The 123,860-nt window shown below is 54.1% G+C and overlaps 3 protein-coding genes and 1 non-coding gene across 7 annotated transcripts; all 4 read right to left on the reverse strand.

The window, feature by feature from the left end:
- Nucleotides 1–7,838: 7,838 nt before the first annotated feature.
- Nucleotides 7,839–64,358, reverse strand: GCN1 (GCN1 activator of EIF2AK4). The gene is made up of 58 exons (XM_037052237.1): nt 64,341–64,358; nt 59,978–60,080; nt 56,582–56,645; nt 55,669–55,800; nt 55,106–55,214; nt 52,530–52,628; nt 52,302–52,436; nt 51,441–51,509; nt 51,203–51,311; nt 50,153–50,227; nt 49,753–49,881; nt 48,656–48,706; nt 48,216–48,314; nt 47,834–48,007; nt 46,407–46,559; nt 45,090–45,182; nt 43,540–43,615; nt 43,230–43,389; nt 42,057–42,246; nt 41,838–41,962; nt 40,997–41,175; nt 40,450–40,543; nt 39,234–39,347; nt 38,921–39,119; nt 37,639–37,794; nt 36,997–37,178; nt 35,733–35,813; nt 35,215–35,358; nt 34,147–34,274; nt 33,823–34,012; nt 33,534–33,604; nt 32,721–32,886; nt 32,195–32,389; nt 28,906–29,152; nt 28,391–28,512; nt 27,950–28,064; nt 26,827–27,006; nt 24,461–24,681; nt 22,727–22,795; nt 22,382–22,520; nt 22,097–22,293; nt 21,804–21,946; nt 20,631–20,748; nt 20,324–20,539; nt 19,080–19,244; nt 17,564–17,725; nt 17,202–17,294; nt 16,821–16,964; nt 16,454–16,723; nt 16,112–16,225; nt 15,421–15,651; nt 13,627–13,820; nt 13,411–13,525; nt 11,454–11,550; nt 10,927–11,075; nt 10,348–10,455; nt 9,017–9,235; nt 7,839–8,518 (listed from the first exon to the last, which is right to left on the reverse strand). Exons 1-58 carry the CDS (start codon nt 64,356–64,358, stop codon nt 8,393–8,395), a joined length of 8,016 nt encoding a protein of 2,671 aa, XP_036908132.1. The 3' UTR covers nt 7,839–8,392.
- Nucleotides 50,926–51,032, reverse strand: LOC118991369 (U6 spliceosomal RNA). The gene has a single exon (XR_005067397.1). It is a non-coding gene; the product is annotated as a U6 spliceosomal RNA (small nuclear RNA).
- Nucleotides 64,359–65,664: 1,306 nt separating the features above from the next.
- RPLP0 (ribosomal protein lateral stalk subunit P0) lies at nt 65,665–69,321 on the reverse strand. The gene is made up of 8 exons (XM_037052238.1): nt 69,243–69,321; nt 68,875–68,976; nt 67,846–68,021; nt 67,650–67,737; nt 67,297–67,443; nt 66,996–67,181; nt 66,232–66,372; nt 65,665–65,866 (listed from the first exon to the last, which is right to left on the reverse strand). Exons 2-8 carry the CDS (start codon nt 68,926–68,928, stop codon nt 65,702–65,704), a joined length of 957 nt encoding a protein of 318 aa, XP_036908133.1. The 5' UTR covers nt 68,929–68,976; nt 69,243–69,321; the 3' UTR covers nt 65,665–65,701.
- A 3,225-nt stretch (nt 69,322–72,546) lies between these two features.
- PXN (paxillin) lies at nt 72,547–117,759 on the reverse strand. Of its 4 annotated transcripts, XM_037052243.1 has the most exons (15): nt 117,612–117,759; nt 83,788–84,014; nt 83,424–83,527; nt 82,880–83,016; nt 82,579–82,780; nt 81,654–81,789; nt 79,289–80,188; nt 78,144–78,419; nt 77,641–77,940; nt 77,031–77,132; nt 76,626–76,796; nt 76,370–76,543; nt 75,716–75,797; nt 75,431–75,579; nt 72,547–74,617 (listed from the first exon to the last, which is right to left on the reverse strand). In XM_037052243.1, exons 1-15 carry the CDS (start codon nt 117,622–117,624, stop codon nt 74,351–74,353), a joined length of 3,240 nt encoding a protein of 1,079 aa, XP_036908138.1. In that variant the 5' UTR covers nt 117,625–117,759; the 3' UTR covers nt 72,547–74,350. The 4 variants fall into 4 exon arrangements, with proteins under 4 accessions (XP_036908138.1, XP_036908134.1, XP_036908135.1 ...); XM_037052239.1 differs by lacking the exons at nt 77,641–77,940; nt 79,289–80,188; XM_037052240.1 differs by lacking the exons at nt 77,641–77,940; nt 78,144–78,419; nt 79,289–80,188.
- Between the last annotated feature and the right edge of the window lie 6,101 nt (nt 117,760–123,860).

The following is a 123,860-nucleotide window of genomic DNA, read 5'->3' on the forward strand; positions in this document are numbered from 1 at the left end:
CTGACACTCTAACCATCTGAGCTACCCAACCATGGCCCCCTTTTCTCTTTAACGATATACTTAGACTTTCATTACTAAACTTAGACATTTTATTATTAATGCCTTATATAGTACTCCATATGGTGGTACTATAATTTTACTATTGTGCTGTTAATAGGCATTAGTGTTTATAATTTTTGTTACTATGACAAGGTTTCAAGAAAGATCCTTTTATTTATTAATTGATTTGGAGAGAATCATTATCAATGTTACTCCAGTTATTTATGCATTCATTGGTTGCTTATTGTATGTGCTCTGACCAGAGACTGAAACCTTGGCTTATTGGGTCAGTGCTCTAACCAACTGAGCTACCCAGCCAGCACATGCCATGTCTGACTCAAATTTTCAGTTGTTTTTCCAGGAGCCGTGCATCAGTATGGTGAGGTCAAAAGAACAGGGAATCTGAATGGGACTAGCTGGGAGAAGAGCTGCTCATATGACTGCTGAGAAATGGTCCTTGTTAGTCTGGGAAAGGTTAGTGGGATCCCCTTTGATCCAGCCGTTTTATTTAGGAAATGTAAGGGAAGAAGAAAGCCTCCGTGTAGCCACCAGGCAAGCACACCCAACCCTGACCAGCCAGTGAGGCAGGAGACCACTTCCGACCATCTTCTGAACCTGCCGTGGAGTCAAAGAAACTTTGGTTCATATGCTGGCTTTGCAATCCTGGCTCCATCCCTTAAAAGCTTTGAGTTTTTGGATAGGTCACATTACATGTCAGAACACGAGGTTGCACATGGGATACTTGTGAGGATTAGAGCTATTTTTAAGTCACCTGCCACCTATGGGCATAGTATTTCGTTTAGAGTGTGTTTTTTACAAATGGACGGCAAGATCTTCCACCAGCAAAGGGATTACAATCTACTGAAAGCTCAGATGATAGCATTTTTTAGTAATAACATATTTTTGAGACATAATGCTATTGACTATGTTTAAACATAAACATAACTTTTATGTGACACTGGGAAACCACACAATTTGTGTGACTACCTTTATTGTGATACTTGCTTTCTATTGTGGTGATCTGGGGCTGAACCCACAGTATCTCCAAAGAATGCCTGTTTAGGCATGTGATAAACAGTAACTAGTGCTGTTAACTAAGGTCACCATACACTGACTCATGCATTTTTCAGCCATTTCTGATCGGAGACTAGCGCATATTTCCAAGGCAGCCTCCTGACATTAGGGCTGCAGGACACTTTTGAGAAGTCGAGCAGAACTGGCCATCATGAAGACCACCAGATTCCTGCCTTGCCTGCATGCGTATTCAAACAGCAATAAGAATAATTCCTTCAGTTTTTTAGAAACAAATTGTTTAATGAGTGCTATCTGTTCATTACATGCTGCAGGTAGTAGAAGAGAGCCTTTTCCCTCCAGGAGCTTACAGTCTCATCAGAATATGATACTCATGAGGAATGAAAAATACAAGGCAATGCACTAGATAAAATAGCTGTCGAGTAAGCAGTCTAGACTTCAGAGGAGGAACGTTATCACTTTGAGCGAGATTGATGGGGAAGAGGGTTCCTGAGACAATTTAGAGCTTTGAATGACAGGTGTATTCAACAGCCACTGTCACAGCCTGTGCAAATCATCAATTTTAGCTTTGAGGGGGAATTCCCTATAGGCCAGGATATGTGCTTGGCATCCCCAAAATGAAGCTCTGATTACATTTCCTGTAGAAACACTATTTTACATTTATTTAAACTACAGTTTAGGCCTGGCTGGTGTGGCTCAGTGGATTGAGCGCTGGCCTGCGAACCAAAGGATCATTGGTTTGATTCCTGGTCAGGGCACATGCCTGGGTTGCAGGCTGGGTCCCCAGTGAGGGGTGAGTGAGAGGCAGCCACACACTGTTTCTCTCCCCCTCTTTCTCCTTTCCTTCCCCTCTAAAAAAAAACTAAGTCTTTTTTTTAAAATCCTACAGTTTGATGAATGGAGCTATGTTCTGGTAGGTAGATAGATAGATAGGATATATATATATATATCTCCATGACCTGAGAGTATGTACTCAGGTATGTACTGCTGTTGGGAAACTTCGTTCCACTGTTCTGAACAGCTAACTTACAAATGAGCTTTTGCAACCCCACCTGTCTGTGCATTAGAAACCACACTGGGGAGACACGGAAAGTTTTTGGGCAGAGAAGCAGTATCAAAATGTTATTTTAGGAAAGTAATCTGGTGAAAGCATGCAGGATGGATTTCAGCTGCAGAACTTTTAAGGAGGTTCTTGCTGAAGCCCAGGCGTGAGGTAACAGCAGGAAGGGACAGATGCAGAGGCAGTATGCAAATAACCACCAAAGCAGCACTTAAAAAAAATCACATGCCTGGCAACTCACTAGTTCAGTGAATAATATCATGTGGTTATGTGGTGCCTGGCACTGTGCTGGGCACTTAGGGTATCAGATGAGCAAAACAAAGCCCCGTCCTCATGGAAGCTATGGCTCCCTGTGTGCCAGACACTGGGCTGGGGATTTAGCAGCAAATAGGACTAAAATCCCTGATTGCATGGAGCTTCCGTTCTGGTACCGAATGCAAATAAATGTGTTTGAATTAAAAAAGGAAAGGGGGGCCCTGGCTGGTGTAGCTCAGTGGATTGAGTGCGGGCCTGCGAACCACATGATCACGGTTCGATTCCCAGTCAGGGCACGTGTCTGGGTTGCAGGCCGATTCCCTGCAGGGGATGCACGGGAAGCAACCATACATTGATGTTTCTCTTCCCCTCTCCTTCCCTTCCCCTCTAAAGATAAATAAAATCTTTAAAAAATAAATAAATAAAAGGGGACAGGAGTTTGCAGAGGTTAATAGGGACAGTGACACTATGGAGATGGTAGGGATATACTAGTCATTCAAGAAGTTTGGCGGTGAATGAAAACAAAAGAATAGGTGGTGAGAACAGTGGTCTTGAATGAATTTCTCAGGATAGCAGAGGCAGAGGGTTAGCAGCCAGGGAACGGTAAGGATTGAGCAGCAAGGGCTCAAGATGGGTTAAGAGCACCTGGAAGAGCTCCGCTGGTGGAGAGGGGAGTCTGGAAGTGCAGTGTCGCCAGCAGAGCTGCTAAGAGGTAGAGGAGAAGGGAGCCTCCAGCTGAGGCTGGAGACAGGGGGAGGTGAGGGAGACAGGGCCAGCAGTCCCTCGAGGGTAGCAGTGGGAGGTGAGGGACAGCACAGCCGCGGCTGGAGGGACCTGCGAGACCCAGGTTTCAAGAGCGGTCAGCAGTGGAGTCTGAAGTCCCTGAGAATAAGTAGCAAGAAAGGAAGCATGTGTTGCAATCCTAAAAGAAGGCAGGAGTGGATGTAAATGGGAATTTAGAGAGAGCAAGTGAAATGAATGACAGGGACTCTAAATGAGTTGAGCTGGGGCGCCGTCCCCCATGCTGGCCCAGGAGGGCAGGAACATAGGAATCTGCATCGGGGTCTCCCTTGATGGAACTGTAAACTTGCCCTGCCCTTAAGTACAGGTCTCAACATCAAATGGATATTAAGTACCTTGATTGTGGGGTCATCCTGGTATCCCCTGGGGCCTAACACATGGTAGGCACTGGGTGTCTATTGAATTAAAGTGAAGCCGTACACAGAACTTCAAGAGTTAGAAGGAATATCAGAAATAATATGATGGAACTCTCTCGTTTGCTTTACGTGAGGAAAGGGCCAAATTTGGGGTCTCTCAAAGTACAGTCTGGGGACTTTGGGGCTCCCTAAGCCCCTCTCAGAGAATCAATGCAGTCAGAAAACTCCAGACTGCTGCAGAACACTGAGATAGTGTTTGCCTTTCCCACTCATTCACTTACGAGTCTGCAGGGGGTGTTCCGGAGCCCACGTGGCATGGGACACTGAGCAGATGAACTGCAGAAGGGGGGGTCAGCAACCAGACACCAAACAGACGTGCAGAAATGTGAACTGTGCCACTCTCCTCACTAACGCGGTCTTTGTTTTGGGAAACAAGTTACATTGGTCATGGACAGTTCTTCGTACTGACAGGTCATGGATTTATCATTTTCAAATGAATTAATAAAACTTTTAAAGTTGACCAGTTTTGATGCCTAAGACAGGGTCCTCAATAATTCTTCTAAGTGTAAAGGGGCCCCGAGGCCACGGTGTTTGAGAAACGCTGGATTAGATATGGCTGCACCCCAGCTGCCCACCCCTTTTATGGGAATCTGCACGGTCAGAAGGGTCTCCTATAGCTTGTTGCCAGGCGCCACTGCTGAGCAGCACCAGGAGGTACTCCGTGTGTCCCACGCAGGACCACTGAGAAGAGTCCCGCCCAGAAGTCGCACTGTGGTGGTGGCCCTCAGACCAGTCTTCCTAGTTGCCTGAGCTTTGTCACCAGCAACACTGCCCGTGCCCCCGCAGGCTGCAGGGGACCTCCTAACAGAACCAAGGGCAGCTTGGAACCACCGGGGGAAGTTACGGCTCCACCTGTTTGAAAAGTGGAATCCAGCCCTGGCTGGTGTAGCTCAGTGGATGGAGCGCAGGCCTGCAAACCAAAGGATCGAGGTTCAATTCCCAGTCAGGGCACATGCCTGGGTTGCAGGCCAGTTCCTAGCAGGGGACGCATGAAAGGGAACCATGCATTGATATTTCTCTCCCTTTCTCTTTCCCTTCTAAATATAAATAAATAAAACCTTTTTTTAAAAAAGTGGAATCCAGTCACTCCACAGAGATGCATGCCAAGACCTTGGTTAGTGTCTTTTGTTAAATTCACCTTCCAAAATTATTTTCATGGAAAGGCCCTGGGGCTTGGTAACCAGAATATCAAGAAATATGGGTTTTTCCAGTTAGGCAGCCAACTAACTGGCTACACAACCTTAGAGATTCTCCTTCCCACCTGTACCTCCACTTTCCTCCTCTGAAAACAAGGATCAGTTCCTCTGGTCTCTCCCACGAGTGAGCCAGAGCACCACTGTGAAGGCAACAGTACGGCCTCCCCGCCCGGACACAGAGAAGGCCCACTGTGCATGCTCACGGGGCGTTTCGACAGTCAAACTCCCCCGAAAAAACGTAAAACGTTTCTGTTAGAATTTCAAACTTCAGGCTCAAAAAAGTTACCAACACATCTGTAAATCCTGGGCCCGGCAGGTTCACCCCAACGATGAGAGGGCTGTCCTGGTGACGCACCCTGGGTGGGAACAGGTGCCCAGCTGGTGTCCGGTTTCTCTGCTGACACCTCACACTACTCACAGCAGCTGCCTATGAGCACCTGTGTCCCAGCCCGGGCACAGTGCATCGTCATTCACTGCAGACAGGCCTGTGAGACTAGGCTGTCACTGCGCAGACACGAGATAGACGAGGAGCCTCAGGAACATGCTGTGGGTCACCTGGCTGACTCTGAATCAGTCAAGTTAAGGTTCAAACCTGACCTCAAAATCTGTGCAGCTCCACTGCACACAGTACACTATACTAGGACTCGAAAATATTTAGGACCTAGATCTTTTAAGTTTGGCTGCTTATTCTCCCTATTCTAATTTAGAAAGGCTTGAAGGCAATCTAAGACACATCCCCGCAGACCCATACTTACGAGAAAAACACTCCTAACTGCCAGCTTGTTTCAAAATCTGCCCTCAGTAAAGTGTCTCCAAGTCCCTGCAAATAAAAGTGCCCCTCCAGCATGTCCTGACACTCTCCTGAGCCCCTAACACCACAACAGTATGACTGGGGCAACTTAACCTGTAGGTTTGGTTCCCAGAAGGGGTGTGACATGTCACACTCTCCCACACTTTAAAGTAACCTTGACGCTCACATCCCAGAGGTCCCGAGGGTGAGCTGGAGGACTGAGAAGGCTGTTCCACCTCCCACAGGCTGGCTAAAGGCCTACCCTGTCATTGCCTGTCAGGACCATGGCAGAGAAGGAGGGGCGTCCTCCCTCCAGGGGGCCACTGAGAGTAGAAACAATAAATGTCTCTTCTAAAGACCTTCCCAGCAAGTGTCCTGGGAAGGGGGTGAGGTATTGCTGACCAGGCAGCAGAGCAGCCGCAGGGTGGCACCTGTGCACTCCCCGCCAGCGCGCCCGGACATGAAAGGCTCAGAAACACCGTTCTGAAGAATGAAAAATGCTCCTGCCTAACCAGCCAGCACAGAAGGAAGAGAAAGGCTAAGAATTTGAGCTCTGGGGGTGGACTGCCATTTATTAGCCATGTGACCCTGGGCAAGCAACGTCTCTCTGCCTCAATTTCCTCTGGGAAACACAAATAATAAGACAACCCACCTCATACGCTGAGAAGATAAAATGAAAAAATGCTAAATGTCATCTGTTATAATCCCTAAAGGACAACTTGGAGACTAAGAGAGTTTGAGAGCTTCCATTCCAAATTCCCCATTTACAGGTAACAAAACTAGCCAACTTGGTTGGCGGGCTTGCCCGAGGCTGCACAGCCATACCAACCACCAGGGCGGGCAGCACTGTTTCTGGTGCCAGGCGCCAGTTCCTCCAGGGTGTTTGGTCCAGGCTGACCAGGCCCTCCCAATGGCTCCACTGTCGCATCCAGGGCAGCCCTTCAGAGCTCACTTCCTGGGGGCCTGCACCCCTACTCCAGACTCAGGGAATGCAACTAACCATGCCCGGGATCCTCGAGTCACCCACCCACCCTGAACAGAGAGCACTCGTCCTCCTCCAGTTTCTAGAACTGGAACCTGGCGTTTTTCCTTTAGATTTTGTGAAATGTCTCCCACCTCTAAGGACCTCAGGTGCCCCTCCCAATGTGGCATCGAAGACCACCACAGGGGCTTAACAGAGGTTCCTAGCCTGTAGCCCCTCACCCCGAAACTTCACCTACCTCCCCACGGCTAACCGGCAGCGCCAACCACATACGCAGACAGCCTGCTAGACATATGCCCCAGGCAGCCGGGAGGACACAGATGACCATCTGCATCCCAGAAGCAGGGAACAGTTACAGTTGCTGTGGCTACCAAAAGCAGAAACCACTGGCCACTGTGGCTATGGAGACTGACCCGGCTGAGCTCTCGAGGCCCCTTCCAGCACTGGGACTCTACAAGTACGCTGAGCCAGCTGAGACCAGGCCTGCTGCAAGGAAATAGAAAGTCCTGTGACATGTGAGGCTTAGGCATCGAAAGCAAGAATTTCATCAGAAATATCTTAGGAGGTCACCTTGTCCTATCCACCAGAAGTGCTGAGTCACAGGGCTTTCTACCTCCGCCACATTAGCAATAAGCAAAGCCTGGCTGGTTCTGGTACGGTACTCTAGACCTTTTACAAAGGGAGTTCGCTACCACCACGTTTGACGTTTCTTCCTTTTACAGCTCCGATCCACAGTTTTAATAGAGGTTTATTTCGGACTGTGACCAGGGAAACAGCCCAGAAAAACTGGCGTCACTAAGCCCAGCAGGGCGTGTGCCACCAGACAGGACACAGGGATCACGAGCCTTCTAAGAACCAGGAGGAAGGAAGTCATTCATAAAGGAGCAGATGCTGAGCTCCACTCTGACTTCCTCTGCAAGTCCTCCGCCTGCAGGAATGGGGTTCCCACTCTGCAGAGGGCACAGCGAGCTCTTCGAAGCTTGGCTACAGAAGCTCCCGCCCCCCCCCCCCACCCGAGTCAGGACAGAGCAGGGAAGTGGCTCATTCTCCACACCAGGTGAGGTTTGCAGGCCTGTCTGCACACCTTTCCAGACCGACCCCAGCACAGAGACGTCTACAGACACCTACACGACTTCTGACAGGAAGCGAGAACACCCAGAGAAAGAGTGTTACCACTGCTTAATGAAAGAGCCGCCAGCCTGCCTTCCCTGATGCAGGAAGCCTCATGTTTAATGGGTGTTGGGACAGTTTTAAAAATCGGCTTATGTCAAGATTTAATCAAAGCCTTTATTAAACATTCCTCCTTCAAACAACCTGCCTTTAAACCTGGCACCCTTCCCCGACCTGTGAACTCCAAGGCATCAGGAGTATCATTTTCACCTGGCAGGTCAGATCTACTTGGGCCACACAACATGGAAAAGCCACACCAAGACACACCACACTGGGCAAACCTACGCAGTCTGGTGCCCCACTCAGGATCTAGGCCACAGGCTGGCAGCGCTGGCTCTGGAACCAGAGCTCAAGCCCAGAAGAAGCAGAGGCCTGGCCAGCTGTGCTGGCCGGGACGATCGGCTCTGGGCCTCCGTCTGGCGAGGCTCCCCCACCTGCTCTTTCCGCTCCAGAGGGATGGGAGAGGGTGGAGGAGGCCGTCTTCAGTCATGTGTGGGTTCGATTTAAGGCTCTGGCTGTGGTCTGTTGATATATTAAAATACTTTCTGGGAATGCCATCTCCTAAGCTCCCCGTTGGAACACGCGTATTTTCAAAAATGAAAACACCGAACAAAGAGATGGAGCCGAGATGCTCCCATGGGCCCAGGCCCCTCAGGTCAAAATGGTGTCGTCCACCGGCTCCGTGGAGTCGGCCTGGCTGGCCAGCTTCCTCAGTGACCTTCGGTGGCACTCGTTCAGCATCTCTAAACTGGCTGCATCCAGGATCTTGGAGAGGGACTGTGGAAAGGATGGAAACAAGGGGGCGGGGTCAGAAAACAAGGCTTCGGGTCTCTCCAACCAAAGACAAAAATGAGTGTTCACCTCAGAACCAGAACCAGAACCAGAGGGCGCCCGGGCCAAGCACGCTCAGAGGACCCCAGGGAAAGCCAAGACCCCTGCTTGTCGCACTCCCACACGGCGAGCTGTGGGGGCTCGAGTCTGCAGCGCCCTACCACTGGCCCAGGCGCGGGGCTGAGCGAACAGGGATCTGGGCTTCCACGGGCAGCTTGGCTGGCACATGTTTCGTAGGTTTGGGTGCCGCATGACATTTAATTGGACAAAAACAGGAAGAAAGGATTGTTCTCAGGCACTAGACCAGCCACCGGGTCACAGTCGGACCGTCCACACTCACGTACACAGGGGGGAACGGAGGAGCAGGCCGTCTGACACTGTCCCGCAGAAGACCTGCAGGACGAACCCCCAGGGCCCGGGGAGCGCTCCAGCCCAAGCTCTCACCTGAAACACCTCTTCGCCCTGCCTCATCTTCAGGAGGTTGACAATCGCCTGGTCACTGTACGCCCTAACGACGGTGTTTTTATCCTTGGTGTTATCCAGAAGAGCCTTCAGGATGGGTTTGATGGCTTGGGGGTCCAGGGCAGGCAGCGGGTCCTTATTTGCCCACCAGATCATCTTCTCGGCCACCAACCTGATGTCACTGGATGGGTTCTGCAGACACTGTGAAGAGGCACACAGGCTGTTTCAGGCAGGCACATCGGGTCTGTTTCTCAAAGAAGTCCCAGTTTCCCCCCGACACTCTCTCCATCACGGAAACTGACCTCACTGCTCCCTTTTGATGCCTTCCCTCCCGTGGGAAGGTGACAAGGTGGGATTCCACCTCATCTCACGCCACTTTCCCCTCTGCTTACTACTCTCAGCCCATGCCGGGCTTTCACTTCCTCAACGTACCATGCATCTTCCTGCCTCAGGCCTCTGCACTGGCAGGCCCCACTGTCTGGGATGTACTTGCCCCAGATTCTTGCTTTGTGGGTTCCTCTGCATCCACACTTCCAGTCTCAGCTCAAATGTCAGCCTTCAGAGGTCTCTCCTGACAGCCCCATTTAGGTTAGCCCACTACCCCCAGGCTCTCTGTGCATCTCCAACTTAAAGATCTCGCCTGCCTGGTTTGTCTCTATCCTTCCAGGGTCCAGCCCAGCCAGGGGTACAGTGGGCCCTCAGTAAACAAATGCTGATGAAGAGCTGCCTTCTGGGTGATGTCTGCAGAGCCCCTGAAAACACTCAGCAGGAATCTGGGGGTTTGCAGGGTGGGGGCCTCCAACCTTCGGGACTTCACTGCTGAAAGCAAGGTCCATGCACCAGCAATACTGCCACTGCCTGGGAACTGGCTACACAGGCAGAATCTCAAGCTTGGTCACACCTCTTGAAATGCAGCTTCTGGTCCTGACTGTGCGCACAACGTTTGAGAAGTGCGCTGTGTTACACCGGCTGCAGGGGCCCCACTGCCTGGCTTTCCGGCGTGTATGCCCCACAGCAGCCACGCTAGCAAGTGCCACGCCCTCTAAAGGGAAGTATGTCCCTGGTTTTACAAAATCAGGATGCTCAGGGAAAAGTGCTTAAAATACTCATTCTCAGCTGGGGTCACAGGTCTGTTTGAGAATCTGACAAAGGCTGGGAGAAATGCACACACAGCCACTCTGCGTTCTGTCCCTCAGGGCTCAGAGATGTGCTGTGGGCTCCCCAGTGAGAACTCCCCGAGCAGCCGGTCCAAGTGCTCACTTGCATGCTCTTTGGCCACAGGCCTGCCCATAGGCCGGGTGGGCCCCACTCACCTTAACGAACAGGCTGGAGAGTTTGGCAGGCAGCTGTCCTCCTCCCGTCTCAATGTGATGCTTCATCAGGAAGCCCATGCCTCGGACCCCGCTCACCGCAATGGGGATCTGTGGAGGGAGGAGAGGGCTGCAAAGGGCAGCATCCCGCTCCTTCCTTCCTTGGAGCAGCGGGGCAAGGCACAACCCCGCTCCCCAGGAATCCCCAGGCCCCCGGCTGTGCACCAGCAGCCACCCGACCCCACACCCAAGACTCCTCGACAACTCCTGCAGACAGGCTGCCCTGGCTGGAGGCGACAAACAAAGTCTACGTCACTGGTTCTGGGAACAGGGATCAGAGACTTTCTCCCTGGAAAGGACCTGTAGACGGTTCAACCCAAACTACTTTCTGTTTAGATGATGAAACTGGGGCCTGGGAGAGCAATTACTAGTCCAAGGGCACAACAAGTTACCAGCAAATGTAAAACTTGAACCCACGCCTCCGACTACCCAGCCAGGGAAGCTGCCCACCCCGTGCTGTGTCAGCGATGCCCTGTCTGGCTGGGGGAGGGGCGGCCTGGTCTGGCTGCCACATAGCCTTACCCTATCCGCCACGGCATTGCTGAGGATCATGTCCTGAACTTCGCTGCTGTATTTGCCTGTGCAGAGTCTGCTGGGGGCCACGTTCACAGCCACAGAGAGGGCCAGGCTCCGCCCATGCCGAACCATCCAGTCGATGCCAGACATGTCCGCTGAGTGGAAGGACACACTGGGGTCACCGGCACTTCACAGCATGTCCCCTCCAAGCCACGAGCCTGCCCCACCTCCAAGACTAGCGCGGCAACTCATCCTGGTGGGAACGCCAGTCCACGCTGCACGCGGGCCTCCCTGCCCACAGTGGCATGTTAAGGAGAGGCTCTCGCAAACCACTTCAGACTTCCAGCTGTGTCCTTCGAGTAGACACTCAGGGCTACAGGGGCACTGGAAACTTTTGCTTTAACAGCTGGAGTCCCAAGAGGGCAGTCCAGCTGCCAGAATGCTCTCTGAGGGGAAGGGGAGACAGATGTCCGCGGCTCTCTCCCAGGGCCAACAGGCTCAAATGCAAAGTCCCCAGTGCGCAAAACACCTACCCAGCAAGCAGTGCTGAAGAACGGTGCCCAGCTCCTCCTCAGTCAGGAAGGCACACAGCTCCCCGAGGCACCCGGCCGAGGAGATACGAGTGTTGTCCTGACAAAGCAGAGAAGGGCCTGAAAAGTGGTGCCAGCCATCCCACCAGCTCCGCGGTCACCTGGGCAACAGTGCCCAGGGCGGAGAGAGACAAGCAACTCAGGAACTCAAAGTGCTGCCCTTCCTCCAGGCTCTGGTGCCCCTGCTGCCCACCTGGGGCTGCCACTCACCACAAATGCCACCTGATGCAGAGTAAAAACTACACACCCAGCTGCTTAGCTATGCAACTCGTGTGGGCACCTGGGAATCGCCACTACTGCAGCAGTAATGACTGCATTTACGTAGCACCTTGCTTCTTAGAAAGTCTGAATGCTTCACACATTATCTCAAGTACTATGAACAGCCCTGAGAGGCAGGGAGGGGCATGGAGAGGGGAGGCCCCTGCCCACCCAGCTGGAGAACCCCTTGAGCTCTTACCCCCCCAACAATCTTGGGTGTCCAGAGGAATCACTGCTATCTCTCTACGTTGGTGTGCCACTGCCACCTATATTGGGGTTTGTCACAGGAAGTCACACTGAAGCCACTAATCAACGCAATAAGACAGGTAAAGGCCAAGCATCTTCAGCTGAAATCCAAGTCAGATTAACAAACAGCTGCTCCCCTAGTCAGCTAATGACGGGACAACGAGCAAGTGGATTTTAGGTTCTGTGCTGCAGTAACAACAAGTGCCAACCTGACGCACTTCCCCCCAAACAAACCAAACAACCAGCCAGGGACTCGACGACCCGTGGGGAGGCTAATGTCAGGGTGGTACCCTGGGTTGCCACTTTCGACCCAGGGGGGACTCTGAGTGGGAGGAGGGTGGTCTGTCTGCCGGCACTTTGGGCCTCTGAGCTCCGAGCGGAAGCCCAGGTGCCCAGCAGAGCTAAAGCTGGCTCTCTCTAACGCCCACTCTCTCCGACAGGATCTATTTTCAGCTCCATTGTGGTGAAATGCAAATTGGCTTAAATACTCACTGTTGCTTCCCCTGTCTAGGGCCCTGTAAAAACCCTGACTGACTGTGACTCAAAGAAGACAGCCTCCCTGGGGAGCCCCAGAGGAGGCGGACTGAAGCAGAGAGGTGGCGGCTGGGGGTCAGACCAGACCCGAGGGGCCGTGACAGGTGGGGCGGCAGCGAGCGCCAGCCTGTGTGAGGGCACGCAATGCAGTGCACGCGTGAGCCCAGAGGCCTTTCCCTGGAGACTGGCCCCACAGATGCAAGTTCAGCCACACAGCAGAGGGGAAAGAGAACATTCTTACCCACAGCCCCAGCCCCCGCTGGGCCTGCCTCGGTGCTGTGCAGCCAGTGGGTCGTTAACAAACGCTTCCAGACTGAGAGGAAGGGCTGGCTACACTCACAGAACTGGGACAGAACCAGGATTTGCTGGGCTCCGGCTCTGGGTCTGACTCTGCCACGGACTAGGGTGTGGGTGGACCAGGCAAGTGTCTCCCTCTCCAGCAGAGCTCCAACCTCCCACGGGGACAGACACCAGACACGTTTTCCTGAAGGCTGTGACCACATGTTACTCAGCTCTGGGCTCAGTCCTGCTCAGCAAGTGTTTTCTGAACCAACAAATGGAACTTTGTCTGACAAACGGGAAATGGGCAGAGAGGGAGAGTGACCTGTTTATAATCACAGAGTAAGCTCTCGAGCAACCTGAGACTTGAGGACCCTCCTTCCCTCACCCACATGTTAAGACAGCATCACCATCAGTCCTGCCACCTCATCCCTCCAACAATGACAGGGCAGTGAACCATAAAGAACAACGTGAATGTCAGGAATGGCGAGGACTATGGACCAGCCGGCAGCTGTACCAAGTGCTTCTAATGCAAAACAGAGCCGCCAACCGAAGGCCAGAGCCCACCAGTGCCGAGCCGTACCTCGTCGTGGCCCAGCATGCTCAGCAGGAGGGAGACGATGTTCTTCCGCATGGCTGCGTCCACCTTGCCCCCTGCTCCCTGGATCACAAACCTCAGGGCCTGCAGCATGGTGTCCCTGCAGAACCAACACACCCACTGAGACCCCCGCTCTCCTTCACGACCGCTCCTACCCCACAGGCCTGGCCTGGCCACCGCACCGCCCTGCCAGCCCCTCACCTGACACCCGGGTCCTCCACGACACGGATTCCATTCAGCAGCTCTGTAAAGAGAGGGTCCACCTTGATGTGGATGGAAATGAGCTTCCCCAGCGCATCGGCGGCCTTCAGGCGCACGCCCCGGTTGGAGTCCTGCAGTGCTTTGGTGAAAGTGGTCTGCAGCTGAGGCAGGAAGGGCTTCAGGGCGATCCCGACCTGTGGGAAAAACCCACCCCCAACAGCACGGCTGAGGTGCAGTCCAGGCATGCTACAGGCACAGAAGTGACGTCACAAACCAGCACGGGCTAGGAGCAGGCATCCCGTGAGACAGGAGAGCCAAGCGTAGACAGGTCATGCTCTGCCCTCTCTTGTTCTCAGTGCCCTTCACTGCACGGGGAAAAGCAGCAGGGGGAGGGGGAAGAGCACCACCACCAAGGGGGCCATCAGCTTGGCCCAGCGGAGACCTGTCCACGCGGGCCAGTGACTCGGAGCCTGTGTCTCCGAACGCGTCACAGAGTAGGCAGGCAGGCGCTGTCTGCACTGCTGAAGAACTGTTCTGGTCAAAGACGGGGACAAACTGGGTGCACAAGGACGGGTGCCGTCTACCGAGCACCTGACATTTAGGCCCCAGCACGGTCCTAGGAAACAAACCTCTGAAAGGCACCCCGTACACATGTGCGCCCCCTCCATGGGAAATCCAGTTTAGTCCCTGTCCATCTACAGAAAAACAGGTACACTAGTGGCAAAGCGCAGACAGGTCCAAGACTAAGGATCTCCTTATTGCTAAATGGGAAAGCCAGAACAGCTCTCTGCAGGAAATCCCAGGGTCAGCTGGCTGCAGCCTGCTGGGAGGCACACTGGAGCAGGGGCGGCAGGGATGTGAGGCCGGAGCCATCCGCCTATGAGGACCACCACACCCGTGGCCTAAGGGACAAATTCTGTGAGGGGAGGGCTCCATTTGTAGGCAAGAAAGCAAAGTGAAGATGATACCTAATTTTTTAAAAAGGGCTCAATTTTCTACAGATTGAGGCTGATGCTCACAACCCCATTTTTAGCTGGGAAGTTGCTCCCTACACATTTCTTCAAAAAGGAAAAAAAAAAGAATGCTAAAAACATTAAGCTCGCTTTTGTTTCCAAACCTCAAGTTATTCATTATTTTTTATAATAAATCTTGGTTCTGTTTATCCTTTTTTAAAATCTAAAAGGCTTATAATTATTGCCCCCCAAAACATCAGAAATGGTTAATATTTTGGATCTTTGCTTCTTACACTTTTGGCAAAAAGTAGAGTTACTTTAGCTGCTCTCAGAATTCCTTTTCATTCTCTCATCAGATTCTCTGCCTCTCCCTTTATGAGAGAAAGAATGGAATAACAGTGAAAACATACTCAAGTAACATTTTAGTTGTATTTACATGGCCCCAGATTTTTTCCTTTGAACCAGGTCTTCAAACAAGAGCAGTAAGTGTGCATTGAGTGCTCAGACTGTGCCAGGCAGTGCCAACATCACTTCCTCCGGGGCCCCGTTTCGCAGCCCGGCGCGAGCAGGCAGCTCTCTGAGCTGTAAATGAGGAGGGAGGCTCAGAGGCTAAGGACCTTCCCACGGTCACCGCAGCCACATGGCTCCTCGGAGGTGGGCCTGCAGTTGAGCACTGTGTAGTGTGAGCCTGGAATCCAAGATCCTAACACCCTCTACTATGCCATTTCTCCACAGCAAGCTGTCACTCTCTGCCACATGACACCTTGGACCAGTCTCCTGCAGACAGATCTATTCTCTAAGATCCAAATGGACCAAGGGATTGAGCCCATCAGTTGCTCACCTTGGCCAGCAAGAGGCTGAGGGTCTCGAGCAGAGCCGCCTTCACGTTCCAGCTGAACCGGTCCCCCAGGATGCGAATCAGAGGGCCGGTGATGCTAACCACGGAGGGCCGCAGGGCCTCGGCTGAGGTCAGACGGATCACCAAGCCCAAAGCTTTAGCGGCTTCCTCCTTCTGTTCCGGGCTGCCAGTCAGGACCCCCTCCCGCAGCACTGGAAGGATGGACGTCACTCCCTGACAAGAGAAGCGCATGTGAGAGTCGAATCTCAAAGGCACTGGGCCCAGGCCTTTGCGATTCCAAAGCAAGGTGCTCCTGTCACCACCCTCTCCACAATTCCACAAGGGACTGATTCAGGCTGCCAGGATCACAGCCGGAGAGGCAGCTAGCTGGGGATAGTCACGGCTGAATGGTGACTGGGAGATAAGAGTCCCACCAGGCCTGTCACACGGGTGCACGCACTGCTGTCACCTTTGTGACTTACGCCCACGGCCTGAACCCAAGGTGGCACAAACCCTGTCCCCCTATGACTGCCACAGAGAAGGAACACACAGTCTGTGACGGTGCAGAGGAGCACCTGGACTGTTGTCGGGTTAGCGCACAGCTGCCCCGGCTGCCCCTCGCCAACCTGGCCTGCGGGCAAAGGCTGAGGGGAGCTGTGGGCCCCCGGCACCCTGCTCTCGAGCCCTGGCTCACCTTCTTCGGGAGGCAGAACCCTGGCACGTGTGCGCCTTTGCTCTCGTTCCCTATGAGCCGGATCTCTTTGTGGAGCTCCTCGATCAGCGCCAGCTGGTTGCCGGCATCCAGCTTCTGTGGGAAGCCAGGGAAGAGCGGAGAGGCCGTCAGAGCTCTAAGCACAGCCCTGTCGAGACCACTTGGAAACAGCGTAGCAGGGGGAAGGGTGCAGGTGGGAGTATGAACTGAGAGACGCTGAACCCAGGTGATAGCTTTACAGGGGTCATTTTAGAAGTGTAGTCTTGTAAGCGTCTGGAACTGCCTACAGTCAAAAGCTGGCTGTGGGGCCACCAGTGCCCTGACCTTGGTGATGGCGTTCAGTGCATCCCAGCTCTCCTCCAGGACCACAGGGCTGGAGTCATTGAAGAGGCGGATCAGGCCCGAGACCAGGCTCCGCAGGTGGCTGCTGTAGTCCGCCTTCGAGCAGGAGCAGTAGATGTTGAGGATGATGGCGGCGGCCTGCCTCATGCCCGCCTCAGGGCAGCGGGTGGCTTCCAGCAGATCCTCGATGATGATCCGGTGCCCGACGTCATCCTCCACGGAGAGGATCACAGCCTGGCAGTTGGCCATCTCCTACAACCACAGGGGACACTGGGGCTGAGCTCAGCTCCACGAGGCCGGATGGGACTGCCGCTGGCCGCCGGCCACCAGGAGAGGCCCTGACACTCACCAGCTGCTCGTCTGGAGTCCCCAGTTTCTCCTTCAGAGCCAGCATGACCGCAGGGAGGATCACGCCAAGATGACGGGTCAGGGCGTCGCCTGCCACAGATGAGAGGAAGGCCAGCACCCGCGTATTGACGGGAGGGGTTGTCAGCTGTAGAGTGACGAATGCCGTCAATGCAAGAAATGCCACCCGTGCCCACTGCACTGGGCTCTGGGGGAGCCCGTGTCCCCCTGCTCAGGGCTCGGTGTCCACTCCAGGGCATCCTGCACCCACCACCCACCTCCCCCCAATATCTGAGTTCAGCACGGGTCTCCACAGCAGGCCCAGGAACAATGAAGCAACTGTAGCTTCTGGGCCAGAGGCGGACTGCCACCAGGCGGGAGTTACCTTGGGCACGAGGTAGGGCAGCACAACACGACTCTTGATGGCCATGACTTGCTTCAGACCATCTAAGGCGAATTCTGACACCTCGTCGTCCTCCTACAGAGGGGGGTCAGAGGGGACACTGAGGAGCTGGCTGCTGTCCCACCCCTACTGTCTGGACCAGCCACCATCGGCTTCCTTCTCCGCTCTCCTCCCTCCCGCACTGCACCCACATTGTCAAAGGAGAACACAGAACCCCATCTGCTGTTCCCACGCCCACCCTGCCGGGGCCCATAGCACGGCTGCCTTGGCGTAATAAGCCCCTTGTGTCTCGCTTCTACAAAGACAGAAAGCCAAGCTGGTAGGTGTGTGGCAGACCCACTCACCAGCTGCTTCAGTAAAAAGGGGAGGATGTCCTCCAGAGCCTGGTGGCCGATGGTGGAGTGCAGCTGCTCGAAGGTCTTGGCCGCCGCCTCTCTGACCTCCTCCAGAGGGTCGCACAAAGCCTTTCTCGCCGTGGGCACGAGGGACTCGGAAAAATACAGCACCTGCAACAGCACGTGCACTGCACCTGACACAGTGGGGGCAGGGGGGCATAGCGCGCAAGGGCGGGCAGGCAGGACCTCTGGCCCAGCTAGGCCACGACCACCCCCACAGCTTTTCTTTGAGCTTGGCTGTCTCCTGGGAAAACGTGCAAATCCAAAACAGCAGAGAGGGTGTGTAACCCACCTGTGAGGGGTCTAAACCCAGACTTCATAGTTAATAGCCGGATTTTTAAGCTGAGTCCTCCAGATACTCTCCATCCCCCACAGGAACTCCAAGCTCCTTCCTAAGGCGAGGCTGCCTGACATCGCCTCCCCTCGCCCAACTCATTCCTTTGCCTATCCTCTGGAAAAACTCCAAGCTCTTCTTCAAGTCAAACTCAAAGACTTGCTCCTCTATAGAGTCCTGGGGCTACCGTGGGGCCAAGGACAGCTCTGTTGCCCTGGTAACCAGTTCCACCAGAGCAAAACTCCCTGTGAACCAAAAGGCCAGTTACAGTTGGCCTGCCACTGGCAAGGCCTCGGTCTTTGGGGACTCAGTAACTGCTCAAGAAATCACAACTCACTGGTGACAGAACTGATCTGTATTCTTTGCCAAATGCAAGTAAAACCCCCAAATACAATACTTATACTGATACACACAGGAGGCAGATCCAGTAAATCCGATGAGGATATACTGGCTAAGCTACTGGACACATGCTTACATTTCTGACCAGCCACCACGTCACCACTGCGGTGCCTGCCTCCTGACTGAGAGCCCGAGCACACACCCAACCCACCCTTCAGGAAGGTTTCAGGGATCAGTGACCTCAGACAGTAAGCAAGGTCAGTGAAAAGGACCCCCAAAGCCCTTGAACTACTACGGAAACAGTACCATTGCTGGAGACGATACATTCCCACCTGCCAGGTACTTCCCCTCATCTACTCTGCTCGTAAGAACAAGTGCACAGCCTTTCTGCTCGCACTGCTCCCCACCCCTCACACACACGCGCGCCCCCCTTTCCCTGCACAGGGTACCACGTATTTTAACTGAACTGATATAGCGACACAAAGGGATTGAGAGCAACCTCTAGAATGGTGAGGAAAAGACCATCTCGAATTTCCAAAGGCCACTCGAAGCCTCAAAATCATTTAGTTCTCAGCCAGCAAATCCGATGGGAAAGCAAAGGGGCAGGAAACTCCAGTCCACATGGGGCCCCGCCAGCTTGCCAGCAGTGCCCTCTGGAGTGAGGTTTTCACATTCTCACTTGGGTGACGTGAAGTGTCCCTAGTGATGCAGCTTCTCCTGCAACCTCCCCAGCAGCCCTGAGTCAGGTCACCTGCAGGCACAAGGCCTGCAGCGCCCTCGGAAGATACTCACGGCGTCCCGGCTGGTGGACTTCATGATCTCGCTCAGCCCAATGCACACGCCCTGCCTCTCATCGCTCTTCGGAGACCTCAAGCCTTCCTCAAGGATGGGGATGATCTCAGGTAGGATCTTCTCCCCCAACTTCCGGACGAGATCTCCTAACGTCCTTGCCGCAATCTGTCAGCAGAGGTCAAGCCAGGACATCAACTCCCTGCAGACTGCAGAACAAGGGCCCTGGGACCCCCTAGACTTTATCCGAATCACTGACTTGACTTCTCCAAATGCTCTTACCCCTGCAGAGCCCCCACAACACTACACAATGAGATGATCTGTTTGTCGCACACACCTACACAACCTAAAGCAACAGCCGGCACCTCACATGAACAGGAAATTCAGCATGTGCTCTCTAGTCGAGAGCCAGTTTCCCTGGATTGAGAACTGCAGCCTAGACGTCACTTAACCCTGTGCCCTTGCCCAAGGGGAGATGAATATGGAACCTATGCTTTAGGAAAAAACTCATTTCCTCTGAGGTCTCATGCAAACACTTCTTTAGAGCCAAATACTCAGTTTATTTGCCAGGGATAGGGGTTGGGAGTGGGCCAAAGGTAACGGACAAAAGTGAGCATCGGCCGGAGCTGGGCCCCTCCTCCCAACGTGAACACTGCCCTCCCCAGCCCAGCACATCAGCCGCATCTCACACCATGCTTGGTCCTGCCTGCCTTCTCACTCCAGACCCACCGGCCTTGACTCAGCCCCTACTGTTGGCATGTTCCTGCCCACCACAGGGCCTTTGCACAGCCTGCCCCTGTATCTCAAGCAGTACTTCCTCTGTCTGGAATAGTCCTTTATCACCTCCTCACCCGGTTAGTGGTTACTAATCTTTCATCTTCAAACACCATTTCTTCACAGAAGCCTTTCCTGATGCCCTAGCTGGGTTAAGCGTCCCTGTTACAAGCATTTGCAGCACCATGTAGCACTTGCCACAATTGCACAATACACCTGTTTGTGTATTTGATTAACATCCACCTCCTCTACCAGACTGTAGCCCCACGAGGACAAGAAGTGTGGCTGCCTTTCTTCTCCATTACATCCCTGGTCTTACAACCCTGCTTAGCACACAGCAGTTGCCTAATAAGCATCTGCTGGCTGACCAAGGAAATACACACATGCCCCTGTTAGACAGAGGACCCGAGGTGCTCTCCCAGTCTCTGCAGACCCGTCTTCCTAGCCTTTGAAACGAGGCCCAGGAGACTCACTGTTCTCTTGTCTGCACACGTGCTGGCCAGGAAACCCAGCAGCAGCCCAAAGAGAGTGGGCAGGATCTCGCGCAGGGTGCGGGGAGTATTGGAGACCACGATCTTCCAGACGTGCAGCGATGCTTGCCGCACAACCAGCTGGGTGTCCGAGCGGCCCATGTACAGCCCTGCCAGCACCCGGTTCCGCCGGTCCACCCCCAGGGCAGTGATGATGGCCTGCAGCCGGCAGAGAGGAACAAAGAACACGGGGCGGTGAAGCCCCTGCGGCGTGAGCACCCGGCACAAAGAAGGGACTCCAGGCACGCACCTTGTTGGACTGGGCAGTCCCAAAGTTATCGTCCTCGGAGGCAGTTTCTGTGGTCATCTTTCCGGTGACGCCCGAGATGTGGAACAAGAGGTCCCCGAGGAGCTGAACGGAGCTGAACCTGAGAGGGAAACCAAGCAGAGAATCACCCAGCTGCAAGGGGCAGTCCGGGCCTCAGCCAAGCACCGGGCAAAGAGACTGTGAGGAAATGCACCGGAAATATTCAAGGCGGCTATTTTGGAAGGGGAGAAGAGCTACAGGCAATTGTCATTTCTTTATACCTTCCCATGAATTTTCTTGCCAAGTTCTCTACTCATGAACTTTAGTAACGAAAAGAATAAGTACCATTCAAAAGAAAACACAAAAACTTCTATAAGAAGTTATTTTAAAGACAGACACGGCACAGAGTGAAGCGCTACCAGGAGACCAGGAATGCTGACCACCCGGACCAGAGGTGCCAGAAGAGGCCCGGAAGGCAAACGGTATCTCTCTCCAACTTAAGTGAGGTTTAAGAATCATAAAAAGCAATAGTCACAAATGTAAAATTCCAAAAATACAGAAAAATATAGAAAGAGAGTGCATATAAACAATCACCCAAGCCCCCACTACTTAGGCAGCCACCCTGACACTCCAGTGACACCCTGCACAAGGCGCCCGAGACACGCGCCCCACACAGTGCAGGAAGCGAGCCCGCGGCACAGGCGCCACTGTGCCGGCAGCTGCGGGCCAAGGAGCCTTCTGTGTCAGCGGACAACGGTCTCACGCCATTCTGTGCAACGGCTGAGTAAAGGTTCACGGTGCAGATGTACTGCAGCCTTTTTAAACCAACCTCCGGTTTTTCAAATGATAAACAACACTGCAACAGACATCCTTCTATCTACACCTTTAAACACTTGACCAAACTTGTCCTTAAATTAAGTTCCCAGAAGAAAACTTGCCAGGTTAAAAAGTATTTGCATTTAAATTGTAATACAACCAGAGGACTGACTAAAAGCAAGCTTTTACAGAATCTGAATGAGGACACTGCTACAGGAAACTAGAGAATCACCAAGTGGTCAAAAGTGAGGGTCTGGAAAAAGCTGAGATTTCCTTGGCAACGTTTTGCTCTTTATTTCTCAATAGAAGCTCCCCAAGTGCAAAGCTGGGTTCCCCAGGCCTTGCTGCCCGAGTTTGCACCTTATCCTCCAGAGGTCGTCGAAGAGGCCCTGCTCCAGCTGGGGCAGCAGCAGGGCGATGGCTGTCTCTGCGTACATGGATATGACCCGCTGGCCCGCACGCAGCGCAGTGTCACGCACAAACTCATTCTCATCAGCAAGAGCCTGTACACAGGGGGCGGGTCAGTCAGGACTGCCGCCCCCAGGCACCCAGACACAAAAAGAGACGGGACTCCCTGGGCAGCGGGGTGAGGACTGCCACCGCATCCCACCCTCCTTGGTACCCGTCTCCTGGGCCTGGTCATCAGTGCCTACTTTGAGAATACAGGGAATGATGGGCCCCACATAAGGAGTGAACTTGTCCCCAAAGGTGATGGGCAGGTAGTTGAACATCATGATGTAGCCATCTCGGACGTGGGGTGCAATGTCCACTTTGCTGGCTGTGGCCACAATCTCTGGCATCAGCTTCTCCAACTTCTCCACCCCCAAGCCAGCCATGACCTCGGCCAACCCTGCAACAGTAAGACAGAATGAACCCACCAGGTCTGAGGCCCCCAGAGGGCACTCCTGGGGCGGCCCCTGGGCCTGCACTGGCCTCACCCTGCGCAGCACCGGAGCGGTCCACGGAGCTCTGCTCATAGGTCAGCGTCTCCATCAGCCATGGCAGCAAGTCCTCAAAGCACGACTCCCCCATGCCCTTCACCATGGCCCCGAGTGCCTTTGCAGACACTGTCCGCACCTGTCAGGTAACCAAGAGCAGGGGTGAGGAGGAGCTGAGGGTTCGAAACTAGGTGACCAGGCAGGTGGTGCAAGGAGGGGTCCCTCAGGTCTCTTTCCCTTTACCAGACAAATGCAAAAGCAGCTTACAGGAAATCCTCAGGAATCAATTTTTCTGGGGCCTGGGCTACAGTAATGAGCTCCTGCCCTGTCTCCTCCCAGACTCACCTCAGGGACAGGGTCCAGAAGAGAGGCCTTCAGGCCCGGCGTCACACTCGGCAGGTAAGGAGCCAAGTCCTGCAAAAACACAGACATGACTCAGGTGGAGGGCTGGCCCTGCTTCCTCCAGGACCCGTTCTGCCAGGGACACTGCCCCCACGACTCTGCTGACGAGGGGCATGCAGCCAGGGGCGTTCCCAGACAAGGTGGGGAGGAGGGCACTGCTGGTCCCTGGAAGGGCCCCTGCCATTGCTCGGGCCCATCTTCAAGAGGTCCGCAGAGCCACCAGCTACAGCTCAGTGCGCTTACCCCTCCTGCCCTTCTCTTAAAACCAAGGCCTGCCCCACCCCTGGAATCTTCAGGAAATTATTTCTGGTGTTTCCCTTTCAGATTTTCATTATCATTTTCCCTTTAATTTTTTATTAAAGCTTTTATTTATTTATTTTTAGAGAGAGGGCAAGGGAAGGAGAAAGAGGAGAAAAACATTGATGTGTGAAACATCGATGAGTTGCCTCTCACACGCACCCAAACCGGGCACCTGACCCGCAACCCAGGCATGTGCCCTGACTGGGTATCGAACCGGCGACCTTTCAGTTTGAGGGATGACGCCCAACCCACTGTGCCACACCAGTCAGGGCTCATCTTCCTTTTCTTCACCTTAAAAGGTTTACATCTCTTAATATAGCATTCAGCTTTAGAGAACAGCTTTAAATATAGAAAAAGCCTTATGCTCATAACAGCAACATTTAAAATGCAAAAAGCCCTGGACACTATATGACCAACGATAGAATTATGTAACTTGTAGTACATAAACTTGTTGGATACATAATTATTAAAAAGTTTTATGAGTACCTCATTAAAGCTTGGAAATAAGTTGATGTTCAGGAATATAATTTTTTAGCCTCATCTATGGATATATTTATTGATTTTTGGAGAGAAAGGGAAGGAGAACGACAGAGAAAAACACTGATGTGAGAGAGCAACACCCATCAGTTGGCTGCCGCACGCGCCCCAACCGGGGCTGGAACCCCCAACCTAGGCGTGCGCCCTGACCAAGGATCACACCCACAGCCTTCTGGTGCACGAGATGATGCTCCAACCAACTGAGCCACATGGCCAGGGCAGAAATATAACTTTGCAAATGTAATTCTTTTTAAAGAAGCAGCATTAATGGGAATTGCTTTAGCACTGGAGGACTATGGGTAAGATTTTTTGTGTTTCCCGTTTTTCACTTTCCCAGATTTTCTAGGACTGACACACCCTCCCACTTGACTCCTGCGCACGCAGCTCAGTGAGCCACGCAGAGCTGAGCAGGGCAGTCACACGGGCACGGCCTTGGGCGCAAGTAAGCAAACAAGGCCCATCTCCCCTTGTTTCCTGAGAGGCTCACAGAAGAGAATGCTGGAAACAAGAAAACGCGGCTAGCAGTCAAAGCATCGGCCACTTTCCCCACACTCCTGAAAGGTCAAAGGTGAGGCTGGACCTCTCCTGCACTTCCGTCTATAACAGGGGCCCACGATGAGGGGCCTCCCCCAGGACTGAGCTGATAGGGACTCAAACACTGTGCTGCAAGATGCCCAGAGAACCCAAATTTCTATCCTCTGCCCCACAATGGTCAGTGTCTCCTCCCAAACAGTCAGAGACCCAATGCCCACACCCCTCCCACGCCTCCTATGCAGGGACTCTGAGCCCCAAACCAGCGTCTACTGGTCCATTCTGTACCAGCCCCAACTGGGCCGCTACCTTCTGGTCTGTCAGGGAATACATGTTGCCAATAATCTGGGCTGCCATCTTCCGCGTGTCTGTGGAACGGTCCTGGAAGGCCCTCTGGACGATGGGCATGATAAGGGCCAGGGATGGCGCGTCGATGAAGTGGACGAACTTGGTGTCCAGCAGGGTCTGCAAGCACTTCTGGGTCTTCCGGGAGGGGTCTGTCAGGGCATCCAGCAGGACTGGGGCAATGGCTGCACGGCCAAACAGAAAAGAGGCTGCTCTGTAAGAGTCTGTGGTTCGGCAAAGCCACCAGGTCCCCAGAACCAGAGGGATCAGAGGAGAAGGGAGTCTGGGGTAACTGCTGCCAGAAGCCCCTCAAGTCACAGCCTGGGAAGCCAGCCTGTCTGCACAGAGCAGTCCTTGCTGCAAGAGGAGGAGCTGGCCCGAAGGCCGCAGCTGCCAGGCCTCTGCAGGGCGAGGCTGTGCGCCAGTGGGACCCCGCGGGCTGGCTTCCGTGGGCACTGAGTTGCGTCACAGTGCTGGGCCTCATAAGATTGCTGCTCAGGCACCATGGACCTTATGCCGAAAGCAGCAGCCCCAAGTGTTTTGTGAAAAAACTTCTGAGACATCAAAACCGGCAATGGGAGTAGAGCACACCATGCTCGGAGCAGCTACTCCCAGAAAGGACGAGCTCTCAATTCAGCGCCATCGGCCCCACAGAAGGAATTCCAAGGGGAAAGCCTGGTTTATCCTTCCCACAAGCCCAGGAAGTTCAGCCATTATAAAGCCCCATGTTGGTTGTCAACAATTTTTTTAAAATCTAATAATCCAATTTAAAAATAGGTAGAGGATTTGCACAGTTCTCCAAAGAAGATATGCAAATGGCTAATAAGCACAAGACATTCAACATCACTAGTCATTAGGGAAACGCAAATCCAAACCACAAGGAAATGCCACTTCGCACCCACCGAGGCGGCTGCAAGCAGGGTTGGTTCTGCAGATAGCGGTGCTGGCAACTGGGATCCTCAGGCACTGCTGCTGGGAGTGCCGAAGGGTACAGTCGCTTTGGAAAGCAGTCTAGCAGTTGCTCAAAACGTCAGGCACTGTGGGACGAACAATCCCATCCCTAGGGACCTACCCAAGAGAACTAAAACCCTATCCGTGAAAACAAACTCACGCGCAAACGTTCCCAGCAGCACTGATCTCAACAGCCAAAAAGAGGAAACAACCCAAATGTCCATGAATGAACCAGTAAACAAAATCTGGTCAGTCTGTGTGTACAATGGACTGTTACTGGGCCATAGAACAGGATGAAGCACTGATAAAGGCTGCAACATGGGGGAACCCCGAAAACATTTTTCTAAAATGCCAGACACAAAGCCCACATATTGTATAATTTACATGAAAGGTCCAGAATATGCAAACCCACAGCAAAAAATAGATTTGTCAGGGGCTAGGGGTAGGGGAGGAAATGAAGAGTGAATGCTAATGGGCGTGGGATTTCTTCTGGGGGTGATGAAAATGTCCTGAACTAGCGAGCGGTGATGCTTATGTATAAAAACCACTGTACTATACATTCTTAAAAAGTGAATTTTATATTATGCAAATTATGTTTCAATAAAAAAAAAAACAGGCTGGATTCTCAAAACGAAGCCACTTCTACTCATTTGGTGGAGATGAGGCTATTCTGGGCCTTAGATATCCCCAGGGCTGTTGGACATTGCAAAAAAACAGCAACAAAATCCACGTATACCTATTCATCCCTTAAAAAACAAAAACAAACAAAACAACACATCACTTTCTGAATGAAAGAAAAATCCAGAGATGCCTGGGCTGAGTGACACTGGATGGGCACGGAGATTCCATGCCGCAGCTTCAAATCCAACACGTCAAGTGCCGGTCCAGGCGGCTGGCTGGGTTTTGTTTCCAGAAATCAACCTCTTCCCATCACTCAAGAAAGCACCAGAGTAAAGAGCACAGTTAAGGGGGACAACTGTCCCCACCCTCCCCCTCTCTCACACACCTCCTGGCACAAGCTAGACTAGAAAGTCCCCACAGATCCTGACACTTTGGATGCTGCCGCTACGGTCCAGAGCTTGTCATTCGAGTCCGCTGACCTCAGGGCTCCCTCGGTCAAGGTGCTTCTGAGCCAACACCTCAGCTTCCCTACCTGTGCTGCCAACGACAACCACTCCACACAGGCAGGGAAACCCACACTTCCAAACTACTTTCTCTTCATCGTTCTAGAAAAAGGGCTTCCCAGAATTCAGTTTATTTCACTGTGAACATATCTGTCCTCAGAGGGCAGAAAGCTTTGCTGAACGAAAGCACACTCCCTGCAGTGTCCAGGGACGGGGGAGGAGCCAGGGCCTCTGGCCACTGCGGGAAAGGCCTACCCAGGATCTCCGGGTTCCTGATGACAGAGCCGATCTGCCTGAGCGCCTGCTGTCCGGCCTTCTGCACTTTGACGTGGGAGTCGGTCAGCACCTCCGTGAGCTTGGGCACGATGTTGGGCAGACAGGACGACAGCTGCTTGGGAGCACAGTACGCCATCGCCCCAAGCAGCTCCACTGACCCTGCAGACAGCACACACATGTCCAGCACAGAATCACTAGGCACAGGCCAACAGTCGCCTGGGCTGGCTGCCTGGAAGGGGCAAGCAGCCTGCTCCTCTGCAGACTGCGCTCACACAGGCCCCAGGCAGAGGGCAGAAGACAGAGGGCAGAGGGCAGAGGGCAGAGGGGACCAGGGACCGGCTCCAGCAGAGACCAGGACCAGGGAGACCGGCTTAGTGTTGCCAATGCTCCATGGCCAATTTACTCAACTGAATTTCTCTGGCCTGTCTCCTCATCCACAAATGAGGAAACTGATTTAGATCTGTCATTTTTCAAACTGTAAGGAAACCCTGAAGGACCAAGGGGTAAGCCAAGTGAGAGGCCCCAGACCTTGACCCTCCCCAGACCACAGTAGCTCTGCTTCTATCTCTCTGCACTTTAGGATTCCAGATAAGATTACAACTTTTAAAAAAAGACTGAACTTATTTATTTTTAGACAGAAAAGAAGAGAGGGAGAAAGAAAATGAGAGAAATATCCATGTGTGGTCGCCTCTTGCATGCCCCCTACTGGGGACGTGGCCTACAACCCTGGCCTGCTCAACTGGGAACCGAATAGGCCACCCTTTGATTTGCAGGCCAGCACTCAATCCACTGAGCCACAACAGCCAGGGCAAATCACAATTTTTAAAAGGGCTCTAATCTTTCCCCTCGGCCACAGACTAGCTTTAAAACTCTGGGCTTTCCTGATTTAGTGCTGCGGCTTCTGTTGGGGGCCTGGTCTTTGTATATTCAGCAAAGAACATAGACTAGTGAAGGGCTGGGCTGCCGAACGGCACAGTCTTGGTCTTACCCCCAGGCCGGGGAGCACACACCCAGGACAAGCACTGTGGCTGCCTGGAACCCCTTGAGAGGAGTTTTCAGGGTGGGAAGTTAAGACGAAGACACAGAAGGAAGCGGGCCTTACCGGCTTTGGTCCTCCAGGACTCCTCCTCCAGGGCGGCCAGCAGGGAAGGGAGCACCAGCTTCACACCGTGAGCACTCAGGTTGCTCATCACAGCCTTGGCACAATCATCTGCAGCCTCGAGGGCAGAGAAAAGACGTTCAGGGGCCTCCTCACCTAAGCAGGGGTCAAGGCCTGACTCGAGACCAGCTATTTCCCAGGGAACCAATACTTATTGAGGGGTTTCCTGTGTCGGACCCTGTGGCCTGCAGACACAGCTAAGGAGGAGAGCTGAAGTTTCTCACCTCACAAAGCTTCAGTCTCTTACTGAGAATCAGGCCTGTCCGTACCTATGACTAGGGCCCGAGGTACGGGCGGGGGATCTGGCAGTGCAGCCTTAAACCAACTCCCTGCGAAGTCTCACACCAGCCGCCAGCAGGTCTCACGGGCAGCCTCAGGACTTACCTCACGTACATACTGGTTCCCATCCCCGAAGCACAGCAGCAGATGGGGCAGCACGTGAACCACGTACGGCTCAAAGAGCTTCCCCAGCATGGTGCAGAGCATCTCGAAGGCAAAGAGGGCTCCTGGGGGGAAGAAGGCAGGGCAGCTGGGGCAACCTTCCTGCCACCTCCTCCCCCTCTGGAAACACTCAGGGCGGCTGTGGGACTGAAGCAGCTGCCCCATGAAGGAACAACACCCTCTGCCTCCCTCACCAGCACAGATGTGGCTGAGCAGAAACAGGAGGGAATGAGGGAGCATCCGTCACTTCTTGGCACTAACAGCCAGAAGGGCAGAATCTCTCCCAGCTAAGATATCACTGAGTTAAAAAGTCCAGGCCACAAAAGCAAAAACCAGATGGCATGAGTCGCACACAGCTGCCCCTCTGCAGCACGCTCAGAAACATCACCCTTCAGAGGGGAAGGGAAGGCCAATTCCTACCTCCAGCAGCCATGGGGACCGAGCTCAGAGACGCTCACCTTCTCGCCGGCGGAAGTTCTTCTTGTCCTGGATGGCATCGGTCAGTGCTGCCATCATCTCCTGCTGCTTTAGAGACAAAATGCCCAGGCCCTTCACCAGGCCTGCCAGCCCGTACGCGGCCCCTTTGCGCTCAGCATACTTGTCCGACTCCAACAGCTGCTGCATCAGCCTCTGGATCATCCCTCCTGCATCCTCCTTGATGGCTGGCACGAGGGGCGGCAAGCAGCTGGCCACGGACTCCTGGACCTAAGGGAGGGGTCAGCCTCGTCAGGAACCACAGCCTCTCCTGGTGGCTGACACAGTCCTACACAGCACCTCCCCACTGGACGTCCCCAAGCCCCGTCTCAGCCACTGCCTGTCGAACAACATAGGGCATCAGAAAAGCAAACAGTGTACACGCTCATGTATGACATGGCCCCCATCAGCTTGCTCACTACACCTGTCCGTGACACGAACAGCAACCATTATGGTGCTGTTTCTTCTGGTCTAAAGGGAGAACCTAGGCCTGAGTGGGTAAGAAACTCCAAGAAAACTAAACCCACTGAGAGTAAGATCCAGAAAAAAGCATGCAACTGTGCCCCCACGGAACTGGCCCATACCTCCCAGTTTCCAACCTTGTCCAAGTCACCTGGAAGGCTGGGTCTGACAGGGCCAGGACCAAATCAAATGGAACCAGAACACGCTGGCAATCACACTTCCCAGTCACAGCGCAGTCAGCCCAGCTCGAGAGCAGCAAAGCGTCCTGCCACCGGGGCCCAGGCAGGGCCCTTTGCAGGCCAGGTTTTCTGACAACGTATTTGACTACAATTTTGTGAACCTGCATTTCATGAGGACATTCTGGGTGGTCCAAAATGCAAGTTGCAAAAAATATATGTAAATGTGTTTTTCAAAAAGAAAAAAAAAAATCCTTGGGACTTCCGCCGAGATGGAGGCATAGGTGGAAACTCTGTGCCTTCTCCCACAACCAAGTTTGACTACAACAAAAGTTTTGGAGAACTAGGACACACCCAAAGACCAGAACACGGAATTATACGGAAGTCCGACAGCTACGAACCGTTCAACGGGGACGGTAAGAGAGGCGGAACCAGCAACGGAGCTGGGTCGGGCAGGACAGATCCCCCGACCTAGGCGCTAGGCGCGCGGGCAGCCCAAAGCCAGTCGGGGTGCGGGGCAGACTGACCAAGGTCGCACATTCACGCACAGTGAGACGGACCACGCAGGCCCCAGGGGATGAACCCAGTGGTGGAGGGCCGACAGCGGGGGCACACTCGCGTGCAGTGGAACGAAACGCGTGGGCCCGGTGACAGTGGTGGCTGCGGTGCCGGTGGGGGTCGCGGCAGCAGGCGGCGGAGGGAAGCCATTGTCCCTTTTTGACCCCACCCCCACATACAACGTCACAACCCAGCAACTTAGTTGCCCTGCTCTGGTGAAAACCTAGGGCTCCGATCCTGCTACTTAACAGGCACGAACAGCCCAAAAGATGGCGCAAGAAGAACTCAAAGTCCCAGAGCCAATAACCCTAAGCGACCAGGAAATTGCCAGCCTCTCAGAAGCCCAATTTAAGACACTATTTATCAGGATGCTCACAGAATTGGTAGACTACAGTCACAAATTAGAGAAACATATGAAGGCTAAACTAATTGAAATGAAGGGAGATGTCCAGGAAACCAATAGCGATGGAAAGGAAAATGGGACTCAAATCAATGGAATGGACCAGAAAGAAGAACGAAACATCCGACCAGAAAGGAATGAAGAAATGAGAATTCGAAACAATGAGGAGAGGCTTAGGAACCTCCAGGACATCTTTAAACGTTCCAACATCCGGATTATAGGGGTACCAGAAGGGGGAAAGAAACAGCCACGAGTGGAAAACTTATTTGAACAAATAATAAAGGAGAACTTCCCCAGTCTGGCAAAGGAAATAGACTTCCAGGAAATCCAGGAAGCTCAGAGAGTGCCAAAGAAGTTGGACCCAAGAAGGAACACACCAAGGCACATCATAATTACATTAGCCAAGACTAAAATGAAGGAGAGAATCCTAGAAGCAGCAAGGGATAAGGGGACAGTCACCTACAAAGGAGTACCCATCAGACTGTCAGCGGATTTCTCAAAAGAGACCTTACAGGCAAGAAGGGGCTGGAAAGAAGTATTCCAAGTCATGAAATCCAAAGACCTACAGCCAAGATTGCTTTATCCAGCAAAACTTTCATTTAGAATGGAAGGACAGATAAAGTGCTTCTCAGATAAGGTCAAGTTTAAGGAGTTCATCATCACCAAGCCCTTATTATATGAAATGCTAAAGGGACTTATATAAGGAAAAGATGATGAATAATATTAACAGTGAAAGGACAGCAAACACACAGGTATTAACAACCACACCTAAAACAAAAGCAAACCAAGAGTACAGCTAGATCAGGAGTGGAACCATAGAAATGAAGAACACATGGAGGGTTAGAAACAGGGGGGTGGGAGGAGGAGAAGGGGGGAGAAGGCACAGAAAATAGCATAGATGGTAGGTAGAAAATAGATAGGGGGGAGGGCGAGAATAGTGGGGGGAAATATAGAATCTAAAGAACTTGAGACACGTGGTTATAAACTAAGGGGGGGAGAATGGTGGGGGAAGGAGTGTGTGGGTGGAGGGGAATGAAGGGGGAATAGAACAACTGTAATGGTATAATCAATAAAATATATTTTAAAAAAAAGAAAAAAAAATCCTTGCACTGTGGCTTGGAGGCTGAATTAAAAGGCCACTGAAGCAGGTAACGAACAGAGAGAGAAGCTCAACACGAGGTAACCATTGTTTTTTTTAATCTTTGTATCTCTAATGCCAAGTTTATACCAAGTGCAAAAAAGACTGTTAAAAAGTGAATAGAAAAACTGAAACTATCTAGGAGATCTACCAGGATAAAGAAACAAAATAGCCCTGGCTGATATGGCTTAGTGGATTGAGCTCGGGCCTGTGAACCAGGTGATCTCGGTTCGATTCTCAGTCAGGGCACATGCCTGGGTTGCAGGCCAGTTCCCAGCAGGGGACTCACAGAGGCAACCATACATTGATGTTTCTCTCCTTCTCTTCTTCCCTTTCTCTCTAAAATAAATAAATAAAATCTTGAAGAAGAAAAAAAGAAAAGAAACAAAATAATCCCGTTTGGGGGTGTTCCAGACTGTAAGCCAGGCTGGGCTCTAAGAGAGAGGACAAGTCTTCACAGAGAACTGGGCCTTCAGGAGCCTGACACCCCGCTCCATCCCTAGCATCCCACTGCCTACCCGCATTCAAGTGGCAGGTACCTGCTGGGATGGGGTGGAGAGGGCAGCAATGAGCTTGGCAACAATGGGCTTCACTTTGGGGTCGCTCTTATCCAGGTGCTTGGCCAGAGAGCCCATCAGGACCACCACGCTCTGCCGCACGGCATCGTAGCTGGCGTCATTGGGTGCGTTCTTCAGGAACTCCTCGAACACCGGCAGCAGTGAGTTGACGTTTTCCTGAAAAGCCAAGTATAGCCAGGGCTCTGTTCCACAGCAGCCCTACGGGGACGGCAGTCTCTGCCCGAGGACCAAGCCCAAACCTGCTCCCGGACAGCCATCCTGACAAGCCCACACACAGTGCCAGTGGCGTTTCCAGTTTTCCGGCAAGACTGCAGCAGGCTCTGAAGAATCTAATTCCCTCTGGGGGTCTTTCTTGGTTCAAAATAAATACAAATGGAATCTTCCGTGGGGGCCAGTGCCACACCAGGATTGCCAGCAGTCCTCCTCCCTGTGTCCCCCCTGCTCAGCTCAGCCTTCTGCCCAGCCCACAGCTAGCTGGAATCGTTACCTTCCCGTGGGCATTGAGTGTCGCAAGGGCTGCATCCAACATGCACTTCCGCACATCGGGGTTTCGGTCGTTGAGGGCATCAGGGACAAAAAACTGAAAGAGTGGCTTCACCTGAGAGCTGTCCAAACACTGGGAGAGCTTGTTCAGGGCCAAAGCCAGGCCACACCTGGGAAGAGAATGGCAGTGTGTCAGGGGATGAGGGCCAGCCATGGGTCCCTCTGTTGCTGGGATCTGTCCCAGTGAATCACAAGGAGGGAGCCTGCCAACCGCAAACCCTGCTGTGCAGGGCAGAGCACGGCATAATCCCATGGGCCAGAGCTCACCCACTGGTCTACGCAATGGTCTGGAACAGCCCACCTATCCAACAGAATCCTACCATCTATCTACCCGGAGTTTCCCACATGAAGGGGACCAACTCTGTCCCCATCTCCCCACGTGAGTGCAACGCCTGCCCCTACACCTCCAGGGCAGACTGTCGGAAGGGAGGTAAAGGAATCGGATGTGAAGACACTCGGAAATGGACACATTCTACAAAGGCAAAGTGCCACTATTCTCTTTAGCTACAGAGCAATAAGAAGGTGCCCAAGGACCTCTGAGGACACAGAGGCCTGGAGGAAAGAACAAATGTGCCCAAGGCCACACAGCCTGGGAGAAGCCAGCACTTGAATTCTGGTCTCTCTGACTCACAGGGAGGTCTTGTCCTTTCCTTCCATTGTTCACTTAATCTGTGCTGCTTGCGCACATCACCCAGCCCAGCCAACTTGCTACCTCTCCGCAGTTCTGAGTGGAACAAGAGTGCAACAGCTGTTATACCTGGCTTCCCACTGATCTGGAGGCGATTCTGAGATAACTCGTCCCAAAGCATCCAGCACTGGGGGTGGCCGCTGCAACAGAGAGGGTGACAAATGAACCACAATGCTCCTCCCAGCCAAGCCTCGCAAGCCAGCACCCTGGGTGTGAGGCTGTGATCATCACAGCCACCCTCCACCCTGAGCCACCACGGTGAGCTCCAAGACACCTGTCTGGAGCAAGTCAGAGGCTGAGCAGCGTCCAACCCACACTCACACCACTCGGACCGCCCCCGGGCCCAGAGGCTACTCACATAGAGCTTCTCCTGGTAAATCTCCATGAGCCTGCCCATGACCTCGGCCGCCTGCCGCTGGTAGCGTGCCACGGCCTGGGAGAGGGCTTCAGCCCCAGCCTGCCTTACAGCTGCTTCGTGATAGATGACATCATCGATCAGCAAGGAGCAGAGGTCTGCCTGCAGATCTAGGCCCATCATCGACCAGAGCCTGCACAGACCACAGGGCCGGGGCCGGTCAGACAAGGGTTTGTCTCACCTGCCCTGCCAAACCTCACCGCCCAGCCCCTCTCTCACCACAGGCTGAGCACACCAGGCCCAGCTGCCTCCTAGGGCAGCTCTCACCTCTCCGCCAGCTTCCGGATCTCCTCCTCCTTGTCAAACCTGACCACCCAGAGCCTCCGCAGAAGATTCAGGCCATTCTTCTCGTCGGTGTCAGGCGTTGGCAACACCATGTGGAGTTCCATCAGCCCCTGCAACACGGTAGGGTGGAGCCATGTGAGGCACAGCCTTTCGAGGAGCCGCGACCTGCCTCCTCGCCTCCCTCTAGGGCTGTGCTGTCCCAGACGCAGCCACCAGCCGCACGTGCTATTCAAAGTTATAGCAATTAAAAGTAACTATAATTCCTTACCGCACCAGCCACATTTCAAGTGCTCAAGAGCAACCTGCTGGCTGGCAGCTACCACACTAGACCACACAGATACACGCATTTCCATCAACACTGAAAGTTCACCAGACACCAATGACCCGGGGAACGCCACGAATCAGCTCCACTACCAACTGCTCTGTCTCTTTAGACAGCTTTTCTTTCTTTTTTTTCTTTTTTCTTTCACAAAAGAACAGCTTTTCTTTTGTGAAATGACAGTATGTGGTGGTAGAATCTTTTTTAATGTAAGTTTTTTAAATTTAAGTCTGAATATGCCAGACAGACAAAAATCTCAAAAGGACCTTCACTTCACGTTGTCTTTAAGAAAAATTCACCATTCTGCCATGGCTCTTCAGATTCTACCAGGCACCAGTGAGAGCCCTGTCGCTCATCGACAGCCTGGTGTTTGGGAACCGCTGTCTCATACCCCAAATGGACCCTTTAGTTTTCGGTCCAAAAATACCAGGAGAAGCCACACACAAGGCAGCGGGATAAACTACTCCTGTGAATCACAGCTGCCCTATAAAAACACTAAGACCCATATCCCAAGTGGCAAATCAGGTGAGGTCTTCCAAGGAAGAGAAAACAAGACAGCCGTGGAGCAAAACTGCTTAGTCATTCCGATTCCAAGAACAACGCTGACCCACACCCTGCGACCTCTTCCCTCTGCCTCCCAAACACAGTGGTACAAATCTGAGGCCTCTCCCTCCAGCCAAACCCTTGCACAAGGGACGCCACAGTGGCTCTGCGAGGAAGCGAGCACGCACCCGGAGTGCGGTGTCCCGCACGCTGGCACACGGGGACTGCAAGGCACAGAGCAGCACGTCCACCTCCTCCTGCTCCGCGAAGGCACAGCCTTCCTTGCCGCTGCTGCTGGCGCACAGGGTGGTCAGGGTGTCGGAAGCCAGAACCTAAGGACAACATTAATCCTCTGGGCTCAGTTCTGCAAAGTACAGAGTTACTAGTACATAGAATTACTACTACGGAGTCAGGCAGGGGGCCAGGCAACGGGCTAGGGACCCAGAGAGGGGTTCGGAACTGAGAACACCCACCCCACACCCCAACTAGAGCTAAGATCCCAGCTCCAGGGCAAGGCCAGTGGCAGAAGCCAAGCTGAACTCTTCACTAGCTGAAAACAGTGAGGGTGTCTCTCAAAAGCAGCCCTTTTGCTCAAGTGCAAAAGTGAGGGCTAAGAAAGGGAACTAGGACTCAACCCCAAACACCAGGACCCGCGGTCAGAGTCACAAACTGAGCCACAGCCACCGCCAACTGAAAATCAAGTCACCTGCAGGCGAGGAGAGCCTGACCCGATCACCCCAGTCAGGAGGCGCAGCATGGCCACCCGAGGCAGCAGCTCCGGGCCGTTCTGGGCGAGAAGAGCAGGTACATCAGGTGAGGCTGTGGGGGAAGGGCTGTAACCAAGCCCCATGGCACATAACGCAGCATCCGCTTGCCCACCGCGTGGCATTCTGGGTGTCTCGTCCAACTCCACGCCAGAAACCCTGGCAGGTTTACAGCTAAACCCACACTAGCCAACCCCAGTGAATGATGATGATCCTGAGGGACTCAAGAATTAATTAACTCTGAAACTCTCTTGAAATTCACAGGAAAAGAAACACAGGTGGCCCATGAACATATGGATACTTAACTTGACAAGTAAAGAAATGCAAAATAAAAGGAGGTACCATTCTTTCTTTCAGTCATTGTTGGCGAGATTAATACTGTCTGAGGCTGCACTCACGTTGGAGAAAAGGGAACCTAGTAAAGCTGGAGCTCGGAACATATCAGTCCCACAACCAAGACTCTGTCCTATGGAGATGCTCACGAGGGTGTGCAAGGGGCACATACGTACAAGGGGGCACACCGCGGTGCAGTTCAAAATAAGGCAAAGTTAGAAACCACCCTAAAACAGTGTACCCGCAGTACTAAATCCCATGCAGCCCGTACAGTCGGCAAGGGCGACCCACAGGCACTGCCATGGGTGGAGACCCAGAGCAGAGTCACAAGAAGAGGTTCGAGCCACCTCTGCTCTGCTGAGTGTGGGGCGCAAGTTCTGCGCATGCACCGAGAAAAGTCTACAAGGGTCTACCCCCAGCGGATCGCGAATGTCACCTCTGGAAGTGGCATTTCTTTTTTTTATTCTTTCTTTTTGGAATTTTTAAAAATAGGCATGCACTGCTTTGGCAAATTTTTAGAATATAATCAATTAAAAAGAAAACCTCTCAATAAACGAGGTTCAAGCTCATAATTATAAGCAAATCAAAGGGAGAGGGATCTGTACCATCTTCTGAGTTAGAAACAAGACAAACACGGTAAGTTAGTGCAAAAACCCTCCAACTTCTTCAGGTCGGAGATGCTCAGACACAGAGGCTTGCACGCTTCTTCGAGGCCCTGACAGCTGTGGGAAGAACACCGGGCTCTCCCACCAAAGGCTCTATAAACACACACTCCACTGCCCCCCCAGAACTGCCGATGGGCCAGAAAGTGTCGGAAGCCCCTGCCTCCCGACACCCCTCCAGCCAAAGGGAGAGCTAAGCTCCCCTGCCAACCTCATCCACACGCCCAGGAAGGTTGCTGGGTGAGGCCCTCAGCTGGGCGTGGACAGTGAGGATCTGAAGAATCTGGGCCATGCGCTCTTCTTCCTCCTCACTGCGGTGGGGCATCTCGGTCAGCACCATCTTCAGAAATGGGAAGACTAAGGAAAAGGCTGGCGCGGACAGGGGCGCAGCATCTGTGAGCAACAAGCAGATAGATCCTGACCCTGCAGGCAGGGCAGGGCATCAGGCGCTGCTGCCTCGCTTTCTATCCTCAGGGCAAGTGGGGAAGGCTGCAGGCCCTTTCTGACACTCCGAAGCACACAGTATGACAGCTGGTAGCCTAGTTCTAAAGCCAACCCTGCTCCCACCCAAACACTGCCCAGCTCCAGAACACGAGAGTGAAAGCAGACAAGTAGATTCTAGTGACGAAAAGGAACCCAGCAGTGGGGACTAGAGTGACTCGCCGAATACCAGGACTGAACTCAGAAATCCTCCACCTGATCTGACTCCCCCATTTTTCAGATGAGGAAACCAAGGCCAGGGACGGGGGAGACTTGCCAATGGCCTCAGCCTTAGGAAGCCCCAGGGGGTGAGGCAGCCCACTCATTCCCTGTGCCAGCTTCCACCACCTCCCGTCCTTGGTGCCATCCTCACCTGGCTCACCCTTGCCCATCCTGCTGGTGATGGTGTGACTGTGCAGCAGGGCCACCGCCCTCTTCACAGCCACTGGCAGCTCTTCCTGGCACCAGGACTTATCCAGGGCACACTCGGGCTTCAGCAGGCGCAGAGTCACATGGCTCACCAGGGTGCCTGTGCCCGAGAAAAGAGACCCAGCAGGGGATGAGCCACACAGACAGGAAGAACCTTGCCCAGCGCAGAGGTGCCCCGTCCCTCTGACTTAATTCTGCCATGCCAGGAAGTCCTTGATCTATATTTTCATTTCCTCGTCATGGCTGCACCGAAGGGTAGGCAGGCAGGCACTATGCTGACACTAGGCTGCAAAAAGCACACTAAGGGCAGGCACGAGCCCCTCAAGGTTGTTCAGGTTAGAGCCAAGCTCCCGGTGCTCCCACCTTCCACGTGCCGAGCCTCGCCAGCCAAGTACCGGTTCTGGCAGGCTCCACATGCGCTGACTCAGAATGGCTTTCCAGACTCGTTATATTTGAAGTTCATTTTTCAATTACAGTTTACATTCAGTATTATTTTACATTAGTTTCAGGTGTGCAGAATAGTAGTTAATAATCATATACTCTACAAAGTGTTCCCCTGACATTCCCAGTGCCCACCTGCACCATGCAGAGTCATTACAGTATTATCGACGGCATTCCCTACGCTGTTCTCTACGTCCCCAGGACTGTTTTGTAACTACACACCTGTACTTCTCAACCCCTCCACCCTTCTCCCCCAGCCCCACACCCCGCCCCTCGGTGACCATCAGTCTGTTCCCTGTCAGACTCCTTTTTCCAAGACGCCTCTTCACTCAGTGCAGTTCCCCCATTCCAGCCGCACCCAGGGGAACATTCCCTTGAGGCTAGGAAGGAAGTCTGCTCAACTCCCAGCCACGCTACCTGGTCTTTGTTTCACCAGGGCCAACAGGAAGCTAAAAACCAGAGCGTCCTTGTCACTGCCACATGGCACCAAACCACCCCTGCTGCCCTGGAATTCCTGAGTGTTAAGTTTTAAACTGCTATAGAAAGGTCACATGGACTAGTGCCTACACCCAGGCCTCAGAGGGAAGGCACAGCAGCGTAAACCAGGAGGGGAGAGGCACCATGTCACCCCCAGATGTGCTGCTGCAGGCTCCCGGGGCTGCTTCTATGGAAGCAGAAGTCAGTAGCCGAAGTCACCACGCAGTTCCCCACCACATTCAGGGGTACCCCCTGCCCACCTCCCAATTTGCCCAGGGCATGCTCACAGCCAGAGAACAAGGACTGACCCAAAGCCTTGAGCCGAGGAGGCATGACACACGCAGCCAAGGACAGGAAAGGGTTCTTGATCCGGGGAGCAGCCAGGGGAGATTTCAGCAAGGGCAGGAAAGACTCGACCAAAACAGGGATGTACTGGGTCAGGCTGGACGGGTTCTTGGCCAGGATCGTGTCCAGCAGCCCTAGCGCCGCCTCCAGCTCACCATCTAGCTGCAAGCAAATCACCCGAGGCAGGTCAGCAGGCCCTGCTCCAGGAGAGCAAGAAGCAGGCCTGGGGCACCCAGCACACTCACAAACGGAAGTGTGGTGGCATCAGCCACTCACCTCCTGCAGCCGCCTCCGGATCTGTGCCTCCTTGTCCAGCTGTGCCTGCAGCATCTCCTTCTGCTTGCTGGTCAGCTGCACCTCCTCTTTGATGCCTTTCTTCTTCTTTATCTCCTAAAGGCAACGAGCACAGCAATTCCATCTCCAGGGGACAGACCTCCCTCCCCACCACAGAGGGCCAGCTCAGTGCCACAGTCAGCATTATGCCAGCTCCCAGTCTGTGACCTGGGCCCCAAAACCCAGCAGGTGGCCTCCTCTCCCCACCTCCCACGAAGTCCACAGCCACCCGGTTCCTACAGAACAGAGACAGTAGCAAAGAAGCGATTTTTTTACTGGATTCTCTACTGACAAATACAAGGAAGGCCTTTTTGTTAGAGAAATGAAAAGTTCCTCAATATGCTAAAAAGGGCATTCTGGTCCACACAGTTTCAGAATCAGAACTTCAGCGCCCCCCCCACCCCATCCCTCCCCCAGTAAAAGCTCAGGGCTAGGAAAGGCCAGGAGAGCACGCATACACTCAGCAAGTACTGCCTGCGCAGCACCTGCACTGCGCCACACACGTTCTCCACACAGGGCAGTAAGACCACGCCCTGCCCTCACAGAGCACACAGTGTAATGGGTGAAGACAGCCGATGAACACGCAACCAACTACGTACACAGGACAACTTCAGATCATGATAATGCTGCCGGAGGAGTAAGCATGATGCACAGTAAGCTAGAGGGAGGGCAGGGTCTCCCCTGGAGAGAGTGAGCGGGGCAGTCACCTCTCTGAGAAGCAGACATGTGAACACATGGGCCAAGATGCGGAGGACAAGAACCCAGACTCATAAAAACCAAGGGAAGCACAGCACATGTCCTGTTACCAGCTGAACACAGCCACCGACTCATGATTCCCAGGGGCTGCCCCAGCCTTCAAGGAGCTGGGTGGAGAGGCATGAATTCAAGTAACAGCACTTAGTGAAGGAAATGTATGAACTGTGACTGGCACCCAGCAGAGAGAAAAGAATTTCCCTTGAGTATGGAGTAGAGAAAGCTACTAAGAAAGAATAAGTAAATGGTGAGGCGGGGTGCCCCCCAGAGGGGTAAGGGGCATCCAAGGAGTGCCACTGGCCTCAGAATGACCCAAGGGAAGAGCGTACGTGCAACAGAAAGTGCCACCAGCTTGGGGCCGCCAGGCTCGGCCAGCACCCCTTGTGCAACGCCTGCATGTACTCACCTCCTTCAGCTCCAGCTCAATAATCTGCTCCTTGAAGGAATATGCCTTGTTCTCTCGCTTCATGTTGGCCTTTTTTACGCTATCCTGCTGGGCACTGAAACAGCAGAGCAGGTGATCAGCCAGCCTCAAAACTGCAACCTGCCCCGGCCGGGTGGCTCAGTTGGTTAGAGCACTGTCTCAGTACACCGAGGTTGTGGTTCAATTCCCAGTGATAGCACATACAAGAATCAACCACTGAGTGCATGAATAAATGGAACAACCAACTGATCTCTCTCTCTCTCACATAAATAAACAAATAAATAAAACACACAAGTCCCATCAGCCTCCCACCATCTGTGAAATCCCAGGTAGCTTTTAAGTTGTATGCACCGGCAAAGTGCTGAATACTCAAAATGCTCTTAAGTGCATGCCTGAAACGGAGCAGGCACTTGCCCAACGAATGGGGAGTTTCCTTCATTCCTACAAAGGAGGCACAGTCTGCATCTTATGAACAAGAAAACTAAGGCTTGGGGAGAAATGCCAACAGAGGCCACGAGTGGCATCTCACCCCTGGATGATGGATTTGTCGTGCAGCTCCCCGGCAGGGGTCTGCATGATGGCAAACTCCTCCCGTGTCACCTGGAGCAGTGCGGGGTTCTGCACAGAGGCAGTGATGGTGCTGATGAGCTGCGGGAGGACCCGGTCTGGGGACAGGATGGAGAGGGAGCCCATGGCATTCATGGAAGACTGCCAGACAAACACAGGCGCGGTCAGTGTGCACCAAGGCAGGCACTGGAAAGGGGTCCCACCCACCAAAGTGCCCCTAGCAGTCGACTCTGCTTCTTCTTGCACCTGCCCGTTCTTGCTGAGTGCTGCCCACACAGTGGAGAGCTGTAGCAGATGCCTGCCTCCTCTTGTCAGAGGTGGGCATGCAACCCAGACCAAAGGACCAGCCCAGGAATGAGCAGAGGACCCAAGTAGGTCAATCAGGCCAGTGAGACCCCAGGCCAGCTGAAATGACTGCAAAATGAAGGCTCCATCCACTGGAGCCCATGGGGGACAAGTTGTAAGCCTGGAATTATAGCAGCTGTCCTGCTACCAGAAAGGGCAGCTGGAGAATGGAGCCCACGTCATGGAAGGCAGAGAGACGCAAGTGGAAGAGATACACAGAGAGTAAAAGAGGCACCACTGACAATGTTCTGAGAATGACATCTGAGTCCCTGTCTGGGCAGAGCCTGGGACTTAGCAGCTAAATGAGGTAGTACATTCCGCTTTGTGCTCAAACCAGTTTGCATTTTCTGTCACTAGAAACCCAAGGGCCCAAACCCAAATTTCATCTGCACCTGTTTCTCCGAACTCCCCCGGGGGCACTCTGACCTGAGGCCAGAACCAGCCCCTATGCCAATCACCTGGTTCAGGGGGCTCTGCGTGGTGATCCTGGGAACAATCTGATCCAGGTGCCTGGTGATGAAGGCTTCGGGATCGATCTTCATTCGGGCCAGAAGTGCTGGCCAGAGTCCAGACTGCACTGCCACTGAAGAGTAGGACAACTTGAGGCCTTCTGCCAGGACCACTCACACCCTGCCCAACATAGCCCTGACCCTCCCGCGCCCGCGGCAGCCACGGACCTAAGGACGGGTGGTGAGAGATGACCAGCATCTCCTGGGCCAGGTGCTCCGTGTTGGCGACATCACCCTCCAGCCCCGGCACACCGGAGATGACGCAGAGGGCCTCCTGCAGGACCCGTGGCAGCACGTACGCCTTGGCCGTCTCCGTCACCTCCCCAGCATCAGTCACCAGAGCCTCTAAGGGCAGCACCTGCATGAAGACGGCACATGAGCCCCCACCGCCCAGAGTCCTGTGCGGGCCTGGCGCGCAGGGATACTGCTGCCTCCCACTCGTGTTGTTCTTAGGGGTCCATGCTCGAGTGGAGGCTGATGCCCAGCTCCCTATGCTGGGGCCCACTGGCTGTGAGACGTGCCTGGAAGGGAGAAGCACCCAAGACTTTGCACCAGGCAATGGAAGAAGGCAACAGAAATTGGTCCAGGAGGCATAGCCCAAGACCACAAATCTGTCACAGGCCCGGAGGCTCAGGGAGGGAGGGAGGGAAGCAGGGCACAAAGGGCACTGAAAGAGGACTAGGGTCTTTGGGGTCAACTCCCAGGTCTTTCACCCAACAGCCGAGACACTACGCCAATCATTTCAGCTCCTAGAACCCGAGACCACTCATACAAAACAAGGGCAGTAAGCTTATCTGCCTTTTAAAGACACTGTGAAAAATCAAAAGGGAAAATGGCATAAAACGCTTTAAAAATTATCAAGTACTTTAAAAATATTAAGTGACACTCAATTAGGAATAAAAAGGTTGAGCTACACATCGAATGGCATGGAAAGAAAGAGTCTTTGGAAAGGAAAAGGAATTGGAGCGGACCCTCAAGCACCATGGGTTTGCAGCTGGGCCCACGCAGTCCCACCGGCCCGCAGTTCAAACCACGCTGATCAGTTGTTCAAGGTCAACTCCCCATAAGGAAGTCCACATACACACAGGGCCAATGGGAGTTATATTTGAATTTTCGGCTCTGAGAGAGGTCAGTGCCCCTAATCTTCGCCCTGTTCAAGAGTCAACTGTATATGAACTCGGTATTACTGGAGCTTAAGGGCAGGGGGGGAAGATTCTGGAATCACAGAGTCTGAGTCAATGAGTAAGAATGGTCCAGGAGCAGCCCATCCAAAACCCACGGCTTGAGCCCGGTTGGAGAGGCAGGTCTGAGAGCCCCAGCTTGCAGCCCAGATGCCTTCACCTTGTGAGAATTGAGGACAGTCTTCAGCTCCTCCAGGAGTCCATACGCCAGTTTGAAGCCCCCGAGAGAGGACAGCAGCTTCCGAACCGTCTGCTGGGCCTGCCTGCGCACGTGCCAGGTGCGGCTCAGGAGCACCGCCACCAGAGCCCGGTGGTACTGCCTGCAAGGACAGGGGGAGACAGTCCTGGTGGAAGGCCGGGTGCAGGGCTCTCCACAGCCAGCCCTCCCACCCCCTGGGACCCCCTTTCTCAGGCTCCTGCCAGGTTTGCCTCCTTTGGCCCAAGGGGAAAGGTAAGCGAGCCTCACGTACTGGACTTTGCTGCCAGCGAGTCTATGCGGGTGGTCAAGGAAGAGTCTCTCTGTCAGATACAACATCGTACACAGGGCTGGGAGGGAAAAGAAACAGCAGAAGTGGTTTTAAAATAAAGAACACAGCCTGTGAACCAAAGGGTTGGTGGTTCAATTCCCAGTCAGGGCACTTGCCTGGGGTTGCAGGCCAGTTCCCAGTAGGGAGCACACAAGAGGCAACCACACATTAATGTTTCTCTCCCTCTCTTTCTCCCTCCCTTCCCCTCTCTCCAAAAATAAATCTTTCTCTTAAAAAAATGATAAATAATAAAATAAAATAGAGAACACAGCCCTGGCCAGTGTGGCTCAGTTGGTTGGGTGTCATCCCACAAACTAAAAGGTCATGAGTTCAATTCCTGGTCAGGGCACATGTCCAGGTTGCACGTTTGACCCCGGGTCTGGGCACCTACAAAAGCAGCCAATCGATGTTCTCTCACATCAATGTTTCTCTCCCTTTCTCCCTTCCTTCCCCTTTCTCCAAAAAAAAAAAGTATTTTTTTAAAATAGAAAACAAATCCAGAAAGAACTGGAAAATGAACACCCAATGTATGTGTGATTATCACTGGATGTGGAATGAAAAAGCTCATTAGAATTTCCTCCTTTTTGCCTACTATGAACACATGTGTGGAATAAGGAAAAGTATACACTTTCTTTAAATTAATTGAAAATTAGTTACATCTGAAAATATAAAGACATTCATTATACGCTGACGTGGCGTGATTTCCAAATCCAGACAGCACACTGTATATAGTAGGCAAGCGACCACTTGTGTAAAAAAGGTAGAGAACTAACACATAAAAGATATTTACTGGTATAAAAATAAAATGTCAAGGATGCACAGAAGTTAACGAGATCGGTTCCCTCTATGGATGGGATACTGGGCAACCAGAAATAGAAGCAGGGGTATAATTTTCAGGGCAGATCCTCTCGGATCTTTTGTTTTTGTGTTACATGAATGTATCTCCTACACAGAACTATTCATTTTCAGTCAAGAAGTGACTAACAGTTGTAGCTCAATAACAGGATGTTGTGACTTATGGGTCAAAAGCCTTTTCAAGTCACAGATCAGGGACAAACATCCCCACGGCGACCCAGAATTTCAAGCACACATTTGAAGGGGCACTGCTCCCTCCCTCAACAGAAACCAGTGGTTCCTGCATCTCCTGGCAGAGTGGAGCGAACCATGTTCACTGAGCTGCTCAGGGGCTTTGCAGCATCAACACAAGAAAATCCCCGAGACAGCACTGATTACCCAATTAGGTGTAATTACACCTAACAAACACACAGCTCCACAGCAATCGGTGCTCTGTCGCCATGGAACTCCCTCTCCTCCCACCCTCCCTGTTTCCATAACCTTCCCGGGACAGCAAGCTCTTGGCCAGATCACTCTGGTCCAGGGTTTTGCAAAGTCAACTGGTCAAAACAGCAGGCAGTCGGGAAGAGTCTGCTCTGAAGACCCCCCAGTGAAATTTAGTCCCGAACTTGATTTCAAACGAGGGGGCAGTAACTCACCATCCTCTGAGGCCAGGAGAAGGAACTTCTCGGACGTGAACACCTGCTTCTTCTCATCCACAATCAGCTGCCAGAAACTACTCAGCTTGGCCTCTGCACGAATCAGGAGCGCCCCCCCCCATGACACAACTCACCACACCCACCAGGGCCTAGGACTGGTCCCCTCTATCCTGAAGCTGCTGCGGCTGGCTCTGCTGAAAGACCCTCCACTGCAGGGACAGGGCACTGCTAGGCTCGCTGTCCTCCCCAGCCCGAGAACTGACCGGTCCTTCTAGCAGCCATACGAAAACCTGCAGTGGCTCCCTGCCGCCCATCTGGGATTCCCAGCCAGTCCAGCACCAGGCCGAAAGACTTGAGGTTCACACGTGGTGCCTGCCCTGCCCTTCCCCCCTTGGGGCCGCTCTGACCCACACTGCACTGCTCCCTCCTGGTTGGCGAAACCCTTCCCAGCCTCTGGTTCCTGGCTCAAATGCTTCCTCCTTTATGAAGCCTTGATACCCAGCCCCTAAACTAAAAGGAATCCCTCCTTCAAAACTGCATTAATGCCACATTTTGCCCTAAGTGACAGGTGTATTTTTGCAGCTCCTCTCTCCCAATAGAGTAAAGCAGCCTGAAACTTGCAGAAGCAGGATCGTGCCCCCGACAGCCCAGTGCCTTGGCATTTATACAGATGACCCGAGACACTGTGAAAAGGACTAAATTTGGCTTCTAATGGCAGGAATAAGCTCAGGTCTGTCCTCATGTAGAGTAGAAGGTGGATTAAAGAAAGCATGGAACATCATGCAGCCACAAAAAAGACTGAGGAGGCTCTTCCTGTGGGCTCCTTTGGAATGTCTCCAAGTTATGTTCAGGAGAGAACATGCCGCCGTGTAGTGTATGTGCCCGGCGTGTCTCACTGCCGGCCCACTGTCTGTGGAGATGAAACCGGTGCCACTGTCCAGGGAGGGGAACTTAGAGGCCGGAAGACGGACAGGCTGGCTAAAAGGAAGCTTTTCGTGTGACACCGTGTAATGTGTAAGCAATGTTTAAAAAGCTCCACTACTAAACCCAGGTCGGCCGGGACATCATCTGCAAGCCCCCGTCCCAGAGCACTGCAGCAACAGGGTGAGGGACAGTGACAGAAGCCCTGGCTGCACTCCTGTCACCCACTGTGACTCTTAGGCTCATCCCAGCAGATGAGCTGCCCTGTGGGCGACCCGATCTATAAAAAGTGGCCAAGCTGATCCCATAAAACCCCAAACACCACAAGACACTCCTCCCGGGGGCTCTGAAAGAGGCTCTCCTCTGCTATCCTCCTGGACATCTCCCGACTCTTACCAGCCTGGGTGTCAGCCACCGAGAGCTTCGAGAGCAGCAAGGCTGCGGCGACCCCTTCGGTGACCGTGGGAACCTGAGTGCTTTGGGAGGCTGCCTTCTCCACTGTCTGGATGAGCAAGGGCAGTAGGTCCAGGGCCTGCAGTAGTGTGTCACCTGTGGAGAGAGTGCCAGGCCCGTACAGAACACCCTGATCCTCAGGAGCGGGAGGTACCTAAGAAGGGAGCTATCCACCCAGGTCTGGGCTGGCTGACTAAAACCCTGTTACCTCGTGAAGCACCATGAAGAACTGGAATCAGAATCTGGGGCTTAAATCAAACTCTACAACCATCCAGTAAGAGCAAGAAGGATCCTTCCTAACCCACAGCACAGCTATTCACTTGATGGGTAAGGAAACAGACCGAGAGAGGCTGAGTTGCCCAGGGCCACACGGCTAGTTTGAAAGACAGCCACACCCAACCTCCCACCTACTGACTCCTTTCTGGCGCTCTCCCCCGAGACCAGACGGCCTCTGGACCCGATTTCCAAATCCAAAACCAACCTGCTGACCTATGAGCTAAGCCTCCTTAAAAGAAAAAGCAGCAACCTGTTAAAACTATAGCTAAACCCATGTTCATTAGTGAACCAGTGCATCTGAACATTTCATAATGAAACAAGTACTTCATCCAGATAATGTCAAGGATTTGAATTCAAGACATGTTTATTTTAAAGGCTAACATTATGTTTATTTTAAAAGCATAGAGCGAAACTAGCTCAAGCTGAAGAGATTAGGCTGGACAAAGTCTGTGCTGCCCAGAGCTCCATCTGAAATCGAGGGTGATCGACACAGCCAAACGGCAAACTGACACGAGGACGGACGGGACAGGGCAGAGGGTGGCCGCTGTCTAGAGGTGGCTCTGGAACTGCCCCATTTCTTTAAACACAACACTTCCTCAGTTTAAACTTTAAAACGAAGGAATACAGGCCTGTCATGGAGGTGGAAATCAGTATTAGAGGTTTTTACCTTGCAATCAAGCTACAGAGATTTGAAAGTTTCCCCTAGCTGTTTGGGAAGGGGGCGGATGCCCAAATGACGGGCCTGTCAGCCCTAAAGGAAGGGCAGAGGTTGTTTTTAGCCGATCCAGAGCGCAGTGTATCTAAACCGGACCTTTTAAATCAGCCCTATCACAATCATCCCTCCATGATTCCAGATACCGCAGTGGCGGGTTCCGTTCTGGGTCCTCTCAGAAAAAAGTTTGTCCTTTAGAGGTCCAATAACGGGGAGAACAGAACCTGTTATGAAGACTGGGCGGGTTCTGGGATAGAAGGATGACTAAGCCGACGCCCCCAGAGGCACAGGAAGAAATAACGCAAACAAGCTGGACAGAAAGGGAAAGCCTGAAACAGTGAGATGCCCAGAAAACAGGGCCGCCTGTGCGGGGGCCTCTCACCTCGGAAGCAGGCCAGCATGCACTGCAGGTAGGCATGCCTCACCGCAGAGGTGGAGGTTTTAAGGCTGAAGGCTTTCTTGAACCATTCGGTAAGCTTCTTGGGTACCTCCGTGGTGAACCGATTACACCAGAGAGCCAGGACAGAGACGGCGTGCACCAAGGTGCCTTCGTGAACTAGGGCGAGAAGCACAAGTCCAGTTAGTCCAACACCTCGGACCTGTGTCAAACCAGAGCCAGCAGCACGAAAAGCAAACGGCAGTACGAGGGAGCGGGAGCAGCGATGCTTCGGGCAGGCGCGCCCTCAGGAGGGGTTCACGGCAGGCCCTGACTGTGAATACCGGGGCAAGCACGAGTCCAGACTGCCCACACTGCACAGAGTTACCTTCCTGCTGGAGGAATGGGATGAACAGCTCGGCCACGGTCCCATTCAGGACTTGACTGGAAGGCCCAGACACCACGTGATGACTGACACTCCCGATCCCTAGAAGGCAGGAGAGCCCTGCTCAATTCCTCTTCAGCACAAAACCACCAACACATGAGTCTTCCTGCCGCTGCCCTCCTCCCCAGCAGCCATGCCTCTCCTCTGGCCACCACTGATCCTCCTTCTGTCCCCCTCCTACGTCCTGCCTCTCACAGACGCCAGGCCTCCCATCAGACTTCAGCAGGGCCCACTCACCAAGCAGGCGGGCAGTAGGGTCCTGGGAGCCAGGCTGGGGTGCCCCAGAATGTCAGAGGGGTCAAGTTCCAAAGGAGGACTTGCCTCACCTAATAGTTACACCTCATCCACTAGCACGCTTCCCAGGGCCTGTGGGAATTCCGTACCTGAGAGGACACCGATCTTCTGGGCCACAATGGTGAGTTTTCCCTCGGAGCCTGAGAGGAGAGGCGGCAACACTCAAGTTCACATCTGCCCCGTTTCCCGAGGGTATCATGTGTGACATGAAGACACAGTTTCTATATCCAGAAGTAGCCCTTCTATGTGAAGCTAGGTTTAAAATAACACTGCTTTGGCCCAAGAGTCTGTTTAGTTTATTCCGTAAAATAAAAGACACATTTTTCATTTTCACCAATAACTTCACTGATATTTTGAGTGTGTCAGCTCTCTCCCACTATTGGCTTATAGTGGGGAGGCCAGGGGCGCTGCCAAACACCGTCCAATGCATGAAACAGCCCCACAGCAAAGAGTTATTTGGCCAAAATGTCAATAGGACCAAGGAAATTCGCAAACCACTTTTGACACGTTCGATCAGTCACAGCACGTTCTCTACACACTGCACAAACTTCTTTCTACATTTCAGTTGCATTTTTATCTTTCTTGAAATAATAAAGCATACTACGCCAAAAATGTGTATTTTGTTCCATCTTCAATATTAAAATGGCTGCACAAAGATTGACCAATTTTTATGTTCTCTTAAATGCACACTGACATGACAGCTGTCACAATACAACCTAACAAAACTGTTTCTAATGAAGTTAAAGACAACTAAGCGCTAGTAGAGTCATCATGTGGAAAAAACTAAACAAACTTTTTGGCCTACCCAATATTTACCAGCTTTTTTCTTCCTGACAAAAAAAATGAATATCCTTACAGAATATCTCAGGAACAGAAAAAAAATATCAAGAAAAACACTTAAAAATCACCAATGTTCCCAAAGACATCAACATTTTGGTATATTTCCCTCCAGTTTTTTTCCACAGTAATGCACATACTTAAAGAAGTCAAACCAAGATCGCCCGACCACACTGCCCTGCGCGTGCCTGTGTAACTGCACGCATTCACCTTCTGCCTGGCACTTCCTCCTGGCCACCCAGCCTTGCCACCAGCAGACTTGGAGTACCGGGTCCCCAGTGGGTCCCAGTGAAGGGGGAATGCCGGGCACCACCCCTCAGCCAGCCCCCGGCCACAAGGCCCCACTCACCTCCGAGGATGGCGAACAGGTGCCTGGTCAGAGCTTCCATCGCCGCAGAGTCACTGCACTGGCGGGCCAGGTTCCGCAGCGCCAGCACGGCCTCGTCCATCAGGCGCGGGCTGTTGGACTTCAGCTGACCTGCACGCACAGAGGGCTGCTGCTCAGGAGCTGCCGAGGGCTCGCTGGCCAGGCTTTTATCTTTGTCTTTGCCAGGCTCCCAACGCTTCAATCCTAGCTCTAATGCTCACTCTGAAGGGCCTCAGGGAAGAAACTACGCGAATGTCATTGAGGTTAAAGCCTCATTTCTAACCTGAGCTGTTCCCTTCCCCATTTTCTATAATAACTGGGACAAGTACAACCAAAGCCGGTGGTGCCATTCTTGGGGCTGGTGAGGGGTCAGGATACTCACTTGCTAGTCCTTTCACGATGTCCAGGGCATACTGGCTGAGGTCGAGGGTCACTGATGCCAGCAGAATGGAGATAGCTAAGGGGGACCAAGTACTAACCGTGTCAGTCTCAGATATAACACTCACTTTGCCCTGCTCCCCACAAATGCCATGAGGCCTGCTGTCTAGCCATATAGAACTGTGACCACGCTTCACCTCCAAATGGCCACATGGGTGGCCACACCATTGTCCCTAAGCTCTGCTATAAGGCTGCATACTGCCCCATCCCAATCAGCAAAACCACCTATACTCTTTAGCAAAATAAAAAAGGGCAGCCCTGGCTGGTGTGGCTCAGTGGATTGAACACCAGCCTCCAGACCAAAAAGTTACCGGTTCGGTCCCCAGTCAGGGCACTTGCCTGGGCTGCGGGCCAGGTCCCCAGCTGAGGACGTGTGAGAAGCAGCCCACTGCTGTTTCTCACACACCAATGTTTCTCTTCCTCTCTCCCTCCCTCCCTTCCTGTCTAAAATAAATAAATAAAATCTTAAATAGAAAAAAAAGGACAGAGACTGAACCCTCACACCCTATGGTTTCAAGTGCCAACTCCACACCCAGTTCTAACTACCTATAGCACAGGTTCTTAACTGGAATAGTCTCCAGAAGGTGCCGGGACCCCTAAAACTGTATGCGGCATTCTAAGATAATTTACTTTTTTTTCCCAAATTTTTTTAAATTTAATTATTTTTCAAGTACAGTTTTCTGTCTATTACTCCCATCCCATCCCACCCCTCGTGCTAAAAATACGGAACGCTTCACGAATTTGCGTGTCATCCTTGTGCAGGCGGCATGCTAACCTTCTCCGTATCGTTCCAATTTTAGCGTATGTGCTGCCGCAGCGAGCACCAAGCTAATTTACTTTTGTACGTTCTTCTGGCAAGAAGGCCGAGAACCTCCAACGTGTCCAGAAAGGGTCCCTGGTCTCACATGCCCCACCCCTCCGCCTCCTGCTGCCAAGCATCGGGGACGCTGCTCCCCGGCACCGCCCGACACTGCCCAACCCGGCGGCAACCTACTTTCAATGACATTCTCTGGGCTCCTCAGCAAGGACTTCTGGATGGTGGGCAGTACCAGATCCTTAAATTCCGGATGCGACATGTATCGGAGCAGAGGGGCACAGTTGTCCTACGAAGAGAGAGGAGTCAGGCACCCAGCCCTCACGGGAACAGACCAAGGATGAAGGACAGTTCCGGGTCACAGCACTGAGAGTGGGGCTGAGCCTGTCCAGGTGAGTAAGCCCCACCTCTCACTCACCAACAGATACTTCTGAGGCTTCACTTTGCTCATCAGGATGTTCTTCACATAGAAGTCCAGCAGGGCATTCTACAGAATACAAAGGCCTGGTTCGACCCTGGCATTCTGAAGTATCTCATCCCTGGCCTAAGAGATCTCTACAGTGGCAATGTCTCCCAAAAAACACAAATCAGTGCCCCAAATTTTATACTGTCAAACACAGAGGTGCCATTCCCCAGTTAGAACCCTTTCACAGCCTTCCACCATTCCTGGAATCAAATCCAAAGGCCACAGCATAGCTCACGCGGCCTGCCTGGTACCCAGCCAGCTGCATCTCACACACCTCTCCACCCCAAACAAGACACTCCAACCCCACTGGCCTCCTCCCACAGGCTGCTTTCTTTGCCCAAAATGCTACTTCTTGCCTCTTGACCATGCTAAAGCCTACCCACCCTTTAAGTTTCTCCGCTGGAGATGTGTTAGAGTCATAATCCAAGTGAGGTCCCAGTTACAGAGTATCATGGCCTCTTGCATTTTCCCTTTATAGTGCTCATCTCAGACATAATTAGGACAGGATTCACAGCTCCCATGCTCACTATTGCATCCCCAACACCTGGCACAGTGCTTGGCACATGGCAGCTGCTCAACTGGGGGAGAATAAATGACCCCAGGCAAAATGAACAGGCAAACTGTCATCTCAAACTACGCCAGGATTCACCCCAGGCCACAGCTGGAGCGAAACCTTTCCAACTTCTCAAAGCATACATCACGGCAAAAGGCTGGGGTCCTGACTGAGAAAACTAACAAGCTCCAGACGAGACCAGCAGCTGGGGCCACCACAACAAAACCAGGTCCCCCCTGCCCTCCAGTGAGCCCACGTGCCTTGTACTGGTTGACCACGTCCGTCTCCTTCTGGCTCGTGCAGAACCGCACCAGCAGCCCCAGCATGCCTGCATAGCTCTGGTTGGGTTCCAGGCTGAGAATGGCTGATAAGTACTGCTCCGCCAGGCCAGGGTTCTGAGGAGGAAGAGTGCAAAGCAGATGTGCCACGTAGCACCGGGGACGGCATGGAAGGAGCGATGCCCACCGCCCGCGGCTGCCGCCTGTCACCTCTTTCCACAGTCTGGTGAGCTTCTTCACAGCACTGTCCACGGCGTGCTTGTGGGAGACACCCAGCACCTCAAGCAGGAGCGAACACTGCACCTCCACCTGCCGGGGCCCAGGGGCTGAGGTCACGGCCTGGCCAAGGCCTCCGTTGCACTGGCCAGGTCCTGGGTTCATGTCCACTAAGCCTCTCCCACTCGGTCCCAGCCACACCCTCCTCCCTCCAACGCCCTGGAATTACACCTGGTCACTCCAGCAGCTCACTAATAAACATCTGTTGAGCACCTATCTGAGTCAGACAATAAAAACAGAGGGAGAACAGACAGTCGTGGTCCCTGTTTTCATGTACCTTATGGTCAAGAGGAAGAAAAGGATGTTAAATGAGTAAACACACAAATGAATATATAATTCCAGACAGGTTCAGCACCATCAGAAAAGAACAAGCGTCCTCTTTTTATGTATTCGTTTACCTGCGTTAACTTTTACTGAGTCAGCACCACAAACACCTACTAGACTAACTGGCAGGCGCTCTCTGCTAGGCACTGAGAGACAGAAGAGGAAGACCAGGCGGTGAGACGACCCCGGCCCGTGTGCGGCTCACGGCAACCCCGAACAAAGCGCACAGTACGGACTCAACTAAAATCTGTCTGGTCATGGCTTCAGAGAACGGATCCACGCACATAAGGAACTTGTAACAGCAGGGTCCTAGGTGGCAGGGGCAGGAGCTGGCATCGAAGCCAGCATATCCTTCAATGCCTGTTGAACTTTGAGCCATTTATTTCTTTAATTAACAAGTATGTAAATTTAATTTTTTAAAGATTTTATTTATTTATCTTTAGAGGGGAAGGGAAGGAGAGTGGGAAAGAAACACCAATGTATGGTTGCCTCTCGTGAGTCCCCCACTGGGAACTGGCCGGCAACCCAGGCATATGCCCTGACTGGGAATCGAACCACAATTGTCTGGTTCCCAGGCCCGCACTCAATCCACTGAGCTACACTAGCCAGGGCTAAATTTAATTTTTAATTAAAATAACAAGCTTGCTGATATTGCACTCAGAACTATATTGCTGTTCCCTCTTTCTGGAATGGTCTAACCTTGACCTACGCTGGGCTGGCTCTCCCGCAGCCTTCAGGTCTCTGCCCAACACAAATCCTCCTCAGAGCAGCTTTCTTTCCACGCCACGCTCCACCGCACTCTCTCCTTCTCCCACTTTCCCACCACAGGACTTCACGGGTTCTCATTTACTTGTGGGCCTGTTTGTTGTCCACCTTCTCCACAAGAGTGTAAGCACCACGACAGCAAGGTCCTCTGTCACACTCCCTGCTGCAGCCCAAGTGCTCAGCACTTAGGAGGCCCCAACCTGAGCAACTGAGTCAACTATAATTTGTCAACATCAGCCATGAGCAAAGCATTCAAGACACAGAAAAGACAGCCATGGTCCAAGCTCCTACGCTTTTGTTCCCATAAACAGGACATTCCAGGGTTCATCCCTCCCACCAACTAACCCACAGGCATACTTACCCCAGATAATGGTCATGAGAATTCACTGGAGATAAGCACAGGAGGGAGCCCATGACGCCTCCTTACAAGGAGGCCTTTTGTTATCAGCGAAACCCCACACTGTGAAGGGAGTCCCATTCCAGCACGTCCACTGCCTGAGAGGTCTCAGTGTCCATACCCTTTAGTCGTCACTGACAGCCACTCCACAGTCGTCCCCAGGTGTGCGCTGGGTGAGCTCCCAGGGACAAGGCCATCAGTACGTCTGGCCAGCTGGCTGCTCTGGGTTTTCTGAGGCCACTTCTCACTTACCTGCACGGCCCTAAGTTCTACAGCCCTGTCCGCCTGGTCTGAGCCCATCTTTGTGACGGCTCTTTGAGGTGGATGGGGTTGGTGGTACTTTTTCCCATTTTACAGGTGAGGAAAGAGGCTCAGAAGTGAAGTACTTGGCCGAATCTCATGGCCAAGACACAGACCCACGACAAGGTCCTCAGAGTTCCTCTCACTAAACTGTGAGACGCCGCCTCTTGCCTTCCACTAAGCCTCTCTGGACATTGAGAAGAACCGCCCAACCTGGCCTGCTGGGCCATCTCTGGTGAGTGAAAGGCAAGGCAGGGAGCGTGAAAGGAGCAGAGAATTTAAGGACCAAAACACCTGGCAAGAATCCCATCCCAGTAGCCAGTCCAACACTGAAATCCAAACACAGGGAATGGGATGATGAGCAAAAAACCCCAAATGCCTTACATCAGTGTTTCACCAGTTTACTTGCACTCTGGCCGCCTGCCCGTCTAGCCTGCCACGTCTTCCACATACGCTAGAAATGCAGGGACCACGTTCTTCTCACCTGTTACCATAGTCCCAGTGCCTAGCACCACGCCTGACACAGAGCAGCTCAAAGACAACTGATAAACAGATGAATGTACTATGTTGCTCTCATGCCCACCCACCAAATCACACACCTCAAGACAATCCAAAGTGCCTGGCCACCCATTGCCAAGACCACTTGGCAGAGTGAACATGCTCAAACATACCCCAACTGTGTACGGAGCTAACCACCATGACTCCAAAGACCCGAGGGACCTACCAGCTTGTTCCAGGTGTCCCCTTGCCGCTTGGCTCTCGAGGGAAAGACAATGCGCACCAGAAGGCAGGTCCAGGACAGGGCCAGCAGGGCGGCCGAGCCGCTGCTCTTACTGCAGAGGGGAGGGCAGGGCAGGCAAGAGGTGAGTGCAGAGCCGCAGCCTCCGCCTTAGGGACAAATGGTCACCGCAAGGCCCTGCTGGGTGGGTAGGACCCGCCCTTGACCTACAACTGAGAACTTGGAACCACCTCCCAGAAATCATCGGTGACAATTCAGGACAAAGGGTGCAGGTCTCATCAGCCAAACTACCATCTTTGTTGTACTCACTACTATAAAACATAACCAAAAAGATGGTTTCTCCCATTCGGTGCCTGGTGGGCATCTGGCTTCCCCTCCTGCCATGCAGGCTCCTCCCTCCATTCCAAAGGCAGACTGCCGGCACCATTCACAGTCGCAGAGGGAAAAGGGACAGGGATGCCCACACCTGCTCGGTGCAGCTCACCTGCATCAGATTCCCCCACGTAAGACTCCACCAAGCCCTGTGAGCCGCCACCTTTAAAACTTACCTGGGGACGCCCGCTTTGGAGCCAATGCCTGAAGACTGCAGGGAGTGCAGAAGGTTCTTCGCAGTGGCTTCTGGGTGGGCCTCAGCCAGCTGCTGGATGGCGGCCTGGAGGGCCCTGCGAGATGCCGCATCTCTAAGGGGAGGACCAAAGGAGATCCGTGAACACATGGGCGTGGGCCAGGGCAAGGCAGCTTGGGCCAAGCGCTGATCTTTTCCTGAGCTTTTCCGAAAAATCAGGTTGCACTGTTTTCCAGAGGATCACAGGCGATGGGATTAGGAAACAACTAGATAAATCTACCTCCTCCAGAAATTCTAGAAGCAACTAATCAAGGGCAAATGAGCCCTAGCTAGCGTAGCTCAGTGGACTGAGCACAGGCCTGCAAACCAAAAGGATGCCGTTTCAATTCCTGGTCAGGGCACATGCCTGTGTTGCAAGCCAGGTCTCTAGCTCGGGGAGTGGGAGAGGAAGCCAACTGATGTTTTCCTCTCTTCCTCCCTCCCTTCCTCCCTCTCTCAAATAAATAAATCTTTTAAAAATGTAAAATAAGGGCAAATGAGCCATTAAGACTGTAAGGGGGACACCTACATTTAAGGAACACTTATGGGCCTCAAACTAGGCCAAGTGCTTTGCACGCGTGACTGATGCATTCGCAGCGTGGCAGGCACTGTTCCAGGCGCTTCATGCTTTCTAACCATGACCTATGAGGTAAGTAATGGCATCATTCTGTCTCCAGGTGAGAAACCTGAGGACAGAGACGTTAAGTGACTTCCCTGGGATCCAACAGCTGGGAAGTGCCACAGCCCAGACTGGACCCAGGCAGTCACACTCTGAACCCTGGGGTCTGTCTGCTACCCTCTACCACCACCTGCTGGCACAAAGTGCTCCGGACTCTGGGCCTTGGGCTGGGAGTCACCTGTACCGATGCAGAGTCAAGCAGAACAGCTTGCAGAGCCCTTTCACTGCTCCCTCTGGCAGATCTGAAACCAAAGATCATACAGAGACTAGTCAATAAAAACCGCTTCGTGAGCATCTGCTTGAGCCAGGCATTGTGTCCGACGTGATCTCTGCCCACTGGACACTCTCTGTTCATTCAAAAGAGAACTCCCAAGAGGAAAAAGCAATGACAAAGCAGACCTTTAGGAAAACACCAGGTACCAAAAAGCTCTCGGTGGACATTTGTTAAATGAATGAAACCGAGGCAATATAAACGGCCTCAAAACTGAACAGGCTGTTGAGCGGAGGTGCTGGCATGCTGGGGCTCGCCTGCTCCTCCTGGACGCGGCTACCTGGGAGTGTTCAGTCTGTGATCATCCCATGAGCTGTTCCTTACGCTACGTGCACTTTTCTTCATGTACCTTCTAATCAACGGTTTTAAAACCTAGGACAAAAATTAAAGTCGTAGGAGGGATCAGAACAGGGAAAAACATCTGTACCTGGGGTATTTTCAAAATGCAGACTCTCAGCCTAATAGGTTAGCAGGCTATGGAGAAACAAAAAGGAGGAGACATACGTGCCGGGTGGCGTTAACGTAAGCGAAGTGCAGGGGTAGAAATGCACGATGCCCGTTCAGGACGCAGGAGGAGGGACCGTACCTCCCAGCACCTCCCTGGTGCGCAAAGGTGCCAGACCCTGCTCTGAGCACTCCCCACACGGCAACCCGCTGAATCCCCATGAGACGTGTCCTTTATGATGAAGAAACCAAGACACATGGAACCAAGCAGGCCAGCCAAGTGAAGAGCAACGCTGGTTGAACAACAGTGCTGAATCATGGACGCCTACCTGGGACAGGTTCTGCATGCCAGACAGAAGCATGCAGACGAAAAGGAGAAGGGTCTGAGTAGAAAGGAGTGTAAGCTGCAGCGTGAGACCAGCGTGGAGGCACCGAGAGCAGCAGGCCCAGGGAGGGCTGGCACAGTGCCTCGCCGTTCCGGGGTGTGCCTGATGGAGGGGGAATGAAGGGGGGCAGGGCCGGTTCCCCCAGGCCCAGAATACTGTATTGGTCCATTGGATTTGGGGCCATTTCAGTAACAAAGGGAAAGAGTGACCAGGATCAGAGACAGGTTGTAGCTAAGAGAACAGTACCAGTAACAGCTAACATACACCAGGAGCTTACCACGGCTGGCCAGGCACTGCGTGAAGCTCCATCCATACACGTTCTTCACACTCACCCCTCACCCCAACCTTGTGAGGGAGGCGCTACTGCTATCGCCACACCTGAAACGAGGAGTCAGGCTCACACAGCCTCTCAGTGGCTGAGCCGTGGCTAGAACATGAGCCCATTTGAGTCCAGAGCCGTGCCCCTCATCGCCGACTGCTGCACCAGAGGCCTGTGACCGGGAAGATCAGGCACAGGACCCACTGCATCCCTAAGTCTCAGGGTTCAAGTACATGGCGGCAGGATTGAGGGGAGCATCAGAGAGGCCTCAGGGCCAGGCTGGGCTGAGCCATGCTGACCAACTGCATCTAGGGTCAGACTGCTCTGAGAAAGCCTGCCACTCCCCCGCCAGACCGAAAATATCTCACCCCGCCTTCGGTCAACTTACTCGGTACCGGCTTCCCTAACAAAAGGAGAAGCCAGAGCGATGGTCACTGCATGATGGCTCCCACTGAGACTCAGAAGATTAGAAAACTGAGAACTAATGGCCTTGTGCAGTGTAGTTAACTTGCACAATCAGCTTGCATATCAAAAACTAGAAACATTTTAGAAATATCATCCACCCTGAACTACAGTATTTCAGGGCGATTGAAGAGTAAAATCTCCCAGAAAGATCTTCACACGCACCCCCCGACACACCCCCATACCCCTTACTCCGTAAAAGGGGGAAAAGTATACTGCCCAGCAGCCCCTTGGCAGGGCCGGCCGCCATGACGGTTCAGAAAGTGTGTGCAGATAGCAACCTGTCACGTGACAGCCTTGCCTAACCAGAACCTGCTGGGAAGAGTGACCAGAAAGACTTCGGAAAGTGCCATAAAAGTCACACACAAAAGCATCAAGACAGGGGAGACTCTCTTAGAAGCTCACAAACACCAACTTACTTCACTTGCACACCACTTTAACAAGCTTGGGTATGTTACCAGGCAACTGCAGATCAGAAGCAGCAAATGAGAACTCGGGCAAAAGAGCAGTAGAAAGTGAGCTCTTGACTAACAAGAGGTGAAAGCTGAAGAAAAGGGAGATCCAACTCTCTACAGCCAGGGCTCTCGGACTTCAGAAACACAGGAATCACCCCGAGCATCTGTTAAAACACAGATGCTGGGTTCCCCTCTCCCCCAACCCAGGGTTTCTGAATTGGTGTTGCTGGGGTAGAGTTGAGAATTTATATCTCAAACCGGCTCTGAGGCGACGCCGATGTTGCTGGCCTAGGGACCACACACCAACAAATGCTGCTTGTTGCAAAACACACCAAAGGAAACTCAGAAACTAATCAGGATGGACTGGCTAAAGGCAAACCAGTCTTACACACCCCAGCAGGTGGTAGGGGTAGCCCTCAGTTACGGTACAAAATCAGCATGACTGTACGTGCCTCACATTTCCAAAAATGTGTTCCCCAGACCCAGAACAGGTTTTCAAAAGAGGTGGGGGCAGGGGGGTGTCCAAGGAAAATATAAAATTTTAAAAAGTTTAATAAAATTAAAACACCTTCCTGGAATATGCTGTGACCCTCCCAGTGGGCATTAACAAACGTGACACCTCCCACACTTATTCGATTTTAGAATCCGTTACTGGACAATCACCTGCTACCATCTTGCTGAGTTCCATTGAACACCGACTGGAAAAATGATACGCCAAGTCATAAAGAAAATGTTTTTGCATCTGGTAAATTACTTAGGGAAGACAGCTGGGCCCTGGCTGGTGTGGCTCAGTGGATTGAGCACCAACCTGAGAACCAAAAGGTTGCTGGCTGGATTCTCGGTTCAGGGCACATGTCTGGGTTGAGGGCCAGGTCCCCGGTTGGGGGCACGCAAGAGGGAACAGATTGATATTTCTTTCTCACATTGATGTTTCCCTCCCTCTCTTTCTCCCTCCTTTCCCCTCTCTGTAGAAATAAATAAATAAAATCTTTTTAAAAATATAAAGAAAGCAAGATTGTTACTATCTTTTAGAACTGTTTCCAATTAAAATGGTTAAAACTGTTCAAACCTTTGATACCTAAATGGATAAACTAACCCAACTGTTACAACAAGCAAACACCAAAAGTCAAGGCAGAATTGGTTACAAGGAGGGGGAAAGAAGGCCATGGTTCTAAACAGAGAACAAGTTATTTTGAAATGGAATCATCTCTAGGCCATATGGGTGGAAAATAAATACCTTTTCCAGCAACACATTTCCCCAGGTCACTAAGGATTTCTCTCCGTTCCTTCACACTGGCTGTTGTCACCTTCCCTGCAAAACGCTTTAGTGTCTCGGAAACCTGTGAAGACCAAGCCCACAGAGAAAGTTTCACTAGTCAGACCCCAAATCGATGAGTGTGTGCATGTGCAGAATTCAGGGAGGAGCTCTCCAAGCCAGGGTTGCTCAGCCTCCACACTACTGACTCTCGGGGCCGAATAACTATGTGGCAGGGGCTATCTTCATCAGCACTCCCGGGAGGTACCAGGCACACCCTAGTTACAGCATCCCGCTCCTTCCAAACTGCCTCCAGGTGTCACTCAACAGATGACAGTGTCATTCAGCAGATGACAGAAATGTTTCCGGCAGGCAAAACCATCCCTCGTTGAGGGGCACTGCTTTAACGCAGCCAGCCAACTGGTCACTATAACTCACTTACACTGAAAACAAAAAGAGGCAAGACAAAAGGCAAAAACCTCAGGACAGAAACTATCTGTTCAGAATTATGCAAATGCTAGTGAGGACCTACTACTCGCCATGTATGTTCCCTTTACATTCTCACACATTAACATGCCACAAGGGGCACACCAGCATCCTGGCAACAGTGGGGCGTAAACACAGTGACAGAAGGGTGAAGAAAGGCTGAGAGTGAATCCCAGCTCTGCCTCTTACTGCCTGTGCACACTCATTCAAATTGTATCTCCTTGGTCTTCAGTGTCTCCATCTATACGATGCAGATAAAAGCACCTACCTCAGGGCTGTTATGGCACACAGGACTACATACATGTGAGACAAGGTGCGCAGAGCATGTACTCTCATCCCACACACAGAGCTGGTGGCTAGTACTACCAACCAGCCTTCAAGGTAGGCAGCAGCGTCCTCATTTCATAGGGGACAAAGGAAGTAACTCTGAGAAGTCAGTCATTGCGCAGCTGGACTGGAGAGCCACCACACCTGCATTTTTGAAACTAAACCTGAAACCAACAGGCCTATAAACTGATGCTAACCAGTCCTTGGCTTTCGAGCCCCATCCCAATCACCACAGCTGCATGCCCTGCACGGGGACATGAGCCTAAGACTCAGAGGAGGACGTTTATAAATGCTCCTCCATATTCTCCAGAGCAGTGTTGTACAGAATGGGCAGGTCATGGAGCAGGGCAAGTTTATACCCAAGTAACTGACACACTAGTGCCACCATCTTTTCAGGTGTATTTCAGACAGGTCTTATGAGTAAAATAAGATTCATGGGTGCAGAGAATAAAATAATGCAATTTTCCTTATACTCCTATCCCTGCTATAATTCTACTGGCAATGAATAAACTCATGTCCAATACTGGCTTCTGCGTAAATGATTTATTGTTTTGTCTTTTGTCTTTCCAGTCATACATGCACATAATCAGAGTCAAAGAGTTCTGGGAGGTTTGCCATCAAGACCAACCCTGATCTTACTCTCTGAGGGCACTCACTCTCTCCAGTTCTGGCTGACTATTTTAGTAGTTATCTCCATACTCCTAAATAACTCGCTGGTGTTGCTACTTCTTTATCTTTCAGTTTTATCACCTTTCTACCATAAGTCTCTTTTGCCCTCCAAGCCCACCACGCAGACCCCCACTATGCTCCCCATATAATTCCTCAGTTTCACAAAACAGGCTAGCTCAGTAGTCAGTGGTAATGTTACATGCATATGGTGTTAACTCCCATCTAATAAACTGTGTTTACTACCCCACACAGCTCTTTAAATTAACCTTCAACTCCATAATTGCCTTTTCCCACCTCACCTCCCTTTGCCTTGTTTTATCTGTTCTAAAAGTAACTCAATCCCAAAATTTCTAATTGTCTAAACCTCAATACATTTCAGCAAATCAGACAGTCTACCAAACTTCAATTCCTGAAGAAGTCTCTCCCGGAGCCTTCCGACCTGCTCCCATTTGGCAGGTAATCCGCTAGAGCTGGGACCCTGAAAACATAATCTTCCTCGTGTCTGGGTGAAGCACAGCCTCCATTTTAATGAAGTCCTTGCCAGTTCGAAAATGTTCTGGCCTCCTACTTGATTTAAGTTTGTCTAGACACTGAATTCTGGGTTGAAATCATTTCCTTTAGGAGACTGAAGACCTTTCTCCACTGAGTTCTAGTTTTCAGTGTTGTGAAGTCCAATGTCCTTCTGATTCTGGGTCCCTTGTGTAAAACCCGATTTCTGCCCCCTGGAAACTTTCAGCATCTTCTCTTTGCATCCAGTACTCTAAAATTTCACATGGACGTGCTCTATTATGAGTCTATTTTCATGCACTGTGCTGAGCCTTTTTGGTCTGGAACACATCCTTCAGTTCAGGGAATGTTTCTTGAATTACTGTCTTGATGATTTCCTTGGAGACCGGACCCCCTGCACTAGTACTCCCAGGAGCCCCATTTTACACTTCCAGAAGAGAAACGTCCAGTCTTTCACAAAAGTGGAGAAAGAAAGCTGGGGCTCTGACTGTATCTGAAAATGGTTGGCAATCAATCCTAATGTAGCCCCTCCTACTCTCCCACACTTCCAGAAGTTAGCTGATACCCCTAATTTCCAATGCATCAGAGATTCCGCCATGTCTGAGTACATGCACTGTGAGTTGGGTTGGTTCTCCTCGTTCCTAAATGTTGCCTTAGTATTCATTTTCTTGGGGTCTGCTAAGTCCCTTCCCACTCACCACTTTCCAGCTTCCAAAAGTTAGCTGCTGTTGCCTACTCCTCATTCCCTCAATCTTTGTGGAACTTTTTTCAAAAAACCTTATTAGTTTTAGTGAGGTTTGAAGAGATGGCAAACACGCACGCAGTGTATACAATCTACTGACTATCGCCATAAAAAAGAGCTCCACTGTATCGCAGGGAATCCTGGCAACACACTAGAATTCCCACACAGCTGTCTTTCCATGACAATATCAATTTTCTGGCTATAGTTTCTCTCACAAAGATGAAAGGGCTTTTCAAGTTCAAGGCTCTTCCTTTCCTTAATCAGAAAATGAAGGTTAGCCGCTTGAGACTCTGTCAGAACAAAACTGAGGAAGGCATACTAAGATCCTTCAGAAGAGTCATTGCCTGGTGATATCAGATGCAAACAGGTTCAAAGTTCACAGGTTTCTCTCCAGAGTAGCATGTCCACTAGAACTTTCTGTGGCAATAGACATTTTCTTTGGCACTGTGCAATATAGTAGCCACTAGCCACATGTGGCTACCCATGCACTGAAATGTGGCAAGAACAAAATCTGAATTTTTTTCATTTTATGAATTTAAACTAATTCATGTAGCTATTTGGCTAAATTAGCCATGTGGCTAATGGCTACCATACTAAACAATATAGCTTTTGAGAGATTTTTTTGGCACTTTAGAGTGTTAAACTTTCAACATAAGAAACAACATTAGAGTGTTCCCCCAACCTAAGAAACTTTCAAAATAACTCAACTTGAAACAAATTACCCGCCCCTTGCACAGGAGACTCTCCATCACCCTCTGGCTTTGGGGCCATCCTATCATAGCCAATTTCCTCACCCTGAAGACCCACGTGAGCCAGGCTGTCCTTTGGACACCTGCTTCTTTCCCCTTAATATCATCTTTTCACTCTAAAAGACAACCACAAAGGAGGCTGGGGTGTTCTCAAGTCCTTCCCTGAAGTACAAGGTACCCAGAGTTGACAACACCCAAGGGTGAAAGACTCTTCCTGGGTATTAACAGATTTTTATTAATCCAACCCTGGACCTAATATTAACAACCAACGTATAAGGAGCTCTACTTTATCTCACTGAGTCCTCACAACCCTATACAATGGATATTATTTTAACCCCATTTGACAGATGAAAATACTAAGACTTGGAGGAGTTAAGTCACTTGCCCAGTGTCTCAAAAATCCACGAGCTGGAGCTCAAACTGTTCGGTATGAATCCAAATACTATGCTGTAAGTCCCTGCGCATAGTAGGTGCTCCATAAATATTTCGATCAATTGTTAAGTTTAAGCAAGAGTTGGCGTTGGCCGGGCTCACTGTTGGGGGTCATCGGAGAAATGGAGTAGAGTCACCAAAAGATGAACTTCAGCTATTTCAGGGTAGGGTAAGTCCCCGCCGGGTTCCAGGTGCCCAAGCCCAGGCCAGAGCCCCTGACTTCTCCAGCCCATGTTAGGTCTGCACCGCCCTAGCCGGGGGCCGAGCCGGATCTGGAGCTGGAGCCCTGAGCGAACAGCCTGTGGCGGCCCGGGGCCGCGCCCTCCGCAGCCAGGGCACTCCCGACCCCTGGGCTAACAACACGTGAGGTCCCACCCGGGGACGCTGTCCTCGCCGGGTCGCTGGTCTCTTGCCCCGCAGCCACCCGCCTCACCTGCGTGTCCGCCGCCATCCTACCGGCTCTGACTCCGGAACCGCTTCCGGAGCGCTTCCGGGTCACGGAGCGGGCCCACGCGGCAGGGCGAGGCTTGCAGCTGGTTTTGCCCGCGGCCTGGCGCCCTCGGGCGGAACGGCGGTCATGGCTGCACGGCCCAGGCTCGGAAGTCAGGCGGACGGACCCAGTTCCCGGGCTCACCACCATCAGAGCCTCCTCCCCAGGCCCTGCTCCTCAGCCCGGTGCTCGGAAGTCAGGCGGACGGGCCCAGACCCCGGTGCCCTTCTCCACCTGGCCTCGTAGGAGATGAGTCTAAGGGATTTGTAACTCAGTGAAACCGCCTTGCAGCCACAGAGTCCGCAGGTCTCATTTTTTGGAGAAACCTAGTCTTTTAGATGGCAGGAAGTGACGTAGGTATAAGGGAGACAGGGAACTAGTGTCTTGGCCTCAAGAGTTTGTTTCCCAGTTTCTAACACGGAGCTGTTAGAAAACAAGGATTCAGGAGCTGAGCTTGTCCAGGTGGAAACGCTGAGTGCTCCAGGGTGGGCGCTTACACCAAGGCTGCAGGGCGGGAGGCTAGGTGGCAGAAAGGGCCTCGTGGTTCCCGGAGTCACGGCTTAGTTATTGGCCCTCTGCTAGCAATGCTTTGGAACTTTTGACCTGAGACCAACTCACAACAAATACATCCATATAGTCACAAATACCCTTGCAACAATCAGATGTTTTATCTCCTAGTAACTGTCACCATCCATTTTGAAAAACCCTGGCACTCATTGAGTGCGTATCTTTAGTAGCATTAAACCTACTCAAGGAATCAGAGGAACCTTGCTCAACTCGTGGCCCACAGCCATGGAGATTCAAGTAGAATTTTAAAATATCCCAGTAAGTTTTTAATTTTTAAAGGATTTTATTTTTAGAGAAAGGGGCAGGGAGAGAAACATCAATGTGGGACACAGATCAATTGCCTCTTGCTCACCAACTAGGGACCAGGCCCACAATCCAGGTTGTCCCCTGACTGGGAATGGAACCAGGAACCTTTTGTTTTGCAGCCTGGCACTCAAATCACTGAGCCACACCAGCTAGGGCAAATATAATTTTTTTTTAAAAGTTACAGTTAAAGCCGGCTGGGCTTAGAAAAAGTATTGGATGTCAGGAGACCATCATTACAGTTACAAAGAGGACACCCAAATGCCAACTCCAAATAAAGCTCTATGGTTTTACCACGGTTTTAGTTTTTCGCATACAATGCTATATATAAAACCTCAAAATACACAAAATGAAGATTCCAGAGACTTTTAAGAGAAGTAAGCCTTTATTTTGTTTCACAAATAAAGCTGGCTGAGCTGGCTGCTTTTTGGTGATTAGTCAAACAGACCAAATCCCATATCCTCGTCAGACTCCTCCGACTCTTCCTTTGCTTCAACCTTGGCTGGGGCTGCAGCGGCTGCGGCAGGAGCAGCAGTGGTGGCAGCGGCCACAGGGGCAGCAGCCACAAAAGCAGATGGGTCGGCCAGGAAGGCCTTGACCTGAACGTAAGGGGGAAAGTTCAGTCAAAATAGGCACACAGTGCCCGTCAGCCCTTGCAGAGAGAGGTCTAGTATAACGAACAACTCCCCGAGACTTCCCTGAAAGTGATCAGGCAGGATGACAGCTTCGCCCGGTGAGCTCAGGCCCAACCCTTACCCCTAAGAGGGATTAACTAACCCCTCTTAGGGCCTCTTGTCATTTGTAAAGTCAAGGAAACACCTCCCCTGCCCCCAACCCCTCAAGTATACTTCGAAAAACCGTATCTGCTAGGTAAAACACAATCATAAAAGCACTCACTCGGCAGGCTGCCATTTACCACCCCCTCCCCCCAACTGCCAGGCCCACCATGCTGGGTTCTCTTTACCTTTTCAGCAAGTGCGAAGGTGTAATCAGTCTCCACAGACAAAGCCAGAACACGCTTGTACCCATTGATGATAGAATGGGGCACCGAAGCAACAGTTGGGTAACCAATCTGCAGGCACACGCTGGCAACGTTGCGGACACCCTGAGGGGGGAGGGAAAATTCCATTTCAGGTGAGGCATCTTAGAGAAAAGATAGTGAAGTCCAAGCAAAGATCAGAGCAGACAGGACTTGCTGGGCTGGCAAAGATCAGTGTCACACAGGATACTTCATCTCATATGAAATGAGCAAGGCAATTCAGACCCAGCCATTTACAAATACTTTTTACCCTTATTCCCAACGTGGGTATTCCCTATACAGTAATGATGGTGATTACTACAAAAGCCACCACTTTATAAAATACATAAACTGTTAACACAACTGCTGAGTTCCATGAGAGAACAATGTAAACCTACTGTCAGATGAGAATTTTTCATCCACTAGCCAAAGTCCCAAAAAGCAGCTTTGAGGGTGATTGCAGGCCCTAGAATAGCCCTCCCTATGTGCCCAGCACTGTTTTCTGAGGCTTTATTTACTCATGAATTTATTCTTCCTCAACACTCTTCTATCATTAATGCCATTTCACAGGTGAGAAAACTGAGGCAGACAGAGTAAACGAATGTCCTCGGTTACATAGTTGGTTTCCATGGAGGGGCCAGGATTCAGCCCCAAGCTAGACATGCTCTCAACCATCCATGTAACAAGGGCCTGGAACAGGCAGCATGTACCTCCAGGAAGCGGGAATGCAGAGTCTCCTCTGTGATGTCAAGCACCTCCGGGTTGTAGATGCTGCCATTGTCAAACACCTGCTGGATGATCAGCCCAAAGGAGAAGGGGGAGATGTTCAGCATGTTCAGCAGCGTGGCTTCGCTGGCTCCCACTTTGTCTCCAGTCTTAATCAGCTGCACGTCACTCTGAAGAGAAAGGTAACGGTTGGCAGTGAACACCTGAACACCCTGTGGAAGGACCGCCACTGAGGGGAGCCCCCACTACTGGCCTGACTGGCATTGGCAAGCCAGGTCCACTCACCAGGATTTCAATGGTGCCCCTGGAGATTTTAGTGGTGATGCCCAAAGCCTGGAAGAAGGAGGTCTTCTCCGGGCCCAGACCAGTGTTCTGGGCTGGCACGGTGACTTCACACGGGGCTATGGCACCAGCACGCGCGGCAGCTGGCACCTGAACAAAGAACAAGAAACGTGGGTTCTCGCTCCACAGACACAACCTGAGAACGGTCGGTTTTACTTCTTTTTTAAATTTATTCTTTATTGCATTTTTTCCCATCACCATTTAGTCCTCATATACCTTCCCCCTCCCTCTCCATGTTTCTTTTAAGGAACCAAAATTGATTAAGGTCTCTTAAGCCAACCTGATTCCCCCCTTACCTTATTGGCCAGCAGCATGTCCCTGATCTCCGTGAGGTCCTCCTTGGTGAACACAAAGCCCACATTTCCCCGGATGTGAGGCAACAGTCTACAAAGAGAAGTTTACAGAGAGGAGGTCAACTTTCAGCACCATTCTTCTCCAGGAGAAGGGAGAAGGGCACAGAGGAAGACAGAGTTGGCCAGAGAATTCACTGACTTCTCCAGAGCCGGGTTGTTTTCCAGATGCCCTCGGATGGCCTTGCGCATCATGGTGTTCTTGCCCATCAGCACCACGGCCTTCCCGCGGAGGGACATGCGGATCTGCTGCATCTGCTTGGAGCCCACATTGTCTGCTCCCACAATGAAGCATTTTGGATAATCGTCCAGAAGTTGCTACAAAAAGCAGACGGAGACAAGCCAAGGTTAAGAGGGAGAAAGGAGAAAAAAACATCCGGAGAAACCAAAGCCCGCAACGGACTAGTTTCCTGGTTTCCATCTCACTCCCGTTCTTCCGAGCTTTTGAAGTGACTCAGATACGGGCCGACGCCTCCCATTCCGAGCCACCTGAGGTGTAACACGGCCAGATTTGTCCGTGACCGGGCTTCATACATTCAACCAGAAAAACTTTAATTGAGGCCTCATTTCTAACGTTTCCCAATTAGAAGATGTGTTTCTGACTCATTAAAGTGGCTTAAGAGAAAAAACACTGTTCCAAGTAAGGCTGGATTTACAGCTTTCAAAACACAAAGTAAAGTAAGTATCCTGAGAACTGACTTGCAGACTCTAGGTCCTGCTAAACCAGCACCTTCAAGACAAATGGGCAAGGGTATAGGCTACGCTCCACGACCCGGCAGCAGCGCTGTCAGGCTTTCTGGGTAGGGAGGGCCCCCTTATTCCAAAAGATAAGTGGGTGTCTTGGCTGACAAGACCTAAGTATGCAGCAACTTGCCTTTTTGGACTGAGGCACTCGCTGCCCCACACCGTCCCAAAGACAGGAGGAGAGGAGTCAAGTATGATGAGCGCTGTCTGGAGGCCAAACCTGGGACTGGCTGCCACTTAGTTATCTCAGGAGGCACGAAAACCGCCTGAGCCTGTTTACCCGCACGCAGGCGGTGGCTCGCAGAACTTTGTAAAGTCATTAGATTAAATGAGATTTGCCCAACGTGGCCCAATCCAGCAGCTGATTGTCCCTCTGAGCCAGCGGCGCAGGCAGCACGTTGGGCGCCTCGACCCACCCGGCACTTACGATGATCTTAAGGAAGTAGTTGGACTTCCAGGTCGCCCTGTCTTCCCTGGGCATCACGGCGGTGCGTCAGGGATTGCCACGCAGGGTTTAAAGACGATGTCACTGAAGAGAGAGAGGGAGCTCAGAAACTCAGACACTCGTCCCCACCGCCCCGCCGGACTCAACGCCAGAGGCCTCTACGGAACCGGCCGCACGTTGAGTGCCCGCCGGCCTGGCTTGGGTTGCCGCGGCCACCACTCGGAGAGCGCGAGCCGCTGCCGAAGCCCCAGGCCACACAAGAATTGATCCCACGAACTCCAAACGTGCCCGGCAAAAAACCCATCCTCCCCGCAGCCAGTCCCCCGGCGCCATTTGGGGATCACACGAACCTCTCACGAGGGCGCCTGGAGAGAGGAAGGCCCTACACCAAGGGCAGTATTTATAGGAGAACAAAGTGGCCAATCAGAAGCCTCAGACAGCGCCCCCACCTATTGGCTGGGGAAGCACGACTGATATCTACAGCCATTGGGTGATATCGCTGCCAGCCAGCCTATGGGAAGCCGTCTCTAAATACGGAAGTTAAGAAAGTTCCGGTTGTTGCAGAAACCTTCTCAGGGCTGCTTCCCTCTGCTGGGCCGGAGCTGCTATTGTGTAGGCGCGAGAATTCACGTTTCCCTTGGCACCGCCCTGTGGCAAACTAGAGTATGACGTGGAGCTGAAAAAGAGTTGCACATGCCCTAGAAAGAGAATGGTCTCTGTCTCCTCTACTCTTGGTTCTTCCCCCCACAAAATCAGAGGGATCATTTAAAACCAGATTTCCTCATCTGCTCAAAAGTCTTCAAAAGCTCCCCATTTTCCACAAAGTAGAAACACTAACTGGCCTACAAGGCCCTACATCATCACCCCCAACCTCTACCCCTATAATCGCATCTCCTATTTTCCTGCCCATTTCAGGGCTCTTGCATCAGCTACTCCGTCTTCCTGGAAGGCTCCTTGCCGATATCCACAATCCTCCATCAAGGCTTGGCTCAACCATCACCGGCTTAGCCAGGCCCACTCTGATAGCCCTATTTAAAATTCCTAAAAAATAATTCACTCCCCTCCCCCCTTACTCTGTTCTGTTTTTTCAATAGCAAGCACTTACGCTTTCTAACCACTATATAATTTATCACATTGGTTTTTGAATGTCTCTCTCTGCAAGAATGGAAGCTCCCCAAGACAGATTTTTTTTAAATCCTCACCCGAGGATATTCGTATTGATTTTTTTTTTTTTTGAGGGAGAGCGAGGGAAGGAAACATCGATGCCAGAGAGAGAAACAACAATCAGTTGGTTACTCTTCCCTTATACATCCCAACCAAGTATCAGCTCTCAACCTAGGTATGTGCCCTGACTGGGGATGGAATCGGCAACCTGTTAGTGTACAGCAAGACACTCCAACCAACTGAGCCCCTTGGCCAGGGTCACAAGGCAGAATTTTTTGCCTTGTGCCTAGCACGCTGTAAGCATGTGGCAAATATTTGTTGAACGTGTGAACGCAGGGTTTGCAGTCCCGTGGCCAGGATCTCCACATTCTGTTAGTTCACATCTATGTCACCTTAGGAAGTGGTTTCACCTTGCTAAGTCTGTTTCTCATTACTTAATCTGTAAAAGAGGGTAATAGTATCCACATTCTAGAGTTGCGAGAATTTCATGAGATATTTGTTAGGACTTAACAGTTCCTGCAACGCAGGAGGAACATTGTGGGAACAATGCAGTAACACTGTTACTACCAATGTTAGCTTCTTTTGTTATACATTCCTTTGACGCTTATTTGAACAATTGTACTACATCCATAAATAGCTCCGACCAGTGTGGCTCAGTTGGTTGGGCATCATCCTGAAAAGCGAAAGGTCGCCAGTTCGATTCCTGGTCAGGGCACATGTCTGGCTTGGTGGTCTGGTCAGGATGCGTTCGAGAAGGCAACCAATCAATGTTTATCTCTCACATCAGTGTTTCTCCCCTTCTCTTTCTCCCTCTCTTCCCTCTCTCTAAAAAATTTAAATACCTAACTGATGTGGCTTAGTGAATTAGTCTTTCTCCTGCAAACCCCAAGGATGGTTCTACCCCCGTCAGGACACATGGCCTGGATTTCTGCCTGCCCCCAGTGCGGGGCACGAAGAAGCCATGGATTGATGTTCTTCCCCCTCTCTCTAAAAATAAATACAATCTTTTTTTTAATAAATAAATATTCTTTAAAAATATTTTTTAAATAAATGAGCTTAGATGCTACAGCAGAAGAGGTGTTTCTCCCTATCTTTACCCTTTGCACTTGACCAAGTTAGAAATCTCTATATTTTGTGATGAGCCAGTTTAGAGAGATGCTGGCGTTACTTTCTGCCAACATCCTGTCTGAACGGCGAGGCATTACTGCATGCTCAGCACTGTGCCAGGTACTTTGCGCACACTACAGTTGTTAGTCTTTGCAACACCCCCCTCCAGGGGCACCGTTTTAGTATTTCCATTTTATGGTTGAGAAAATTCAGAGGTTAAATCGTTTGCCCAAGTCCCTCAATCAGCTAATGATGGCTTCAGGACTGAAATCTAGGAGCAAGTTCAAAGCCCATGGGCCTCACTATGCTCAAGTCCTTTGCAAACCCTGAGACTGTCTCCCCCTAAACATACTTTCCTGGGGATATACATACTCACAGGTACCTTCCCAAGGACATCCCAGCTCTGCTGATACAAGTACTTCCCATTTCAGTACATCAATATAACGGAATGCCATGAAACCATTAAAAACGCAAATCTGTAATTATTGGCATGGGAAAATACTCACAGAGGACACTTGAGTGAAGAAGCAAATTACGAGGCACTGTACTATATATCCATTTCTATAAACAACATAAATGCAACATGGGCTAGAAGAATTAGGCAAGTAATTATCTTTGGTTGAGAGCTGAAGGTAATTTTCACTTCTGAGCTCACTGTGAAATGGGCAGGGTTCAGACTAGAACTCAACATAAGGCATTTGGAGGGCCATTCCAAACAGGAAAACTGAAGCTCCGGGAGGAACAAAGCTGTTCAGGAAGCTCTCGAGGAGGCCGGGGGCGGGGTATGGCGAGAGGAGGAGGGGCAGCGAGCAGGCTAAATTCTGGCTAAGAGCGAGGAAGCCTGCAAATATAAACACAACCACCAGGGGGCAGTAGGGCCCAACCGCCAACTGTTAGTCTGCCCCCTTCACCCCGGAGGGTTCCACACCCAGGGGGTTGTGCCAGCACGTGGTGGGGGTTGAGCGGTCAGTGCAGGAACACAGGCAGAGGCAAGCCTTAGGTTCCTACATCTTGTCTCTGCACTTGCTCAGATTGCCAGCTGCATGTTGGTTCTCCTCTCTGAACCTCTTTCCCCATCTGCAAATGAGTGTAAGACCACACACAGGCTCCAGTAAGGATGCCCTTGGGGAATCCTGCCTGGATCCAAACCAAGCTGTTCCTCAGCCTCCCTGACCAACAAAACTCCCACAGGGAGCCGGGAGGACCTGCGCTCACAGACGAGAGTCCCCGAGGCAGGGGTCCCAACCCCGAGGCTTTCTGCTCCAAGTAAGAGAACTCGGTCCTTGTGACCCTGGGCTGGTTTGGTTTCCCCTTTGGGACTACGGTTTCTCTTCTGGGACTGAGTTGTAATCTCAAACCACAAGGAAAAGGCACTAGCACAGGTCAAAATAGTGGCAAACTTTATTGGCATAAATCACAGGAATTGAAATGGGGAACGGCCAGGTTAAAAGTTTACAGAGAGAAAAATTAAAATCACATCATCAAATAACCACTGACCCAGAGGGTGGACCGCAGAAACCCGTTCCTCTAGGGGAGGGGTCCGGGTGGGTCCTTGTAAACTGAGCAGTAAGGCCTATGGGTAGAAGTGGAGAGGTCAGACCTTTGGAGGGGCCTGGCTGACCTCCCCAGAGAGCCCAGCACACTGGGCCTCTGCTGTGAGGCTAGCAGAGTGGTCTGGGTCGTCCTCACCTTAGACCCCACCGGGGCCCCTCTCTGCTGACCAGGAACCCCAGGCCTGCTGGCTCCTGCTTCATCCTTGGCGGACAAAGCTCCAGGGGCCTCCCACGGCTTCAGGGGGATCCTGGCCCTCTGCCCGGAATCCCCTCTCGCTCCCTTGCAGCAACCTGGGCCCTATGCCCCAGACCTCCAGTTTCCAAGGAGGGCAGGAAGCTTGGGGAAGTGACGCCCAGTGGAATCGACAAGACCAGCGGTCAAAGTGAGACACCAGCCTTCCCCAGGAGGCGGACGGAGCCGCACAGAAGCGGTGAGGAAGCCAAGAATGTCCCGTGGGTTCTTTAGGTCATGGGGGAACAGACGCTCCTAATGGCTCAGCACCCCCAAAGTACACCTTCCCCTTCTCTTCCCTCAGGAACTTGATGGATGAGGTTCAACAATCCTAGGCTCAGAAGGGCAAGACACCCTTAGGCCAGTTTCGGTTAAGACCTCGCTGGCCTGGGTAGTAAGGGAGGGGTTTCAAAATACAGCAGTTTATAAAACAGTCCTGGCGAGCCACGAAGTGAAGGGCGGGAGGGAGCCTCGGGGCTGCGCCCACTTCACCTGCTTATGCTGAGAAAAAATGAAAGGCAATGGCTTCCCCGCCCCAAGCCCGCAGCACGAGGCAAAACCCGGCCCCCCGCCATGGTCGCCCACAGGACCGGTGGCGATTGGGCCAGGAGGGCATTACAAAAAGGGGACGTCTTTAAAATCTCTTCAAAATCGTTTGGATAGAGAAGTAGAAGCAAGTCAGACGATACGAATTCAAACCTCAGTGTAGAAACCTATCAAAGTCGGTACAGTGTCCAGGCACGAGGTGAAACGCCCCGCCTACGCCGTCCCCAGAGACGGAGGAAGTGACTAGAAAACATTATTGCTGGAGAAGCCTGTCTCAGTAGAATCAGAGCAGTTACAGAGGGCGAGGGGTGGTCGCCCAGGCCTGGGGAGACTGGAAGGGCAGGAGCACAAGGAACCTTCCGTGGCCCCTGGGCACTTCGACCCTTGGATGGACGGATTTATGCTGGCATGGTCTGGAGGGAACCGTGTCCCCCGACACTCTCAGAACAAGGCTGATTTGGTCGGAGGGAAACAAAGACAAAAAGAGACCCCATCTGATCCTGCCTGCCCTACCCCTGGCTCCGCTGCCGAAACAGGAGTAAGAGGCGGCTCCAAGCGTGGGGTGCTGGCCTGACCAGGCGGGTCTGTGGTGGGGGGGGGCCTGCACCCCATCTCCGGGAGGAGGAGCTGGCGGCCTGGGGGCAGCCGCAGGAGTGAGAGGCCCAGAGGCTCCGGCAGAGGGAAAGAAAACAGGTGGGACCCTTTGAGGCCCCCCTGCCACCCTGCACAGCTGAGGACACGGGTTCCAGTTACAGTCGGGCTTGGCCCTTCACGCCTGGGCGAGGCCTCTGGGTCACAGTGCAGTGGGGGGGGGGGCTGGGCCAGGGGACAGGGCCGGACAAAGGGACGAGGGCACCTAGCAGAAGAGCTTGAGGAAGCAGTTCTGACAGTAGGGCTTGTCGTTCTGCTCCTTGAAGGTGCCCTTGTTAAGCTGCTTGAGGCAGAAGGCACAGACGAAGTGCTCCGGGTGGAACTTCTTGGCCATGGCCGTGATGCAGCGGCCCGTGATGGGCTTCTGGCAGCCGGAGCACAGCGAGCCTCGCCGCTCGTGGTAGTGCACCTCGCAGTAGGGCTGCCCGTCGTGCTCGAAGAAGCTGCCGTTGACGAAGGGCGTGAAGCACTCCTGCCAGGAGGAAGGGGGGAGATGGAGGAAAGGGGGCTCAGCCTGGGCCAGGGGGCGGAGGCAGTGCCCAGCTCCATGGGCAGGAGACAGCTGTGGTCACCACTCTCCCACTCGTGAAGCGTTCCCTGTGTGCCAAGTACAGCGCTAAACGCAGCATAATTCTCCCAACAGAGGAGGCAACTCCAGCCTGAAAGTTAAGTGACTTGCCCAAGGTCACACAGTTACTAACTGTACAGCCTGGACTTGGGAGACACAGGTCGGACTCCTGGCACCAAAATGGAAGGCTGGAACACTGTGCCCTGAAGCCCTGGGACTGCCAAGTGGGTCCAACTCTGCACCCCGCACTCCTCTGTGGAGATGCACGCGCACACTTAGGCATTAAAGGCCCCAGGGAGTCCTGCAGCGAACAGTGTCTCCCAAACCCATTTGGTCAGAGGGCACTCGCTGGATCCCCAATAACCTTTATGGCCCCCCATTACCTCCCAGATTTCAGTTTGAAAACCAATGGCCAATTCTGCTGAGACTGCAAAACCCTTGCATTATCTCATTTAGTTCTCACACGCCTCCTCCTACACCCCAGGGGCTGCCACTCAGGACGAGGCTGGGGACACAGTCGCCTCGTTGTTGGCCTCTCCCAGCCTCAGGACAACCCTGGCCCAGGACCCACTGGACCTGAAGAGACGTAGCCCCGGCCTGCTCACCCCAGTGATAACCACAAACAAGGCCTCCAAACTGGATCAGAGAGCACAGTGGGGGAGGCCCCTCCGTCCCCACTGCCGGGCCCTCCGGACGCAGAGCCGGGGCGCTGCTCACCCGGCACACAAAGCACTCGGGGTGCCAGAGGGTGTTGAGGGCCGAGATGTAGTTCTCCAGGATGGCCCGGGCGCAGCCGCCACACTTGGGCGCGAACATGTCGAAGTAATCCTTCCGGCAGTAGGCCTTGCCGTCCTTCTCGTGGAACCCTGAGGGGCGAGGTTGGGGGCAGGGTCAGGCCTCCAAAGGTGAGACCCCCAGCTCCAGCACCAGCAGCAGCAACACCCCACCGCCCTGCCCCACCGCCCCGATGCAGAGGCAGAGAGTCAGCCTGCTGCTCCGTACCTTCGGGCCCAAAGAAGGCGCCACACTGGGCGCAGAAGAAGTGCTCGGGGTGCCACGTCCGGTCGAGGGCCGTCACCACTTTCTGCAAAGTGAAGTGCGGGGTCAGAGTCAAGCCGCCGGCCCATGGGGCAGACCCCACCACAGAGACTCACGGGCAAGGCTCTCCTCCCTCTTTCCCACCCCCAGCCGCCCAGCCCGGGAAAGAGCAAACGTCGCCCAGATGGGGGTCCCTCCTCACTGTATTCAGTACCACTGAGAGCTCGAATTTACTGGAGGAGGTGCCAGGCCAGACACCCTCTCTTTGTCTTCGCACGAGACGGGGTCACAGGTTGGACTGTGACGATTACTTTACGTGAAGGAACCTAGGCTCAGCGAGGCTGGGCGCTTCCCTGTCTCGGCCCAGCGGCAGAGAGGGAGCCAGCACTCCACCCCACTGATCTGGGCAGGGCTCCCAGCCTCTCAGTCTTCCCCGAGGGAGCCTGGCGAGGGCGGGAGATGGGACGTGGAGGGCCCGACCTGCATTAGGGCTGTTGTGCATCAGGCCTGGGTTCAAATCCCAGCCCCGCCGTTTCCTAGCCACAGGAGCCCGGGCGTGTGACAGGGCCTCTGGGAGCCTCAGCGGGCACCGCCCCTGCCGCCCAGCCCAGGACTCACGTCCAGGATGGGGCCGTTGCAGTAGTAGCAGCGTGGGGAGAAGAGCGTGTGGTAGTCCTTTTCACAGTAGGGCTGCCCGTCCCGCTCAAAGAAGTTCCGGGACCCGATCTCCTCCTGGCAGTGGGTGCAGACGAAGTGCTCGGGGTGCCACGTCTTCCCCATGGCCGTCACGACCTGAGGAGGGAGGCCGGTTGTGACAGAAGGCCCTGGCCAGCCACGAAGCACCCTGCCCTGCCCTGCCCCCTCCCCACATCACCTGCCCTGCGATGGGCTTCTTGCAGGCCCCGCACACCCCTTTGGCGACCGTGGCGACCCCCAATTTGTTCAGGTCGGACTGCAGGCTCCCCAGCATGCTGTCTAGCTGGCTCCCGGGCTTTGGGGGTCCCCCAGGGGGAGAGCTGCTCCCCGTCTTCCCCTGGGACATGAACTGTGGAGACAGAGAAAGGATGGATCAGGGCTGGGGGCTTTTCTCCTGTCTGGACACTTGGGCCGACAGAGGCTTGAAATACAGCCCCTCCCAGGGGCCTCAAGAGCCCTTGGAGTGGCGGTGGCATCCAAAAGACGTCCCTGCCGTCGGAGAGGCTCAGGGCACCACACTGGCCTGACCGAGGCCAGGGAAACACAGCAAGCAGGACACTGAGACCCCAGCCTTAGCACTGACCCCTCCCTCGTGCCGCCCTTCCGGACTGCTCTGCCTGCCACTCGGAGGCCGGCCAGCCGCCCAGCGCAGCTCTCCATCTGCTCTGTGCTCCAGGCCCTGGGTCTTAAATAGGGGAGAGACAAGGGTGAGACTTTTTTCTAGTTAAGGAAGAAAGAAGAGGCCATGTCATTGGACCATTTCACAAAAGGGAATTTAGGACGAGAGGATCCCCACCCCCCACCCACTGGCAGTACCGAACTCGGGAGAAAAAGTCTCGAGTGTCCCAGGAAGAGAAGAGAGAGAGGAAGGTGAGCCAGCCAAAGGCAGGGGCCCCGGGGAGGGAGGGGACTGAGGCCAGAGAGAAGAGGCTCCCCAGGCACCAGGCCCGGGGACTGCGGGTGAGGAACACGTTTTGGGTTTCCCTTCTGGGGCTGGCTTCCTCAGATGGGCCCAGGCAGGCGCAAGGGGCAGGAGGAAGGAGCAAGCAAGAGAACCGCTGACGTCCTGGGGGCAGGAGCATGGACATCGGGTTAAGTGAGGGTCCGGGCTCAAAGTCCTTCCTCTTGGGAAGGACTCGGGAGCTGCGTTGGGCTTGCAGGTGCACGCGTGCCGCCGGGGCCCCAGGGCCTGCCTGCATCGGGGGGAAGAGCGGGTCCTCATCTGTCTGGCAGCCCACGGACCTCACAGTGTGGCGCGCAGGAAGGGGAGAGAGGGGCCCCTGCACTTCTGCCCCAGCATTCTGGACCCCAGGAGACCAACAGGGGAGAGATGAGGGCCCCAGGGTGGATGGGGCAGGCAGGCTGGGCTGGGGAGAGGAGCAGCTGGCCATGGCCTCACTGCGAGGCTGAAGTAAAGGGACAGGAGGAGGAGGAGAAGGCAGAACAGGGAAGGTTCTTCTCAGGGGAATGGGAGAGCCGGGAGGAAAAACCACCTGGGGAGAAGGAAGGAAGGAGGCAGATGAAGATGGAGGAAACATCGGCTCAGCAAGCAAGGACACGGAGGCGGCATCCCCAGGGCCTTCCCACGCTGACCCGCCCACCCAGACACACCCCAAGCTCCCCTCTGACCAGAGCTGGGAGGGATCAGGACGCCAGCTGCCCTGCTGCGGGCCGGCCCTGGGCGTCTCCCCACTACCTTCTCTACCAGCTGCCCCTCAGCCCGCCGCCCTCGAGGCTGCACGGTGATGACGACGCCCTCCGTCATCCAGTCCTCGGTGGAGGACCCCGCAGCCCCCGAAGCCTCCTCTGCCTCCTGCTGGAGGCCCAGCCGACCCTGCAGCTCTGCAATGAGCCGCTCCTGGGAAGGGGTCCTGCTCAGGGTGGCGGGGTCCAGCCGGCGGCGAGGGGAGGGCTCCCGGGACATGGGGTGCGCGTGGCCCTTCTCCCGGCTCCTCCTGATCACGGAGCGGATCTGAGAGGGGGAGGGGAAGCCGTCACAGCCCCACTCTGGGCTCTGCCGATGCTGCTCTCAGTCCACACTCAGGCGCCGGGGCAAGGGAGGGCTCAACAAAACCGCCAGAGAAGAGCCAAGCTGAGGTGCGGTGGAGGCAGGGGCACAGCAGACTCCCGGCACCCAGCTCCAGGTCGGCACTGACCTTGGGCAAGACAGTTCACTTGCAGGGACCTCAGCTCCTCTATCCCTGAAACAAGGTGAGACGGCTGCCTCGCAGGGTTATTGCTTCTTGTTTATAACCTACTGGTTTGTAGTGGTTTTGGTCTTTTGTTTTGTTTTTGGAAAGGGTACGAAGTTTTAATCAAGCAAGAAGCAAATACTACCAGTAACATCAGCCACGGCGTATTGAGGACCGCGTGCTGTATTCTAAGCACATTCCAGGCATTATCTCATTTAACTCTCTGGACAACCTTGGGGAGAAATGGTCTATTATTACCCTCATTTGAAAGATGAGAAGCTGAGGCTGGTGGGGGGTTGCCCAAGGTCACACAAGCAGCAAGTGTTGGGGTCAGGGTTCGTAGTCAGTCCTACGTGGTCCCAAAGCCCATGCTTTTAACCATTCCAAGTACACAGCCTCGGGTGTCAGGGGAGTTCATCCAAAGGAAAAAGCCTTAAACAAAAAGCGGGCTGTCACCAAGAGAGATTCCCAGGCCCAGGGAGCTCCACCGGTCCCACAGAGACCACGGCCTAGGCCTGGTGGCAGGGTCCCAGGCCACGGTATCTCAGGATTCGCTACTCAGGCAAACATGCGCAGACTGGGAGGTGGCATGCAGTTAGCCAGGAGTGGCCCACACTCAGGCCTGGCAGCAGTGCAAGCTGGCGCCTGCCTGGCCGGAGGTGGAAATCCTCTCGGTGGTCTTGGGCGTGTCCACGACCACAGCATGTGGAAGCTCCGGCTGCTCCCTCGTGGCCTCAGCAGCAGCTTCGGTGGTGCCCTCTGGCCTCCGGTGTGCCTCGGGCCCCTGGGCTGGCCTGACCGGGCTTCCCCTCGTGGGCGTCTCTCCACCTAACTGCTCCGCATCAACTGGGGCAGGGCGGCTGCCCCCTGGCCCCGCTGGCTCTGGCCTCGCCTTCTCCCTCAGCTGTCCACCTCCCTTCGTGAGACTCCAGGTATCTGGGAAGACGGCCTGACGGGCTACAGCCACAGGAGCCGGCTCGGCTACTTCCTGGAAGCTGGGCAGAGCTCCACAGGGAGTCTCGGCCCTTAGTGCCTCCAAAACCCACCGCTGCTCCTGTGTGGCGGCCAAGGCCTCCTCTGGGTCCGCAGGGTTGGCTGACAGCCCTGGGAGGTCTCCAGCCCCCTGGGGACCGGTGCAGCAAGCTCTGAGTAGAGTGTGGCCTGGGGGCGCCCTGGGGAGCTCACTGGTCAGGTTTAGCACATCCCTGCAAACTTGAGCCTGGCTCTCTGCGACAGATGGCCCCCGAGAACCCTCTGCAGAGGAAGACCTTGAGTCGGGAGTGTCAGGTGTCAACCCAAAGCCAGCTGTCACCCCAAGGCCAGCCAGATCAAGCCAGCTGGGGGCCACAGGAGCTAAAAGGCCCTTTCCATGATCATTATCCTCAACGCCAAGGACCTTTGGGGTGTGACCGTGGCCTCGAGGGAAGGGTTTAGGAATGGAAGGCTCTGGAAGAGGAGGAGGAGAAGAAGAAGAAAGTATGTGGTGTGAGGACGGAGCTGAGCTAGGCAGCAGCCCCAGGGAGTTCAAGGCCACAGCCGAAGAGCTGGTCTGGAGGAGGAGAAAGACAAAAGGTAGAGGGGAGGAGAGAAAGAAAGAGGAGAGGTGAGGAAAGAAGCTCACTGCATCGGGCGGGCTGGGCTCCGAGCTCCGAGAGCCGCCCTCTGTGCTGAGCAGGGTGGCTGCAGAGTGAAGCACAAGGCCTGGACCTTGCAGCGGATCCAGGCACCCAGCAAGGTTTTCCTCGGCCCCGTGTCCTTGGCCCCCATCAGACCCGGGCAGCAGAAGCAGCCTCTGAGCAAAGCCCGTGAAGCCACCCCAGGGAGAGTAGGTAAGAGGGAGGAAGACTAGGGAGCGGTGGCCACGGCAGACACGTGGCCAGGGAGGTAGGCCCGGGCCCCATCGGGGAGAATCAGCCGTTCCACCTCTTCCAGCTGTGGTTTGATTCTCAGTGCGGCCCCTCCCAGACAAAAACGCAGCTTCCCCACATCCCCAGACCTTGCTCTAGGCGCGCAGCTAGACCCCGTGCAGCTGCCCGCGGGCAGCACGAAGCTGGCTCTCAGAAAGGAGCACCATTCTAAAGGGCGCCAGGGCGTGGCTCCTCTCAGCCAATGCCTGGGCCCAACAGGCTTGCTTCTGACCTTGGCTGCTCAGAACTGTGGTAGTTCGCCCTCCCTCCCCAGCCCCACTACCACCGCCCCCCCCCCCACAAAACCCCAGCCGAAGAGAGGCTTGGAGGCACCATCAGGGCCAAGAGCACACAGCCCACCGGCTCCCCTTCTCGGGTTCCCTAAGTCATGCACCAAAGGTCGACCCACATGGAAAGTGCAATCAGCAACTGCTGGAGAGTCAGTCAATATTAATCCCCATGGAGGCCCTGCATCTTCTCAATGAAACATCTCCAGCCTGGCTGGCCTGGGGAGGCCCTGGGGGCAGGGGGGGGTGGTGCAGCGCAAGACGCCACATGCAGGACTAGCCTAGTAGCCTGAGGAATTAGGTTTCCCACAGACAGAACTTGCGGGGGATTCAGAGGCCTGTGGAGGAAGAGGGGGTAGGAGAGGAAGCTGGAGAAAGAGGCACGGGGATGCAGAAGCCGGGGGCAGAAGGAAAGAGGACCGGGGCTCCGGGGCGGATGACTTCTCAGGCGCAGGATCCCAAGTCCCACATGACCCAAAAGAGAATGCCCACCCCCACCAAGACCAGCCATCAACACAGGGCCCTTTGTCCTAGGCTCCTGACCCCTGCCCTGGGTGGCTGGGAGCAGGGAGCACCCTGGGGAAGGAATGTCCCTGCTGAGCACTTCTCTGCCTTCACAGGACCGGAGGCAGCTCAGTCCCCACCAGTCAGGCCCGGCCGTCCCTCCCCCACTCCCTGGTAAGGCCAGGGCACTGCGGGGTCCCTGGCTCAGGGCAAGACACCCAAGCTGAGGGGCCAAGTGCCAGCTCCTCACACTGAGGTATGGGAGGAAAAGGACGGGGGAGACAAGGGGCAGGAAGAAAGAGGAGCCTTGGGGCACCTTAAAATCCGACAGGGAGGCCATCAGCTCGTCCAGCTCCCTGGTGGCAGAGGAGGCCGAGATGCGCGTCTGCTGCTGGCTGGGGGTGACCCGCTGCGGGCTGCTCATCTCGCCCTGGTTCACCGTGATGGCGGGGCTGCGGGGCAGGCACGACATCAGCAGGGACCCCGGGGTCCAGCCCCGTGCGCCCCCAGAGCCGCCCTCCCCGCCCCCGGAGATCAAGGCATCAGCTCCGACACTGGGATCCCGCCACCCCCAGCCCGGGGAAGCCCGCCAGCTCCTGGTCTCTTCTGGGCGAGAGGGGGTTGCTGTCAGCCTGGGGAGGGAGCCCGGAGGTGAGCCAACATGGAGAAGAGAGGGCTGCTCAAATGACAACTTTTGCCGGAAGACGTCTCTAGTCCTCCAGCCCAAGTTCAAGCTGGCCAGTTAAACAAGACCGAGCACCATGTACTCTCCTCGGTGCTATATGCACATGTGCAATCGTTCCAATGACAAGGTCACACTGAGAAGAGCTAACTAACACTTAGAAAGCACTCGCCATCCACATCACCTGCTACAAGCCAGAACGTAGGACTGGGTCTCACCCTATTGAGGTGGGTGGCCTTATCCCCACTATCCCACAGCCCTGACCCCATTTTACAGATGGAAAAACTAAGGCTTGAGAGACACTTCGCAAGGGCAGAGCCAAGGTCTGGACCCCACTGTGCAGCTCCAAAATCTGTGCTGACAGCCACTAAGCTACAGGCACCCTCGGCAGGCGTGGCAGCTCACTCTCCTGACCGGTGGTGGCTGGTGGAAGGCAGGAATGGTGTCTCATCACTGTGTCACTCATCACGCCCCTCCCCCGAGTGCCCGGAGCAGGGCCTGCTAGACGACAGGCCCTCTCGGAGGAAAGGGGTGACATGGGGGCGAAGCGGGCACTCACACGGGGCTGGGCACCGAGCTCTCCAGCTCGTCCAGAAGGCTCTCCACGCTGGGCCGCACGTCCTCCAGGCCGCGGGCCCCCTGCCGCTTGGGCTTCTCTTTCACCAGGGGCCCGGCTTGGACGCCCAGCAGGCTGTTATTCTCCGGGAGGCCATAGTGAGGGCTGAGAGCCCCAGGCAGCGGGGGGCTTGAGTTGGCCTCATCTTGGGAAGGGGAGAGAGAAAGCTACTTCAACCCAAGCCCTCTGGGGAGAAGGCAGGCCCGGGGGTCTGGCAGGCCCCTCCCCAGCGACCCAGCCCCACCTGTGGGGAAGTTTGGGGGGTTATGCTGCACAGCGTTCAGCTCCAGCAGCAGGCGGTCAAGTTCAGAAAGGTTGCTGCCCAGGGAGGAGCTCATCATGGTAGGTGAAGGCTCAGCCGACTTCTGCTTGTTGGGGAAGCTTTGAGAGACAAAGGGAAGTCACACTGAGAGATGCTCCGCAGCTCGAGCGACCCCCCTGAATTCTCCAGGAGAATAAGGAGAGGAGATACTGCGTCTCCAGGACCGAGAATGGGGAAGGAATGTGGTGAGAAGAGGGGAGGGAGGAAGTCTTGCCTCAACTCCTCAACTACATGGGGTGACGTAACAGCTGACATATGTATGGAAAAGGCAGCAGATGGCAGCGATAGGGCCACCAGGCCAGTCAAGGGGCATCATGGGCTGGCCGGGAGCCTTGGGGACATCTGTGGTTTCGTCCAAGGAACCTCAAGGCCTAACCTCCACAGGACTGCGGCCATGCCTGAGCCCTGGCCTGGCCCCAGGCTTTCTGAGCAAGAGAAGGCGGGAGGGCAGGGGCTGTGGCAGTACCTGTAGACGTGCTCTTCCTCACCGGCTCGGGGACACGGAGGGCCGACGCTGTCCTGGGGGACGGAGGCACTGGACGTTTTGGCACCGGGCGGCGGGGACTGGGGCTGCAGGAAGGGGAGTGCTCAGAGCCGCCCCGGGCCCCCCCAGAAGGCTGCAGCTCCAGGGAATTTCCACACTGACTGGAGGCAGGTGATTAACGCTTGGTCACTGCCCCTCACGTGGCGTCTGGTGGGGAGGGCCAGACGCTCCCTGCCCTTCTCCCTTTCCCCTGAGCCTGCTGCTCCCCTGGCTCCCCACGCCACCGCCAGACAAGCTGCTTTAGCCGCAGAGCCTCGGGGAGCTTCGGCCTCTTGCCCCCACCTACCTGCTGGTGGATGAATCGGGAAGCACTGGGCTGCCACTGGTCTAACGGGTCAAGGAGCGCACCATTGAGGGCCTCACTGGACGGAGGCGGAGGGACAGGGGGCGGCACAGCAATCTCCTGGTACGTGTGGTTTCCAGTTGGGTAGGAGTAGGGGGTCTCCTCAGACAAGAACACGGGCCTCTTAGAGATGTGGGAGGTGGTGGACTCCAAGTCCTCCAGCAGGGCGTCTGCAGAGAAAAGGCCCAGGGAGCGGGTAAGAAGCAGGGAACCCAGGAACTAACTCCCCAGCAGCAGTGGCCTCCCTGCCCGCACACAGAGTTAACGATAGGAGCACCTGCCCCACCCATGGGAGAAATGACTGGCCTCGGGTCAGGAAGATACCAGCTCAGCCCCGCCTGGCTAAGAACCAGCTCCCAAAGCTGTTCTTTTCACACTGCCCCCAATCTGAAGGCGCTCTGGGGGTTTCCTGGGGCTGCCCTTGAGGCTCTCCTACCTCTGGGAGTTGGGTACCTGCGTCCCCTCCGGACAGGGACAGGGCCATGCAGCTGGCTGGCTGGGAGTCAGAAATGCCTGCCTGCCTATGGAACTCAGGGCCAGGCGGGGAGAGCGGGTGGGAGGGGCCCCACGTCACTGGGAGGGGCCGGGCAGGGCCAGGTCCCACTTCATTTCTAAGAGCTTAAGCTTTCTCAGTTTCCACACTGGGGGAGCCCCTGGGGTGGTACCTGCCTTCCCGACCACCTAGAAGCAGAACCCCAGGCTCAGGCTCCTTTCAGGCTATGGCGTGAGGTGTGTGGGGAGGTGGGAGCTGGGACTAGGCTGCTGCAGTGTTCCCTACCTCCTTGGACCAGCCAGGGTGGAGTGTGGCATGGGGGGGTGGGGGTGGGACGCACAGTGGCAAGACTGCTTGGTAGGCTGTTTCTGCGGAAGCCTGGCAAGCAGCCGGGCCCCAGAGGCTCCAGGGCCCCCCTATTCTGCTTTTACCAGCAGCAGCGAAGGAGCTGAACCGGTCCTCGGGTGCAAGCTTTCGTTGCTCTGGCACAGGGCAGAGGACAGAGGGGCTCTGGACCATCCCCCCCCCACCCCCCCACCCCCCCCCACCCCCCGCCTCCAGATAAGGGCACAGCAGGAGGGGCAGGGGCAGCAACTGCGGGCCTCCCTCCTCCTCACCCCTCCCTCCCAGGACCTCCACCAGCCCCACAACCAGAGAGCCTGGCCCCATGGCCACACCTTCATTCCTGCGGGACTCAGGGGCTCCCTCACTCTCACCTCTCTAGTGACCTACAGGGGACTCAGTCCCTGGCCCTTGGGATAAAAACAGGAGAAATCTGTGGCTGCACTTACTGCCATTTCCTAGTGACAGGCACTAGTGACAGGCAGTGTTGGGCACTTTTGCATTAATGATCCTCCTACTGCCCCGTGAGGTGGAATTCCGATCCTTCCTTCACAGATGGGGAAAGCGGCGTCAGTGGTGGTGGGACTCACCCCAGATCACAAAGCCAGTGACTGCCAGGACAGCCTGACTCCTCCCAAGCCCCAAAGCCCAAAAATCCGGCCTGCAAGAGGCTTCTGTGAGTACCACATGATGCCATTATTTAAGGGGTACAACTTTCCAAAGGATGGGGCCCCAGCTCTCAGGGCTGCCAGGCTGATCCCTCCTTGTGGCCCTGTCCCCCACCCTGCTCCGGCTCGAAGAAAGTAACAGGGAAGCAAGGCCCTCACCAGGCTTGGTCTGAAGGCCCGCACCTCCTCCCAGCTGCCTGCCTGGGTCTCCTTCCCCCAAGGCCAGCCACACCTACCGCTGGCTCCTACCCAGTGGTTCAGAGGGGGAAGCCTGTTCCCAGGCCCAGGATCCCAGGCCCCGCAGCCCAGCCCTGATCTCCCGACTTCCGAGGACGGTCAGTCCACAGCCTCCTCCCACTCCAGGTCCTCTGGAAGAGATCTGACTTCCTCCCTCCAGCAAACCGGAACTAGACTGAGTCAGTGTGTAGGTAACAGCAGAAAAGGAACCAGCGTCTGGGGCCAATCCCAGTGGCCTCTCCGCAGCCACACCTGGCCTGGCTTCACGCAGAGTCCCTGTTTTCTCTGGCCCAATCCAGCAAGGGTGGGGTTCCTCTTTCTTCATCATGGGCGGGGTCAGACGGGAAACCCCACAGGGCTCCCCAGAGCAGGCAACAAGCGCAACCCCTGCGGGCAGCAGGGGCAGCGGCCAGGCTGGAGCCCTCACCTGGGTTACCTCTCTCTCAACAGCACTGGTTCAGATGGTAAAACTGAGGCTCAGCGGCCAAAGCAAGTTGAAGTGACACAGCTTGGACAAGCACTTGGGTTTCTTGGGCCCCAAACACTCAGCGGAAGACAGATGGTTAACCTTCTCCGTCAGACCGTCTGAGGCAGGGATGCCAGGCTCTCTGCACCTAACGCCTTCCCTCGTCACTAGCGATACGGCTCTCCGGCTGGCCTGCTGGTTTAGGGGCTGGATTCTGGCTCATGATTTCAATGGGCTCTTCCAACACGGATACACCTGGTGGTCTGAAGGCGCAGTCCTGCTGTGCAGGGACAAAGGAGCTTAAGTTCTGGAGCTGAACCAGAGCTGAGCTCAAGCCCCAGCCGCTCTCTCCATCATCCATGGCCAGGAAGCAAAATCACGTAGCTCCCCTGAGCCCCCGTTTCCTCAGTCAGCTGGCGAGGTTTACAGGGGGCAGGTGATCTAGCACACACATGAAGCTGCCAGCACCAGCTCTTATTTGCTTTGTGAAATTCAGGGGAAAAAATCCTCCTTCAAAGAGATGAGGGTAGGATGCAAAGTATGAACTTCTCCTACGACTTCTATGGGCAGGGTACGGGCAAGGCACGGACAGGACGACCTCACAGGGAAAAGCAAACTAATAAAGAAACACTGAAAGGGAAATGCGTGTGGACGTCAGGGGAAGGGCACACCATCTTCCAAACTTCTGAATGGGAGAGAGGAACCCCAGGGGGGCCACACAGTCACAGGGTCTGCGGTGTAGCTTTCTTCTCTCGCACCACCCTGCGTCTCTGCTCAGAGAGTAGACAGGGTGTGGTGTCACTGTCCCCCGAAACCCTCTATAAACACGTCAGGGAAGAGAGCTGGAAATACGGGAGGTAGCCACGGGGCCTGCTACCTCCTGGTGGCTGTACGGTGGTCACAGGCCAAAGTGTCCTTCCAAGTTCAGCCAACTCCTCTGCCTGAGTAAACAGAGGTGGCGGAAGGAGGACCACACAGAGGAGTCCACTGGCAGGCAGCGCCCCAGAGGGGGGTCCCCCAGTTCTCAGTTACAGCCACTGCCTGGAACCCACCCCCTGAATACCCTAGCGGTAGGCTCAGAGGTTCCTCCAACTCAGACACCAAAGGTGTCCAGAAAAGGGGGCCGAGGGGAACATGTACATGGTAATGAAAGCAGTCAGGGCTCACTCTTCAGGCTAGGGAAGGCCTCCAACTTCCTCGGCATCTTTCCAGGCCGGACACCCTCTCAGCAACTCAGAGCCACGGGGAATGCACCAATCCAGCTACGGAAGGAAGCTCTGCCTGGGGCTTCCCAGCCCCTTTCTGGAGGAAACCACCTAGATTCTGAAAACTTTTTGCCTCTCCTGGCCACGTGAAGAAGGCCCTGGCACGTCCCTTCCAACGTCTGTGTGGAGAGAGAGGTTCTCCTCTCCGAACTGGGGGCCAAGAGGGGCAAGGACCCTGCGTGCCAAGTCTACAGCCGGCCAAAGGCCACTCAGCTACACCCTGGCGACGAAGGGGTGTAGACCTTCCGCTGCTTCCCGCCAGAGGGCGCTATTGGCCCACCGGCTCCCCGCCGCTGGGAGTAACCGAAGGTAACCTCGCGGAATCACGGAATTTCGGGCTGAGGAAGCCCCTGGAGCCCAGCACCCCCCGCCCCCACCCCCAGGCCCAGGGTAAGATTCAATGCCCGGAAGCTGGGCTGAGCTGGAGGGCCAGAGCAGGGTCCAAGGAGGAGCAGGAGGCAGGCTGGGTGCCAAGCCTCCCGCCGGTGCCTGCGGCACAGTATCATTTGAAGGTGCGACCAAGAGTGACGCAGCTGCGGAGATCCACAGGACTCACTCCCTGGCTGCAGGCCCCGGCTGCCAGCACCACCTCCACAGACGCACCCACGGGGGTGCCTGGCCAAAAGCAACGCTCAGAGCAGCAGCGGCTTCAGGCCCCAGAGTCTGTCCCGGGGCAGGCGGCTGAGCGGCACAGAGCACTTGGACGAGTCGGAGAAGAACAGGCCTTACCCCGGGCCCCAGCCACTGAGCCATGGTGCGTAATCTTGAGGGCCTGTCAGGCGCTGCCAGATCTGCAGACGCGAGTGGGTTAAGACACTGGTGTCAGGCTCACTGCCCCTGGAGGGGACCTAAGGGCAGGGCCAGTCTGCCTGAATTCCAGGACCAACCACCCTAAGGGTACAGGGCAGAGGAGGGAGTCCTGCGGGGGCCACTCATCCTCCCAAGGTTGGGAATGCCCTTGGACTCTGGCTCTGAGGACTCAGGCTGACCCGCTGACACATGGCACCAGTAAGTTAAAGAAAATCAAAGAATCCTCTCCATCGCTAACTTTGACTAGTATATAAAAACAGGTCAGAGCTCTTTAACAAGACTGGCCTTCCTCTTCCTCCTCCTACCCAAGCCCCAGCCACTCCTCAGTATGCAATAAGGACTATCAAGAGGTCTAGAGCTGAACAGGCACCAAGGGAGTGAGATAAAGGTCCATCCAGGATTGGGGGGGGGGGACAGAGGAGGGGAGGGGGAATCCTGAGCCGTTCCCTCCTCCCAGGCTCTGAGCACACTAACCTGTTAGAACTCGCACAGGGGGAATCCGAGTCACACAGACTCGGCTCAGTGACTGAGCTGCCCAGCTGGGCTACTTAACTGTTCTCGTGGGCCTCATCTGTCAGATGGGAATCCCACCCCTTACTCACAGCAATGAGGATCACAAGAGGAAACAGATACATAGTGCTTGCTCAGCACAGCCCTGGAACAGGGCGCACACTCGGTACACGGGGGTTGCTCAGCAGACAGGAGCTCCCTCCCAGGGAGGTGGTTGGACCTGGAGGGGACCGAGAAAGCACCCCTCATCCTACCCAACTCCTGGGGGCAAAGGATGCTGCAATCGTGGGCCGGCAGTTAGGGGCACCATTCTGGGGAAACCAGAGTCACCCTGGAGAAGCCCCCCTGCCAGGGCTCCAGGGATGGGACGGGTAGGTGTGGGGCATCCTCGGGTCCCAGAGGATGTGTGACTCACTGTCGTCCCTGTCCCAGAGCTGGGCCCCCGGGCATTATTCCACTCGGCAGCCCCAGGCAGAACTAGAAGAGACGGGGTCCCCTGGCCGTCCGGAAGACCCCACCTCGACAGGCCTAGGAGAGGCCCGCAGCGAGAACAAGATATTTTCGGGACTCGGTCCCTCGCCTTCTTTCTGCAGGCCAGTGTAACTCAGCTCTCACCGCCCCCCTCAGGGGCTGCCAGTGTCCTGAGGAGCTGACAATCAGAAGGAAGGAGTGGCCATCCCCACAGCCCAGGGCCCACTGTCCATCCCGCACTTAACAGAAGGCCCAGACTCTCAGAGACAGACAGCACCAGCTCAGCAAGGCCCTTCCCCACAGGTCCTGGGTTGGCCCAGCCTTCACGCCTGTCTATCTCGCTCAGAACTCAGAGCAAGGGAGGTTTGGGGCCCCGCTGCCGAGGGCCTGCTGGGTGTCGGTGGCCCCAAGTGTGAAGCTACCCGGCCTCCTCACTGCCGCCTGCGCTCCGGGACTGAAGCGGGGAGCGGGGCTGGGCCCTTCCTAAGGAAGGAGCTATGGAAACAGCAGGGCCAGCGCCTGCGGATGGTCTCATCTCAGCCCCTTTCCTGAAACTCTTCCAGATTAGGAAAGAGAGCAGGAGGAAAAGACGGCTCTCCCCTCCCCCAGCCCCCAGCACAGGAGCGCAGGGGCCCTCAGAGCAGAGGTAATCTGACCCGCAGCAGTGGGGTACTTTTGCTCCGTGAGTGGCTCCCCCGGAATGGGTATATTTATCCTGATAACTGTCCTGGGAGCAAAGGCAGATCTGTGACCTGGAAGGGCCAGTCCACAAGGAGGCCAGACCCGCTCTCCCCCACCCAGCCTGGGGACCCAGGGCCTGGACACTGGCTGGGAACTCGATCTCCTGGAGGGGACTTTCCTGCCAACTTGGGTTCCTGTCAACTGACTGTCTCCTCTCCAAGAATTCAGCTCTAGAGAGCAGAGGCCTTGTCCTGCTCTATGCCATGGCCCCAGCAGCTAGACTGAATGGCTGACTGGCCGAGGGACCGCAAGGCAGAGGGAGACAGGGAAGGAGTGGCAAGCACACAGGACAGCCCGGAGTCCAGGCCCAGGGTGCCTGTCAACAGGTCGCACCAGGCCTCTGGGTCGTCTTCTCTGTCTGTAAGATGGGCAGAACCCAATTCGCCCCCATTGCTGGTAGCAAGCTCTGAGGAAGGGACAACACGATTCCTGGTGAGAGTTACAGATTTGTCTAAATCCAGGACACTGCCATCCCGGGCAGGATCAGCACCCCCTGGGGAGCTGGCTGGGAACCGATCAATCCTGAAGAGCCATCTGAATACTTAATAACCATGCCTGGAGGTTGCAGAGACTCAGCCACCATTCCCTCGGCTGACTCATGCCTCACTCAGCAGGAACTGCCGCTCTCCTGTCACGGCCCTGAAGGAAGTACAGGCGCGGTGACACACCGGAAACCAGGGGAGAAGGCCGGGTCTTCCAATCTGCTGCCGAGGGAGGTGGGAGGCGGCTCGTTCCTTCCCTGGGCTACCCACAGGCTGTGGGGAAGTGGTTTCCTGTTGCCGAGGACCCNTCTAGAGAGCAGAGGCCTTGTCCTGCTCTATGCCATGGCCCCAGCAGCTAGACTGAATGGCTGACTGGCCGAGGGACCGCAAGGCAGAGGGAGACAGGGAAGGAGTGGCAAGCACACAGGACAGCCCGGAGTCCAGGCCCAGGGTGCCTGTCAACAGGTCGCACCAGGCCTCTGGGTCGTCTTCTCTGTCTGTAAGATGGGCAGAACCCAATTCGCCCCCATTGCTGGTAGCAAGCTCTGAGGGAGGGACAACACGATTCCTGGTGAGAGTTACAGATTTGTCTAAATCCAGGACACTGCCATCCCGGGCAGGATCAGCACCCCCCGGGGAGCTGGCTGGGAACCGATCAATCCTGAAGAGCCATCTGAATACTTAATAACCGTGCCTGGAGGTTACAGAGACTCAGCCACCATTCCCTCGGCTGACTCATGCCTCACTCAGCAGGAACTGCCGCTCTCCTGTCACGGCCCTGAAGGAAGTACAGGCTCGGTGACACACCGGAAACCAGGGGAGAAGGCCGGGTCTTCCAATCTGCTGCCGAGGGAGGTGGGAGGCGGCCCGTTCCTTCCCTGGGCTACCCACAGGCTGTGGGGAAGTGGTTTCCTGTTGCCGAGGACCCCTTCGTGCAGGGCTTACACAACAGGAGTGCGCCGCAAGTTGGCTTTCTTTACTGGGTGCCTGGCCTGTGCCCAAGGTCACGGAGCCCAAGTAACCAGAGCCTCGAGAGAATAAAGGCGGAAAGGCAACTCCCAGAGGTCGCCGTGGGTGCCAGGCAGAAGCCGGACCAAGCCGGGCCCCACCTGTACCTCGCACCCGCACTGGACCCCCCACTGATCAGGCTCCCAACCTGATGGGGCTCCGGGAGGTTGATCAGCAGGCTCGCAGGTTTACCCACCTCCCCGCCCCCACCCCAGAGGCACAGAAACAGGTCCAGACCGGCAGGAAAGCAGCCTCTTTTCTGTTGCAAATAACTCACCTCCCAGTCCAGGATCAGCAGGCCCCGCCCTCGCCCAGAGGTCCCAGAACACCGTGAAGGCATTTCATTGGTCAGATTTCAGCCACCTCTTCAGGTCACCCAGAGACTCCAGACTTTTTAAGGTCATGTCTGGGGCCCATCCCACGGCTCCCTCAACGGGTAAAGCACGGCTTTACATACAAAAAGACAGACAGCCCAGAACCCTGAAGCCTCAAGTGCTGGAACTAGCAAATCCGTCCAGTCCAGCCCTGCAGTCGGGGGCTCTTCCAGGCGAGGCCGCCGGCTGCAGAGCAGGCAGGGAGGCGCCATGGGCCTCTCACCCCCGGCTAATCACCAGCAGGGGTTCAGAGGGGATCAGAAGTGAGTCATGTGCCCTGCAGAGGCCCGAAAGGAAAGTTCAAGTTCAAAAGTTTGCCTGCAGCAGCAAGGGGCTGTAGCCTTTCCTCGACTGTCCATCTCATAGCACTAGCCACCCACCCGCTCTTTGCCAGTTAGGTTCTAACCAATGAACACGGCCCAAGGTGGCCACAGAGCAGGTCAGGGCCTCCCGACCTCAAGGAGCTGGGTCATTTCCCTAGCTCTCTCTCATCTGCCTCCCCAGTTCTCCTATAGCACCCCTAATGGTTCCCGCTTTTCACTGGTCCCCAAGTCGCCTCAATTCTTCCTTCACGAGGCCTCTCCCCCTGACTTTCCTCCCTTTCCTTTTGTAACAGGCAGGTAACAACTCGGACTGGCACCTGAACCCACACTCGGCCCCTTCCCGAACTACTCGCTGCAGCGCCACGCTTGGGGCTCTCCACTCCGATCCAGCCGTCTGAATGTCTCGGATGCCCAACGATCTTGCACACGTCCGCCGTCACTCTCGCCTCTCCCACTAGACGGCACGCCCTCTGTGGACGGAGACCTCCCTCCCCCTCACTGGATCCCCAGCACAAGCACCCTCGTAGGCGAAGGGATGTGTGCCAGACGAGGAGGAGTCACAAGGAAGGCCCTGGCACCAACGGCCCCCACTGCCTACAGGATGAGACAGGAACCCCGGGGTTGGCGTTCTGGTCTGGAGCTTCTCAGAACATGGCCCGAAACTAGCCTTTGCCACTTCCTTGGGCCCCCTCACGGCAACCCGCCTCTCCCGCCAAACTGGGCCCCTCCTTCCCTTCGCCGGCTGGGTGCCTCCATTCACAACAGTGAACATGCCCCGCCCCACCTACTACCAGGACGTCCCTGCCTCCAGGGCCCAGATGGAAGCGGGGCACAGGAACCGGCTCAGGATAGACCCAGAATACCTTCTGGGGATCCAATTTACTCGGCTCTTTACTTAAAACAAGCCCGGCTAAATTTAACTGTTAAATTAAAACAAGCAAGGTTATGCAGTCAAATGAAAAATGCAGATGAACTGTAAGATGAGAAGCGGGGCTTCAGAGAGGCCTTCTGCACGTGCACTTTGGTGAGCGATTTTAAGCAGCACCACAAAGCCACCCCTGTCCAAACCGCAGATTTGGCTATCTGCTGGCACTGGGAACAGGGACAGTAATATGGCCGTATACCCTTCTGGCACCCTAACCGACATGGCAGTGTGGCCGAGTGGACAGAACCGGCCTCCAAGAAGTGAGGGGGGCAGGTTCAAGTCTACCACTCACCATTCTGGGCTGTTGTTACTCAGACACCTCAGAGAGCACACAGTGAGGGATCGATGAAAAAGCATTTGAAAGCCACCGTGGAGGCTGGGGAGAGCCCCCTCTGCCCTCCCACAGTGACACAGAGGAGACAGTAAATAAACCCCATCACTGATTTTCCTCTTCCTTTTGGATAGGAGCAGGAGGAGGTGCAGCCAGGGACTGAGGCCAGAAATCTTGGGAGCTGTGACAAGTCCATCACTAACTCAGGCCTCCTAGCTGAGCAAACCACTGACCTCACCCCGCCCTGCCTCGGGTTCATTCCAAGTCCTCCCCGGAGAACATCAGCTGAGCCCAGAAGCCTCTGACTCGCTCCCCAGCAAGGAAAGAGGCAAGAGAGAGAGGTGTCTGGGCTCCACAGCCCACGGCCACAGCCACCCCAGCTCTGCTGCCTGCTGGGAAGTCACAGCTGGGGGAGCCCTGTGGCTTTGAACCTGAAATCCGAAAAACAGAAGGAGCTGCCCAAGTTGCACGGAGGCTCTCAGCCTCCGCCCTCCCCAGGGAGGGAAACCTGGGAGAAGGCCACCTCTGCCCAGCCACTGAGGCTCCGAGCCCAGCAGAGGGTTACAAAGGGCCTCGAGACAGGGCTGCAGGGCCAGAAGGCTCAGGCGGGGGAGGGGGAGGAGCGTGACATAACCCTTCCTGCGCATCTACCAGGACCTTGGCCAAGCCCCATTTTACAGATAAGGACAAAGGCTCGAGGATGTCCAGTGAGTGCACTCTGCAGGCAGGCACAGTCCCCCAGGAGGACAGCTCTGCCTGGCCACAGGGCCTACTTTCCTTCAACAGCCCACGGAGAACGGCTGTCAACAGCCTTTCCTCATTCTGCCTGTCACCACTCTCCAGTCCCCAGAGTCCCTAGAACAATCCAAAAAGGCTGGCCTCAGGGGTGCCTCCCCACCACTGCGTCAGGGCCCTGGTTCTCATCTCCCTCCTCTCCCCCCTCCCTCTCTTCTTCACCCTCCGCCTGGGGCAGGGTCCTGACCCGCCGATGAGCCCCTCCCTACAGGTGGCACGTGGAGCTCGAGGATTCAGAGAAGGCTGGAGCTTCAAGTTCTAGGCCAGCCTGCTGCTGTACGGTCCCCGTGCACGAGTGTTTCCTTCCTGTGACCGGCCTCGTCAGAGTAGCATGATGCAAGACAGGGCAGGCCAGGCACTGACCTCCACCCCCACTTGCAGCCAGTCAGCTTTCTTACTGGATGAGGGACGGGCCTGGGCACAGAGGGGTCAGCGGCTCTTTGGCCCCCTCAGAAACCGGCAGAGGCAACAGGCGGTCAGGGCTCCGCTGAGAGAGGGACGAAGAGAAGCTCGGGCCCCATGTGAAATCGGTGGGTGGTGAGGGATGCCACCACCCGCCTTGAGCCAAACGGTCACAAAGTGCCGACACCTGCAACTCACTTGTTTTTTTGTGTTTTTTTTAAAGATTTTATTTATTTACTTTTAGAGAGAGGGGGAAGGAGGGAGAAAGAGAGGGAGAGAAACATCGATGTATGAGAGACATCAATCAGTTGCCTCTCGCACACCCCCAACTGGGGACCCGGCTCACAACCCAGGCACACGGCACCACTGAGAAGTGAACCAGCGACCTTTCGTTTGCAGGCCAGTGCTCAGTCCACTGAGCCACAGCATCCAGGGCCCAATGAGCTCAGAAGTGCACAGAAACCCAGGTGTGGCCTCGGGAAGAAGGATGGGCAGCCCACAATTTGCAGTCCTCAGAAGTGTCATCTGCAGGGCAGGTCACTGCGCAGCACGAGTTGGAACCGCTGTCCGAGACGGTCAAGAGCTCGGAGACGGGCAGATGGAGAGGAAAAGAGCCGGGGCCGGCTGCCCTCCGCGTCCCACAGCTGACCCTGCATGACACTTTCACTTCCCCAGCGGCGTATGCACCATCCAGCCCTGGCCATCTCGGCCTCACAAGTTTTGGAAGTCAGCTGCTTAGTTCTGGGCAAGACAGAGTTCTCCCAGGGCCACGTGACAGCTGGTGTCACACAGTCCGGCACCTCCTGAGAAAGGGGACAGTCTGGGGAGGGCCCAGTGTGCACACAGGAGCCTCAAGCCTTCTCTCAGGCCCTCCTGCCTGTGCTCACTCCCCCACCCACCCCCAGCCGCTGGTCCCCTTGCTGGCAGGCGGCAGGCCTGGCTGCCCTGAGGCCCTGGCAGGATGCTGTGGCTGATCTACAAAGGAAGGGTGCCTATGGCCACTGCCCTGAGGACATAAATTTCCTTTTTTTAATTTTTTTTAATTTAGATTTTATTTATTTATTTATCTTTAGCGGGGAAGGAGAGAGGGAGAGAAACATCAATGTATGGTTGCCTTTCGTTCATCCCCTACTGGGAGTTGGCCTGCAGGGAACTGGTCTGCAACCCAGGCATGTGCCCTGACTGAGAATCGAACCGAGATCGTCTGAGTTGAAGGCCCGCGCTCAATCCACTGAGCTACACCAGCCAGGGCTTAAATTTCCTTTTTTTAAAAAGAAAGATTTCCACCCTGGCTGGTGTAGCTCAGTGGATTGAGTGCGGGCCTGTGAACCAGAGGATAGTGGTTCAATTCCCAGTCGGGGCACATGCCTGGGTTGCAGGCCAGGTCCCAGCAGGGGACGCATGAGAGGCAACCATACATTGATATTTCTCTCCTTCTCTCTTTCCCTTCCCCTCTAAGGATAGATACATAGAATCTTTAAAAAAAAGATTTCTTTCCTTCCTTCCTTTACAGAGAGGGGGGGGGCAGAAAAGAGAGAGAGAAACACTGATGTGAAAGAGAAACATTGATCAGTTGTCTCCCGTAGGTACCCTGACCAGGGACAGAACCCAGAACCCAGGTGTGTGCCCAGACCGGGAATAGAACCAGCAAACTTTCACTTTGCAGCATGACACCCAAACAACTGAGCCACATCGGTCAGGGCACAAATTTCTCTCGAAGCCCAGATCCTTGCCAACTCTCCGCATTGGGAAACCGGCCTCTTCCTAGACAGGGGAGGGAGCAAATAGAGGCCGCAATCCTCACGGCCTTGGCTAACCAGAGTCACACTAGGAAACCACAAGAGGAAAAAAAAGGAGAAAAGACAGACTTTTCTCAAACAAAAAGCGTCCAGAGAAACCTGAGCTGTCTCGCCAGTGGGGCTCCCATGGAGGGACATCACAGTGCAGAGGAGGACAGGGCAGGAACAGAACCAAGGACCCTGTCATCTCATCTACCTGCAAGAAGCCCACCCACCCTAGCTAGAGCTGAGGCAGAGAGCCAGGCAGATGGATGGCAAGCCTCGTGGGAGAACTGAGCGAGTGGCCTATGCCCTGGGGCTCACTCTGCAGAGAGGGTCCCGGGCCCCAGCGCGGTGCAGGGTGGCTGGCTTGCATCTATGGGGCCAGCTGGTTACACCAGGAGACTGGTGGGGGAGAGGGAGGTATCCACCTCAGTCCTAATTTGGATTTAACTAAAGGAGGCACACTGGAGCTCAGGGAATTCACCCCAGCAAAGCCAGGACAGATGGCAAGACAGTGCCCAGCCACGATGCCAAAAACATCACAGAGGAAGCCCCCCAGGTACACCCACAAAATATTCCAAAAATCTGTTTGGAAGTTGGATTGTAAATAGTGGGGACTGTCTTCTAATAGAAGCCGTGCTTTGAGGGGGAGATCTGGGTGACCTCCACTGGCCCTCAGGCTCTGCAGGATCTGCATGGAATGCTCTCCCACTCGGAGCAGCTAACAAGGGCCCCCGGGGCAGGGGCAGGGGCGGGCCTGCCCGCCGGAGTCCGGAGCATCCAACCCCATCGCTCCCTACGCACAGTGCCTGCGCTGTGCCGGCGGCGTGCTGTGCACTGAGGGGGCAGCTGCCCTGGAGGCTGCTGGTCGAAACTTCCCAAGGACGGACAGGCCCAGAAACCGTATGCCTCTGTCCCCAAACAACCACACAGAAAATCAGGGAGTCTCGTGTGTAACCGGCAACCTCTGATCACAACGCAACTGCCAATGGGGGCCGCCACCTCTGCTGCCTATCTCTATGCCCACACAGGAAGCGGTCACCAAGGAAGCCAGTAAGCTAATCGAGCGCCACCGGCTACTGCCCTCCCTGACACCACTGCTTTTTTCTCCTTTTTAAAAGTGTAAGTCTCGGTCCTGGCAGGTAGCTCAGCTGGTTAGAGCACTGTCCCCAAACACCAAGGTTGCAAGTTCGCTCCCTGGTCAAGGCAAATATAAGAATCAACCGGTGAATGCATCAATAAATGGAACAGCAAATCCATTATCTCTCTCTCTCTCTCTCTTTCTAACTCTCCCTTCCTCTCTCTCTCTAAAACCAGTAAGTTAAAAACTTTTTTTAAAAGTGGAAGTCTCTGTCCCCGTCCACCCCTCCATGCTATGCCTGAACTCTAATGTCTTCTTCCGTGGGCACCGCCCTTGAGAGGCGTCGCCTGCAAGCACACGAGGGGCCCCAGGCCCCCTGCACTGTCTTACTCCACACCAGTGTCCAGGTCCTCTGAGGGAAGATCCCAGGGTCCGCGTGCCGCCCTCAGAGCCAAGGGCAGCTCGGTGTGGAGGTGCAGACAGCAGGAAGTGCAGTGGCTGCCGGCGCTGCCCCTGGGGAGTTGGCGGCAGAGCCCAGGCTGCTCAGGCCCATGAGCAGCCACGGCCAAGTGCACAGTCTGCCCTCCCTTCCACTGATTCTGCGGTTCCTTAACTTCCCGCCCTACCTTTTCGGTGAAATAGGAATTGTAAATGGTTACAGGTTGGCTGGGAGAAATCTTCCAAGGCCTCTTTCAGCAATGAACTCTGATTCTTCTCTTTCCCGAGGGGACTCTGTAGGCAGCAGGGGCGGGGGAGGGACGCCATCAAGACTGCAAAAGAGGTCACCAGCCCGAGCCCTGCGGACTGAACCCCACCCCTGCCACCTGGACATGCTTGTGCTGAGCTGGTCTTAAGAAATGAGCAGGTCTCACACGAAAACCAGGATTCCTGGCTTCACAGGAGCAGTCCGAAGAGGCAGCAACACTGGTCCACTTCCCTGCAGGGCAACCACTGGCCACGGCACGAAATCAAGGTCCCTTCCTGTCTGGCCCACTTCATCCACTCACAGCGCCTGCCTGGCTCCAGCAGGTCCACCAGTTTGCAACCCAAGTGTGGCGTGGACTTTGTAGTTGAACTGGATGAACTGCGCCTCTTTGAGCTCGGTTCCCTCACGCCACAGGGGAGGTAGGGTTCCCGGGCTCGCTCAAGCCATCCGGAGGACCGAGTAAGATAACGTAAAGCAGGCCTGGCATATCACAAGCACATGGTCCATACATATCATCAGTGCCTGCCTCACCAGGTGACTCCAGGTGACGTCCCCGGCTGCCCCAAGGGGTAAAAGAGCACCCAGCACAAGCCCTGAGCAACTGTGGAGGAAGTGTCTGAAAGGTGCCAGGTGGGGGCCCCAACTCTGGCCCTCTGCCCCCCACCTCCATTTGTTAATATACCAGGACTGGACCACTGCTCTCTGCCCACAAGGACTTCGTGGGTAAAAACCTGACAGGCTTGTGCAGGACCCAACTAAAACTGATCTCTCTCCCCCGCTCCAAAGCCATGCCCAAGTTCAAAGATTTGCCAAGCGGAAGCATCCGGGGCCCCCATGGTCTGGGTGTGGGGAGCTCAGTACACAAAGCCAATGGGAGGAAGGGCACTGCCGATCCTCCTGGAGGTCCGGTCCAAAGGCCAGCCTCCCCGCCCCACAGTGCCATCTGCTCTGGCAACCTCGCTCCAAGGGAAAGCCCAGCGACAGACTGGCCAGCGTGGTCCTTGCCGTGCATGCCCGCCCACCCGAGGTCTCTAACTCCTACTTCTGCCGAGGGTCCAGCCTCTGGGGCAGCAGTGACGTGGGCCACCCTGGACTTACTCCGCGGGCAGTCCGGGGCCCTGAGTGTCAGACAGGACGGGCGCCAGCTTCCGCTTGGCCCAGCAACCCAGCCCCCGCTGACTCAGCTGAGTCCCCTACCCGTGGGCATGAGGGTTCCTCATCGCCCTTTCCAGAGCCAGAGAGGCAGAGAGCCGAGGAGGTGGGAACCTGGCATCCACAGAGGACCCTCCCGGGACCATGTGGGCTGCCTGCAAGATCGTGCAAAACGGCGTGCGCGTGTCCCTACGGCACTGCACTCGGGAGACGGGTCAGTTTCAGGGTCTAGACCCCCTGCCTGGGAGTCTGCAAAGGGAAACCGCTGCCGGGACAACACCAACAGCTCACCAGTGGGTCCCCTGGAGACAAGTCTCACGGCTCAGGGTTGAAGTGGCGTCACCTCGGCCTCAGGCCCAGTGACCAACGTTTCTGGAGTGGGCCTGCTGGGCAGCGACCCAGGCAGCACACACTCCCCTCCAGCAAAGCGCCACCGTGGAGGGCGCACGAAGCGAGCGGGCACTGCCTCACTTAGGTGTCCAGGGCCCACCTTGAAAAAGGGCGAGTGCCACACACCTGCAACCACCCTGTCCCACCTGCCTCCTCCAGTCCCTCCCACCCTCTCTGGTGCTGCATCCTTGCCAGTGGTGTCCCCAACAGTGCTGGGCACGGGGGAGACAAAGACATGGGGTCTTCCCCAGGAAGCACTAGGTGGGGAGACTGTCCTAGAAGGCAGGGGCAGAGGTGAGGAGCAGCCTGGCAGACAGAGGGGCTGGAGCTCAGGGCACGAGGGCAGCATGTGCGGGAGAGGCGGGGAGAGGGGGGCCGGAGGAAGACCAAGAGTTACAACGCTCTAAATAAACCTGGCTAAAACCAACAAGAGCTGGTCACTGGGTGGCAGTGGAGAAGGAGGGAGGAGCGCAGGATGCCTCCCACGTCCGCTTCCTGTGAGAGGACGGAGCAGGCACCTGATGAGACAGGGGAGTCAGGAGGAGAGCAGGAAGGAAGGAATTTCGGACACGGGAGGGTCAGGGTGACGAGGGCAGCAGACCACAGGGCTGGCTACACAGGTCGGGGCCTGCTTTTCTTCCCGGGCCACATCGCCTAGGAAGCTCTCAGGGCCCAGAAAGCAGCGGTTCGGGCACCAATACAGGGCTGCCACTCCAGTCTGCTCTCCCCTCTGAAAGTAAGTGGTCCTCCCGGCCTGGCCTCGGGGGAGTGTACACTGCACACTGCCAGCTCCGGGCATCCTCCGAGTGCCCAGGACTACCTGGGTTCCCTCCCTCTGCCCCTCCAGTCTGGTGCTGAAGTCTGCCCCTCCCCCAACAGCTCCCCTCCAGGAGAGGGATTAGGCCAAGTCCATGATCAAAAAACCAAGTTCAGCCCTGGCTGGTGTAGCTCAGTGGATTGAGCGCAGGCCTGCGAACCACACGATCGCAGTTCAATTCCCAGTCAGGGCACATGCCTGGGTTGCAGGACAGTTCCCAGCAGGGGACTCATGAGGGGCAACCATACATTGATATTTCTCTCCTTCCCTCCCTCTTGAAAGACAAATAAATAAAATATTTTTTAAAAATCGAGTTCTGGCGGGTGTGGCTCAGGGGATTGAGTGCCGGCCCGCGAACCAGGGGGTCGCAGGTTCCATTCCCTGTCAGGTGCCTGAGTTGCCAGCTGGGTCCCCTGTGCCGGGTGTGCAGGAGGTGGCCACACACTGATGTTTTTTCTCCCTCCCTTCTCCTCTCTCTAAAAATGAACAAATAAATGAAATATTTTTTAAAAAAACAACCAAGTTTTTCCTGACAAATGAGCACAGGGGTGGTGGGGGATGGGGGGTGGGAAAGGAAGGGGGCTCACTATGCACCCTCTAAGCCCAGGACAATCTCAGAAGCCTTGTGGAAATGCCTTTCAGAACTGCCCAGGGTCCCAGCCCCGCGGAGCCCAGGAAGAGTTTGACAGACAGAGCTCAATATCTGACTGGAGGGTAACAGAAGCCCGAGAGGCTGGCCCCACCTCAGCTGTCACACCAAAGCCACCCCAAACCATCATCCCACTGAGGAAGTAAAGGCTAGCCACTGTGCCCGGTCTTGCGGCTCCAGCCGAGTCTAACTGTAAAATCAGCCGGGAGGACACAGGGCAACAGTTGACAGCCAGGGAGCTGGGCACGCACACACAGGAGCCCCCGGCTGCTGTGCCTCTGTGTGCGCCGCTCCCTCCGCCGAGACCACCCTCCTGTCTCCTTACCAGGCAAGTCCTTTCTTTTCCCTTGGACTTACCACAGTTCAGCTTCCTCTTATGCAACATAAAAATAAAAAGATCCGCCTTGCCTACCTTAAAAAGGGGAATGTGTAGTTTTTATTCTGGAGGACTCTTCTGCAAGAGAATCCCAAATCTTACTAGGGAAATGCTTATTAACTATATAAAGGTTGGCAGTTTAGGGCTTTTTCTAAATGTCAAGATTCCAATTAAGATGCATGACAGAGCCCTGGCTGGTGTGGCTCAGTGGATTGAGCAAGGGCCTGCGAACCAGAGATCGCGGTTCGATTCCCAATCAGGGCACCTGCCTGGGTTGCAGGCCAGTTCCCAGCAGGGGACGCACGAGAGGCAACCATACATTGATGTTTCTCTCCCTCTCTCCTTCCCTTCCCCTCTAAAGATATTTAAAAAATGATGCACAACAATTTCTTCCAGGAAGCCCTCCCTGACCACATTCCCAACACAGGGTTCAAGACCCCTTTCCTTTGAGCTCCCACAGTACTGCTCACTTCCTCTGAGAGCATGTATTAAACCGGTAGAAACTGTCTGTGTAAAAGCCTGTGTCTCACCAGCCCGTAACAGCTCAGCAAGGGCCGGGAGCGTGGCTTTATTGTCTATATTCAAGTCTTCGAACAGGGCAGTGCCTGGCACACAGGTGCTCTGGGCACAACCACTGGATGAATGATACCACCCCCCACCCGAGCCCGTGTGCTGCGAAGATCTGGCCCCCGCCACTGCACCCAAGCCACCTCTGGTCTCCTCAGTGGCTCGCCACAGGCAAACCAGGATGGGGGATGGCCACATACGAGAACGAACAGGGTCCAGGCCCTCCCGGCTTCTTCTAACCCAGAAATCCCCTCTGCTGTGATCTAGTTCACACCACCCCTCCCCCCGCCTGCACCACTCCCAGCCTTAAATATATATATATATGCATATCAAAGGAACACTCCACAAGACTTTGGGGCCACAGCGCAGCAGCCCCTGTGGGCACCTAAGGTTTAAACTCACTGTGTGGCCTGCCTGGCTCCCTGGGGGGGGGGGGCAGTCAGTGAGGGGGCGAGGCCCACAGGAGTGAGGCAGCTGGGAGGGAGTCTGGGTCCCAGGCAGAGTCAGGACCAGGGACGGGATGGCACTTCCACTCGGTGCTGGAGGGGGAGGCAGAGGAGAGGTGTTGGCAAGCGCAGGGGGAATGGCAAGCCCGGTGTCCTGCCACCTCACCTGTCCCAGCTCTCCCCACAGGGCAGCGGGGGCAGGGGAGGCAGGGGACGTGAGCTGGAACATGGAGGTTTTTCTGAAACATGCGTCAGTGGAATCTGTTAGCAACACCAGCCAGGGGCTCTGCAGCTGGGAGTGGCCGGGAGCATGACGATTATCAGGACTGAGCCGCAGTGGGACGGACCCAAGGTCAGCGGTGCCGAGGGAAGCCCACGGGACTACTGGCCGGGGGAAGGAGGAGGAGGATAGGGTTTGGAAGAGAAACTGAAAGGGAGAGGAAGGCAAAAAAATAATGTTTTGCAAACTTTTTTGCTCATTTCTTTCAACTTTAAAAGGCCCTTTTTACAAAGAAACAAAGAACGCCAGAAATAGTAAATTTGTGGGTAAATATAAAAGGCTAAAAATGTGGTCTGAGGTTTATGATATATGTAGACATAAAATTTGTGACAATTACAAACACCCAGAGGGAAAAATGGAAACACACTGTTGTAAGGTCCTTACATCATACATGAAACCGTGTGACATGATTTGAAGATCGATTACAAGTCAAACCATAAACCACACAGCAACCTCTTGGGGTGGTGAACACACAACACAATGTGCAGGTGATGGGCCCCAGAAACCCGTATCATTTTATTTACTTAACACATTTTTGTTCATTTTTAGAGAGAGAGAAAGAGAGGGAGAGAAACATCAATGTGTAGTTGCCTCTCACACACCCCCAGCTGGGGACCTGGCCCACAACCCAGGCATGTGTCCCGACAGGGAATGGACCCGTGACCCTTAGCTTTGCAGGACGACACCCAACCCACTAAGCCACACCGGTCAGGGCCTATATAATTTTACTAACCAATGTCACCCCAATAAATGCAATTTAAAAAATTGAAAAACCATGCAGCAACCACTAAAAATGGCAAACCAATGAGGCAGAGCTAAATAAGCCAACAGCAGAGAGAAAATGGAATCCTAAAAACGATTAAATGAATCCAAAAGAAGGCGGCAAAAGGAAAAAAGACTAATGAACAGACGGTACAAATAGAAACCAAATTTTAAGATGCCAGACACACCCCCAATCACAGATACTTACTTTAAATGTTAGAAGGTCTATATACTCAAATTAAAAGGAAAAGACTGTCAGACTGGATAAAAATGCAAGATTCAATATATACTACTTATAAGAAGCACTTTATTCCTTTTAAAGATTTTATTTATTTATTTTTAGAGGGAGAGGGAAGGAGAAAGAGAGGGAGAGAGACATCGAATCTACACAAGAAACATCAATTTGGTCGCCTCTAGCACGCCCCAGCTGAGGACCCGGCCTGCAACCCAGGCATGTGCCCTGACTGGAATCGAACTGGTGACCTTACAGTTTGCAAGATGATGCCTGACCCATGGAGCCACACCAGTCGGTGCTATAGGAAACACTTTCGATATAAAGACACAGAGAGATGGTTCCTGCTGGTTTGATGTGTATAAAACGATGGAGAAAAACAGACCGCGCTAACAGTAACACGCAGAAAGTTGGAGCGGTTCTGTTAACACCAGACGAGGTAGCCTTCCAGGCAGGAGCGTTATTACCAGGGACAGAGGGGGCATCTCATGACGATAAAAAGGTCAGGACGTAGCATCCTGAATGCACATACATCCGATGACAAGGCTTCAGACCAGACGAAGCAAAAACAGACAGAACTGAAAGGAAGAGGAGACAAACCTACAGTCACAGTTCGAGGTTTCAAACTCTATTTGAGAAAGCTCAATACCAGAGGGGAAGCCCTTCCTAAAACAGCCAGAGAAGAAGTAAGCGAATAGCCCAGGGGCTGAGGAGCAGCAGGACGGAGGGTGGACAGAGGCCCCGGCGTGGGAAGGCGAGGGGACCCTGGGGTTTGCTCACTGAAGCCGAGGGGACTGGGAGGGCAGCCACAGAGTGGGAAAGGGTCCCTTCCTTTTGCTGGAACCCAGACCCGCCAGCTCCCGCCACACTACCCAGCGGCTTTCGGTCCCTGACGAATCTCGGTGGGAGGCCGTGTTCAATTGTTACAGCCCTCACACATGGGGTTGGCTGTGTTCTCAATCACTGCACTCACAAGCACACTGCGATCCGCGTACAAGAATCACACACACGAACACTCGCCAGCCTGTCCCCCTGCCCCGGTCTTTCCCACTGGCCCCGAGTGGCCATCACAGACTGGCAGTCAGAAGGCGTCCATAACATAAGCCAAAGGAGCCACAGTGGACTGGAGCCACCTCTGGACCCCAGTCCCGGCCCGGCCACTCACAGGCGCTACCCCGGACAAGCCGCGCATCCTTTCTGTGCTTCAGCAGCTGCGTCAATAAGGACACCTACTTCACAGGGATGTTGGTGAGGACAAAATAAGGTGACGCACGTGGCAGAGCCTACCCAGCAGAGTAAATCGAGTCAGTGCTGGCAGTCACTATCCCAACTACGTAAACACACAGGCACTGGAAAGACTTCACAGAAACGCATTCAGGTATTCACTGTGTGGGTAGGACTGGGTGGTCACCTCTCAGAGTTTGTAATCCCTGTTTTCTTTGTGCACCTCTGTGGTTTCTACAATGAACATGCATAACATTGATAATCAGTAGAAAAAAAGGTTAAATGTTAAAAGGAACATGAATGTAGTCAGACCTTTCAACAGACATTTTTAATCTAGAAAAGTAACAGACATTCAACAGACATTTTTAATCTAGAAAAGTAAACTTTAAAAACAATGCCAAGATACAAACCCCCAAAGAACTGAAAACAGGTGTTCAAATAAATATTTGAACACGAATGTCCACAGCAGCACTGGTCCCAACAGCCAAAAGGTGGAAACAACCCGAATGTTCACCAACAGATGATTGGACATCCCCACAGTGGAATATTACTCAGCCATTAACAAGGATGGTGCCATGATACACGCTACAACATGAATGAAGCTCAAACACGTTATGCTGAATGAAAGAAGCCAGTCACACAAGTCCATATTTTATATGACTCCATTTATGTAAAATGCCCAAAATAGGCAAATCCACAGAGACAGAAAGCTGATTCATGGTTGCCAGGGGCTGGAGGAAGGAGTACAGGGAAGAGACTTCGCACAGGGTACAGGGTCCCCTTTGGGGGTGATGAACATGTTCTAGAACCAGATGGAGGCAATGGCCGCACACACTGTGAATGTACTACATGCCATGGGCTTGTTCCGGTTATAATAGTATGTGATGTGAATTCATCTGAGTTAAAACGAGGAAGGATGTGTGTATCAACCATATGCACGCTTCTGTGTTTACAAATGTGTAACGAATGGCTGGGAAAGATACACACCAAACTATTAACAATGGTTCCTGCTGCCTGGTGGGGAAAGGAAGGCAGGACTTTGTGCCTTTTTTTCCCTTCTTCCTCTTACAATAAGCATGTATCTTCTTTGACATAAAGACTTTAACAAAAGTAAGTAATATCAGATACAAAATGACAAGAAAAGGTCTCTAGGGGGAAAAAAAAACAAGGCCGGAGGTTACACTGTGGCAGACATGTAATTCTAGAAATGAAGGACCCGGATATTCCCCCAGAAGGGACAGAAGGAGGAAAAAGCACAGGCCTGTTCTACTGCAGTGTCCTGGGCCAGTGCTTTCTCCTCGAGGACCTTAGTCTGTCCATTTGTAAAATGGGTGAGTGGAACCTCATAAGTGATCTTCAAATGTTTTTTTTTTAATTTTATTTATTTTTAGAGGGGAAGGGAAGGAGAGAGGGAGAGAAATATCGGTGTATGGTTGCCTCTGCCAGAAACACACAATGTACCCTGGGTCCCCTGCCAGGAACTGGCCTGCAACCCAGGTATGTGCCCTGACTGGGAATCGAACTGGGATCCTCTGGTTCACAGGCCCGCGCTCAATCCACTGAGCTACACCAGCCAGAGCTTCAAATGTTTTTACATGTTTTCATTTTCAGAGTTTTAAAAAGCCACCAAACTCCGTCTATAGTCATAACCTTCCATGGAAGCCCAACACATAAACAGATAAAAAGTGAGCAGTTCTAACTGAAAAGGTGATGGTTGGAGACAGCCCCCCAACCCCAACCACAGTGGTGGGTGACACTGAGCCCCATCAAGTCCTAGAAGTGCAGCAGGCCGGGAAAGACTGAGTCAGACCAGAGCCACAGAGAAGTAAGTGTTATCTGTCAACCCCCAACAAGACATTCATTCGGAGGAAAACTCTCCCCGGCAACAAAAGTGGGCAGAAGAGAAAAGGGCAGAGCTGGGGGGAAGCCCAAGCCGGTGACTCCTAAAGGAGCTGCTACCAGCAACGCCATCAAGAGCCGGTGACCAGGAAGCCAAAGGTCCCGGGGACAGACGGACTGGGACGGCCCAGGCCCCCACACCTCTGTCAAGGTCAGGCAGATAACAGCTATCTCGGGGTCAGTGTTCCTGCTACTCTAGGGGCACAAACAGGATGTTTGGAAGCAGATGACCAGAAGTGACCACAGGAAGTCATGACAACCACCCCCAGGTAACACTCCTCTTCTCCCCCCAGCTTGTTTAAAAGAAAAAGACGTCAAGTGCTGACTTCCAAAGAGAGAAAAGGGGCAGAAAGTCTTGGAAAGTTCAGAACACAGCAGAAGAGGCCAAAGTGCTGAGACGGGGCAGGAACAGGGCCCCCCACCCATCCCGACAGTGACCTTGCCCCAAAGAGGCAGCTGGGCCAACACTGTCAGGAGGGTGAGGAAACCACACAACTACCAGTGAGCCCAGAGGACTTTCCAAGCTGGGCAGCACGTGACCAAGTGAGCCCAGGAGGGCACCCAGGTGGGGTCTGCCCGCAATGTGGTGTCCCAGGTGCCACCTCAAGGGGCCAGCCAGACTCAACTGTCCTGGCGTTCACCCGTGACAAGGAGCCACCCCAGAGGGCCAGCCGAGCCAGGAGTCCACGGAGAGGCAGGGAGTGAGGGGGCAAGGAGTGGGGGAGGGCAAATCCAGAGGAAACCGGGGGCAGGCCGTGGGACACACCCATTTCCACCGAAGGAGCGGGATGTTCCTGGAAACCGAGCAAGGGAAGGCCTGGCCAGGACTCTCAGAGCCGCTTCAAGCCCCCCACGGGGCTCAGGGCTACACGGTCGTCCCTGTCCGGCCGCTGCCAGGAGCCGCACTGGCCTGGCCCCACCCTGAGAGGCCTCACGGGTGTCACGGGGCAGCCTCCACACCCTGCCCTGACCGCAGGAGGCCTGCAGGTTCTGGGAAAAGCCCGAGCTGCACTGCAAGGGGGTCCCGGTGAGGGCCTCTGCCGCAGCTCTAGTATTAGTGTTCCGTGAGTGATTAGGACGAACCAAGCCACTGAGCAACCTCTTCCCCCAGCCACTTCCTCCTCAAAGCCACCAAAGAGGCTCAGGGGAGATGAAACATCACAAAACCAAATCCCAACGGACTCCGCCAGCCCTGGGGTACGACCGTTTCACCTGCGGAGCAGAGGCCCCAACACCCGACCCCGAGGGGCTAGGAGGAGTCCCACATCACACCCTCCCGGAGGTCACGGAGTCAGATGCCTTCCCGGGGCCCAGCTGAACAGCCAACCAGGTTCATCTGCGTTCAGTGCTCGCCACCAAGGCCACAGCAAACGCGAGCAGCAGCTTTGTGGAGAGGTGACAGTGAAAGTCAAAGTCCCAGAGCAATGCCTAGATTACCCCAAGGAGGAGAAATACGGAGCACTTTAAAGCCATTTCAGGAAATGCACCTGTGTCACAGATCAGGGGACCAAGTCTCGGGGGGAGAGGGGGGAGGTCATCGGTCAGGGTCACACAGCCGGCAAGGAGCAGCACCGATACAGACCCAGGCAGGGCTGACAGTGGAGCCTGCGTTCTGCCTGGGGCACCATGCTGCCCCCCAACCCGCCTGGAACCCAGGGGGTTCCTTGCTCTGGGAGAGACAAAAGGGAAGAAGCTGATCTAGATAAATCGGTGATGTTTACCAAAGTGGGAGGGTCAAGAAGTTAGGGGTTTTACCCGGAAAGAAGTCTTGCAGAAGGAGGCTAAGCGGAGTTCGGAGTTCGTAAAGGCAGAGGGGGAGGGGAGATGCAGGGGGAAGGAGGCTGCCGTGGGCAACGTGGACAAAAATTCAGACTGCAGGCAGAGGTGTAAGTGCTTGGAGCAGTTAGAAGTCAAATCTAACTCAGCGGATACAGTTCAAGAAATCCCCAGACTCCGCAAACAACTGTGTGTTTGCTATAAATATAGGGCAGAAAGAGAGCATTCTCAGAACCTCCCAAATCAGGGCCAGGTAGGAATACGCTCCCGGGAGCTGGGCCCTCTGCAGACAGCAGAGCCAAGCTGAGCGCTGGACCTGTGGAGGCCAACCGAGTGGTGCAGGGAAGAGGGGCGACCAGGGTAGCCAGCTCCGGCTTTTCGAAAGAAATGGCCGCCCCCGACCGGTGTGGCTCAGTGGGCTGGGGGTCGTGCCACAAAGTGAAAGTGTTCGATTCCTGGTCAGGACATGTGCCTGAGTTGTGGGTTCAGTCCCCGGTCAGGGCACGTGAGAGAGACAACCAATCAATGTTTCTCTCACACACATATTTCTCTCCCTCTCATGCTCCTTCTCTTCCCCTTTCTCTAGAAATAAATAAAATCTTTTTTTAAGATCCTGTTTAAAAGAAGAAGAAACGATATACGGATTTTGTAGATGTGATCTCCTGATGCTTTAAATGTTAGCAGCTAATTTGGAATATTTTTAAATATCATTAAGGCCAAGCAACATGGGTCTGCAGGCCAAAGCCAGCCTGTGATTTCTCACCTCTGCCTGGAGGTGTCCAGAACAAAGAACCAGAAAGACAGTGGGTTGGGTGCACAAGATCTAAGATAAAGTTCTTGCACCCTTATCTGTGGTGACACTGGGTGTGTCCCCTTCCTGAGTCCCCTGGGTTTCAGTTTTTCTTCCCCATCTGTAAAACGGGGAAAACTGCCTTCCGCCCCAAAGGGTGGTTCAGAATCATCAAAAATGACGAAGCCCATGAAAATGTTGCCCAAACCTGGAAGTGTGACACTAAGGGCCGGTGGCTTCCCACAGGCCGAGGGACAGAGGGGACAGCAGACAATAGAAGAGCCTCCAGGAGAGAGTGAGAGGAAGTGAGTCGGGTCTTTGCTGGCGTGCAGACCGGAAGACTCTGGACAATGGAATCCACGTCAGGGGTGGAAATATAAACTTAGGAGTTGCCAACACACGGCAAGAAAAGAGGTCACGCAAGTAGATACACTGACCTGGGTACCTGGGAGGGAGACACGGAGCCCAGCAAAAGCTGTGGGGGACGCAAAAGAAATGGCACTTAAGGAAGGCAGGGGGAGATATGGCGACCAAAGGAGGGGAGGTGTGCCTAGCAAAAAGGAAGAAGGGCCCCGGCTGTGTTAAAAACAGAAAAAAGGAGCAAACCAAGTAAGTCAGAAAAGTAAAAACAGAGGACCAGAAGAAAAGGGTCCGGGTGAACCTGCAGATGGACTGATGGGAAACATGGGGTGGGAGGGCGCTGGGGCTGTGCAAGGTGTGGAGGTGGAGAAAGACACATGGGGGGGGGAGCAAAGAGTGAATGGACAAAGAGGGCCTCCTGGGGGTCTGTCTGCTCCCTGCTAGACGCCTCCAAGTCCCTCATCGCGCAGGGCTGCCCGACCTCCAGAAGGCAGGGTTTGGGCCCACTGCACGGCCTTCTTAACACAGGGTGTTTCTACTGTAGCGAGAGGCCCAGTTCTCCGCAGTTCACTCGAGAAAACGCACAGACTGAGGGCCGGCGGAGAATCCAGACGACGGAGGGTCCCCGGGTTGACTGAAAGGCACTCCCCGGAGGCCCCGTCCACCCTTGCCCTGGCTCATCTGGGGCTCCACTGTTTGAAACAGCTGGAAGTGTGCGCCCCACTCTCCCCAGCAAGAACACAGAACAGAACATGGCTGCTTCTGCCAAGTGAGTTCTGAATAAGCTGCATTCCATTTCATTAAAACAATTACCTGAGTCCCAGCCAAGAATTACATAAAGCTTCCTCCCGGCACCACCCCTCCCCCCATAAAACACACATCACGCTGCTTTTGAAACAGGCAGAGTAAGGCCAGGACACACCACGCTGAGGCCACACTAGGAAGATCCCGGGAGCCCTACCAAGCGGCCAGCCCCCGTGTCCTGGGACGCTGACAGGCAGATGTGAGGACCCGAGAGGACCTCCGCACGAAGCACTCTCCTCCCCAGGGCCTGCCAGCTGCCCACGACGTTCCCAGTGGGCAGCAGAGCCCTCAAGGCCAAGGGGGCTGCTGGTGTCCGAGTCCAGCTACTTCTCTCCCACAGATGGGAGACCCTAGCGGCCTGGCTCTGAGTTGGCACAGAACAGGACGAGAGGGACCTAGCTAGGAGTGGGGACTCCAGGAGAGGGAGCCTGAAGTCTGGAGAGCGAGAGGTCCAATCCCCACTGTAAGCGGGAGCCTGGGACCGCTCAGGCCCACGCTGCCCACAGGCTAGTGGCGTTCCTTGGGCCACAGATAAGAGAGGTTTATGACGTAGACTGAATAGCATTTCACCCCCTCCCCCAGGCTCCCGCTGCCCGAGGCTGTTCTCTGCCTTTTGTGGAGCCCGGCTCTGCCTCCCCACCCACGGGCAGCCCCTTCGGAACCCCAGCGCCTCCCTGGCCCGGACCCTGGTTGCCAACCCCAAAAGCACCCCAGACTGTACCTGCCAACACTGGCGGCTCTCTGGCCATGGCTGGCCCTGTGTTTTTTCTGCAAAGGTCATGGTGGCCGGGTGCCCCTAGGCAGCTGACAGTCGCCGGTCACTATCATGCCAGACCTGCTTGGCTCGTGTCTCTGCCCAGCTGACCTTTACACCAGCCGCGCAGTCACTGCAGGCCCAGAGTCACTCACGCCCACCACAGGCAGACGCTTCCGAGCACCCCTGGCCGAACGGCTCTGAGCCCACTGTGGAAAAGCAAGGCTTCCTTCCTTTCTCTAACTTTTTATCATGAAAATACCTAAACACATAGAGAAGCGGAAAGACATTAAAGGAGGACCCATATACCCTCCACCCAGGTTCAAAATTCACATTTTGTATAAAAACATGTGCCCCCCCCCATATATATACAGGGGTGGATCAAAAGTAGGCCTAGAGTCGTGAGTACGCGAAAGAGTTTATTCTCGTACCATTCACTGTTAATTGCGGCAGCATTTCCCATGTGAACCCTAACCCTACTTCTGCCCCACCCTGTGCACACACTCCCCCCCTCTGTTACTACATTATTTAAAACTGAGTTGCCCACATCGTGACATTTCACTCCAAATACTTCAGGGTGTACCTAACAGTAACAGTGTTCTGCCATAAACCACAATACCACAATCACACAAGAAAGGAGCATTAAGAGGCCATCTCTAAGGGAAAAATTGGCAACCAGGGCTCCGAGGGGCTGGCCAACCACACATTCTGCCTGCCACTGGCCCGGCGTTCAGGCCTCCCTGGAGAGGCCGGCCCTGAGCCCCACCGGTTAGGCAACCGGTTCGCTGGCTGGAGGGCTTATCGGGATTCAAACGCATGCTTCAGGCCAGATGCGAGACTTCCAAAGAGACCACGCCTGAAAAGGCAAAGTGGGTGTGGGAGGCTGTGGAGGTCCCGGGCCCCTCCCAGGTGAGGAGACAGCCCTGGGTGCCCCTTACAACCAGCTGCTTGGTCGAGATTTGTGGGAAAACTCAGCTTCCTACTTCTTCCTCTCCCTCTCTTCTCCCACAGGACAGCCTCAGTTCTCCACCCGAAAGGCCGTGGACAACTTCCTCCTGGCAGCCATGTACGAACACTTGAACAGATAGGAGGGTGTTCGTATGCCGGGGACGGGGGGGGGGGGGGGNTGTTCGTATGCCGGGGGGGGGGGGGGGGGGGGCAGGGAGCGTGACAAAGAGACTTCTGATTCCACCCAGAAGGGGCAGAAGAAAGACCACAAAGGACCACCCCAGGTTCTCCTGCACATCTGTGCAGTAGGCTTGAAACTCTGTCTGGAGGGCAATGGGTGACTGGATTGGTAACAGGTGAAGTGAGGCCCTCCACTGAGCAAGAGATACTGCTATAGGTGCCCAGCATCCCATCCTGGGTCCCCAAGAAAGCACAAAGGAGGAGAAAGAAGAAGCCACAGAGTAGAAGAGAAGGACAGATGGGAGCTTCTGAACAGAGAATGGAAAGCAATTGAACCAACAGGCAAACGAGATCTGATCCGGTATCATGAACTGAAATATAAGGACGGGTTACAAGCTCAACTCTGCATGAAAACCTCAGCCCTGGGTTTAACCCCAGCCCTGCCACTCGCTAGTGGGTTCACCCTCTCTGAGCCTACTTCGTCATCTACGAAATGGGTGGCAGTAGTAATAATAGAACCTGTGCCTCTGGTGGCCCATGCGGTTCAATGAAACAATGTAGGTAAGGCACCCAGCACAGTGCCTGCACATAGTAAACGCTCGATGAACATTATGGGAAAGAGTTCTGCAAACACTATAAAGAAGAAAGGTGTTCTACAGAGGTTTATAATTAGTGGAGACAATGAGAATGAAGCTGAGAGGAAGTGCTTTTAACAACTCTGATCTTGAAACAAGGTAAGGGCCCAAGGGAAGCTTCGGAGGGTAGACACACTCCATGCATGATGACTAAATGGAGGAAGAAGGCCCTGGTTGGTGTGGCTCAGCTATCTGGGCAAACCAACAGGTCTCCGGTTTGATTCCTGCTCGGGGCACACGCCTGGGGTGCAGGTTCCGTCCCTGGTCATGGGGCACATGCAGGAGGCAACCAATCGATGTTTCTCTCTCACATCAGTGTTTCCCTCTCTGTCTTTCTCCCTCCCTTCCCCTTTCTCTAGAATCAAATTTTTTTAATGGAAAAAAAGGGCTGCTCAGAGCATCAGTGGTAACTCTGTCCTTCCATCAGCCCCTCTAGCTAAGGGCCCACCCAGTCTTACCAATGCATGGTGATTACTGGGGAAGCTGAAAGAAAGGAAGATGGAGATGTTCCTCTGGAAGACCCCAAACCCACAGTGGTGGGGCTACGGCCCCAGAATCCCAAACCTTTCCACACTAAGCCATGGCTGCCCAGGCAACAGACCGCTGAGCGCAGCAGAAAGGGCACCTGCTAAGAATCAGACACACCAGGGTTTGAATCCCAGCTCTGCCCCTCACTAGCGGAGAGCCCAGCAGCAGCTCTGGCACTGACACAGAGTCCCCTGGGAGCTCATGCCACTCCAGGAGGGCCTCTGCCACAGGCCCAGCAGCTGGGCGCCCTGACCCTCGCCTAACAGACACAGGCACCACACAGGCAGGCAAGCCCGAAGTTCAGACTTTCCATGGAAACAGGGAGGCACCATAGCCCCAAACGCCCCAGGCAACTCCCCTGCTCCCCAGCCCCCCCAGCCGCTGTACCCCTCCAAGGACAATGAGCCACTGTTTTCTGGAGGGTCAAGACTGCTAAGAAACCCAGAGAAGACATGTCCAGATTCCAGCGGTGGCTGGGCACTGCCAACAGCTGGCTATGCCCCTGGGAGAGGAGGATGGCAAAGCTACCAAGGCCTGCCCTGGCCTCTACCATAAGGGCACCCCCCCGCCCACCACCACCATAGAGGCCACATTCTGGGAATGGCCCCCAGGGTGGAAATGTTAAAGGTAACTAGCAATCACTCAGCAGACCCCATGGCTCATCTCCCCAGGTTAGTCATTGATCACTTGTTGCCTTATTATGATGAAAAGTCATAATAAGGACCTGAACTGAATCAGTCTGGGTTCCAATCCTAGCTGCCCCACCACCACCCCCACGGACCCTGCCCGTGCTCAGGTTTCCGCATCTGCGGTAAAATAAAGATAAAACACCTCCCTCTCACAAAGGCTGTGATGAGACTCACCGAGTGCCTCCACCACTGCCTGTCTCCTGTCAATCAGAGCATCACTAGTGGACCCCAGCTGTGGGCACAGGCCCCCAAGCACACCGGGAATGGGAGTGAGGGGCGAGCAAGGAGTCAGGTCAGCAAGTGCAACCAGAGCACACACACCTCAGAGCTGTGGGAACTCTGTCCAGGAAACTCCGGCCAGAGAACAGGGCCAACTCTCAGCCAAACCAACGTCTAAACAGTAATAGAAAAGCCACTCTCCAGCACAAAGCAGAGAACACACAGGGAAAGGCTGTGTTTATGTTTTCCTGCCCGAAGACCTATAAATTTGTAACTTATTAAATAGCACATGGTGAGACTGTCACCAGCAGCTATGGGGAAGGGTGAGTTCCCCAACTTTTTAAAAAAAGATTTCATTTATTTATTTTTAGAGAGGGGAAGGGAGAGAGAAAGAGAGGAAGAGAAACATCAACGTGTGGTTGCTTCTTGCATGCCCCCAACTGGGGATCTGGCCCACAACCCGGGTATGTGCCTTGACTGGGAATCAAACCGACGACCCTTTGGTTCACAGACTGGCACTCACTCCACTGAGCAACACCAGCCAGGGCATCCCCAGTTTTCTGGGGGGGGGGGGGATTAAGACCAAAAAGCAAAGTCCCAACATGGACTCCTGCCCCCTCTGGCCCTGCCACAGGGTGACCACAAGCTCCTCCCTGTTTCAGGGACCAGAGCCTCCCTCAGAGGCCCCCAGCTGAGGGCACTCTCAGGAGGAAAATAAAAACAAGAGGCCTGGCCTTTGTGTCCACCCTAACTAAGGAAAACAGCTGCCAGGAAGAGTGCTGAGCAGTCGGCCAGACAGCTGATGGGGCCTGAGCACAGAGGCGAATTCCTCTCCCCTCCTGCACGCCCCACTCCTCCCACCCCAGGCTCCGGTCAGCCAGGCGGTCAGCCAGGCGTGGCTGGCCCCCTGGGAGCTTAGGCCACCGAGCCGGGCAGCTGGGATCCAAACAACCGGGAGGCTGTGGCAAAAGGCGGCACGAGGCGGCAGAAGTTACAGGTGGCAGCCCTCACCCTGCTGGGACCCTTCCTTCCCGTGCGGCTCGCTCCCTCCTCAGGAAGAAGGGCCTCTCGGTACAAACTGCTGCAGATCTAAGCGCTTCTAGTCCTGGTTGTCGTCTAGCGGCTGTGCAGCCTCGGGCAAGTGATTCAACCTCTCTTAGTCTCAGTTTTCTCAATCTGTAAAAGGCAGGTGATAATGATGGCAGTGCCCCTGAGGGGCTCTTATACAGGGCTGCTGCCAGGACAGCACAAGTGGAAGTACGAGGAGAAGGCCACGGACGCAAGTTTGAAGCCCTACGGTGCCCCTTGCCAGTACTCTCTCCTTCCCTTCAGAGACTAACTCCGTCTCCTGGCTGTACATGGAAGACCAGCCGAAGACAGGAATTCAGGGCTTCAGCTGCAAACCTACAAAGCCTTTCTCCTTCAAACAGCACAGGAACTGTGTAGAAACCTGGAGACTTTCAGATCCTGATTTTAAAAATATCTCCCCGCCTCCTTTCAGCTTACTTATTTTTATGTGAAAAAAATACCTGCCCGGAAGCCATGCCAACCTTGAGTGTGTTGGAAAAGTGGGTGCCAAGCCCGACCCGAAGGCAGACCCACGCTTGGCAGCCATCGCACTCTGCAAACAGGCAGGATCGAGGCACACCATCCCCAGAGCCAGGATGGGGGGTGGGGCAGGGTTGGGGGCGGGGCGGGGGGGGGCGGTCCATGATCCCAAAGAAGCAGCCAGGCAGCAGTGAAGTCCCAGTCCTCCTCTCTGCCCCCCTGGAAGTCCAGTGTCCACAAAGAGCCAGCCTTAGCCTAGTGCCCTGTGCCCTCGGGGGAGGCCCATCAGTGGAGGAATGGATGAATCAATCCCCTCCTCAGAGCCTGCGACAGAGGAAGCACCAATGGTCGCACAAGGCACCCACAGTCCCCAGAGGGAAGACAAGGCTCCTACAGAGAAGACACTCCCCCCCTCCTTACCTCCCCAGCCCAGAGGCCCTCCAGCTCCAGGCAAGAAGGGCAGGAAGAGTGAATCCTCCCTCTCCAGGGTTCACACGGCTCAAGGCATTCCTAGAACCCTGGCACCAACCCCCTTGGCTGTAGTGTCTGGTTCCAGGAGACACTCTCCCTGCCCTAACAGCAAATCAAGACTGGAGTGAAAAGACTGCTTTTGGAGCTCCAATAACACGAAAACAGTACAACTCTGTTCCGGGCATCCTGTCCTCCTTTCCCGTGTGGCTTCCAGCTCGGCCTGGTGGTAGGTGGAGGGAAGGGACTCTGCCAGCCCGGATCAGTTCAAAGACGGCCATACCTTGAGGCCCACTTCCCTCCTCATTCTCCTGGCATTTCATCTCACCAGCGTCTGGGAGTGGGGTGAGAATCCCGTCTCCCAGATTAGTCTGGCCCACGGACAGGAGAGGGAAGTCAGGGAAAGGGCGTGACCAACCCGTGAAACAGGGCGCCCAGACCTGGCGTCGGGGGTTAGTGGGGCACGCGGTAAACTCGTCTTTGTACGGGCGAGGCTCCTCTCTAACTTGCGAGTCTGACTAGTCACCCGAAAAGGGTGAGCTCGGAGAGGTCACCGCTGAAGTGGCAGCGGTGCTGGAGCGGGTGGGAGCGCACCCTGGAATTGAGGGACCGGCCTGTGAATTAGGCAGCTGCTCCCCGAATCGGGCGGTCTGGGGGGGGGCGGGGGGGGTAGCGCTCCGTGAAGTGAGGGTCCCACGGCCGGGGAGGTGATCTGGTCTAGGCAGTGAGGGTCCTGCCCCTGAAGCGGATTTTTGAGGTGCAAGCTGGTCCCTGAGGCTGGTATGGGAGATGGGGGTGGGTTCCCGAGGTCGGGCGTCCGGAGGTGGGGCCGTCACCGAGGCCGGGGGTGGCGGCTGTGAGGACAGCGGCGAGGCCGGCCTGGTCCGGGACTCAGGCCCGGTCCGAGATCCCGGTCGCGAGGAGCCCGGGCCAGCCGGGACCAGATCGGAGACCGGAGCCGCCGAGGGTGAGATCCCCCGGCCCCAGCCGGTCGCTCGCGCCCGCCCGGCCCGGGGCCGCGCGCCCTTCGCTGCCTCCCAACCTCGGCCTCCCGCTCACTCACCGAGGTCGTCCATGGCGGGGCTGTGGGAGCCGGGAACCGACTCGACGTCGCGCTCACTGCCCGTCCCGGGGACACTCCTTTCCGCCCCGCAACTTTTCCGCCGCGAGCTCCGGCCCGGAACGGAACGCGCTGCCGCCACGCGCGCCCGCGCCCGCCGCGCGCCCCGCCCCCGGCTGTCCCCGCGAGCACGCGCGCCCCGCTGTGCGCCCCGCCTGCGGTCGTCCCCGCGAGCATGCTGGCCCCGCCCCGTGCGCACGCTAGCTGGGTCCCCTCCAAGCCCGCGAGCGCGCGCCCAGCCCAAATGGGGGGCGAAGCTGGGCGGGGCGGCGGCGCCCCCTTGCGGCCCAGTCGGCCTTAAGGTCCTCCAGTCGGTCTGTCATCTCCAAGTCACATGCCTGACTTCATCTGGATGACAGACCCATCAACCTGTCTCGGTATCTCGGTCCGATCTGTGTCTGTCCACCCACCAATTGGAGAGTCAGATTTGCCTGCCTGTCTCCCAGCAGATCACCTCCCAGGAGAACCCTAAATCAGTACCAGGCCAGGAACCTTTGGAGGACATTTCCTGGGGTCACCCTCAGGGCCCATGGCAGTGTACCTTGAAGCCCAGCCTTTGGGGTCAGATTCAATCCCTTTAATCTTAAACATGTCCACCCTCTCCAAAGTGAGAGTTTCAAAACTCTGCATGGAGCAGAAGGGACCCCACCTTAGACATTAAAAGAAAAACTACAAAGCCCTGGCTGGTGTAGCTCAGTGGATTGAGCGCGGGCCTGTGAACCAAATGACTGAGGTTCGATTCCCAGTCAGGGCACATGCTTGGGTTGCAGGCCAGTTTCTGGCAGGGGCCAGGTCCCTGCAGGGGATGCAAGAGAAGCAACCCTACATTGATGTTTCCTTCCTCTCTCCTTCCTTTCCCCTCTAAAGATAAATAAATAAAATATTAAAAAAAAAAAAAACTACAGGAAGGTTACAGCCAGCACTAGGCACAGAGTCCCAGAATGCCCACTGCCACCCCAGACCCCAGAGAGCTCCACTCCCACAGACTCAGAAATCCGGTAAATAATAACAGCTCCATTTATTAGGTGCCAGATACCATATAGCTATTACCTGAATTAATTCTCATAGAGGTATTTGTTACTGTTAGCCCTTCCCCACGTTTTGGAATGGGCCATGGTATTTCGTCAGTTTCATACATAAATGAGCTGTAAGCACAGATTCAAGCGCCCCTTCCCAGAAGAATGCAACCCCTGAGCCCCTCTGTGTCAGGCCAGGTCCTACAGGAAGCAGACGTTGAGAGAGAGCTGCTGTTAGGCCTGTGAAAGAGACAGGGGAAGAAGCGGGACTGGGCCAGAAGAGACCCAGGTCTGACGAACGGGGAGTCCCGGAACAAAACGTCAGAGAGGAGTCCTTGGTGGGCAGAAGCGTCTAGGCCCCAGTTCCCCACCATGCTCAGCCACTGGCTGAGGCTGCCCAGGAGAAATGTGGCCTTGGGTCTAGATGCTGTCATTCCTCGAGCTGGAAAGCAAACTCTTTTTTGAAGGCAGAAACAAGAGGTTCGCTCCTGCGGCTGCCACCTCCTCCTATATGAAAAGTCAAGAACCCAGCCCTGGCTGGTGTAGCTTAGTGAACTGAGTGCTGGCTTGTCCACCAAAGTGTTGCTGGTTCGATTCCCAGTCAGGACACATGCCTGTGTTTCAGGCCATGTCCCTGGTTGAGGGTTCGTGAGAGACAACCACACATTGGTGTTTCTCTCCTTCTCTTTCCCCTTCCTTTCCCCTCTCTCTAAAAATAAATAAATAAAATGCTTTTTAAAAATTCAAGAACCCAGACTGCTGCCCAACTAGGCAGTCGCTCTGCGGCTTGCCCTCCCAATGCCTCTCTTCGGACACTCCTCCCAGCTGCACTTTACCCTCCGCGGGGGGATTACCTGATAAGGTCTCTCCCTATCAGGCTAAAAGCACAGGAGGGAGGAGCCCTGTCCATTCCTGCCCACCAAGTATGCAGACTTAGTGTGTGTACGGCAGAAGGTGCTCAATATCTGTTTGCTGAATGGCCGGCAGCTGTCATGCAAACCACAGTCCGTTTCACGCTTTAATAGAAGACACTGAAGATTAAGATTGGGCAATAATTCATTCACTCACCTCGGAGCAGAAGAGCAGGGTCACAGATAATGTTTAAAAATGTGTATGAAGTCTCATCTTCATTCCCCTGCTTCAACACCCCAGTGGTTTTTGTTACCCTTGGAGTAAAATCTAGACTTCTTGCAATGTTCTCAAAGGCCACACGTCAGATTTTGTCTTCTTCCAGTCTCCCCTGCTCACTACAATCCAGCCCCACTGGCCTTCGCTATGTCCCTCGAGCACAGCAAACTAGTTCCAACTTCAGAACCTTTGCAGCTGTGAGCCCCTTTCTGGAATGTTCTTCCTAGATCTTGGCACGGCCGTTTCTGTTCATCACTGTAGTCTCAGTTCACGCATCATGTCTGCTGGTCCTGAACATTTTCTCTAAACTCTTTGCAGACCCTATCGCCGTATCCTGGTTGATGTATTTACTTTCACTTGCTGACATTATGTTCAGTATTTGTTTGTTTGTTTATTATTTGTCTCTCCTTCCCTCACTAAAAAGTCAGCACTCTGAGACGAGGGACTGTGCCTATGTTCTTCGCTGCTTGTTCACCAGTGTCCAGCATGGAGGCTGCTCAGTAAACACTGTTTGAAAGAATGAAAGGCCAAGGACACAGAGAGGAGTGGACTGTGCTGTGGGGTTTCCGTAGCTGCAGGATCGGGATGAGAACCCCAGGATCCTGGCTCGAAGCCCAAACCTCTTTCTTCTGTCACAGGCCCTTCAACAGAGCTTTTCTAGGATGACAAGGCTCAAGGACAGGGTGCTTAGCGGCAGTGCTGGTTGTAAGAGCAAAGAACTGGAAACAACCCAAATGTCCATCAATAGGAAATTGGTTCAATAAATTACAACCAGTTCTACAAAAGAAAACTATGTAGCCACAGAGAGATCGAGAAACAGTTCTAAGATCTAAAAAATTAAAACCAAATAGTATGTGTAACATGGGTGCCTTTGTGGAGAAAAGTGGGAAACAATGTACTTGTTTACGAGATGCCTATACATGCTGGAGGATCTCTGAAAAAAATAAATAAACTCTAGAGTCACCTGGCAAAGGGCAGGGGTGGGGTGGGGTGGGGAAACAGGTGGCGGGGGGTCAGAGAGGGAAGGAGATTTCGCTAAATACCCTCTGGAATCTTTTGAATTTTGAATCACACGTGCAATTTCACCTATTCTCAGAATGAATTGCATTTTCAAAATAAAATACCGCTGCATTGTAAGAATGCTACTGCAGACATCAACATGAATCAACTGCCCAAGAGTAACTCAAATGAGACTTGAAAATGTTTCCTGGAAAAGAGCTAACTCTGACCTGATTTTTGGAGAAGAGGAGGCCATGGGAAGGGCACTCCAGAAGGAGGGGCTGATGTTTGTTTGGAAAATGAATATGCTGTGGGCCCCAGAATAGGGGTGCAAAACTAAGTTTCCAGCCTCCCCTGCTTGTCGCATGGATGAGCCAGGTGACCCAGAAAGTGGGTCCTAGAAGGCACTCCAGCCCTCTGGGGGAAACCCTTTAGGGCCTGGAAGTCCCAAGACAGACAAAGGTTCAAATCTCAGCTCTGCCACCTGTCAACTGTGCATCCCTAGGCATAATACCTCATCTTTCTGAGCCTGTTTTCTCATCAGTACAACGGGCATAAGGTTCTGCAGGTTTGATCCTTAACTGGGCGATTTGTGGCAAGTGGCTTCATTACACTGAGCCTCAGTGGCCTTCATTGTAAAATCCAGATAATAAAACGTTATGTGGATTCAACAACAGCAACCAAAATGCGGAAAAATAACTGAGAAGCTGTAGCTACAAATGGTCATGGGAAAACCCAGGTGAAACTTTAGGGCTAAGACAGCAAAGGATAGATTTAGGCATTTATCCAGCAACCGAAGGGTTGCAGAACCAACGTCATGTACATTATTAGTAATTCTAATGATTATATTAAAATAATCTTTTACATTATTATTTTATTTAATCCTTGCAGAGATCCAATGGGGGTTAAGCCTTTTTTTACAGGCTAGGAAACTGAGACTCATAATTAAAGTCACCTGCCCAATGCCACACAGGTACAAAGTGGCAAAGTCAGAATTCAAGTCCAGGACTGTCTGATTCCAGAATCCATGAGCAGCTCATAAAGGGGAGTATGGGGGTTGTTTCACAGTCCCCTGGCAAGTTCAAGTTCCCCAGCTGACTTGGACACAGCGCCTTGAAAAGGCTTTGCTACTTCTGAATTTGGCGGTGGTGTTGGGGGAGGTCCCTGTCTAGGTCACCCATGGCCCCGCTCAAAACTTTCATGATGCCAAAATAAAGCCCAGCGACTTTCTCTGACCTCTGACCTCATTTGAGGACCAGTGCGACGTGTTTTCTCCCCAGCTCTCCCTTTTTCCTTTCTCAGCTTCAGACACAGAGAATTGCTATTAATTCCCCTCCTGGCTCCAGACCCCTGCAGGTACTGTTGCCCTTGCTGAGATGCATCCTGTCCTCTTTCCTCCTCTGCTCCTGCAGTTAAGAGCTCAGGCACCCTCTCCTCCAGGAAGCCTTCCCTGACCACCTCCCAGGCTTGGATAATTGGTCCCATAATCCCCACCAAAGCATTTAATCATCAGGTATCATTGGAAGCACTTTTCTTATAGTATTTCACAAAATCTCTGTGGCAATGAGTCTCTTCCTTGGTGGCACATGAAATCACTTAGGAACATTTAAAAATGTGTGTGTGTGTGTAGTCCAAGACTAACCTTCAGAAAGTCTGACTTAATTTGATTGGCCTGGAATGCAGCCCGGGCATCAGAACTCCCCAAAGCCCCCCAAGTGATTCTTTTTTTAAAAGATTTTATTTATTTATCTTTAGAGGGGAAGGGAAGGAGAGAGGGAGAGAAATATCAATGTAGGGTTGCTTCTCATGCGTCCCCTGCTGGGAACTGGCCTACAACCCAGGCATGTGCCCTAACTGGGAATCGAACCGCAATCCTTTGGTTCACAGGCCCGCGCTCAGTACACTGAGCTACACCAGCCAGGCCCCCCAAGTGATTCTTGTGCACAGCCAGAGTACAGACCCATGGTCCCCGAGGCAGATGTGATCCCAACACAGCTTTTACAGCCAGGGACCCTGAGGGACAGAGAAGTAAGTGGCCTAAGGTCATGAAACTACAGAACAGTGGGGTGAGGATCTGAACCCAGTGTCACACTTCAAAGCTTCACGGTGGGTAGAAAAGCAACTGGCCTCAGTTAATATTCCCAGGGACAGAGAGCTGTGAGCCAGCTCTTCAGAGATGGATACTGAGCGCCCTGTGCACACAGAATAGTTCTACCCTGAGTGATTCTTGCAGACATCCTGCAGTGACTTAAACACTGAGAAGACTGGGGGCTGGCAGCTCCCTGGCCTGCCGAAGTAGTCCTTGGGACGCAGGCTGGCTCAGATCACAGGGTGGAAGAGCTGGGTGAGGGCCAGCTCCATTGGGGCTAGTGTTTACAGGGACATTTCCTTACACAGAGGAGGGGAGGGGGCCAGGACTACCTCGCCCAGCCCAGCCCCTTCTCCCTGCTGTCTGCCTGGGAAGGAGCTGGAGAACAAACGAATATTAGAACTGGATATGAGTTCCCCCTCCCTCACCCAGGAGAGTCCTGTGGAAACTGCAGAGTACGTCCAGACAGAGCTGGAGGCCATTCCCCAGGGCTCTCCTGCGTGGCTTTGTGGGTGGAACCAGGGCTACAGCACAATGGGGCCTACATGAGGGCACTCGGTCTATTTCTGTTCCTCAATCACAGCTGACACAGCGTTATTCTGTATTCGTTTCGGGTGTACGGTACAGTGGTTAGACAACCACACACTTCACAGAGAGCTCCCCCTGATATTCCCAGTACCCACCTGGCACCACCCATAATTACACTATTATTGGCTATATTCTCTGTGCTGTACTGCATGTCCCTGTGACCACTCTGTAACCACCAATTTATGTCCTTTACCTCTTTCACCCAGTCCCTCCCTGGTTACCAACAGTTTGTTCTAAAAAAATATGAAACACTTTGCAAATTTGCATGCCATCGTGCTAATCTCTGTACCGTTCCAATTTTAGTGTATGTGCGGTAAAGCGCGGCGTCGAGGGGCACCTCTTCAAATGCAAGTGTCCGTGGCCTTGGTGCAG

The sequence above is a fragment of the Sturnira hondurensis genome, unplaced genomic scaffold (assembly GCF_014824575.4).
Source record: "Sturnira hondurensis isolate 20B ecotype Veracruz unplaced genomic scaffold, ASM1482457v3 Scaffold0007406, whole genome shotgun sequence".
Lineage (NCBI taxonomy): Eukaryota > Metazoa > Chordata > Mammalia > Chiroptera > Phyllostomidae > Sturnira > Sturnira hondurensis.

Excerpts from the sequence above, each read along its gene's own strand:
- GCN1 (XM_037052237.1), bottom strand. Across the intron at positions 52,437-52,529 it reads TCACCAGACTGTGGAAAGAG|AACCCTGGCCTGGCGGAGCA; the intron begins GTGACAGGCGGC and ends CTTCCTCCTCAG. Across the intron at positions 43,616-45,089 it reads TCTCCTGGCCTCAGAGGATG|CCCTGTGTACGATGTTGTAT; the intron begins GTGAGTTACTGC and ends TTTCCCTCCCAG.
- RPLP0 (XM_037052238.1), bottom strand. The coding sequence starts at position 68,928 with ATGCCCAGGGAAGACAGGGCGACCTGGAAGTCCAACTACTTCCTTAAG. Across the intron at positions 67,738-67,845 it reads AACAACCCGGCTCTGGAGAA|ACTGTTGCCTCACATCCGGG; the intron begins GTCAGTGAATTC and ends TTCTCTTTGTAG. Across the intron at positions 66,373-66,995 it reads TGCATTCCCGCTTCCTGGAG|GGTGTCCGCAACGTTGCCAG; the intron begins GTACATGCTGCC and ends CTCCCCCCTCAG.
- PXN (XM_037052243.1), bottom strand. Across the intron at positions 77,941-78,143 it reads AGGGGCAGCTGGTAGAGAAG|GTGGTTTTTCCTCCCGGCTC; the intron begins GTAGTGGGGAGA and ends CCTTCTCCCCAG. Across the intron at positions 75,798-76,369 it reads GCAACGGCCCCATCCTGGAC|AAAGTGGTGACGGCCCTCGA; the intron begins GTGAGTCCTGGG and ends TTCACTTTGCAG.